The 139,399-nt window shown below is 47.6% G+C and overlaps 9 protein-coding genes across 24 annotated transcripts in view; 2 read left to right on the top strand and 7 right to left on the bottom strand.

The window, feature by feature from the left end:
* LOC111837060 (natural resistance-associated macrophage protein 2-like) overlaps window positions 1-10,055 on the bottom strand; it is a 10,480-nt gene extending 425 nt beyond the window's left edge. Inside the window, exons 1-17 of one of the 8 annotated variants that reach the window (XM_072702259.1) lie at window positions 6,664-7,109; window positions 6,374-6,567; window positions 5,197-5,283; window positions 3,675-3,808; window positions 3,297-3,416; window positions 3,101-3,220; window positions 2,910-3,016; window positions 2,752-2,822; window positions 2,598-2,665; window positions 2,353-2,508; window positions 1,884-2,042; window positions 1,716-1,802; window positions 1,465-1,584; window positions 1,219-1,368; window positions 1,045-1,118; window positions 810-963; window positions 1-575 (exon numbers count right to left, since the gene is read on the bottom strand). The exon at window positions 1-575 is cut by the window's left edge and continues 425 nt beyond it. In XM_072702259.1, coding sequence (XP_072558360.1) covers window positions 468-575; window positions 810-963; window positions 1,045-1,118; window positions 1,219-1,368; window positions 1,465-1,584; window positions 1,716-1,802; window positions 1,884-2,042; window positions 2,353-2,508; window positions 2,598-2,665; window positions 2,752-2,822; window positions 2,910-3,016; window positions 3,101-3,220; window positions 3,297-3,416; window positions 3,675-3,808; window positions 5,197-5,230 — 1,662 coding nt within the window. In that variant the 5' untranslated portion in view covers window positions 5,231-5,283; window positions 6,374-6,567; window positions 6,664-7,109 and the 3' untranslated portion in view covers window positions 1-467. Of the gene's footprint in view, window positions 576-809; window positions 964-1,044; window positions 1,119-1,218; window positions 1,369-1,464; window positions 1,585-1,715; window positions 1,803-1,883; window positions 2,043-2,352; window positions 2,509-2,597; window positions 2,666-2,751; window positions 2,823-2,909; window positions 3,017-3,100; window positions 3,221-3,296; window positions 3,417-3,674; window positions 3,809-5,196; window positions 5,284-6,373; window positions 6,568-6,663; window positions 7,110-7,643; window positions 7,829-7,891; window positions 7,912-8,387; window positions 8,447-8,586; window positions 8,745-9,984 lie in introns of those variants that run through there. The other 7 variants (XM_023798822.2, XM_023798821.2, XM_023798827.2 and 4 more) reach the window with 7 other exon arrangements.
* A 10,354-nt stretch (window positions 10,056-20,409) lies between these two features.
* LOC111837036 (E3 ubiquitin-protein ligase MARCHF9-like) lies at window positions 20,410-38,826 on the bottom strand. The gene is made up of 4 exons (XM_023798784.2): window positions 37,069-38,826; window positions 21,862-22,017; window positions 21,569-21,761; window positions 20,410-21,299 (listed from the first exon to the last, which is right to left on the bottom strand). The coding sequence occupies exons 1-4, from the start codon at window positions 37,366-37,368 to the stop codon at window positions 20,965-20,967; spliced, it is 984 nt and encodes a 327-aa protein (XP_023654552.1). The 5' UTR covers window positions 37,369-38,826; the 3' UTR covers window positions 20,410-20,964.
* An 8,707-nt stretch (window positions 38,827-47,533) lies between these two features.
* tspan31 (tetraspanin 31) lies at window positions 47,534-51,367 on the bottom strand. Of its 3 annotated transcripts, none has more exons than XM_023798808.2 (6): window positions 51,152-51,367; window positions 50,416-50,583; window positions 50,046-50,126; window positions 49,811-49,951; window positions 49,098-49,208; window positions 47,534-48,792 (listed from the first exon to the last, which is right to left on the bottom strand). In XM_023798808.2, the coding sequence occupies exons 1-6, from the start codon at window positions 51,212-51,214 to the stop codon at window positions 48,718-48,720; spliced, it is 639 nt and encodes a 212-aa protein (XP_023654576.2). In that variant the 5' UTR covers window positions 51,215-51,367; the 3' UTR covers window positions 47,534-48,717. The 3 variants fall into 3 exon arrangements, with proteins under 3 accessions (XP_023654576.2, XP_023654579.2, XP_023654578.2); XM_023798811.2 differs by having other exon boundaries at window positions 51,286-51,350; XM_023798810.2 differs by having other exon boundaries at window positions 51,095-51,218.
* Window positions 51,368-53,058: 1,691 nt separating this feature from the next.
* Window positions 53,059-77,256, top strand: agap2 (ArfGAP with GTPase domain, ankyrin repeat and PH domain 2). Of its 5 annotated transcripts, none has more exons than XM_023798900.2 (20): window positions 53,059-53,204; window positions 53,998-54,215; window positions 69,194-69,252; window positions 69,560-69,647; window positions 69,735-69,820; window positions 70,027-70,168; window positions 70,256-70,390; window positions 70,541-70,662; window positions 70,746-70,901; window positions 71,470-71,553; window positions 71,651-71,755; window positions 71,967-72,126; window positions 72,293-72,400; window positions 72,537-72,674; window positions 73,055-73,114; window positions 73,419-73,570; window positions 73,657-73,747; window positions 73,871-74,093; window positions 74,191-74,467; window positions 74,715-77,256. In XM_023798900.2, the coding sequence occupies exons 2-20, from the start codon at window positions 54,053-54,055 to the stop codon at window positions 74,919-74,921; spliced, it is 2,556 nt and encodes an 851-aa protein (XP_023654668.2). In that variant the 5' UTR covers window positions 53,059-53,204; window positions 53,998-54,052; the 3' UTR covers window positions 74,922-77,256. The 5 variants fall into 5 exon arrangements, 4 of the variants coding, with proteins under 4 accessions (XP_023654668.2, XP_023654669.2, XP_023654666.2 ...); XR_002836570.2 differs by lacking the exons at window positions 53,059-53,204; window positions 53,998-54,215 and adding an exon at window positions 60,367-63,986 and having other exon boundaries at window positions 74,715-77,057; window positions 77,148-77,256; XM_023798898.2 differs by lacking the exons at window positions 53,059-53,204; window positions 53,998-54,215 and adding an exon at window positions 60,367-63,986.
* Window positions 77,257-80,414: 3,158 nt separating this feature from the next.
* On the top strand, window positions 80,415-87,394 carry zbtb39 (zinc finger and BTB domain containing 39). The gene is made up of 3 exons (XM_023798814.2): window positions 80,415-80,550; window positions 82,289-83,789; window positions 83,990-87,394. The coding sequence occupies exons 2-3, from the start codon at window positions 82,314-82,316 to the stop codon at window positions 84,914-84,916; spliced, it is 2,403 nt and encodes an 800-aa protein (XP_023654582.2). The 5' UTR covers window positions 80,415-80,550; window positions 82,289-82,313; the 3' UTR covers window positions 84,917-87,394.
* Window positions 87,395-88,326: 932 nt separating this feature from the next.
* gpr182 (G protein-coupled receptor 182) lies at window positions 88,327-92,126 on the bottom strand. Of its 2 annotated transcripts, none has more exons than XM_023798816.2 (2): window positions 91,865-92,126; window positions 88,327-89,870 (listed from the first exon to the last, which is right to left on the bottom strand). In XM_023798816.2, exon 2 carries the CDS (start codon window positions 89,868-89,870, stop codon window positions 88,788-88,790), a length of 1,083 nt encoding a protein of 360 aa, XP_023654584.2. In that variant the 5' UTR covers window positions 91,865-92,126; the 3' UTR covers window positions 88,327-88,787. The 2 variants fall into 2 exon arrangements, with proteins under 2 accessions (XP_023654584.2, XP_023654586.2); XM_023798818.2 differs by having other exon boundaries at window positions 91,984-92,126.
* Window positions 92,127-93,705: 1,579 nt separating this feature from the next.
* Window positions 93,706-99,316, bottom strand: pip4k2ca (phosphatidylinositol-5-phosphate 4-kinase, type II, gamma a). The gene is made up of 10 exons (XM_023798819.2): window positions 98,971-99,316; window positions 98,378-98,475; window positions 97,508-97,604; window positions 96,548-96,697; window positions 96,272-96,418; window positions 96,072-96,110; window positions 95,856-95,969; window positions 95,218-95,482; window positions 94,936-95,039; window positions 93,706-94,841 (listed from the first exon to the last, which is right to left on the bottom strand). Exons 1-10 carry the CDS (start codon window positions 99,130-99,132, stop codon window positions 94,761-94,763), a joined length of 1,257 nt encoding a protein of 418 aa, XP_023654587.1. The 5' UTR covers window positions 99,133-99,316; the 3' UTR covers window positions 93,706-94,760.
* A 754-nt stretch (window positions 99,317-100,070) lies between these two features.
* On the bottom strand, window positions 100,071-103,467 carry igfbp6b (insulin-like growth factor binding protein 6b). Its single transcript, XM_023798820.2, has 4 exons — window positions 102,985-103,467; window positions 102,104-102,138; window positions 101,615-101,734; window positions 100,071-101,309 (listed from the first exon to the last, which is right to left on the bottom strand). Exons 1-4 carry the CDS (start codon window positions 103,271-103,273, stop codon window positions 101,196-101,198), a joined length of 558 nt encoding a protein of 185 aa, XP_023654588.2. The 5' UTR covers window positions 103,274-103,467; the 3' UTR covers window positions 100,071-101,195.
* A 31,291-nt stretch (window positions 103,468-134,758) lies between these two features.
* lima1a (LIM domain and actin binding 1a) overlaps window positions 134,759-139,399 on the bottom strand; it is a 14,037-nt gene continuing 9,396 nt past the window's right edge. For both annotated transcript variants that reach the window (XM_023798948.2, XM_023798949.2), the window contains 7 exons: window positions 138,515-138,578; window positions 138,319-138,434; window positions 137,944-138,021; window positions 137,745-137,799; window positions 137,569-137,651; window positions 137,325-137,458; window positions 134,759-137,236 (listed from right to left, as the gene is read on the bottom strand). In XM_023798948.2, the coding sequence (XP_023654716.2) occupies window positions 136,270-137,236; window positions 137,325-137,458; window positions 137,569-137,651; window positions 137,745-137,799; window positions 137,944-138,021; window positions 138,319-138,434; window positions 138,515-138,578 (1,497 nt within the window). In that variant the 3' untranslated portion in view covers window positions 134,759-136,269. The remainder of the gene's footprint in view (window positions 137,237-137,324; window positions 137,459-137,568; window positions 137,652-137,744; window positions 137,800-137,943; window positions 138,022-138,318; window positions 138,435-138,514; window positions 138,579-139,399) is intronic.

Below are 139,399 nucleotides of genomic sequence, written 5' to 3'. Positions count from 1 at the left end.
ACTTTACGATCATCTGCACAGCTAGACAAAAAAAAAAAACAGAAATAATGGTACTGAATGGACATGCTGCAGGATGGAAGACATGAGGCCTTAAGATCAGTGAGGCTCCGCCCACAGCTGGTGGGCCAAGCTGCACAGCTGCGCTCTGAGGCAATTCAGGAATCACCATGATGCACCTGACACTGCTGCCCGGTCAAACTGAAGGGGATTAGCAGACAGGCTGTCACTGTGTACGGCACCATCGCCGATGAAGCGCTGATCTTGGAGGTGCTTCAGGGCAATGCTAGAGTAGCGGACATTCATAGAAAGATATTGCTGTCGTTATGATCTTCTGCAGATGTGTCCCCAAGTTCTCGGCCAATCGCACCAGAGGGCCATGAGGACCAGGGGCCCAAGACTGGCCCCTGAATGCAGGGGAGCCTTCCTCGCCCCCTGCCCTACAGCAACTGGTAGCTGCCAGGAGCCAATCAGCTGTCAGTGTCCTGCTGGTCCTCTACGAACATGGAGTGGCCTGTCCTTACCCTGCCCCTGACATCCAGACAGGGCACCCCCAGGGCAATCAGGCACTGCCAGACCTGTAGACACAAAGCAGACGTGTCTGGACTTTGCTCAGTAGCTAATCTCTTAATTCCCCTTAGGAACTCATCTGGATAAGACCAACTGACAGTGGACACAGACAAACTACAGCATTTCCTTCCACTACTGGCTAAACCAGACCTGCTTTTATAGGGCTTGAGTAGACATCTGTTGTTAACAGAGTTCTGAAGGTAACGGTGGACGTACATATTCAGCTTGGGGTTCTCACTCACCAAGTAGGCCACGAAGGAGAGGTAGGCCAAAGACAGCAGGCCAGCGAGAAGGTAGAGCCACACGCTGTGCAGACTGGTGACGTAGACTACCACGAAGTACATGTTGATGCAACAGACCACTAAGATGGCGACGCCACCGGCAATCTTACACACCCTGTACAGGAAGGGCGCAGTTAGCAGGTGGGTGATAGGGGCTAGCCACCCCCTCCCATCACAAAAGGGGCGGGGCACTTACAGTCCATTAGCGAAGTCATTCATCAGAGAGGATAAGCTGGTGAAAGTAAGGATGGGGATCAGGGCAAAGGGCAGCTGAAAGGGACAGTAAAGTGGCACAGGTGAGACCGGCCGGACATGCGTGACCTCTGACCTGTGGCTGGGAGACACTGATTGGAGGAAGAAGTGGCCTGACCTGCATGCTCTGCAGCACGTTGAGGAAGTCGTTCATGCCCGTGAGGTGCTGCACATCCTGGAAGACGGCTACCAGCAGCGTGGGGATGATGGCCACTGAGCGCGTCAGCAGCACCCGCGCAAAGCGGGACCAGCGCAGGTTCAGGAAGCCCTGTGAGAAGCCAGGAGGGGCTCAGGAGCTGCAGGGGATGGGGGTTCCTTTGCAGCCAGCTGGGGGGCAGGAGTTTGGGGGTTCACCCACACTCACCTCCATGACAAACTGCCCCGAGTACGTGCCCGTCATGGTGGAGCTCTGCCCCGCTGCCAGGATGCCCACGGCCCAGATGTAGAGCGCCGCAGGTCCGAAGAAGCAGCCCAACATCACCCCCTATGCAGCAGGGAAGGAATGACAAGTGCAGGCCGTCAGCTACCATAGCACCAAGCCTTCCCATCCCCAGCTTCCTCATGGTACTCCTGTCCTAACCCGCCTGATGGAGGAGGGGGCACTGCCAGACCTACCCCTTTGTAGATATCCACCTGCAGCGTGTTGTTGTCTTGGGGGAAGAGGTCTGTGTTTGGACTGCCAGACTGATTACAGACCGCATGCTGAAACAGACAACACCTGACGTCAGGGGTGGCCCGGCTGAGCAACGCGGTGGTGAAGGGTGTCCAGGCAAAAAGACGCACCACTTGGGAGTTTGTGTGTCCATAGAAACCAGCTGCAAAGACAGCCACCACGAAGACGTTGATGAGGAAGGATATGAAGAGAGCAATGGTGGACTCAATGAAGAAGTACTTGTTGGCTTCCTTCACCTTCTTGGCATTGGCGCGGTCAACTTCACGAGACTGGAGGAAGAGAAGATTCCTCTCATGTGGACAGAACCCACACAAGGCTGCCCTCTTATGCACTCTCTTGGTACATCAGCCCTCTGGTGCAGGCTGCTCCTAGTGGTCACATGTCCTGTCATATTGACATCTCATGGATTACTGTCAAACATGAACCTTAAGGGTTTGAGTGACAGGACACATGGAGCTCCAGTGATGACCCCCCTCCCAAAGAACACCCCCACCCAGACGTCTGCCCTACCCCTGTGAAATCATTTAAATCCATTTAGATGCAGGAACAGCGCCACCCAGAGCACATGACAGGCAGTACCTTGACCAGTGCAGAGTGCAAGTAGATGTTGTGGGGCATGATGACGGCGCCCACAATGCCCACAGCCTGCTCCAGCTGCACAGGTCCGCAGCCCTGGCAGTAGGGCACAAACATGCCCTTCAAGAGCTGACCCTGGTCCGGACTCACCATCACGTACTGGGAACACAGAGGGGCGAGGGGTTGAGAGAGACACAAGCCCACAAACACATGAACCAGCGAGACAGGAAACGACAAAGCCATATTACCTCATATCCAAAGGTGATGGCCATGACGGTGATGAGGAACCCAAAGAAAGCTTCAAGCTTCCTCAAACCTGCAGGACAGTGCAGATTAGCTACCCTTTCTGGGTGCAACTCAGCTGCGCTTCACTAGGTAATGGCACCATTAAGCAGCACGCACCGTACTTATCCAGGAAGAGAAAGAGAAAGGTATCGGAAATGGTGATGAGGACGCCTCCCCAAAGCGGGATCCTGCAGGGACAGAGCAGAGGGTTTACAGAGCCCAACCCCAAGCCCAACCCCTGACCCGAGACCTGGCCACGCAGGTGCCTGGCCAACCTGTTGAGGGAGAGCAGGTTGAAGGCGATGGCACAGCCTATAACCTCCTGCATGTCCGAACCGATGATGGCCAACTCCACCATCAGCCACAGGATGATGCGGGGCACCTGGGGGGGGGGGGGGAGCCAGGGGTACAGTGACGGCGTGCAAGACCCTCCCACACGTAAACAGGAAATAACGTAAGGACTTACAGTGGGGTAGTGGCGGTTGCAGACTTCCGCTAGATGCATGCCGGTGACGATGCCCAGACGTGCCGCGAGTCTCTGGAGCAGCAGGCCCACGATTGTGGCACACAGCAGGACCCAGAGCAACTGAGGGGTCTGTCATGTTAGCATCGGGTGGGACAACAGCAGTGTTGATGTTGCTGTATCACCACTAGACACGTACCTTAAAGCCCGCTTTGGAACCAGACTGCAGGTCCGACTCGATGTTCCCGGGGTCCAGGTATGCGATGCTCATGAGGAACCCGGGTCCCGTGAAGGCCCAGAGTTTCCGGAAACTGAAAACCTACCAGGGAACAGAAACTGAAGCTCCTTTGCACAACAGCACCATCTCTCCCAACGATGGTGCAGGTGTGGTTCTTTGGGGAAAATGGGTGTGGGTTTCATAGCTTTGGTAAACATGCCAAAACACAAGCAAAATCATCCATTTTCAGAGAGAGGTGATAAGCGCAAACTCCACAGAAAATCTGCCCTGTAAAGAATAAAGGGAACAGTGGAATTCTTCCAGACTGAAAATAATCCCCCCAAATCTCATGCTTAGTACCTCACTGGAATGTTCCGGAATGGGGACTTTCTCATCAAAGTAGGTGCTGTGAGCCTCACCGTCATCCTGGGGGGTAGAATAGCTATAATGGCAGTTTATAGTCTGGATATCTCCACTGTCCTTAAGTCCTTCCCCTGCAGGTGGGAAATCAGGCAGATGGACAATTTTTACCTTAAATGTGTTCAGCTCGATCACAGGCAACAGCAACACAGGCATTAAAAGATATAAGGGGACTTACTCTAATGCTGGGGCAAGTCAGGGCAACACCCCCCACTTCCCAGTCCTGTGTACTCACAAGACAAACAAACTGCATGTACAGCAAGTGGTGCTTCGGTCAAGTCAGCATAACCAGGTCAAAAGACCCAGAGCGCAGCTGAAGCAATCTCAAGGTACGGTGCCAAAGTCAACAGACGAAGACTTGAGCACCGATAACACTCAGAGCTGCACTGAGGCTCATAAATGGCAGCAACTCCCCGGGAGGACGAGATCTACGCCCCCCCCCAATATGAGATGTAATGTTTCTGTAGGGGAACCAGAGGAACGAGGAACCCCAGCCTTTCAGATGTCATGTGAACAGCCACCATCTCCCACGATGCAATGCGGGTTAGCAGCACTGAGCCACTGGGTGCGTTTGACTTTATGCAGCGGCTTACAGCTGCTGGCTTAAAGCAATGCATTCTGGTCCTGACGCAATGCATCATGGTTAGATTTTTTTTGTCCAACTTCAGCCGGTGCTGCAAAACGTCACCACGCTTCACCATGTCACCTGGTACAAAAACCTCGCGAGAGCAAGACGACTTAAGACAGATCGTGCAGCACCTCTCAGTCGGTTGCACAAACTGGAACCGCCTCCATGACGACACAACTTTGCCCTTATTGGCTGAAGAGTTTAGTTACACGCATGACGTTTGTATCCCAGGAAGTTCCGATGCGTTATCTGCTATTTCTTCCGAAAAGCACGTAAAGCAGTGAGAACTGGTTTTCAGTTAATTTACCTGGTAAAATAAAGTTTAAATAAGTGACATAAATGCTCTAATAGTACACGTGAGTTAGTTGTTTATTTATTGTTATTTACTGTAATGTTGCGCTGCTTAATTTGTTTAATGTTCAGCCTATGAAGAAGGCATTCAAGTAAGAATTGCATTGTACTCTGTGCATGACAATAAAAACTGTGAATCCTTGAAATAAATGTATTTGATCTTTTTCCTGGCAGATATCTTTTTAAACGGGGGCACTACACACAATAGTTTATTTCTTTCACCGCTAACAGTTTGGATCAGGAGTTGGTTATTGTAAAAGACGTAATGTGCATGCAGGTGATATTTGTATAGATTTATCTACACCCTTCTGGCAGTACTGCCATTGCTGTCAGGTCTCGCACACTACGAGGAGTAGAAGTTGTCCGACTTGGCTGCAGTCAGTTTATACTCCACCCCTGCAGCCGCCGGCAGATCGCGCTCCACGTCACGTCAGCTGCAGACAAGTCGAACACACCAACTGTGTCAGGGCGGGCGGCCATTACCTTCGGGAAGGTCCGGCTGCTCGTCTGTTCCCATGATGCTCTGGGGCAGTGGAAGGACGTCTATCGTCACAGGGTAAGACCCCTCGCCTGGAAAACAGAATCAATACGGTGTTAACTTACCTTCTGCTCCAGCAATGAACACAATATGTGGGTCTAACAGCCAAACAGCAGACTGAAAATAGAAATTAGGAGGATGTTTCTCTTTCACGTGAAGCTGCCACACAAACTGTTCATAATCTTGACCATCTTGATCCTGCTAAACCACCTGGGATAATCTGAACCAAACAAAAATCGCAAAAATCCTGCAAAAAATGAAAATTAAAATGAAATAGCACCGTCTGCATTTTAGTTTTCCACTCATATATAAAGTCAGATGTGAAAAATTAAAAAATAAAATTAAAAAATCCTTTTTGTCTTTTCATTTCCTATTTTGCCTTTTCATTTTCAAGTTCACGACACGATATGTTAATCGGAGCTGGACGGTGGGCTACGGATCACTGCTTTGCTTCTCACTGCCTTTGCCGATTCCGTTGTCTTCCTGTTTCTTGCCATGGTCAACCATGTCGCCCAAACTAATGGCAAAGTGACACGCGGCTTAAGTTAGCTACTTATCTCCAGCTTCTTATTCGTAGCGTCTTATTTCGCGCAAGGTTGACCATGAGCAAGAAACACGAACAACAGAATCCGCAAACGCAGTGAGAAAGCCTGCAGTGATCCGTAGCTCCGCCCACCGCTCCGATTAACATGTATTTGCATGTAGTGAACTTGAAAAAGAAAAGGCAAAGTAGTAGATGAAAAGACAAAAATGGTTTTTAATTTTATTTTTTTAATTTTTCACACCTCACTCATACATGAGTGGAAAATTAAAAAGAAAATGGTGCTATTTCATTTTAATTTTCATTGTTGCAGGATTTTTGCGCACAGATTTTGGAAACTAAATGGCAAAGTGGAGATTGCATTTTCTTTCTATCATTTTCATTTTATTTTTTGCAGACAATATCTCCCATAAATTGCAGGCCAGAAACGGCAAAGGGAGAGCCTCATTTATTCAAGATTACAGTGTAGGAAGAATTCTCAACTTCTGAATCTGAATCATGCTGAAATAATTCCAGCCACCCGCAGTATGCAATCAAAGTGTTCAGTCTGTTCGTTTCAGCAATCTCAGCTCAAATCTTACCCCGAGCAAAGATCACAGGTTCACCTGCCTTCCAGTCGCAAGAAACGCATGAAATAGCTTACAGTGGATGCGAAGCACGCAAACATGCGGGAAAATCGTCCCAGGACAGAAACGCGCCTCCTTTCCGACGGCCACACATTGATCTTTAAGTTAGAGCAGTGGCATGTGACAGCCGGAAGAGCAGCATCAGCAGCCTATGATAAGCAGAAGGAAGTGCTTCAGACATAAGAAATAACAGAGTGCCCAGCTCAGGCTGTTTGGGAGGTCGGCTCAGACACAAAATCCCCTACCTTTACCACACCCACGAACCCCAGATGCGGCTAATCCACCAAAACAGAAGAAAAACCCACTTAAACACCAGCAGAAAGTCGGGTCTCACGGTACGCCTGCGTGCGGCTGTGTGGTTGCGCGATGCGTGATTTCTCTCCGAGGACGGACAGCCAAAGTCCACGGTCATTCAAAGGGATAACGATTTTCAGAAAAACCTTTTCATAAACTTCTCAGGAGCGATCGCCATAAAGAAGGGCATGCTGATTTCCAGTAATTAGCCAACACACAGTCCAAAGATCGCGGTGCCGTTACCGGCTGAGAGGGTCGGGAGTGAGATTAACACGCAGTGAATAGCGGCGAGCCGGGGAAAGAATGGGCCACATCGGGATTCGTGCCTCCCAAACTGGTTAATCAGTTTCCTAACTTTGTGCTAAGACATCTCACCCACCCCAGTCTCCACGTCCGATGTTCTTAGATATAAGGGCGGCGAGCGCGGAGGGAAGGGGGGGGGGACACTTTACCAGGGTCCTCATTCATGTAACCAGCCCGCCGGAATGATTACTGGGTTGGTTTATCACAGTTTCGGCTTTGGCACCCGCCAGTGTAACATTCAGGTACTGTAAACATTAAACTTTCCCCCACTGATTACAGCCCCCGTTACGACTACGAAACACTGGAAGCTACTGAAAAACAGAACAAATGACGATTGGTATAAAATACTGTAAATATCGCACTAGATGGGCTATAAAGACCGCGATACCACGATCCAGAGCACAAGAGAATTTATTTATTCATTTTCTCTACCGCTTGTCCGACACAGGGTTAGGATATAATGCTGAATATAAGTAGCCTAAAATACTTTTGAAACGTCTATATATACGATGTTTAAGCACTATATGAAATTTATGCCATGAGACATACACAGAGAATATGAAGTTATATGAAACATGATCCTATTCTTCAATCTGCGCTCACACACAGCCACGACTTTCCCACTTACTCTTCTGCGGGTTATCTGTATGCCGCCGATTAGCCGGGTCAGTCCGCTAGTTGAGTTGAATAACAAGTAACTAGAAACCCGAGCAGGTTGTTCAGGCGGTACCGTATAGCAGGAATGTAAAATCAGGAGGGATCGGACTGAACAAGAAGGCAAGGAGAATGAGCATAAAAAGCCGCCTCGATCAGTGTGTGGTGTGGTGGTAAAGGGTGAAAATGTCATGTGTCACTCCCGGCGGTGTGAGCGCACACCCCTGCAGAGCCAGCCCCGGGGGCTGCTGGCCGGCCGCCGGCGTGAGAAGTCCACGGCTGTCGACTCTGCGGGCAGGTCATCCCCTGTCACTCGTCTAACTGTCGGTCTGCATTACACGAGTTAAATTACCAGCAGTATAAATCTGTATATAAACTTTACATCTCGGTCCCAAGTCGACACCCTTAACGACCAACATCCGCTGAAAAATATAAAAATTAAGCTTAATTACTTCCTCTCTGGGTGATAAAATAACATTACAATGTAGTAAAAACAAAAGTTGTAAAACTTGCGGTAAGCAGATACACAGTGGCAACGCGCACGTTATTTTGAACGATAATGAGATATTTGGCGAAAGTTTAAAAGTTTGGGGTCAGACTGAAAACTGCAGCGCTGTTATAAACCAAAAATAACATGATCAAATGTGCCTTAAACATGTGCCACAACACCACAAGTCCCTGTACTTTAATAGGAGTATATGAATAAATTCAGACCCACTTAGATGTGAATAAAACGAAAACTAAATCCTCAAATCCTCCAGGTGTCATAAAACGCGCTCCAGACTCGGTAATCCGACAAGCTGACAGCGGTAATTAACTTGGCAATAAATAGTCAGTCACTGACTAATAAACACGCAGGGGATATTAATTCATTAACATATTAACGCCAGTCCCGGCCCCCTTCCCAAGCGCCTCACCGGAGCTGTAGACGGAAAAGATCTTCGCCCTGAGTCGCTTCATGGCGCTGGGTCCCTGCGACCGCTTTTTAAAAACCCTGTTTTAAGGTCAAACAGCAGTTACATGATCCACCGAGGAGCCCCAGGAACACGGCTCATGTCGCACTGCAACCATTCATTTGTCCGGTTTCCTTTTTATTACGGAGTTTCGTTCACGTCACACAAGGAAGCAAATAATAAATTGGGAAACCTGAGCCGTGAGGAATGTAGGTAGGACTCGTGGAAGAAACGGATTAAACGGCAGTTAGTGAAATGTCCATACAAACATGCATCGATTTATGATTCTATATTTTCATTTAGGTTTTGTAACATGTCAGTAATTCACGTGTATATATTCTACACAAACACAAAAAACACACGAAAAAAAGAAAAGGGGGAAAAACGTAACAATCATATCACAACGACCATTTTCACGAGAAACCAAAAAAGTCAGGCAAAAAATGCCTGACGAAGTATTCTGCAAAACATCAACACGCTTAGGTTTCTAAAAAGAACTTCGGTGAAGCGAAACATTTTCTCCCTTCCTAAACTAATGGCCTTAACTGCAGTATTTATCACCACGTTATATTATATATATATAGGCGTAGTTCTGGAATATGAGGCGTTTTAAACATTCACAGAGAAGCATGCTTCACCTAGTCTTTCCCAGTATGCGGACCCAGTTCAAAGAATGATTGACATATGTTTAACCACTCTCATTTAAGAATACAGCTTAATATTTCAATATGAATTATCAAGCATGTTAACATAAACAACATAGGCCTACACTGAATCCCGCCGAATTCCCCCCCACCTCCACACGCGATCACGGATATTTACGGCAGCAAAAAGTACCCGTCGGTCATGCCACCCTATTTGAGCACCTGCCTGGATAGTCTGTGCATCTCAACGTTATTCATAATGAATGCAACATTTGAAGGGTTGTCTGTACAATAAGTAATTTAACTGTCATTTTGTATATCATGGTGAAAGAGCACTTCACACAGTCATAAAAGTGATGCTATCACAACCTTGTCCATCTGACAACCCACAGGAAAAGCTACTGCAGATTCCTCACAAATGGTAACACGTATAAGCATTTAAATATGCAAAAACAAGAAATATATGCACATGGAAAAGTAATTAGAGGGCTGACATAAACCAAATGCATATTGTTGGAGCAATGACTCAGTTTTAATCTTACAATCATGCAAATGTAATGATCACCCACTAGTACATATATAACGTCAATATATGAATCTACCATCTTTGTAATTATTTATGTTTTGCTAGATTAAATGACATTCCTGTGTGGTATGATTGCATTGAATTGCTTTGAAATGAAGAATTAAATTCTTCTTACTGTCATTCCAATCTTACCGCGTGTGACCAATTCAATTCAAATTCCAATTCATGAATGTGTTACACCCTGCATGCCCAGCCGATCCTCTTGTCTCTTTCCCTAGTGTGGTCTAACGAGTCACACCTGTTTCAAATTACTCTTACCTCCGGTTCCTGCCGTTTTGTGAATTACTCCAGCTGCCTCTCGTTCTGCTCCCTTGTTAATCCAGTGTATATAAGTGACTCCCAGTCCTGTGCTCCCCAGTGTGGATCTTGATATTTCAGTTGGTCTTGTTATTAGTCTCAGTTTTGAACTCTCCTTGGTTTCCTGCATCTTGATTGGAATAAACCCATCTTGGATTTTTGCCCTAATTCTTGCTCCTGTGTCCTACACCATCGCAACAGAATGGAATGGGACCCAATTCGTAAATTCTGAACAACCCTGGTGGGCTACATAATGAGCTAACCAATCAAACTTCGAGGGCTACATAATGAGCTAACCAATCAAACTTGCTTTGTATTCAGTCACATTGTTTAAATCGGAAAGGTGAATCGCCCCTTATGCCCAAAAGAGAATTGTGTAAGTCAATCAAAGAGTGTTCAGTGCCGTCCAGCAAGCTAAGTTGCTGGTGTAAATGTTTTGTGGGTGGTCATGAACCCCTTGGACCATCTTAGCAATGAACAATTTATAGAGAAATATAGGTTTGTCTGGGGTGAAAAAATGAGCTTCCTTGCTCTGGTGCAGGATAAATTGAACCAGTATTTTGCCCTCAGTGCACCATGCAGCTTCTGAGCAGCATCTCTGCTTCTACACCACTGGTGGGTTCCTGCAGACCTACAGATGCACATGGTCCCAGCAAGGCTGCTGCGTCCTGCATCTGTGCATTGATCATATGTCTGTTGCACCGTGTGCACAAATACCTACAATGTCCAGTAGGAGGGGGTGACTTACATGACACTAAAATAGATTTTCATGCCATTGCAGGTGTACCTGGCATTGTAGGTGCAGAGGATGGAGCCCTCAGCCCTATTCATACCTGCAGCCTCTAGAATCCCACTTGCCTGTCAAACAGGGTTCTTGACACTAGGCCTTAATGTCCAGGTGATATGCAGCCACCAAGGACATTTTACAGACATTGATACCAAGTGGCCTGGGAGTCCACAAGATGCTTATATCTGGTCCAGCTATGGAGTGTCAGATGGCAAAGGATGGTGTGTTTGCTGGTGGCTGGTTATTGGGAGACAGCAGGCATCCTCTTAGCTAATAGCTGCTGATTCCAGTGTTGAATCCCCAAACGGTGGCTGAGGAGAGGTATAACACCGAATACCAAAGAACACACACTGCTGCAGAGGGGGCTTTGGGCATGTGGAAGATGTGATTCTGGTGTTTACACAAGTCTTGTGAGCTCTAAGGTTTCCCCCTGAATGTTGCAGTGCTGTTCTCGTTATGTGTAGTTATGCTGCACAACATTGCAGTAATAATCTTATTAAAATATACTTTTGATCTCCTCCTCAATAAGTTGTTTTAAAGCTTCTTCTGAGGAATATTACTTCCTTTTCCTATGGCTGCTCACCATTGTGCTTTTTTACATGGAAGCAACATCATATTTTGAGCCCATTTTTTTATTTTTTAAAAATAAGTTAATCCATTTTGGTTCCTAGTTTGGTGTGTTTTTATAGATTTTTCTGTGTAGTTAATTTTTTACATTTTGGATATGTCTGGTGTGACAATCATATAATACATTTCATTACTGAAATACATGGAATCGTTCCTGTTATCGACAGGCTGTGCTTTTCTCACACAGAGGCTGGGGAGGAGCCAACAAAGTAGTAATTTGTTTGTTCTTTAATTCTGGAATAACTAAGGGGTTTGGGAAACAAGTAGACCTCACCCGTTCTTTACCCATCGTCTGTTATCTTGTTTGTTATTTGCTAAGATCGGTCACTTTTGGGAAATTCACCCCAGAACATTAGTTCAGTAGTTCAGCCACCAGATCAGATAATCCTCCTTGTCGGCCAGTATTTCTTGTTGGTTTGAGGACAAGGAATTGGTTTATACTCTAAGTGAAAGAGCTAAGAGTTTAAAATTCTTTGATTTGTAAATACTGTTCTTGTTGACAGTTGGTAGTCCCGTGTATATATACTGTAAATAAGAATATCCTTTGTCTTTTTTTTATTGTGCAGAAGGAACATGTCAGTGCAGTCATGCAATTACGTAATTTTAAAAATGTGAGGATTAGTCAGGGCCAGTCAGTCCTATGGGTAACGCAGACAGCCGCTCTCCTAGGGCTCCAACTTAATTCTGAGGGGACGTCGACTTGGGGGCCTGTTTCACTTTGCCTCGGAAGGGGGGGGCCCAGGACCGGTAGGCCTACTGATTAGAGTTTGCACTCCTTCTGTATATTACGCAGTCTGTCAAAATTAACGGTAATCGTTGCAATTCATTAAAAATATTTAACCCATTAAAATAAACGCAATCAACCTAGCTGTGTTTTGTTTACTTCTTGTGTGGGGGCTGGCCTATGGCACAGCAAGCGACATCATCGCACGGCGCATACGGGATGGAACCACCATATTGTGTAGCCATGAACCAAAATAAACCGGCAGACTCGTCCCAGTGCTTTTCATTGTCCTGTGCGCTGCTTGTAAGCCTGTTTAAAATGTCAGAAAGAAAAGGGATTGTACAACCAGAAGCAAAGAAATGCTATACTGAAAAATCAAAATTATGGGAAGCTTGGATCCTTATGAAATCGCAAAAGAGGAATGGATTTGTGACCCCAAAGCCTTACCTCCCCTCACATTCCCCGGCGTTTTTATTCATCTTGTGCGTGGCGTGAATGCCTAAAACACTGCGCAATTTTGTAATTTTAAATCATTGGAGGAAAATATCATTCTGAAAATATACTAAAGTGACTGTAAGCACAAGTTAGTGGTCCTGGCATGTAGTGTGATGATGTGGCGTCTGAGAGAAGCACCTACTCAGAGTAAGCAGCACTATTACACCATATTAAGCTGCTTCTCCAAAAACATGCACACGTTTTGTTTTTTTCATTCTGCACTTTCTTGATTTATACTTCATTATACCTGATTGCAAGAGACACTTGTTTTGTACTGATGTCATTCATGACCTGCTACATTGTTGCATGTTTTCTTTCTGCAGCTGCATAGTTCTGTGTGTAGTTCTGTGGTTAAACAGTGGTGTCTGAAATATACATAATTTGTGATTATTCTACATTCATTAGGTGATTGATTTTATGTTTAAATATGCATTTAGTCTTAAGGAAAAAAAAAGTGTTTAATCTTGACTAATTCCTATTGTACGATTAATTGATATATATGTATATAAAATTATGCTGTATGTGTTTTTAACCAAGACCACCTCATAGGTCTGTCCCCCCCCCCCCCTTAAATTTTATCGCTATGGACCCAGGGAGGTGGGGGCAGCCTCCCTCATTTCCCTCCCTCATGAGGCCTGGTCCTTTGATCAGCATCTCCACTTAGTCAAGCACATGGACATGGTGAGCACAGATGACATCCCCAGAAGAATGTTTGCTGCAATGTTATTCTTGGCTTGACAGGACGTGGCATTTAGGGGATGTGATCAGAGTGAGAACTGACAGCTGCGGTAACTATAGATGTGCTTTCCTGCTCCGGTGATGTTCTGTCTTCTGTTGCTGTATGTGTTGCACATCTCAGATAGTGCAACACAATAATGTAAAGATATGCAGCTCAGATTTCTATAATGCCTATTGTAGGTTACACCTATTGAACACTGTTAAAAATATAATTGTTGTCAGCATCACTTTCTAACCATTAGTCCACCAGGTTCGTAATTACACAATTGAAGGCTTGGTATACAGGCTCAATAGCACTACATTTGATAAATGTTTAGGTCAGCAGTGTAATGAATATTTAGCCCAGCCGCCGCAGAACCATCACATGACCACGGGCCCTTGGGTGAGGCCCTGAACCGGGAACCACAAGATGGCTGCCTTGTCACTGTGATCCCAAGCTTGCTCTCTGCGTGGGGTAAAACCAAAAAGAGAATTTCCCCATGGGGATTAATAAGATATCACCTATTCTATTCTATTCTATTCTATTCTATTATATTATATTATATTCATTAATAGTTACTATAAATATTTAGTATAGTTACTAATATTTATAGTAACTATAGTAATGATTAATAATATTATCACGTCTAAGATTATATCCGGGGTCCAGTGTAGAGTTTGCTGTTCACAAAAAAAATTGGTCTGCAGCCGCCACAAATAAAACATTTATCGGCGGTTCTGACAAAATAATCCGTTTTTCGTTTACTTTGCTTCTGAGTGAACGATAATACTGTCCCCTATTGGTCAGTCTTTTAATAACAGCAAATCATACATAGACCTATGGTGCCGCGAGAAAACAACAAAAACTTATTGTCTATAATTCATGAAATGCATTTATGCGAATTTAATTGTTTCCCAGCTCAGATAGCTCTAATTTAAGTATCGGAAAGCTATTTCCTTTGAGTACTATTTCTCATATGATGAAGAATATAATTCATTCCAGGTCTATTTACGCAATCCAAAATAAATCTCCCCAAAGTATCCCTAACTCAAAAATAAATATTTCATAATGATAAATACCAATGACCTTCTTATAAAATAAATTAATGGATTAATACGGATTTCTTTCTTCATATTTCGAGTACCGTACATTGTTTCGTAGCAGGGGCGTAGGTTTCATATTATCTTTGGGGGAACGGGTAGAGCGGAGTCAGAGGTGTGACGTCAAGTCACCTTATAAGGCGATTCTGTAGTCGCGCTGTATACAGTTCGTTTTTGTTCGATTTTTTTTTTCGTAAACTATTGCTGTTGCACCTTCCATACTATGTGCTATATGCAGTGAAACTTCTTTCCTTTTTACTGTTATTCATCTACACTAATATGGTACTTTAAGTGCGTTAAGTGCCATATTATATGTACGCTGAATTTGCGGGAATTATTAAAATTATGCGCAATTTGCGAGATTCTGCCACGAATGTCAGGCCATTCCTTGTGGAAAAATGACCTCACGTCAAGGTCCACTATGATGCCCCTGTCACGCACCCTCTCTCTCTCACAAACACATCCTAACCTTCTGGAAAGAAACACAACACTCACATAAAATAGCAAGAGACCCATAGACGTAAATATAGGAGATTTACTAAACTTCTTCTTGGTAATAAATGGGACTTTCTGCCAGCACTATTTATGAACTGAGTTTCTGGTAATCGAGTAACTTACTTTATGGCATTTTCCAAAATAAATGCCAGGTCTGGCCCCGTTTCTTGACGGGCTTCTTACTTGTTCTTTTGCCATAACAGCAAACACAGTGGGATGAGAATTGTGACTGACAGAAACTTTATGTACCGCTCTGTTATCAGCGTTGCTATTTGTGCTACTGTATACTGTTAACTAACCAAGCTAGCTGCAGTTTGCACAATCAAATAAGATAATCTTTATGAACCTTAATCAACATGAGATGACTAAATTCCACCTTTTCACATAGCCTTTCATTGATTAACTGTTGGTCATGATACAAGGTCTTTTATAAGTTAAGTTTACAAACAAGCTGAATTGTGCCTCTGTGCGTCTGCTATATTAATCATATGTGTTTTTGTTAAGATGGTTTTATATGTTCGCCATATGTGGCGGAGTGGTTAAGGCCAACAGCATGTTTCGTTGTTGTGGGGTGTCAACACTAATCACCAAATTCTAAATATGTGATATTATTCATAGGGGGATGATCCTCCCATCTCAACATGGGGGGAGGGGGTCTTAATCTATGGCTATGTTTCATTGTAGCAATAATGGACATTTCTATGAAAACAACATAAATTAAGTAAAAAATACTGTAATGTTACTGTAAATAAGAATTCAGACTTGTGCAAACTTCCAGTATCTGACTGCTGTGGCTGCCAGCAGATGTTGTTCGTTGTACCCAAGGGCATGACTTTGTATTGTATTGGCTGGTTTTGATTATTGGGGGGGGGGGGGTTACAATCCCCCATCCCCCCATAATTTAAACCAGTGGTTGTACCTGTCCTCCGTAAGGGTATTAATATTTACAGCTTGTTTAGTTGAAACTCAACTACTGTTGTACAGGTGTAAATAGAAATCTGTTTTCTCAGCACTTCCTCGCTGCCCCCACTCTGACGGTGATGCCCGCTGCCCCCACTCTGACGGTGATGCCCGCTGCCCCCACCCTGAGGGTGATGCCCGCTGCCCCCACCCTCACGCAGCCTTTGCTAAGACTCCAGCAGACGCAGTCCCTGTCCTGACGTCTGTCCTGTTCAGCACAATACAAACAGAAGGTCGATTTCGCTACAGAACCACCTGGATTTGGCCTTGGTCCAAACCTGATCAGGATCTGCACGACACAAGAAAATTACGCTCAGATTGTGTGCATCCTGCATGTAGATGTGGAGCAGTAATCCTGCCGCTAGGTGTGTTGCTGAGTAGCGGGTGTGCCTTGTATGTGCTGTGTAGATGTGTGTAGATATGCTGGACGTCCCAAAGCCCACCAGCATCAGGGACAGCTGCAGCCGGCTGATTCACCATGTCAGGCAGTAGCGTAGGGATGCTCAAGGGGCCCTTGTCAGGGTTTGAGTGCAGCCAGCTGGGGGTCATGTAGTGACAGACTGGCAAGAAGGGAAATGTGGTTTAACATTACACTGCTAGACACAGCACAATGTGTACAGAGACACATTTACCCAGAAGCCGTGACCATCCTCGTCCTCATGTCCCTCCAGGCGAAGGCTTGGTCAGACCTCTCTGTGTCCCAGGCTATGGATTCTTGCGCATTCTGCTGGATCCCTGGGCCTCCCTAAGCCAGCTGGGAGGTATGATCTGTCTGCCTCTCCTAGTCATTTTAGGGTTGATTCCATAGAGATCCTGTTTGCCTGCCCTTGTAACGAGGAGCAGTGTGCCCCATTGGGTTCAGCTGTTTTGCAGAAAAGCTAACCCTAACCCCTAACCCTAACCCTAACCCTAACCTCTAACCCTAACCCTAACCCTAACCTCTAACCCTAACCGTAACCCTTCCATTCACCTACCACTTGCAGCTCAACCAAAACTAACATGTGCACTAAGGATAGTAGATAATTATATATTGAGTTTGCATCATCTCCTGCATCTTTAAAGGGATTATAAAAAGAAAAGGAAAGAAATATGAAATGGAAAAGCTGCTTTCTGATGGCAGCTTGTCAGGCCAGGATGCCCCCCCTCCCCCCACCCCGCTGCATGACTCACTGATGCTGTGACTCAGTACTGCTTTTGGTTTTGGCTGAGAGGATTCTAGCAGAGACTCATTGGAAGGAGAGGCCCCTGCCTGCATTTCCTCTTTCGGCCACACGGGGTCCTTGTTTCTTTGAGCATATCGCCACGCTGGCCAGACAGCAGATATCGCTCTGCCTGCAATCGGAAAGTTGCTGGTACAATTCCATTGGGCCCTTAAACCCCAGGTGCTCCAGGGACTGTCTGACCTGCTTTCTCCAAAAATATGTACGTCGCTTTGGATGAAAGAATCTGCTAAATTAAATGAATGTAAATGTAAAAAATGTAGCTGATATTAAAGGCAGCCTGGTGCACTGAAGAGCCCTAACAGGACTCTGTGGGGATTTGGGGGGGGGAGGGGGGCGGGTATTTGACCCAAGGTGACATTTTGTCTGGGGGTCCCAGAATTTCATGCTGTGCCCTTTTCTCTGGAGGAGGGGAGGAAGTGGTGATGGACAGGGTGATGAGGGACAGGATGGGTCCCAAATCCCAGACCCCTCAGCACAGGCTCAGTAAGCAGAGGCTCCGGTATCAAACCCATGATTGTCACCCATACCTCATACCCCATTCCACTTATCTGTAAGCAGAGGATCAGGCCTCGAACCCAGAACCCACTCCACAGACACACACATGCCTCACACCCCACTCTGGTTACCTCAAACGTTTCCTGCTTTCTTTGCAGCACAAAGGCTATTTCATGTGAAGCAGGTCTGAAATGTCTCTTGTGAAAGGACACTCTCGCCTGCACGGTATAAACAGCATCAATGCTGCCATTGTTGTTTGATCTGATGCTGGTGCGGAGTCAGTAACTGGGTCATTCTGTAAAGGTCATTTCCCAGGTCCGTATCGAGTTCCCTTTGATACAGAGAGAAAGCTTTCATAGTCAGACTAATGCATACTAATGCAGAGTCACCACATCTCCAGTGAGCCCTTGATCGAGGCCCTTAGCGCAGTGAAACACCCCCCAGGGGGGCTGCATGGATGGCTGGCCCTGTGTTCACACCCCAAGCTTCACTCTCACCTATATATGTGCGTGTAGGTCTTAAAAAGCAGAGCACGATATGCAAAAACGAAGTCATTCCGATGTACTTGTACAGATCAGATGGGAAATAAAGCTTCATTTAGTTTCATTTCATTTAATACTGGAGTTGCAAGCTCTCTGCAGGACAGGGAGGCTCCCCTGGGGCACGTGTGGGAGGGGTGGAGGGGTGGAGTCAGACTTCCCCAGCGTCCTTCTGGCCAGGCTGGAGTTTTTCAGACTGGGAGGGGCTCCCTGCTGTGGTGCACCTGTGGTTTGGTGCAGCCCCCTACCCGGATTAACGTCTTTGTCCCCAGTCAAGACTGACCGGCATCCAGGGTCTTCAGAAATGTCTTCTGTCGGTGGCAGAAAGTGCTTCTAAGAGTGTGTGTCAGGTCTGTGCTGGGCAGGGCTGGAGGAGACCCGACTGCGCCAGCGAGGGTGAAAACAAGCGTCAGGCGGCCTGATCTTCCTCTGCGTACAGTACAGCCCACAGAACAAAACCGCCAACTGCCCGATTTTCACGTCCCCTATTTCCTTTGCCTGCGCTGTTATTTTATTTGATTTAATTTATAGATGTTTATGTTTTGCCTCTTGATATAAAATGTCCGTGCTCCAGGAACGAGGGCCACTCCTTAGCGGCAGTTATTTGGATGGAATTTTAACTGTCTGGAAAAAGTCATGAATTATTTACCAAGTTATCATTTTGGCTGTGCCGTGATTTGTTTGTTCGTTTCCCCAGAGCGCTGCCATGATTTCCAGCTGGAAACAAGACAGTCTGTATGCTTACAGTGACACATACTCTGTGTTTACTGTGTTCAGTTACTGTTTACTGAGGGAAATGTGACACTGATTATTTCAAGTATGTGGTATTTTATGTGGTAAATTCTAGAAATATATGGCATATATCAAATTTAAAAAATAGCCAGATAATTACTGTAGGTGTTATATTAGGTTTTATATTGTAATTTTGGTGCTGGGGTGGCGCAGTGGTTAGCACTGTTACCACGCACCTCTAGGACTGGGGTTCGAGTCTCTGTTCTGCTTCCATGTGTGTGGAATTTGCATGTTCTCCCTATAGAAGGGTGCGTTCCCTGCAATGAGTCGGCCCTGCATCCTGGGTTATTCCCTGCTTCGTACCGGTAGCTTCTGGGGTCATCGCCATAACCCTGCTTAGGACAAGTGGGTATGGAAAATGGATTTTTGGATAAATGTCAAACTAGTTCCAGCTCTTAAATCAGAGTATGTGCGTTTCGGTATGTGAATATCAGCTGTACCCCTGAAGAAAGATCAATCACTGCGTTGACGTTTCTATGCAAGGAAACAACATTCTGTAGAAACGAACCGATAGATTTCCAGTCATTGAAAGGCTTTGCTTCCCTCTAATGGCCACAACAGTCACTGCATACTATTGAGGTTCAAACTTAAGGCATGTAATGAAAAACAAGGCGTGCTGTGAATGAATGCGGCTCTTCCGATTAAACCCTGCTACAATACTCTGTTGGTATTTTAAAACATCGGAGGCTTTGGGGACAGTGCGATTCTATTTTGATGATGACGGATGTGAGGGAGCCATTCTCTGAAATAGACACCAGCAGAGTCTGCATCTGCGGTCAGATTGTTAAGCTGCATTCGAAATGTATATGTCCTCCAGGAGCCGGTGTTCTGCGCTTAGGGATACCTCGGATTGGACAGCAGCCTTCACACACACACACACACACACACGAATGTTTACCCATAACAGTGGAGACTTCACGTAGACTTTAATGTATGATTCCCGACTCAGCCCCAACAAACTTGAAAACATCTTAAATATAATAACAAAACAGTCAGGATAAAAAAGGTTCATTTTTAAAATGACATTTGACTGCATTGGGGTGTCCCGCAAGGGGTATTAATTGGGGTGTATTCCCCTAAGGAAAACCCGGCCACGCGCTCACAGTCCAGCAGCAATTCAAAGTCGTTACTTCAGCATTGAACAGAATGAATGGATGAGTTAGGAGGGGGCAGTGCATTGGAATAACTCCGGCTAGCTTTGCGCCAACAGCATTTCACGGCCCTATAACATTCTTTTTAAAACGCACAATAAGTTGCAGCCTTGAACGGTTTTCGTTGTTCCGTAGTGACTGACTCACAAACTCATGGCAAAAACATACCGTTTATTCAGACAAGCAGCCGGTATCTGCAGTGAGACAGGAATGCGGCAGGATTCTGCCTCCGACGCGGGACACAGTGAGAGCCAGAGCGTAACCCGTGAGATGTACCGGAACAGAGGCGCGCTGTCCCCACACTGCAGCGGTCACTGCGGGTCGCAGGTCCGCCCCCTGCTGGAGACCAGCGGACTCACGGCACCTATGCGCCGCGGGCACTGTGCACCTGGAGTGTATGAGACCGTTATTTTCCCGAAAACATTATAAAACCGAAACCCGTACAAATAACGTCATATAAAAGAAAAGCAAAGATTAAAACGCCAGTGATAAATAGTATTCTGGTCCTTTGTCGGTTTTTTTTTATATATATATACAGTTTATACACGTTTCTGCACATGATCTTTGCTTTTCTGAGTCAGGATCGGAAAAGTTTTAATATCCTGAAGAAAAATGGTTCTGTCCTGTTTATCTGTTAACAGGGAAGGCTCTTGCGCCTGCAGCGCTGTCCCAGCCCCCCCCCACGCCATCCTGGCCGTGTGCCCGCTCCTCACACGGTGGTGACCCTCATGACCACCTCCCGGTTGGCAGCAGCACTGACGCGGGGGTCTGTGGGCCGCAGCTGGCTCAGGATGTGCATTATGGTGTAGCCGCAGTGGTCGTGCAGAATAGTCCTGACGCGCTGGCCCCGCCCCATCTCCGAGCTCCCATTGGCCGAACCTTGGGGGTTCCGGTGAGAGCCCCTCCCCCCGAACTTGCCCCCAGAACTGGAGGGGTCTCCCAGGTCTTTAGACTTTTCATAGTTCAGCACTTTCCACTGCTGATTGACAGCCTGCCAGCGGTTGAATATTCGGTACACAGAAGATCCCTCGTGGATGATGAGGCCTGGGCGGAGAAGGGAGAGGACATGGCAGGTTGAATACCGTCGTGAAGATGCATTTACCCTCAGCCCTCCCTAGTGTAGTGACCGTCTGTGGCCACATATGTGGCCGCTGACCACCGTTGCTGTGTACCAAACAACTTTGGCTGCTACTGCGGTAGGCCCAGCTGGGTGTGGAGCCAGTAACTAAGCAGAAAGGTCTGCTGGGTAATACTGACTGCATGGCCCCTGTGGCCCCCCGTGGCCCCCCGTGGCCCCCAAGGCACATGCTCACCAATGCACACGATGTCCATGAAGCCGTACATGCCGTAGCAGATCTGGAACAGCAGGTCCTGCCGCTGCCACTTGGCGGACGGGCTGAGCGACGACCAGACAAGCCAGGAGATGCTGGCGATGAGGAACAGGGAGCCCAGCATGATGGCGGCAATCTGCACCTTCTCAATCACCGTCAGGGAGATGGCCTGCCACTGCCGAGGAGGGGCACGGGTTGGTGTTAGCATTAGCGTTAGCTAAGTGGCAGGCGGCAGGGTGGGTGGGTGGGTAGGGCAGGCGGCAGCTAGGAGGTACCTGCAGCGGGTTCTTTATGCTAATGGCCAACACCTGGTACTTGAAGTAGCAGAGCTCACAGCTCCAGGAGCCGCGCTCGCTGATCCAGCGGATGAGGCAGGGCTGGTGGGTGCAGCGCACCGAGCCGTCACAGCGGCATGGATTCAGGAGCTCCCCCTGCAGGCGTGGGGTGGAAGCACAGGGACACCAAGCACGGCAGGTTTAAGTAATTGCTCATTTATTATTTGCCACGCAGAGGAGAGAATTGCCTACCTGACCTAGATTTTATTTAGATTTGGTGTGGCAGTGAAAGTAAAAGCAGATGTAAGCAGAGATACATTAAAATGTATTTTCATACAAAATACCCCATTTGTAAGTGTATCAAAATGAACTACAAAGTACAGCAACCAAGCTAATTATCAAAATAAACTACTGAATTTTGTGTTTTAAAAATACAAGAATACATTTCACATATTTCTAATCTATACCAGCCTGTTCCTTCACACTGAGCCAAACGGCCAAGCATAAGAACATCGTTGTTTCACTGCTTAATGAGACGCAATGCGAATGTGAATCCAATCAAAAGATCAAATATTCTGAAATGTCTAAAATATATCCCACCTGCTCACATGGACTCAGATGATGGCAAGTCAATCGAATGAAAAAGTAACGATAACAAACTCAGATTTTTCTTGTAACTTAGCTTCTTTTTTGTACCACAGATACAAACAATTCAAACAAAAACAAAATTTAAAATGAAAAATGACAAACGCGATTTAAGAGCTTCACTCAGCAACATCTTAAAAACTTTAAACACAAATAGGCCTGAAGAGAAGTCATAAGTCTTTTGGTTCAAGACAAGAGATGAATTATTGACTCTAATGACCATTCATTAAAATGTCTGGAAAAAACTAACCTACCTCCAAACGTTTTGCGCACATGACATCCTGACAAAAGATTCATACTAAAGGTGTGACCTCCACCCCAGGAAGGAAAAACACCTCACTTTGCTCTCAGGTCTCTTATCTAGTGATTTTATTCAAAGCTGCATACAGATTTTACACTGTTATACACATAGATGTTGTTTTTCTGAGATAGTATAATTTTTTTTTTCCGGTGACACCCCCACAAGAGTACTACAGCAAATCTCCTTCCGGCACTTTCCGGCCCTGTAATGACGCATCTGCTGCTCTCTTCATTTGACTGTTTAACGGAGGAAGGAAATTAAAACCTGGATCTCGAGAAGCGAGTCCCCAGGGGATCGGATAACATGTGTTAGTTACCATTTGGTGACCAGTCAGCTTCTCTATAATTAAAACTCCAGTCCAGGTAGATGTAGGAAGGAGCCGTCATCCATGCAGGACCCCTGTCATTTTGCACCCTCTACACTTCATCTATCTTTGATCAAGTATCTTTATCTCTCTCTGTCTTTATTTATGTCATTTAGCAGGTAGTTTGGTCTAACATGACACACAAGTGAGGAGCAGAGTTCATGGTCAGCCAGAATCTCTGCAGCAGAGGTTAAGGGTCTTGCCTCTGCCAGTTCTAGGATTTGACCTCACAACCTCCCAGGCAGAGATTTCCGGCCATAATACCACCCACAATTATATAGAGATATGCTTCCTTACTGCTGGTAAGTTCACATAAATCTTAGCGGTAGCAGTGGAAGGGAAGGGTATATTTATTAATATTTTGTAAGTTATTTTATTATTTTTAAATAAAATTATCTGTGTGTAAATAATTTGTGCTTTCAATAAATCCATAAATGTTCAAAAGAAGTGGACTACTATTCCAAGAAATATAATCTGCATAGAATATACATAATACACATATTAGGCAGCTGGGGCAGCTGTAATTATGTAATTAATAGACTGAATGTTGTTTTTAGTTACAAATAAATGTCAAAATGGTGACTTCAGTTTGCAGTAATATGCTAAGGGAGAGAATTACAGATGTTACAGAAAGACGTTCATCACTGGATTGTCATGTGATGCGTTTCTTAAACGCTGCTGTTATTCTGTGAGTAAATAGCTTACTTCTGCCTGAATGTGGTCTGTATGGGACTCTTCCTCCCCCAACCCCAACTGCCTCTGAGGGCCCTGAAGGGGGCGCTGTAGGAATAGCCTTAATTTAGAGGGAATTATCCTCACCCGCGGGTGGGTGGCAGCCGTGCTTAGCAGTGGAAAGCTCCGGAAGCACGACGCACACCGGGGAGCAACCGGCAGCAGAAGCGATTAGGAAAGCGAACGGCTGGAATCTCGTATCGATCTGAGGACGGTGAGCGGAGGAGCAGAAGCCTGGCACAAGGTCCACAGGCCGTCACGCGGAAAAGGCCGGAAAAGAGCCGTACCTCAGATGGGTCACCAGCAGGGGGGGGCGGTTACGCAAGACAGCGTCTGTTTCAGTCAATGAAACACACACACACACAGTCACACACAAACAGTATCACGCGCACACACACACACACACACACACATCACACCACAACACACAGTCACACAAAGTCTCACACACACACCTCACATACACAGACATACACTCAGAGCACACGCACACATCACACACACACACACAGTCACAAACACAGTCACACAAAGTCTCACACACACACACCTCACATACACAGACATACACTCAGAGCACACGCACACATCACACACACACACACAGTCACAAACACAGTCACACAAAGTCTCACACACACACCTCACAAACACAGACATACACTCAGAGCACACACACCAAATCAGACAGAGAGGCATACACACACCTCTCTAACAGAAAAAACAATATTCTCAGATTGCATTTCAATTAAAATTCATTTGAAGAGATAGGACAAAAAAATTAAGAGATGCATCCGATTAGGATGCAAATGAAATAGGGATGCCACAGGAGCAAGGGAGCAGCGGAGGAGCGGAGAGCCCATCACCGCTGACCACGCTCCCACCTGCTCCCGTTTGCTCTGGCCTGCTCCCGCTCACTCCCACCTGCTCCGGATCGCTCTATGTTCTATGTTCTATGCTCTATGTTCTCCCGTTCCCTCCTCCTCGCTCCCATCTTCTTTTGCTCACTTCCACCTGATCCTATTTGCTCCTGCTCGCTCCCACTTGCTCCCAATCGCTCCCACATGTTGCCGTTCTCTCCTGCTGCTATGCAGAATGTTTTATGAGCTCTCAAATTAAAACAGGAGAAGCAGGAGAAGAAATGAGGCATGAAACCGAACAGCCTCCTTCTGCCAGTCTGCAGTTCTCATGTGGACAATGTGACAGCTAACGGCCACCAAAAGGCCAGGAGTGACTCACTAGGAGGAAGACCTCGGTCTCTCAGTAGAGGTCTGAAACCTCTGAGCTACGAACCACAGCGTTTCTTCTAAGGAATCCAGATTTCACAAGCACCCAACACATTGAAGTCAAAGGCCGCTTACGCCAGTACCAGGCTAGGTTTGCTCAGTAACTCAGTGACTAGGTGGCAGCTTGCGGCGCAGTGGGCTAAGCCCCTATGCCTGTGAGTGGAAGGTTGCCGGAATGTGACTGGCTTCATGCCCATGGACCCTTAACCCCCAGCTCCATGAGCACTGCTGCAGGTGGCTTTTGCCTGCACTCTCACCTACACATGTGTCATAGTATCATCATTTCATTTCAACTCTGAAAGGACTTCAGAAAATAACAGTCATGTAGATGGTTCATCAGCCAAACACACCAGGGGTCTACAACTCTGGTCCTGGAGAGCTACTATCCAGTAGGTTTTCTATCCTACCCGGCTTCTGATGAGTCACACCTGTTCTCAGGAAAAGAGAAGGAAACTTTAGGCCCATTAGGGGGATGAGAACTTTAGCTAACATCTACTATTAGCCCTGTTGTTAAAGTATACACCCATTCTGGTATTAACTGCCTTTTCCTGGTTATAACATATGTCTTACTTTGTTCCCACTGATTTGTTGAGATTCAAGGCCTGTATAAGTAAGATTAGCTTTTGGTGGAAGCGCTTGTAGGTAGACGTGGTGTAGATGCTTGGAGCCTGGGGTTCTGGCAGCTGTGTGGTGGAGAACATCCCTCCTCCGGAGAAGAAAGACAGACCATCTACAGTCTGACCTCTGTCTGCTCTCTTTCTGTCGGATGGGCTGCCGCAGATCTGCTCTCTAAGTAAAGATGCAATACACTGACTATTCAACCAACACAGCTATTGTGTGTCTATTCACAAGAAAGTCTAGACATGTTCATGTACCCCACTGAAGGTGCAGAAGTGCAAAGGAGAGCAGTTTTATTATACGCTTTTTATTGTGGAAGTTGTTCAGGATTATTGATAAGAACATTTTAGCACATTTGGTGGGAAAGATGGGCAGTGAGATGGGGGAAGACATGGAGGGAGCAGATTGTTCCATCCAGGCCAGAGAAATGTTACGCACTCATTTTCATGAGCACACTGGAATGCCTCTTTTCACATATCCCATCATGCTGTCCTTTGACACACACACACACACACACACACACACACACACACACACAGATAGAGGTGAGAGTGAAGCTTGGGGTCTGAGCACAGGGGCAGCCGTCCATCCAGCCCCCCATGTGCATTTTTCAGGAGGTTAAGAGCCCAGATCAGGGGCCCAACGGACATGTGACGAGTCCACAGAGGACAGAATTTGAACCAACAACCTTCCAATCAGAGGCACAGACAGCTGAGCCGCACACCCTCAAAACGAGGAGCATACTCACAGGAAATGCTCTTTTAGAGCTGAGTCACATCCCAGAGAAGCCCTACAGTATTAAACCACAGTAATACTAGTAATACTAGCAGGTACACATCCCATACCTCGGAGCTTTGGGTCTACAGCAGAGCAGCTGCAGAGCAGGTACACATCCCATAACACAGAGCTTTGGGTCTACAGCAGAGTGAGCTACTCTTGGCTCCTCCAAACGCTGGTCTAAACAACAGCACATACATCATGCAAAATGAGAATAAATAAAGGGGTTGAGCACTTATGTCAAAAAAACGCTTGAAAAGTTAGGCGCTTTCGAGTTATGCGTATTTTCCCCTGAAGAGCGCGGACACGCCCGTCGTAGTTAACCCAAAAATGAAGGTCCGGCCGTGCAAGATGTATGATTCATTCATCAAACAAGAAAATGGGGTTACGGCCTCGGTGATTCTGGCAACAAGCAAATAAAGGACATTTACTTTATGAACCTAAATGAAATCCGTAGAAACTCTTATTTTGAAAAGGAAAGCATGGCAGCGTTTGAATATTGTGCAGAACAACTGATATTACCTTATTAGGAATATTAAAATTGTTATTCATACCTCTGATTTAATGATCCCTCAACCATTTTCCATCAGTTGGTATAATAAGATGTACGTTCGTTTTTTAATTGTTTATATGTAATTGTTTTGCTACGCAATCGCTGAAATGCAACGGAGGCAAAAAATCATAATTTCAGACAAAAATATAATGGGAGAATCGACCCCATAGTATCTACAGCACATCTAGAAATCCGACAAAGAAAGTGTATTTTCCGGCGGTTAACACAGGGTCCGATGCCTTTTTACTCCTTCTTTTTGTATTAAGTTGGGAGGCATTCCTTCTACGCTGGTTTCCCTCCCCTTGAATGAGCGAGATGAGAGAATCAGAAATGCCGACAGAGCTGAGGAGGTATGCTAAGCGCTAACTTTTGGAAGGATTTAAGCGGCAGAGAAGATTAAAGAAATTCAACAGCATCTACCAGCAGATTATTAATAGTAATGTAAGTATTATTTCACTAAGCTGTAGTCGACTATTTTTTAATTTATATTCTGTTGGTTAGGATCCGTGCCCTTGTTTGGAAGGTTGTGGGTTTGAATACCATTGCTGGCAGAATAGTTGTATCACTTTTGGGCCCATGAACAAGACCCTTAACCCCAAGGACACTCGCCGATCGTGCTCTCTGCTCCTTGCATGTGCACTGGTGTTGATAAATATGCCACCATATAGATGATACTCTCCCAGAATGTCCTGTCCCGGCTTTCAGTCTTCCCACTGGGATGGCCATCGTTCTGAAAGCTGGATGCATCCACCTTGATCCTGTCAAACCTTCAACTTTTCCAGTCATGATGCTGTTAAATGCCCCCGAGGTTCTTCGAATATGCCAAAGAAGTTTAACTCGCAGTGGTTAGCACGGTGGTGCAGTGGTTAGCACGGTTGCCTCCCTCTCTGGGATTACGCTTCGGGTCTCTGCTATGGCTCCATGTGTGTGGAGTTTCCATGCTCTCACTGTGTCTTTGTGGTGCCCCCCCCCACCCCCCCACAGTCCAAAAACATGCTGAGGTTAATCGGAGTTACCAAATTGCCCATAGGTGTGCCTGTGTGAGTGACTGGTGTGTGAGTGAATGGTGTGTGAGTGTGCCCTGCGATGGGTTGGCGCCCCATCCTGGGTTGTTCCTTGTCTTGCATCTGTAGCCTGTGGGATAGGTTGTGGGATAGGTTGTGGGATAGGTTGTAGGATAGGTTCCAGACCCCGCGTAACCCTGAATAGGATAAGTGGTTATAGAAAATGGATGGAAGTTTCAATTGGTCATTTGTGAAAGTTCATGCTTGATTTTATCAAGAATCAACGTGCTTTTCCTTGTGGTCCACAGAATTGAGTTTAAAACCTAAAAAAGGTGTTACATTGTAGTAGGTCCTCTCCAGCTCCAAAGATCTAAGGCATCAGCACTTTTTCTGTCCAGCTCCTTCATTGTCCAGCTTTTGCATCCACAAAGAGTCAGAGAATAAACCATATTCCGAACGATTCTGACCTATATAATTTTACAAATAATTTTACGAAAGTTAAAATATACCGGTGTTCAACTCACTAAGCAATAGAAAATAAATAGATAGAGGCGATCATTCTGCATCGTGACTTTCCCCCATCACGTAATTAAACGGGAGTTTTCCGAAAGCTGCAGATGACACGCAAAGACCAGCAGGCGCCACACAAAAAATTTTGTGACTCATAAACATATAAAACATATGTACAGTACTGGTTGGGAGGAATGCCGAATGTGTTTGTGGCAGCCTCTCACACCATATCTCGCAGTCATCTTTGTTTCTTGCATCTCTCGTATCTTTTCGCTTCGCTCCGCTTGAGAGAGCACAAAATCTAACGCGGTTTTTCCAGATCGCGGGAAGCCTGCGCCCCTAACCCCGGTGATGGGGATTAATGAAGATCTACAGGAGTAAAGATGCCTTGATTCAGGGCGGTACCCTGCTCACGGGGAGACGTCCTGTTGGACAGGACAAGCAGCAGATGGTGATCAGCCACGAAGGCCGGACTTCCTGACACGAGAAATCGCTCTGCTTTTTATAGTTTTTAGAGAAACTCGGGACAAGAGCAATGAAAGAAGGACAATCCTCAAATGTCACTTTTGTAGCCTCTCATGTGGGTGAAGGCGGTAAATGGCGACACTGATCCCTGCTTGTCGCTTCCTCTGCAATCTGTAAGGTGTTTATTCTGTGATTTTCCAGTCAGATAGAAGTGTGCTGGTACTTCTGTTTGCTGCAATGTAACGGTTCTGCTTATGCAAATGCTTAACTTTGCTGTAAGATCTTAGTATTAGATTAGTCCTTCCAGCGGCACTTTTGACTTCTCTGTGAGGGTTTTGTCTGCAGATATCTTACAGGTGAGCTTAGACTCCTGGAACAGTGAATCCAGAAGTAACTCTTGGCCTTTTGTAAGAGTTTTATCTGCAGAAATCTCACAGATTATCTTAAACTTCCGATGCAGGGTTCAAAACATTTGTCCATGACTCCTGAACTTTTTACAGCAACAAGAAACATACTGTTTCATACTGTAATCTCAAAGAATTCAGATACTCAGGTAGCAGAATTTGCTACAATGGGACACAGAGAATAGGGGGTACGTATGAAGGTAGAGTGTGTTTTATTTGTGTGTGGGTGGGGGGTTCCTATTGTGGCTGTAAGCAGGTTTACTTTATAGCAATTAAAAAATACATCAATAGAATAAAATATCCAGCTGCATATGTGGGTAAGTCTGCAGTCATTACCATAGCAGGTGTATGTTCATAGGCTTGTAACAGTTTTAAAGCTAAATTCTTGTGTTTCCAATGCAAATCAAATAATAAAATGCATAAACTGTTCCTGAAGAAATATTTAGAGACCTGACCTTTATGTGATTAGGGGGCGCGTAGCAGTGCAGTACTGAAGGACTAGCCTAGCGATGAAGAATCCTGTAAACTCCCCCCCACTCACTCTGTAACCCCCACACACTCAGCAACCCCCGCGCACTCACTCTGTAACCCCCCACTCAGCAACCCCCGCCCACTCACTCTGTAACCCCCCACTCAGCAACCCCCGCCCACTCACTCTGTAACCCCCCACTCAGCAACCCCCGCCCACTCACTCTGTAACCCCCCACTCAGCAACCCCCGCCCACTCACTCTGTAACCCCCCACTCAGCAACCCCTGCCCACTCACTCTGTAACCCCCCACTCAGCAACCCCCGCCCACTCACGCTGTAAGCCCCACCCACTCTGCAGCCCCCACCCAATCTGTAATTCCCATTCACCCTTATATTTCTGCCCATTGCTTCTATGATGCCTACATTCTGCTTATGTTACTTATCACAGATCTTTGGTGTATATTCTGATCTGGTTTCCCATAATAATTTCTTTTTGTTACATTACCATTTCCAGCCCAGTACTAATCACCCTCATCGTATTATCATACGGGTCCCCACACTAATCACTGCTCTTTACATCATCATCTGGGCCCCAGTACTAATCACCACTATCTACCTCATCATCTGCCTTCACCTTATTATGTTCACCTTTCTTTGCATTGCATTATGTCCAAACACGCCTTTGTACCCACCACTGTGAAGTAACAAAATACTAAGATTCTGTACTCTACTAAGAGTAAGTTCTTATCAGTAATCCTTAGATTTTCAGCTGTTATTGAATACAATCACAGATTAATAGCTTTTTAAAATGCTGCCACAGAAAGAACACAAACCTACGTGGTGATGAACAATCACACGGAGCCCTCAGTGGACGTGCTCTGCAGGTGCAGACGTCCACCACACTGGCAGTGGCAAATGGGCGCCCTGGGGTGAGGCTCTGCCCCTCGACATGGCCGCACTGCACGCTGTTATTGCACTGCACGTTTCGTACGTCCTGCGGAGCTGCCTAATTGCGCCTATGGAGGTTATTGCCAAGCAGACAGAGGGCGCCGCTGGGATGGTCCTACACGAATGAACAAACAAGTCCTACACGAATGAACCGGCTCCAGTTTGTTACAAGTAACCTTCACTGCATAAAGCGAGTGCACGACAGCCCGAAGACGAGGGACAGTGCTTCCTGTGATCGTCACTGCAAACCGCTCCTGGTTCACGACGGCCAGCTGGCTCCGTTTGGTTTTTGTGCACCGTGACTGTACCACGAGCCAGCTGGGCTGAGTGAGAATAGGCAAAAAGGAAGAGGATCACGATTCTTCCGCGCAAATACTGAGCTCCTGTCAACAGCACATTATCAGTCTCTGTTCCGTATGCATTTTGTTACATTGTCTTTTTGAATTAATTTTCTCAAAGGGCCTTTTGTTTATGATAACAATTATCAAATAATTGAAATGTTGAAACATTAGCTTTTCTATCTTTTGATACAAGTGTCTGCTATAATTTCCTAGGCTATTGTAAGCTATTATTCCAGTCATGATACCAAAAACATACGACTGATATCTCTACAAAAAGCTCAACACCATTTTTTTCTTGTTGCTTAGCAAACTCTTTTGTGCAGTGAGGTACTTTTTTTGAGAAAGCATCATCAGACAGCCCCGGAAGTGATTGACAGTTATGGGCTGACCCTGGGACTTGAACTGGCAACCTTCTGATGCAGGTACAGTGTCCACACACCACCCCCAACCCCACCTTTGTTACGCATTTACATATCTTCCTTCGCCCTTCCTCGGGTCATTCAGCAGTCGTTCCCGCTGCGACATGTACCCTGTCACACATGATGCTCCATGAGCTTCTTCCATCCCTCTCTCTCTCTCTCTCTCGCGCATCCCTTCCTTTCTTTGTCTTTCTCTTCCTGTTCAGGCACATTCACAGCACACAGCAAAAAAAAAAAAAAAAGCTGAAATCTGTCTCCACTGGAGGCAGTCCAACATTCCCACTAAGCTCCCGTTTCTCGCGTACCTGCAGCCTGCCTGTTTGGTGTCTTTGGTCTAATTACACGAGGCCAAGATCAAGGCGGCATCATTCACAGCCAGTGAAGGGAAACTCATCAACAGAACAGGGCTGCTGTGTCTCATCGCCCCCTGACATCGTTTATGCCTCAATGGTCAAACTGACACTCACCCTGACTCATTCATCTCTCAATGGTCAAACTGACACTCACCCTGACATCGGTCATCTCTCAATGGTCAAACTGCAGTATGTGTGGTTCTTAATGACTTAAAGCAAATGAATGCAAATGAAATGTCTTTCTATAGTTTTGCTAGTTGCACAAACAAACTTTCAAACTGTTCCCATCCTTGTATCCATGTATCACATCCTTTGAAATGTTACACGTAAAAATGGTATATGTATAATAAAGACAGACATATAATAAAGTCAAAAATGTATACTATCTGCCTCATTTGTATGCCACTTTTCACAAACATATTTGTTAAATATATTAATGTAAATGTAGTTTATAAATGCGATTGTGTGTTACAAACTATGAAGTACAGTGGTACCTCGGTTCTCGAACTTGATCCGTTCCGCACTCCGGATCGAATCCTAAAAAGTTCGAGTTCTGAACGAATTTTTCCCATAAGAAACAATGGAAAACCAATTAATTGGTTCCCAGCCCCGCCAAAATTACACCTAAATATGTTGTTGTTTTTCTTTTTTTGCATTTAAACACAAAATGAACAAGGCATTTTTTTCTTAATGGCTTCCAAAATGATAAACATCTTATCCCAACATTACTCCTGTCCTGCCCCGATTGTCCGCTCCTTCCGTGTGCCACGCCCCCTCGTTAACCTCGTGTGGGATCCCCATGTGATCAGCTGTTTCTGGTTGTTGTCATTAGTCCTCTGTATTAAGTCCGCGTTTCAGTTTGTTTCCCCAGTCCGGTCATTGGGTGCGTTCGACTTGCTTACAGTGCTGGCTTAAAACAACGCATTCTGATCCTGACGCAATGCATTACGGTTAGATGCATTGCGACCTCTCACCCGGCTGCACAAACTGGAACCGCCTCCGTGACGACACACCTTTGCCCTTATTGGCTGAAGAAGAGTTTAGTTACACGCGTGACGTTTGTATCCCAGGCAGTTTCAATGCGTAATCTGCTATTTCTCCCGAATATCACGTAAAGCAGTGAGAACTGGTTTTCAGTTAATTTACCTGGTAAAGTAAAATTTTAATACATTACATAAATGCTCTAATAGTACACGTAAGTTAGTGGTTTATTTATTGTTAGTTACTGTAATGTTGCGCTGCTTTATTTGGTTAATCGTCCAGTCTGTGAAGAAGGCATTCAAGTAAGAATTGCATTGTAGTATGACTCATTTCCTGGTGCATACAATTTATATTAGGTCAGCGTTCACTGTTCGACTTCTGATATTCAGATCGAGATCTAGGTCAAACTGGTTTGTTCGACTTTCAAGAAATTAGAGTTCTAGTGAGTTCGAGAACCGAGGTACCACTGTATATGTGCTGTTGGATGTACAATTACAATGGCAGACAGTATCCAGACTGGTGAATTAGTTAGTACACTAACACTATATACTCAACCTGTATGCAGGACATATACAGAGAGAAGCTGGACTAAAGGAGACACCTTCAGGATTAAGACTGGTGGAAATACTTCAAAAGTACTAGACTACGCTCGCTGAAGTACTATCTCACGTTTCGAAGAATAAGTTTTCCAATTGTTATGAATACGGTTATTTTCTGTGAATATTGCAATTTCATTATGTTTGTGAAAGCTGGACAATGTAGAAGCAGGATGGCTTTGAACTCTGAAGTGGGTGAAGGCTTCTAAGAGCATTCCAGACAACAAGGAAGAAAGGTAGATTATTGAATTGCCACTTGAAGCACTAATGAATCTGAATCTGTTTGGGCATTGTGAGAAGATGCTGAGAACGAGCATAATGACCGGAAAAGGTGAAAGTGAAAGATAATAATTATTCTTTTAATGCTGTTATTTTATATATATTAAAAAAGTCGCCCACTACAGCAGAAAGCTCTCTGAATGGTTCAATCCTGAGCCTCAATCCTGAGCCTCCATCCTGAGCCTCTATCCTGAGCCTCCATCAGGGTGGAGGAGAGCCCTTCGCCACCTTCTTTAGGGTGGAGCACAGGCAGGGTCAGTCACGGTGGATTCATTCCAGGCATGAAACACTGACACTGCTGCCTGATGAAGGTACCACACAGTGCATCTCAACCGGACAAATGGGATAGGCAGCTGACTCATCTCTTTCCTGAGTGTTCGCCTCTTAATAGCTGAAACGCTCCTTAGTAAAACTGCTTTATTAAGGGAAACAAACGTAAGAGTTCTCCTGCTCCTTGCAGCCCCGGTTTTGGCTGCGGCAGGCGCTGCCGCGCTCTAATGATGGGGTCCTGGTGACCGCTGACAGGTGTACGTGGACCTTCGTGCCTCCAGACCCGGCAGGAAGCACCGCTTAAAAAAAAAGCGTCTGTCGGCTTTGGACCGGCCCGTTTCCGTTCCTGTTCCGATTCTCTCCGCCTTCCGCTTCGTGGGATCGTCCCGCTGAGCGCCAACTGTGCCCGAAGCACGCGCTGGCCGTCCGGCGTCATCGGCGGCCTGGGCGAGGCGCGCAAGGTCGGAGGCGCGCATTTCTGCAGCGGAAAGGCGTGGCCCGAGTCACGTGACGTCATGTGACCTGGGGGGAGCTGCCGGCACATCCGATCTCGGCCCCGATCGCCGACCTCAGCGATGCAGGTGATGCTTCTACATTGCGATCCTCTGCGGATCCATCTCACCGTGGGTCGTCCAAGCTTAGGACCTCGGAGGCTCTACGTACATTCGACGAGGCCCAGGAAGTTAAAACGACCCCAAGAAATCTTCTGTGAATGAGACACGGTGTGCCGGAATGGCCGGGACCACGGCCTGATTACAGGGAAGCAGCCCATCCACGGAAGAAGATATCCGAGTAACAGAAAGTGTCTGTCAAAATTAGGTGCTTTGTGCAGGTGTGGGCAGAAAAAGACCACAGCCAAATCATAACTCCCAATCAGAATAAAGAAAGAGAACAGGCTGCGGGGGCTATGTCCCCCCCGCAAATCCAGGGGCACACTCTCCTAACCCCCTTCACCCTCCTCACCTGTCCCAGAGCAACTGGAGCCTCATTTTCCACAACAAATCATAACAAGCAAGCCGCACTGACCCCTCTAATTAGCCCCGTCCGAATTCTGCAGGCTCGATTATTTTCCAGAATCGCCTCCCTTCTATGTTATGCAGGGCGAGTGGCCGAAAACACCGTTTGATGTTAGTCCTGTTTAACCTTTCGCTCTTCAGACTGCGAGAGCTTGCCCAGTTTCCATACTCGTTTCACCGCATCCTAGATGAGACAGTTACGAATGCTCATATGTTAAGTGATGAAACCTTGACAATTTGCGCCGTTCGTCTGGTGGATACACTAAAACAATACAACTTTAAAAGGTGCCACTTATCAAACACTGTCGGGAAAAATGGATACAGCTCTGATGCAGTTTATTTACCACGGTACAAAAAACATGAATCACCCCCAATGGTACAAAATTGTCCATTTCTGTATCTTATATTTACTTACAGCCAGGGTACAACTGATAGACCCTTGAGGGTACAGCACCAGTGACAAGTAATTATACCCTCAAATGTACAAATTGATATCTTTGTTTGTGACAATGTAGGGGCAATAAAATAGTAAAATAGTTTGTCCTTAGTAGAGTCATAAGAACAGAGACATAAGTAATTTCCCCGCTGCGGCCCAGCAGAGTGGATCGTGCACATGCCACAAACCATCCTCAACAGCAGGGAAGCAGGAACTGACATTAAATCTATAATATTTACATGAAGTAAAAAGCTCTTGGGCTGAGTGTTATCCGGTAATTAGGCCATAAAGGCGTCAGTGAGGTACCATTCGCCAACAGGTGTGTATTAATGAATCAGCAGGACATGGGTAGGTCTTTACAGATCTTTCATGTTCCGCTGAAGCTGCACACAGTTACTGTGTAGCGGACAGGGTGTAGCGGAGTTTCCAGTGCGTCGGACGCGTGTGAGGACACAGCACAGTGACGCCTGGCCGACTCCTTGACTGCCTCTTGTTTTTAATGTGCTATTTGCCTCACTTGTACGTCGGTTTAGACAAAAGCGTCTGTTAAATAAAATGAATAGAAATGATAATCACAGCAGATAAAAAACACACATTCACCAATAATCACATTAGATAAACACCCTGGATAAACACACACTGTTAGACACATTGGATAATAGACACTGTCAGAAAACAGGGCACGTCTCTGATATAATTGTGCTCCCCAAGATATAAACATCATGAATAGACCCCCAATGGTACAAAAATGTTAATCAGAGTCCATTTCTGTACCTTAAAAGGTATGTTTACCTACAGCTAGGGTGCAATTGGCAGACCCTTGAGGGTACAGCCCCAGTGAGCAGTAATTGTAACCTGAAAGGTACAAATTGGTATTTTTTAGTGAATAAACTTACTGTCAAACACATACTGATAAACACAGAATAAACATGGAATCATAGACAAACACATTGGATAATAAACACACTCACTGTTAAACACACTTGATAAACACACAAACAGGGCAAAAGTGACATACATAGGGAGAAGCAAAAGTGGTCTCTATTGCTCAGTTGTTCATTAACTGAAGGCGATCGCCTTTCCTACTCTGACAGCACACAGGACTCAGGATCTATGAACTCAAAGTGTGCCTGAGCTGAATGCTGGGGCACCGTCAAACGGCAAACATCAGTTAAGTAGGGCGGAAATAGCATGTGAGAGCAGAGGCTGTTACTGTTCATTAGCTGTAAGTGTCAAACCCCGAGCATCCTGAGAAGCGTCCCAACCCGCAGCCTGGCTAATGAAACGACCCCTTTCCTAAGTGGCAGGTACTCCGGATTCACGCCTATGCTGAAGTGTCCGCGTTACCCGTATACACTCATATACCGAGTGAGAAGGGGGGCATTTTACGGACATTATCAGTTTACCCAAATCAGCTCCCCGGGCGGCCGGGACAGTACCTGCTCGGGTCCTTGGAAGCAGATCCGGCACCGCAAGCCGTCCATGCCGCTGCTCATCGATACATCGTCCAGGCCCGGCGGCAACCGGGGCTCCCCTTCCTCAAACGTCAGGCTCCGCGGACGCGGCTCCGTCCCGTAGTACTCCTCCTCATCATCCCGGGGGGAGCAGCCGGGGAACGGCGGCCAGCCACAGCCGCGCATCCCCAGCGCCTGCGAGCCCGCGTCGGTCCGGCGGTCGGACCGCATCAAGACCAGCACCTTCAGCTCGTTGAAAAACATGCGGATCCGGTACTTGAACATGACTGATTATTTATAGATATTCGATCTATGAAATGATATCAATTTTAAAAAGATGCGACTTCTGTCCGATACTCCGGATGCTCCTGAGTTTTGCAAGCAGTATTATTATTATTATTATTATTATTATTATTCGTCTGTAGATGTTATGGATTTATGATATTAATACATAAGCATAACAGCTACAAAAAAAGCGTGAAAAGTATAGGCTAAGTAATAGGAGATTCAGAAAGTGAGCATGTTTGCAGTGGTTTTGCCCTCTGATGGCGTTAGTACATAAAGTACATAAAGGGAGCGGCTTTTAAAAGCAAAAGGAGAGTGACAGCTCGTCTCTTCTATTTTCGCTGAGCTTCAGGGATCGGCGCCCCGGACCCCGGCGGCCGCCCGGCGGACACACTGTCCCGGGTTCGACACGGCAGGTCCGTCTGGTGCTTCGCAAGGCGGCGGAGGAGGAGAGAAACGGGGCGCAGCCGGGCGCAGGAGCCGTGCGAGGACTTTTAAAAAGGGGAAACAGCGCGGTAACAGTACATCCACACGGTCATATCTGGGCGCAGTTCTCTCCAACAGCATAATCCGACAGGACGCGTTAGCGGCGGCGGGTTTCTTTTGTCTGCATGTCGGCGGTAGCCCGGTTGTCATTTCATCATTAATTCCGTGTTGCTTCGGGAGATGCCTTCAGGATCCGTCCCGCACCGATTCGGTTTCACACCACTTCTGTCCGCATTTAAACGTTTCGAAAACAGAAAACATCCCCACACTGCACATCCATGGCTTTCCCTCCGCTTCTCCTCCTCGGGAGGAGCTGGCGTGCCGCGGATCGCTGTATCAGTCGGGATCGCAGCCCGAGGTGTGGATGCAGCCGCGGCGGGAAGCGTAATGACAGCAGCTTAGACAGTGCGCCCGTTTGCGGTGGGCTGCTCGTTGAAGCCGCTCTCCCTCCGCTTCCCCTCCTTCGATATTCTCGCTTTCCTCCTCGGCCGGGGGATCCTGCTGTCCGAGGTGCTGATCCTGATATGACGCATGCAGTCACATGCGGTGCGACCCGGCAGGTCTCAGCGGTGCCTCTGAGCCCCGTTTGCGTGTCTCTGGGTGTGTCGTTGTGTGTCCCCCTCTGTGTCTCTCTGTGTGTCCGTGTGTGTGCATGAATGTGCTTAATTGTTTTTCTGAACACTACAGTCAGTATCTTCCAGAGTTCCAAATAACAATAATTAGGTTTAAAACTTACATTATTCAACCTATCAATAAATAAATAAACCAACCAATTAATGTGCATTTATGCACGTTTTCACAAAAGTTTGCCACAGAAACCTTCCCCATTACAACTGCCCTCATCCCACTGCGGGGCGCTTTTTCTCTGTCAGCATTTTACACTTGTTTAATCCCTTGATCCGTCCCGGTAAGTTCACCCCTCCCCGAAGCGCTCAGGCTTGATTTGAAAATCGATGGTGCTCCTTTGGTCTGGACCAGCCTGTGATTGATGACTCTGGTCCCGCAGAAGAACAGGATAGATGCTGAAATAACCCCGTCACGCTTGGGCTGTTTGCTGCCATCAACGACCCGTCCAGGAGGGGGCAGCACATTCAATCCTGTGCTACCTACACCTAAAAGGGCAAATCTGCAACTGTGAAGGCATCAGCCCATTTCACGTTTGTCTGAATTATTGTGATGGGGTCAAGGAGCTTTGAGGAAAATCTGGTGTTATGCAGTGTGTAATAATAACAATAATAATAATAATAATAATAATAGCTATATAATGACTTACACTAGACCCCCTGGTAAGCAATGACGTCCTTGCCCAGAATTAATTGATCTGTTATAATTACTATTTATGTGGCTGGGTAATCTAAAGTACTATAATAAAATGTGCAGTTCAGTTGAATGATCTGTAGAGCTGACTCAGACAAAGGGACGAGGGGGAGGGGATGGTGACCGTTTAAAGGACTCCAGGGGGGTACAGGGGGGAGATGGATGGGAGCTGTAATGGGAACATGACCCCCATGGAGTAAAGCTCAGAGTACAGCAAGTACAGGTTAACATCTAAGGTCATAAACAAGCATGACTGACCACCAAGTACTCAAGAGTACTCAATAAATACTAGATGTGTAGCATAATTCTGGGGACACAAAATACATTTTGACACTTGTCCTACCTATATTTCAGAAAGACGCTGCACATGTACATGTCCTGTATCAGCAGAAGCCAGGCCTCATGGCAGCAGTCACAGAGGGTGCTGATTTTTATACTATATAAGTTAAATTAATAATTATTCTCATTGTCACGTAAATAATCATTTCAATAAAAAGTCCTCTGGTGTTTCAGCTGTGAGTTAACATGGTCTAAAGTCAGAGGCCCATGAAGTACTGTTGTCTGAGTCAGTACAGGGCATTAAAGGGGGTCAGAGCATTTTATATATTCCTTATCTTTGAGCACCATAATTCCCAAAACCTACATAAGGATACTTGGTACTCATGACTGTATGTTTAATCATTCGGTTTGATTTACCAATACTGTCACAGTGGTGATGGCTTTTACTGGGCTTCTTCCAGGCTGTCGTCTGAAAATAAAATAAAACGTCGACAGACACATTTGTCCCACTCCAGTTCCAGTAAGACACCGTAATGTGCATTTCCTGTTTCATTGGAAGCCAGGCCGCATATTGGCAGTCGCAGAGGGTGCTGATTTTCTCGCAAAATCATTTAAATTCACAATTACATCACAGCCAAAAATTGCAGCAGATGTTATTGATGCCCAGGCGGCTGTTGCGAGAGGATTTCGCTCATTCCGATTCATTCGTCTCACTGACTCTGCATGTCCAGACGTGGACTTACAGCCTCAGCTTTGTGGGGCTGTAAAGGCTCTGGAGCCGTTAGCAGGACTTAACGAGTTCTGGTTCCCAATGGGGACGCACGGCGCCGTCAGTGAGGAGGGCAGCAAGCTCAGCATCAAGGGCAAAATATCAAGAGAGACAAGGAAATTAAATACCGAATGTATCATAACGTGCAGTAGAACAGCACTCACTGCACTTGACAAAAGTGATTCATAGTGATGATGTCACGGCTGGTAGATCTAAGTGAGGCGAAGTGAAAATTATGGTTGGACGGGTCTGTCGCTGATGAGGTCTGCTGAGCAGGGCTGCTGCAGCATTCCGGACGGAGTGCAGATCCCGGGAATGGCCATTAGCGAGCCTGCGGCTTTCACTGCGCCGTACAGCTGTCCTGTGCAGGGAGGCACTGGGGCCCATTAGCGGCAGGCTGTGGCTGCGATGGGGCTGCTTCACTGGATGCTAGTGGACTTCCTCCTCGTCAGCCATGACTGCTATAAACACCCCGGTGTTTCCAAACATTCCTCTGACTCATCTGTTTATATCTTGCATCTGTGGTCACATGATATCAGGCCTAGTTATGAATAATCACTTATTAAAATGAGTTATTCACTATTTTGTGAACAGGCCTACACACATTTTTTTAGTGCAGCATGTTTGTTTTGCTGCTGGGTGTGCATTTATCCCTGCTGGTGTGAATTCTTTTTTTGACATTATATGTGGGCATGTAATTACAAAGGAGTCCCTGATCCTCTCAGCTTTGTGGGTCTCCTGAAAGCCTTGTGTAGCCATCTCCACCTCCTGTCCACAATGTCCTCTTTCCTTAATGACACATGGTCACATGACCAGTCGATCACATGACTGTTTGCTTAAATGCCTTTCCGAGTCTTTCGTCACGCAGAAAAAACATGGGTAATTGTAATAGCCAGTGCTAATTCCTCACTGAAATCGATACGTGCCCCTTGTAGCCAGTACTGTTCTTAGCCAGTGTGACGTGCTAAGTGAGCATCATCACTGATGCCCCCCCCCCCCCCCGCCACCCCCCGTTTGAGGCAAAGTCAAGTTGGCTCTCAAGCTGGCCCCCCCTCAGATTGTCCGGCCCTGTTCAAAACAATATCAGAAAAACAGAAGACTTTGCAAGCCTTTGTTCCCAGCAGGAAGATAAACAAAACAGGGACTGGAGATGGGAAGAGGGACTTTATTTGGGTACGAGAGAGACGGTGTGGTGAACATGGAGGAACTAAAGACTCTGGCACTGATGCAGGGAGAACAAGCAGAAACACAAAATGGTTACGCAATACCAATGGCACAGGTGACATGAAACACCACCTGACTATTATCTACTTCAGCACCTTTCAGAATGTTTGCCATCCGTTGGGACATCCACCACCCACCAAGATGCCCACCACCGTCTTGTCAGTAACAGGTGTAATCCTGGTGTCGCTGTGGCTCCTTGGTGGAGGTCCTGATTGGTCCTACCTAAACCAAGAGATGTTGGTGGAGATCGCATAGGATATAGAATTGGGCAGAATTGATTATTTTCATGCACGACTAAAGCTCGCACTAAATAGGTTGAGATTGTGACATCTTTGACATTACATAATCCTATTCAAGACATATGAGCAAAATTTATGCAGGACATAGTAAACCTGATTTAATGAGAATTTCAGGATTGTGTTCATACAAGCCTATGGGTAACACTTGACGGTGCACAAATATTTGTAATAATTGTAATACTGTAATAACTCAGTTACTGCTGAAGCACAAATCATGGACATAAAAATGCATCCCAATTCATTAATGAACAAACATGAGATCAGTATTTCACTTCACTTCATGACTTGTTCCTTCAGTGGTTCACAAAGGTTTACAGAATTAACAGATATAGCAACAAATGTAGCAACTGCTTGGGATAAAACATGTGAGGCCGCCTTGTGGGGACATTCATTCATGATGAACGAACACGAGATCAGTATGTAACTAAGACAGTTTGTGGTTAATTAATACATAAGTAATAACATAATACTATATTATTTGTGGCCCATCAAGTAAAGTGTTTCCAGTCTAGGATCTGATATTTCTGTTGCCTGAGGTGCCTTTGCTATAGAAGGTATAATTAATCAGCTTAATTTGGTTGGGAAAGGCTTTGCAAGGAGGAAGTTTAGATGCTTTCCTGAGGGTCTGACGGTCGACCCTCTTCGGATGTTTCCACCAATGGTTGTCAAGCCTCTCTGAGTGCTTCCAGTGAGGTCTTCCTTCATGAAACCCACTGCTTAACCAAGGCGTTGTTATGGCACTTCGAGCGATGTCTGCGTGGCCGTGCGTTTGGGAGGGAACGGGCCCCCGTGCGGCTGCTCCGTGCTGCTCCACCTGCCAGCGTGACTCCATGCTGTATCCGCTGGTGGACAGATGGTGCGTGGCACTGCAGCACCTCCAACTTAATATACGGGGCATATGGGCACGCGGTGTGGGGAGGACGCCAGCCAGGCGGGGCGCTCTCTGGGCACACGCTTCCAGAACGCTCTGTTGGCAGCTCGCTGGACGAACCTTCCGAAGTTTGTCACAGGCTGTCAGACCTGCGGCATGCAGCGCTAATGCAGAGACAGGCCTCAAGACGCAGAAAGATTCCACGGCGATTCCCAAGATTTGAAGGGTTTATGTTTATATTTTGCCCATTTCTGCTTCCGCTGAGACTCACCAGGCCGGATCTCTGTGAACGTCCCGCTAACTGGCATGACTGCGCTGCAGTGCCAGCTGGCAACCACCAGAGGGCAGCATGTCCCATGTCTGCCACTGCCGCAGTGAAATCAAACCACTCCAAAGCTATGAAGCATTTTATGCTTTTTTAGAGGCTTTATAATGGCAGATTCTGCTCTGTATGTTTCAGTAAGTTCACATGAACCCTCTAGGCAATACCAGCTACCGTTGTGAAGCTTCTCGGAGTTACTGGTGACACTCCAAGCTGCCAGTGAGATGGGACACCCTTCGAAGCTTCTTACGTGTCATTAGCATCTCGCCGCTATGTTCCACAGCCCTCCTAACAACCTTTAATTACCTCCTAAACAGCTATAATGCCGAATGGCTGCAAACGGCGAGGAGAGGCTCTCTGGCCGGACCCCGCCTTTACCGCCCTCGCTCTGTGCTTCTCGTCGAGCACCTGGCACCGCCTTGGTCCGCGCCATCTGCAGCGAGCGCGGGGGTCGCCGTGAGCGACAGCTCCCAGCACGCTGCTTCCCCCTGATGGCCGCTTCCTGCCATGTGTTCGCTTTGTTCCTTTTAGGTAATCCCACCTCCCCCCCCCCCCTCCTCTCTCCCCACCGCCCTGCCACTAAACACGCCACTTGTTCTTCAGCCTGCGGACGGCCGTCCTGAAGCAGCGTGGTGCAGGTGACCCCAGGATCTATGCAGTCACTGTGCAGCCGGGTCCGGTGAGCTGCGTGACCGCTTGAAAAAGCACCAGGCCAGCAGAGGCGTGGGCCGGTTTACAGTAAAGTGTCCAGTACATACAACTTGCTGGCATCTGTTATTCAAGCATGAATGATCACTGCAGCAATCAGGTGATGAAGGAGGTGGCTGATGGGTAATTAGCTGGCAGTAGACACTTGCGCTGTGAGGCCAGCATCTCCGGCCAGTGAGGAAGCCGCATTGGAGGTGAACAATTTTAGGGTGAAGGGACTGGAGGTCCTGCAACTTTGGATGGATGGATGGAGATATAACTCATGAGCCCCTGGTTCTGGTTTCATCTATAATGGAGCAGGGAGTGAGCAGAAATAACCACCCCCCTCCCCAAACTCTCTGTGGTGTCTCTACATGCGCCAAACCCCCATCCCACCATGCCGAGGTTGCGCTCTGCTCACGCCATCAGCTGCAGTGCATTAACCCGGGCTGCGGGTTTTATTGCGCTGGACGCCGCAGTCAGCCAGCGAGCCACGCCGTCTCCATCTGCATGCATCACGGCATCCGCGCTAAAGCACCGCCTCCCGCGCATCGCCGCGGTGACACTCGGGCCGGCCGCTCTGCCCGTCGAAGGCCCACAGGCACAAATCACGATCGCTATGGTGAAAATCGCAGGCGAAACGCAGGATCCGGTCTTGGGAATTTTCCATGACGTCAGCGCGGTGTTGGACGCGCGCAGATCAGGCCCTGGCCGTGTCTGACGTGTATAGGCTGTCCGCCCACACTTTTCTATACCATCTGCTGCGTGGCTTTGCTTTCGGGTGCGTCAGAGTCGCCAATGCACCGACGCATATCGCTACATATCAGCGTGACCCCGGCCGCACAAGGTGCCTTATAAGGTTACTGGTTTCGATCGTTGTCTCGGTATTTTTGAAGCATTGCGATCGAAGTCCAGAGCGTGGTTTGCTCAGCTCTGGTAACCAAGTGCTGGTGACCTCACGTCTGCTCGCGTGTCCATTGAGCTCACTTCCTGTTTGGCGCTGTGATTGACTTCCTGGTCCCATTTGGAGAACTGCTTCCTTAGGGATAGGCAGACAAAGGAGGTGTTCGGGAGTGAAGACACATTGCCCTGCGGATGTTATGTAACAGTGAAAGTGGGTGGAGCACATCGCTAAGATGTGTCGCCGCCCTGCTGGTCACCCGTCGGTTGTGGTGACTGTCATGGAGACATGCCAAGAGCATCAGACTGAGACCTGAAAGTGAGTGAGCAGGTCTGCCAGGGGACAAAGCCGTCGCTGTTTATGTTCCAGTCACGGAGGGGTGCTTATTCACCCCAATCAATGATGACACTCATCTTAACCCACAGAAGCTTGGATGTCATTCTGGGAGCCTTGCAAACCCATTCAGGACTTGAATCCATATTCTGTATGTTTAATCGTGAATAATGACTTGGCAGTGTTCTGAAGTACAAGCAGAGGTTGGTAATTCAGTGCAGAGAGTAGAAGTCCAGATCTAGATTTTGTTTCGACCAACCAGCTGAATATAAAGTCACAGTCACAGAATATTCAACTGCTTGGCTGAAACAAAAGCTTGGGTTTCATTTTTACTCTCTGGACCTCTAATTAGAAGAATGTTTTGGGACCTTGGTTGGGAATTTGACCATTGTCTCTGCAGGATTTGATCCCACAACCTTCTGAATGTGGGCACAAACCAGCTGTGCTACTCAGCAACCAAGCTAAGGGTATCGCCACACTTGCTATAGACCAGGGGTGGCCAATCTTATCCGCAAAGGGCCAGTGTGTATGTGGGTTTTCGCTGCAACTTCCTAATTAGATTACTAATTAGAGGACTGATTGGCTGAAGAGTCCTCACACCTGGGTTTGAACAGCTGACCTAAAGGTTATCCCAAAAACCTGCACACACACCGGCCCTTTGCGGATAAGATTGGCCGCCCCTGCTATAGACCAACACAAGAATGAATTTTAAAGCACCCCAGAATGGCATCTTTGATCACCTTAGCCCTACCATTTATCAGTTCTAAGAAGTACCGTGTAAAAAAAACAGTGCTCAAGTTTGACTGACTTGGCAAAATAAAAGTCCAAACCCTCAAAAATTTCCAGCTGACAGCAAGGTGTTGATATCTGAGCTGGTGCCTCCAGATTATTTTCAATCATTTTTTTTTTTTGCCTGCTGTTGAAACAGTTTGCTGAAGCACACAAGGCTACCAGCACACGAACACAAAAAATGAACTGTGATCTTCCTAAGCAGGAGGATACTGTTCTCAGTGGTGCCCTACATCTGACCAGCAACACCCGTGAGCGTAGCGGTTATGTGAATGAGATGAGGTGCCGGCGGGGACAGGGCCGCACGGTGAGCAGCGCCATGAACCGCTCGGGGACCTGGGCACCGTCACGCTTCCAGGACGACGTGACGACAGCTACTGCTCTGCTTCCACGAGCTCGACCGTGACTTCTACATGTATAATCCCAAGGCAGTCACTCCAAAAAGAGGATAATCCTGTCTAAACAGCGCGTGTACCAGAATATGCTAGCTGTTCATGAAGATTAAAAGCACTTTTCTGATCTCTATCATCTATTGAAGCAACAATGAGCCTTTCTCAGTTGGATCAGATGCTGTATAAGAGCTAATGCTGTGGAGCAGAAGACAGCAAGCAAGGGCACACAGCTCTCTGCTGCCCCCAGGTGGTGAGGTGACAGCTCTGCAAATGAACTCAATCTTACAGTGTGACACAGTAGGTGGCAGTATCATCTCACTTTCAGGGTTTTGGGAGGTTGGGGTCCTGATTCCACTGTTACTCTGTCTGCAGTTTAGATGTTTCCCCCGAGCTGATACATCATTAGGGTAACTGGTGTCTCCAAACTGCCCATAGGGGTTGACTGTGACCAGGTTAAGTGGTTGAAAGATGGATGGATGGAATATTATAACAGAAGCCGATAAATTCAATAACGACATGAAAGATATTGCAGGGGACTTCATGACTCGATGAGCACATTTCCAAAAACAAAATCCTACCAGTGAATCATCTACATAAGTAACCTTCATGTTACCTTCAATGTTCATGCCGACATTGGCGGGAATAGGGACAGGAATCTGAAAAGTAAAAACGTTCTGGCGGTTTTCATTTTGGGACTTTTCCATGTTGAGAGAGGAGGAGACAGAGAGCCGCTCTCTCCCCAGCCGATGGGGTTTTGGGATGAGGGCTGACACTCTCGGTGAGGTGCTGTGACAGTGGCATTTCTGCGTCGGTCGGCTAAGCGTTACGAGGCCTTTCGGCCCAGTCTGAAAGTCACTTCCTGTTTGAGGAGGATGCATGCGTACGACGGTGTTGCTCCTCTAGTATCCCAAGGGAAATACCTCCGGCGACAGACCGTAAGTAACGAGTCGGCATGCATGCAGACCTATAGCCGTGAGAGGGGGACTGGAACTGCATCCTTAACATAGTGGAAACACCCCATGGTGAATGATTTGTGACACATTAAATAGCAGTTTGAAGACCTCTGCCTGACACTGAATGTCCACAAAAACATAGGCAGTCTTTATTTGGAAAAACCATTTTCAAAATGCAACTTGCGGGGGGGGGGGGGGGTTACAGTAAAGTGTTAGTGAGAGAGAAAAATATCCTAAACAGGAATGAGGAGCCAAAACACTGAGGAAGGCAGAAAGGGCCCCAGGCTGGAGCACAAGTCACTCAAGGCCCTTGACATCAGAGCCGATTCCCCCAGGTATCACCTCAAGGAGGTCGAGGTCGTCCTCAGGCTCCCCCAACAAAAACAAAAACGCTTTTCACAGACACAGTAAATAGCACAGCTTTTCAGGGAACAAGACATTATCGAAATCGCCAGCCAGATCATCTGAAAAGGAAACTAGCACAAAAAATAAGACAAACACCAACACTGCAAGGAGAGTTGGAGAAACGAAAAGTTACGTACACACACACACACACACACACACACACACACACACACACACACACACACACACACACACACACACACACACACACACACACACACCAAAGTCTCTTGCACCTGGTTCAGTTCATAGTTGCACTTAATTCTGCTCCCTGCTTTCAGCCTTAGTGTGACCACATGAAGAATGATATCCAGCCCCGTGATTCAGCACCTCACACAACATCAAAGGGGCTCGGCTGACAGCACAGGGTGAGGTCTTCTCCTCGGGGGGGGGGGCGGGGGCGGGGGGTTGGGGAAGAGAGAGGACAAATTCAAAAAAGCCAGGACTGGACCCAAGTCCAGCTGCTGGCTCCCACTGAAGACAGAGGAGGCCTGGAGGAGGACCAGAGGAGGCCTGGAGGAGGACCTTTAGTGCTTGCTCCTGCAGGCGGTGTGGAGGAGCAGGGGCGATCGCCAAGGCGCAGGCTACTGTGCATAACTAGGGCATCGGTTAAACAGCTTAAACACAAATACACCAAACTCAACTGTAACTAAGCCAAACATTGAAGATATTTGTGAACTGGGAGGAATCAAGAGGTCACAGAAAAAGAGAGTAAAAGAGTTCTTGTTCCTGCTGGAAAATTCAGTGCATGATCAGCAGCGATGGGATAACGCCACAGCGCCCTCCAGTGGCAGACATGTGCAAAGGTCAAATTAATTAAAAAAAAATAAACAAACAATAAATAAAAAAAGGCAGAGCTGCTGGTTTACCAGGCTGACTATCTAGAGTCAATTGATATGCTGTTAATCTGCTGCTCTAGAATCAGGGTCACCTGACCAATGCAGCCAAATCAGACTGGCAGGTTTTGGTAGCCACCATACTGACGTGCATGAAGGCCACATTAATCAGGGCCCCCACATCTCCCGCAAGCTCTACCAGAAAATGACAGACAAAGAGCATGGGGCTTTACAAGACAGAGCGAGTCACAGAGAGCGAGTCACAGAGAGTCACGCACATGGAGGATGCCCTAGTAGGTGGTCATAATAGCCTGGCTAGGGCGAGCTTCTCTGGTCCTGCTCATCGAGCATGAGAGCAGGATGGGCAGATGCCCCATTAGTGCAGTCAGTGGTTTTCAAAGGACGGGAGGTGAGAAAGGTAACGGCATTGCTGGGTTTGGGGCTGCGCGTGTTCTCTGATCTGAAAGCACACGAATGGCTGGGGGCCTACAGAAAAGCACTTGGGTTTGCTGTGGGGTCCTTCTGATTCCTGTAGCGAGCTGCCAACCACACCCCCAAGATCTGGAAGGGAAAAGAAGTCATGTATCACCACCAGGAGGGGGAGACAGAGAGAGGCCAACGCGTCACCAATAAGAGGTTCGGGGAACCACAGATTCAGGAATGAATGAGAATGAGATCAGGGCTTTCAGATGCACTGTCTGATCTCAGGAAGCAGAGGACACTCAGGAACCGATACTTAAGCATTATGTAGCGTCTGCCACAGTACGACGGTAAAGCTATTTGGTGATCTCCCCCAGTGACGTTTCACGAGGAGGGCTCACGCTCAGCTGGCGGGCCCAGGGCGGCACGAACAGGGCAGAGCTCACCTCCGTGAAGCTGAAGAAGAGGCCGATGCCACCCAGGATCTTCAGGGCCTCCGTGGCATGCTGGAGCATCAGGTCCCCACACGGATGGCAGCGGCTCCTGAGTTTGCAGGGCTGGCAAACATGGGGGGGGGGGGATGTCTGATTTCAGAACAGCCTATAATAGGGCTGCACCAGATCACATTATGACGTTCGCCCATGTGCGTTAGTCAGCAGGGCTTTAGATGACAGCCGTAAAAATTTGTCCGGATGCCAGCTTTTTGGTACTATATGGACGTTCACTTACACCCACGATTTAAGCAGATCAGTAGTATGCCTAAAACATTAATGAGCCATTTTATGACGCCTACAATTTAGTAATCAGTACGAATTCGGGATATCCTTATCGCACGCAGCACACTGTACGGCACCGTTTCGGTAAATCATGGAAGCGATGAGTACTGAAGTCGCGGTGAAGAAAGGGACAGATCAGCTGACATCGTGGATAAACAAGGTAAAAAAAGACGGAGGAGTGGCGGCAGTTTTTGCACTTTGAAGTCCAACACGTTTATTTAACGTTAGGATACCAAATTTATACAAATAACCAACTAGCTAGCTATGACTTCGTTAAAGCTAACTGCTAGCTGTATGCCCCCCAAAGTGACTTATTGAGTGCGGCTCTAGTGACAAACGGAAAGGGCACTGGAGCAGAGCGTCGAAATGACGGCGACTCTCACTGCAGTGCAGTGCTGGTAGTCACTGTCAAACTCAGGCTGGCTGAGCGAGGTGTTCAGAAGGCCACAGCAGTCCAGCTGGTGTTCCAGGTCCTCCCGGGTCATGCTGCTCATCATTTCCCAGGAGGAGTTGAGCAGCTTCTCCTGTTGAGGAGGAAGCGCGAGGCAGACAGGAAGGGGTCAGCTGGAAATGGCGGGTGGAAGGGGGGGGGGGGGGGAGTGGGGGAGGGTCACTCACCTGCTGCTCACGGTTCATAGCCAAACAGGAGCAGGACACACCCAGCTGGAAGAGGAACACGAAAAAGAGGATGACCATGTACTGGAGGAAGGAGGAAGTCAAGGAGACCAAGAGGAAGGGAGGGAAAGGTGTGACAGGAGACGCCGTGGACAACCAGCAAAGAGGAGCAAACCGGCGCTGCCGTCAGACTGAGCGCGAGTGACTTAACCAGAACTGGAACAGCTAAACATTAGGGGGAGGTGCTAGTCATCTGACCTTTGACCTCAAGGGCTGTTTTAACTCTACTCCTCCACCACGGCCTGCCTCTCCTCGGTCATATGGTTTGTTGTGCATTTACACACTATAAACTGCCCCAAATCCAAAAGGATACAAAGAACAGCAGAACTTGGTGGTGTTTGAGCGCTCCAACGAGGCCGACGATGGCGATGAGGAGCAGGAAGACGCCCACGGCGATCACGCCGCCGATGATGTGGATGCTGGACACGATGCCAAAGCCCTTTCCCCAGGCGGCCACGCTGATAAGCACAAGGCCCACCTTCTGCAGGAGGCGGACAGACAGAGTTAACAGCACACACTGAGGAGCCAGACAGATGCCCCCAGGGCAGCCCGTGTGCTCAAGGTTTATAATCAGAATCACGCAGCTGGGCGCAAATGGGCCAGAACACGACCTTACTGTGTAAACGCGGCCCGTGAACTGGGATGCACTGTCTAGGAGGCGACATGACGCACAACCCAACTCTCTCTATTAAGCGAGAACCATGCAGCCTGTGTTTGTTCGCTAAATGCGGACTCGGGGCAGCTGACTAAACAATGCGCTGCACTAACCCTATTACGTACCACTTGTTTTTTTGCCAACGTTTATACAAAGATTTCTAAGAATTAAAAGTCCGAGTACATCGCTATAGCTGCCTGTTATGGCACCAGCCGTGTTAATGTAATATTTGCAAACTGTAAATCAATACAACAAATCAAGCGACATTAATAATAATAATAATAATATAAACCGCGCGTTTAAGGCAGCAAAGAACTTCGGCACCGGGCATTGGTACCGTTTACCGGGCGGTCTTGCACAGGCGTCGGCACGTGTCGCGGCAGCATGGACTCACTATATAAACCACGTTGAGAGAGCAGAGCGCGTTTCTGGAGCAGGTGAAGCCGCCGCAGACCATGGTGCCAAAGCCGGGCTACTCGGACCACTTCAGCGCTTTTTAGAATGATGATCACCCGTAGAGGGGCGTACCGAGGGAGCGCCGACTCCTTAAATGTGAAAATGTATTTCCTCCCAGCGGCGGCGGTCTCCCCGCTTCCGTCACCCCGCACCGTGACGACGGCCGATCCGTGTGGCTGAGATACGGTCCGTCATGCCCGGGTCCCGCCTTCCGACCTGCGCTAAAGGGCATATCGCGATTTCGCGTCTTTAAGGCTTATTTAAAGCCGTCTGGAGCAAAGCAAAGCGCCTGCTGCTCCGGAAGAAATCCTATAACATCATCATAGCATCCAGTACATTAAGATGCCGTCCACACACTTTGCCATCCGTCTTGCAAACGCCCCTAAATTATAATGATATGATATGATATAGGATGACCGTCATGTGTGGAAAACAAGCCCTTCGTTTGTATCACATACACACAGTGTCAGTATCAGTGTCTGTATCACATACACACAGTATCAGTGTCAGTATCAGTGTCTGTATCACATACACACAGTATCACTGTCAGTATCAGTATCACATACACACAGTATCAGTGTCTGTATCACATACACACAGTATCAGTGTCAATATCAGTGTCTGTATCACATACACACAGTATCACCGTCAGTATCAGTATCACATACACACTGTATCACTGTCAGTATCAGTGTCTGTATCTGTATCACATACGCACAGTATCAGTGTCAGTATCAGTGTCTGTATCACATACACACAGTATCAGTATCAGTGTCTGTATCACATACACACAGTATCACTGTCAGTATCAGTATCACATACACACAGTATCAGTGTCTGTATCACATACACACAGTATCAGTGTCAATATCAGTGTCTGTATCACATACACACAGTATCACCGTCAGTATCAGTATCACATACACACTGTATCACTGTCAGTATCAGTGTCTGTATCTGTATCACATACGCACAGTATCAGTGTCAGTATCAGTGTCTGTATCACATACACACAGTATCAGTATCAGTGTCTGTATCACATACACACCGTATCACTGTCAGTATCAGTGTCTGTATCTGTATCACATACGCACAGTGTCAGTATCAGTGTCTGTATCACATACGCACAGTATCACTGTCAGTATCAGTATCAGTGTCAGTATCAGTGTCTGTACCACTATCGCATACACACAGTATCACTGTCAGTATCAGTGTATCACATATGCACAGAGTTTAGATTAAAGTCAGAATTCTGACATTGAAGTCCGAATTCTGAGAAAAAAAAGCCAGAATTCTGACATTAAAGTCAGAATTCAAATAATATTTTCATGGTGGCCCTCATCCTCTTCCGTATTACGGAGCGTCCAGAAGGGGGAGACAGAGCACGGACTGTGGTTGGCCAATACGTCTGAGACGTCCCGTGTCCTACATTGCAGCTTTCCCTGTGGTGTTATGTAAGAACAGTATTTATGATTATTCCACTGCTTTCAAATCATTCGACCTGAATGGAGTAAAGTGTAAGGGGGGAGTTGGGACGGTTGCAAGCGCCGCTGAGTGAGCGAGGCTCTTACAAACTTAATTGTATTGGTCTGAATTGGGGACCCAATTATATGATGTGCTCTATGGGATCCAAAATCTCTAGCAGCGCCCTTTAACTCTCGTTAGATATCCGTTAAATGTTTATATACACGGTGTTTTTATAGCCTACTGTTGTTACAGTTCCAGAGCGCGACACGATGACCTCATGCCTCCAAGGTTGCGGGATCGAGTCTCACGTTTCCTCCGTGCCTGTACAGTGCGCATGCGCGCAGTGCCGCGCGAGTTTCCTCCCGGGCTCCAAAGACGCTCAACGTCGTTTACTGGCAACTCAGACTGATCAAAGTGTAAGACTATGTGTGCATATACCCGGTGATAGACTGGCATCCTGTCTCGGGTGTAACCCAGCCTTGTGTTGCCTGGGAGAGGCTCCAGGCCCCCCGCGACACTGACCGGTAGGAAAATGGAGGGATAATAGGGCCTTCGATCTCTTCGCCGTTATTCAGTAATGTGAAATAATAATAATGAAATAAATAAAGCAGGGCTGCACAGGAGTTACCACACATACTGGTTATGTAGGCCTACTCATTTGTTGCTTATTATTGTCTTTGAAATAATTAAATATAAGTATTAAAGTAGGCATATGACAAATGTCTGCATTTAAGAAAATATTTTATATGCATTCTTTGCATTTTGAATTAGCCTAAATGATACTCGAAAAAAAATGTTTAAAAGACCGTTTCTTTTTTATCCATACATTTTAGTAAAATATCCTGTACCGATAATTAAAAATCTGTTTGCGTACCAGTCTCACAAAACTACGATAAATATATGGGCTGATATTTGTGCCACTAGATTAATGCAATAGCACAGCGACGGAAAACGTAACATCCTCAGCTCAAACTGAAATTAAAAGATCTCGTTACATTAGTTTCACATAAAATGTCATCCCGTGTATTTTGTTATGCATAAAATAACAGCCGGGGTAGAATATGCGGCTAAAATGATTGGTGACATTTTAGCAGGATTGTGGGACTGAGCATCAGGTGTCAGATCTGAGCAGAAACAGCCCAGCAGACATTTGTCAGCGCTCACATCAGGAAGTGGCTTCAAGAGACAAACTTATGAAAGTTACGATGTCTTTCGTCTTCAGTCCTGCTGCACGGGTTTGAATTCGCGCGGTGCGTTCGCCGATTTTCGTTTTTTTTTTTGCAGATATAGTGTGTTTTATTTTGTTTTTTTTGCCAGGGATGGATGGTAGGTGTAATTCGTGTTTTGAGAGGGCTCCACAACAGACATCAAGATGAACAGCAACCTTAAACTGGCGCAGTCGAGCGCCATCCGTGCGGAGATAAAGAGGCACGACACGGTGAGAAACACCATCAACAAACTGTTCAAACAGCTGGAACGGGTGGGTGACCAGCAGCTCCGCAATGGCCTCAAAGTGTTCCTGCACAGCCTCCAAGGTGAGCTCCCCCCACTAAGGGCACCTATCATTAAATTGTTTTTAACACCGTCACGCTTACATTACGGCCAGGTCGTTTTAATTACTAATTAGACCCAATGATAGCATGCGCTCCCTTCTGGCAGCTGTTAACCTCGATGTTTTAACTTGCTGTAATTACTCAATATTGTGGACCATGTAAAATTGTATCTAGGACCCTATTACTTCAAACAAAGCCGAATCCCGCGATTTCGTTTAAACTGCCTCCGTCTAATACTTATGATACGTGTGTGAGATCCTGTCTCCCAGGCCGTCACCATGTGTTACTTTTTTTTTCTTCGAACTGAGACTTTTTCAAAAGATGGAGGAAATTGTTCGTTGCACGTCAGCTCGTTTAAGAGAAGGAGAGCGTGATAGAGACCGCACGTAGCAGCTTCCTGAGCTGTTTCCGCTTGACAGAAGTCGAGTAGAAGCAGGGCCCAGTGTTGCTGGTCTCCCCGCAACCCCTGGCACGTGGGACGGGCATAGATGGGAGGAGGGGGCAATGCAGGCTTGGTCTGTGGCGGCAGTGGGGGGGCTGGAATCAGGTCATGCAGGCGTGGCCATGGGCAGTCATATGGTGAAGGGCTGCCAGCTGGGCGACCTGAGGCCAGAATGTCTCTCTGCGGGAATCATTAGTTTGTACACTTTTTTTACATAAAGCTTAAAAAGTCTCTTAATTTATATATATAAGACACATTGACTGGGCAGAGGTTACTGCCACACTAGCAGGGGCACGATTAGCCCTCTGTAATCTGTTCATTTCACGCTCAATGTGGTTTTCCGGTAGACAGGATCACAGACTCGAGTAATCCCTCTTCCAAAACGATGTTACTGGCGTAGCAGGTGTCCGAGGCGCCGGAGCGTGTGTGAGGATGCGTGTGGCTCTGAGAGAGCGTACCGAGCCGACGGCTGAGGAGCCGGAGCGTGTGGCTCTGAGAGAGCGTACCGAGCCGACGGCTGAGGAGCCGGAGCGTGTGGCTCTGAGAGAGCGTACCGAGCCGACGGCTGAGGCGCCGGAGCGTGTGTGAGGATGCGTGTGGCTGTGAGAGAGCGTACCGAGCCGACGGCTGAGGAGCCGGAGCGTGTGTGAGGATGCGTGTGGCTCTGACATCACTTCCTGACTAACCTGCACTGCACTCTTCTGGGTACTTGACCTCCCTTAACAATCACAGTTGTTGTATGGTCTAAATTTGGTCCAAATGACAGGATTTCCTATATTTTGGGTTATTCAGGTTCACCTATGTCTGCATATATAATTAAGCTTTTAATTAAAGATTTCAAGGCCCTTAAGTCTTTTTTACAGTAATGTAAATGGCTTTTTCAGGTTTTGTCTTTATTAGCTGTGAGAGGAGTAGTTGTACAACTTGTAGCTCGTCATTGTGACTCTTTTAGGAATATTTAATAGGGAGACCAGCTGCTGTAATGTGTAGCTGTTTTATCTTACATGGGTACAAAAATATAACAGGCATTTTAATATGTTGAGAAGTTACTTAAGACAAAGGGCTGCTATTTCTGTTCTCTACACTTTGCCTTTCCCTTTTTTAAAAATGCATTAATTATCCATCCATCCATCCATCCATAGGCAGTTTCCTAGTGCAGGATTGCGATCACGGTGCACTTTAGGAACAGGTGACCCAGATGCATGCAAACAGGAAGCCAATACACTAAATGTGGATCAAAGTCAGGGACGTAAGCAAAGGTCGATAAGCCTGAACAAATGCGGGGTTGGCAGGACACACTCACTGAGAGAGGGGATCGGGACCCGCACTCACACCGAGAAAGGGGATCGGGACCCGCACTCACGCCGAGAGAGGGGATCGGGACCCGCACTCACGCCGAGAAAGGGGATCGGGACCCGCACTCACGCCGAGAGAGGGGATCGGGACACGCACTCACGCCGAGAGAGGTGATCGGGACACGCACTCACATTGAGAGAGGTGATCGGGACACGCACTCACATTGAGAGAGGTGATCGGGACACGCACTCACATTGAGAGAGGTGATCGGGACCCGCACTCACATTGAGAGAGGTGATCGGGACCCGCACTCACACCGAGAAAGCAGATCGGGACCCGCACTCACACCGAGAGAGGGGATCGGGACCCGCACTCACACCGAGAGAGGGGATCGGGACCCGCACTCACTCCGAGAGAGGTGATCGGGACACGCACTCACGCCGAGAGAGGTGATCGGGACACGCACTCACGCCGAGAGAGGTGATCGGGACACGCACTCACGCCGAGAGAGGTGATCGGGACACGCACTCACGCCGAGAGAGGTGATCGGGACACGCACTCACATTGAGAGAGGTGATCGGGACACGCACTCACATTGAGAGAGGTGATCGGGACCCGCACTCACACCGAGAAAGGGGATCGGGACCCGCACTCACACCGAGAGAGGGGATCGGGAGAAGCACACGCCCCAAACTACATAGGATGGAACTGAAACACTCGGGGCAAAGCAGGGCGACAAAACACTGAGTAACTGGAAATCAGCCTACAGTTCCTCGCAAGGGGGAAACCAGCTCCACTGGTTAGATAGCCAGAGCAATCAGAGAGCGGAATACAGTGCGGCTGTCAGGACTCGGGCAAGGGCAGGAGGCTGCAGAGAGCAGACAGCACCCATCCTCACAGTGACACTGCAGCTGATATCAGGGGGCACCTGGCACTTACATATCTATAGATGTCATTCTGGGAAGCTCCACACCTCCAGCTGCATGTCCCCTGATCTGTCCCCCATCCATCTCCCAATCTTTCTTCTAAACCCTTTCCTGAACTTTCTTAGATTTTCCTCTGCTTGCTTTTCCGGATTTCTGGCCCATCCCTCAGAGCCGTGACCGCCTGGGCTCGCTAACAGAGCGCAGTTGGGGGGGGGGGGGGCAAGCTGATGCCTGCTTAGATAGCATCGAGCTGCTGATAGAGAGCTGCACAGTGCCGAATTTGCTACGTGCAGCGTTATTAATATAGTGTGGCTCCTTGAGTATGTAATGTGCCATATTTGTATTTTTTAAATCGAGTGTTTATGACCTGAACTAAAAAAAGCTGGACACACTAGACAGTAAAAAAAACGTACGGTTAGAAGCACTGACTCATGATAAGCCACAAAACCCAGTTCCACGCTGCCATGAATAGGAGCACAGCTGAGCGGCGATGCTGTTTTATTATTTATTGTTTATTATTTTATTATTCATGCTGAGGAGAAACACAAGTGTGGGGTATGGCGTAAATAACACAGCCAAGGCCTCGACGTTCCACAACGTTCCATGGGAAGGCTGCAGGTTCCGCCTCACGGACATCAGGAAGATTCTGTAAAAAATCTGATAAAATTATTCAGTTCCTTCGGATAAGGAATAAGCAAATGTACCAAGTACACAGTACAGCTGGTTTTGAGAACCCTATTGTCATAATTGGGGAGGGTCATAGCTGTCCCTGGTCACAGTGTGTGTTTCTTTCGTAAGACACCAGCGCAGTGACGGGGTTCTCTAAGTCCTAGATAAGGTCAGCGGCTCACTTCCTGCACCTCTCTGAGGAACGGTAGGAGCCAGACATTCCCCAGCACCTCCCTCTGGTTCTGAGAGATCCGTTAACCTGCGGATCCAGCACCGGTCCAGTTGCTGAGAGTTAATGTGCCACGCTGTAAAGAGGCGAAACATATGGGCCGTCAGTAGATAGTCATACGGTTGCCGGGGGCCTGACTGTGCGTGACAAGCCACTTCCTGTCTGCCACTTGTCAGTCAGCAGGAAACCACATCCTCCTGTGTTCAGGCAAGAAGCACAGAGCGGAGGGGCCATCTAGCCAGAGGCATGCAGAGCGACGTAAACTCACCCCAGTCTCTCGCATGTACCTCAGTGTTCATGCTACAAAGCTGGGTTGATGAGCTAGCATGTCATTGCCGAAAGGCGGGTACAACTAGGGTTGAACATAGAACATGTCCGGCGGAGTCCAGCTTTGCCTCCTTTTGTCCAAATCACACCGATTTTGATGCATTTTTAAGTTTCATTTATATGTTATTTTTCAAAAAAATGCAAATACGAATTAGTCATGCAATATGTACAATATCCTTATCAAATTATAAAATGAACTTTTGGTCAGATTTTTTAGCGTGTTTTGTATTCCTTTCTATTACTCTGTACCTGATTGGGCTTCCCCTCCTCTCTGGTTCTGATATAACCCCTGGGTACAACTACAGCTACAGTTCTTTGCTGAAGATGAAAGACATTTCCATAGTGCTGAATGCAGTGTCCCTCTTCACAGTGACTTTTGCGGAGCGCCAGCCATGCTCTGTATTCTGTAGGATGTGAGCTTTTCATAGACGCGCCATTTGACTTGCAGATGAGTCAAGTAACTCAATGCCAAATGTGTCCCCACAGCCTCGGACCTCAGCAGCCCCTGATTTCTCAGCTGTAAGTCAGATCTACATGCTGGGGGGGGGGGGGGGGGGGGGGGGGGGGGGTCAGGGTATCAGAGGGCTCTATTTATGGCAATCATTAATGCATCATGGCATGTCCCTTGTCATACCTTTGGTTTGCATTGCTGCTTCTGTTGGGGACCGGCACTGAGAAAGACACCATCCACCTTAATGAGGGGAGCAGGGTTAATCGGGGCAGTTTAGTCACATGGTATTGAGAGCATCTTGGGGGGGGGGGGAAGCAGGACAGAGGGATGTCAGAGAGGATAGTAGTCTTCAGAAAAAGCCAGTAGTGTGTGTGAATCCTTGGTTCGTGCATTGGCGGGGGTGTTCCCAGCCAGCCACAGCCAGACTGGTGCTCTCTATATGGGGGTGTACATCACAGGATGTCTATAACGCAGGATGTCTATAACACAGGATGTCTATAACGCAGGATGTCTATAACGTAAGCCACAGAAACAGCCAGGGATTACACCCGTGTTATTCTGGCTCAAATCAATAAATGTTCCACGCTTGATAATCTCAAAATTGAATCATTTTGTGACATTTTGTTTGCCCCTGGGCCCATATGAAAAATCCAAAATTTCTCTGGCCTACATAGTTTAGGAGTTAAACTGGCTTGAAATTCTGTGAGATTTTTCCGTCGTTGGCAAAAACGCTTGCTTGGCTATTTTCAGATATCTTTGCAATTGTAACACATAGACACCTGGATAAAATGTGGATATATAAGTCTTAGGCCTGATGCCAAATATGTTTTTATTTAACATGTACCTTTTTGGCATTACTGAATACACTAAAACTGCACTTGGTATCTTTCTCTAATTTCTCAAGAGGTATGAACAACAGACCACCAGACATCATGAATTTCCGTACCGGTGGTCCTGCTACAGGCCCAGAATCTCAGGGGTAGCAAAATTATTGTCACATTCATTGTGTCATTTGAAAGTTCTTGGTTCCTTTTGCATCAAAAAAAGCAGAATGGTGTGTTTTGTTTTAAGGGTTTTATTGAGCTTCAAATTGTCAAGTTTTTAGTGCTGGAAATTTCATTGATCCTGCAGTGTATCCCGCGACAATCCGGAACTTGCTTCGTTTTAGATAATGTGCGATTTTGCTTAATAAATTTGTGCCTGAGAAAAACACATGTACCTCTGACTCAAAAGAAATACAAGCTTAGCTCAAATTAGAAAAAATATCAATTTTGGTATTGCTATAATAGTAACAACATACTTCAGATATCTTACTTATTTAATTTAATTTAGCAAGTTCTTTATTGCTTCCCCTTTCTTTGTTGGCTGATTTGTTTCTATTTCCTGTTTCTTTGTGTTCTAACTGTAACTGTTATAACTGAAAAATAATTGTTGAATTGAGCAATTCCGCCTCCAGTATACAACAGAAGTGTGTGAATTATACAAAGGTAACATACAGTGCCCCGTATGATTATTAAGCTTCCTTTGTTTAAATTAAATATTTCCGTAAATGACATGAATCATTCATTCAATTCACATTTTATATTTTAAACAACATTTATTTCATATTTTTGATGATACATACTAATAGTTTTCATCAATACATTGCCACAAAATAATATAAACATATTTACTTTATATATTTATTTGTTACATACTCAGAATTAAATAAGTATGATGGTTGAATGTGGACCATTTGTTGAGATACCAAATATTTGCTGAGTTGAGCCAGAATGGCCCACCTGCTCACATATAAACTCACCCAAATACCGGCAGCTCACGGTTCAGCCACGGTGTGAGGAGGCTGCATTCCTTCATGCACAGAAGATTATGGGTGTGCTGTGCTGTGATGGTTTGATAGAGGGTCATGTTGGGAAAGAATTGGCCACTTACTGCACGTGGTACCAAACCCCCTATCCTTGTGCTGTTTGTGGGTGGCTTACATAGTGACAGTCATGATCACCGTCATTATGCCCCCTGTTGTGGTTTTTGGTGTTTGCTGCGGGTCGTGGAGGGGGTGAGGGGCATTACCTAAGGGCACACCAGAGACGGGATGGGAAAGACCACACCACAATACAGTAAAGGTCTAGGATTTACCAGTTAAACATAAGGTGTAACTGGAAAGGCAGCATGATCAGGCATGGTAGGATTACATGGGTCCTGGATTACAAAGGATGCTTCACCCCTTTAAACGTTGCTTCACGCATCAGATTTTCTGCGGCTGATGTCTTCCATTTGTTGGCAAATTTTCCTGTGCACCTTGCGCCACAGCTGGTCCTTCACACTGTGTGCAAATGTCTGACTGTTTCAGCTAATAAACACAGGCTAACAGATCAATAGACACATGGAGGGAGCACGAGAGGGAGAGGGAGCGGGAGAGAGAGAGGGACCAGCAGCAGGAAGGGGGAGAGAATGGGGGAGAGGCAGAACTGGCAGAAGGGGAGGGGTGTTGTCATAGAGAGAGGGCCCGGAAGATTCCGGCACCTTGGTAACAAGCGCGCTGAGCCGCGCTGCGAGAGTGAGGAGACGCAGCGGCTGCATCTGCTGCCACACTGACGGGCTGTGACGGATGCAGACACTGCTGCTGCTGCTGCAGAGAAGAGGAGGGCCAAGCCAGCCTCCCCCTTTTCTCTCCCTCTCTTTCTCTCCCCTTCTCTTGGTTTCCCCGTCTTCTCGATTTGCTCTGCTCACCTCCCCCTTTCATTTTCTGGATGCCCCCCCCACCTCCAGCTCTCCGCTGTGCTTCATCACCGGGTCACACAGCTTTTTTTTTCCCGCTGCCTTCCCCTGCAACGCATCGCCGCTCTCTGTCTTCACGGCGGGGGAGAGGGAGGGGGCAGCGAGTGGGAGAGCGTCTCGGCGGAGGGGCAGGGAGCCAGAACAGAAGCGCGAAAGAGGGGAGCGCTGAAAGGGTTTTCCTCACCGTTATTTCTTGCTGAGGATGGGGAGTCAGATGTAGAAAAGGCGCCGGGAAGACTGCGAGGTCGGTGCCGCTGCTGGCCAGCCGTCGCTGAGGTAGGAGCTGTACCTGCAACGTACCTGTGAGCTTGGAGGACTGTGACCAGGGGGATGTGCAAATAAGGGGAACAGTCACGCTGATTTTATTGCCGTGCTTTACTGGCTCGCTCACCTCAAAGGTGCTGGTGCCACAGACGCTCAATCCCCCGTGAAGCGGCATTGTCTGCACCTTCTCCGTTTTTGGCAGGATTAGGGGCCATTTTTTGCTCCCCGCTCCCCACCTTTAACCTGTTTGATTTCGGCCGTCGGATTGAGAGGTGTGGAGCGGCGTAGCGCAGCTCCGCTTTTGCGCGGTGTGTGAGCGGGACTCCCTGATCTGGCTGCCGCCGCCCCTTCTGGCATTTTCTCCCTGGCCATACGGATGACCGTTTTCCGGTGAGTCGGCCGGGAAACCTGCTTGTGCGCAGCTACACCTGCCGGCTTCTTCGCCGGCGTCTGGCAGCCCTCGCGGGTGGTGCCGCCATCCATGTGCGACTCCGTGTGCTGCCGCTGCCTTTGTGTTTCTCACTGGCTCTTCATTTTATTCCTTATTGTCTTGCACTGTGGACTACAGCTAAACGTCACACCATGTTTTGCTCGAGAACAAAAAAGGCAGTCTAATGAGGTAAACAAGGGGGACCAAAATAACATCAATTGGAAAGAAAATAAATGAATGTCACATCAGCAACAGAGGTTCTAGAAGAACAGTGCCTGTACCTTGTTAACGGACGGCCCTGGGGACATGTGGCTGATGGACTGAGCCGCGATATTTTCATTTAAAAACAAAGAAGCGAGAAGGCGGGCTGTTGTCATGAGCGGAGAACGTGGCTCGCCGCTGACTTCTTCCGAGATGGAGGAGAGAGAGAGAGAAGCGCAGAATAGTCTGTAGATTTATTGCCGGTTCTAGGCAGATTGCCAGAGTAGAATGAGAAGGGATAGTAGAAGGACATCGCCGTCCAGAAGCAAGTTCCAGAAGGAAGTCAAGCAGCAGTCTGCCCTCCTGCTCATCAGAATACCTTTCACCTCTGTATGAGGCTTAGTCCCATCAACTGATTCTGCAGTGGACAGTGAAACTCTGCCTTCGTAACCTGAAGAGGTACCGCTGCCTATCTTTTACACTCTGTCCATTTCATCACCGACTGACCATCGCTTGAACTTATTGATCATTTTCAAGTAACTATAGATACTGCTATCCTATCTGGCTGCAGCCTATAGTCTATGGTCTGTCCACTGCAAACGGACCACATGAGCCAATCCGGCAGTCTGCAGCGGCGCACCACCTACCTCATCTCCCTGACCCTGGTTAAAGTCGAGTCGGTGGGAGATGATGGGGTGCAGCACACGAAGGACTCTGTCCTGGGAGCAGCAGCAGGGAGCCGGGAAGGCGAGGGGTGGGAGGACTGGGAGCTGCTGGCACAGCAGAAGAAACAGGACGATGAAGAGGAAACAGAGTTGGAGGAAGAGGAAGTTACGACTGAGCCAGGGACAGATAGGGCTACACCCCAGAGCCGAGACAGACCGTGCCCCAGGGTAGTTGAAGACAGGTGGTCCATTGTGGATGATGGCCACCCCAAAGCAAAGGAGAGGTCAGTGGTCCGTCCTAAAGTGCTTCCTTCCACCCCTGTGAAGGACACTGAAGAGGTAAGGACCAGACGGACTGCAGAGGATGGAGAGACGGACAGAGAGGAATCCTCAGACAGTAAGACGTCCAGAGTGGCTCCACAAATGAGGAAATCTGTCGATATGATTGCTCCAAAGCCCTCCCCCAGAAGCAGCGTTCCCATCCGCTCTGGTCAGCGGTCAGGGTCCCTACAAAAACCCCCTGGTGGTACTGTGAGTCAGCAGGAGCTAAGGGATGTGAAGGAAGGCATCTCTAAGTCCGCAAAGAGTCTGGACCGCAAGGAGAAGGCGGACGCCAGGTCCCCCCTCAGCCCGGTCCTAGTGCCCAGCCGAGGGTCCTGGACCGGGGAAGAGGGGAAGGCCCGAGCTCCACACAGAAGAGCTGATGGGGCTGAGGATGCTGATGCAGCTGCCACAAGGGGGAGCCCCAGGACGGAGAGGCTGAAGACTGGGTCTGCCTCACTCCCAACCCCAGTCACACCAGTCCCTAAGCCTCCTCGTAAAGGTAAAAGTCGCACTTTGGATAACAGCGACCTGCGCATCCTGTCCGAAGACCTCCGGCGAGGCAAGGAGGGCCAGGCTCTGATGGGCATGGGATCCACCATAGGAACCACCCCAGGATACGGCCAGGCACAGAGAGCTTCGGCGCGTGACCGCAAGATGCTAAAGTTCATCAGTGGGATTTTCACCAAGAGCACGCCCGCCTCAGCTGGCCCCATGTACGGCTCTGTGCAGAGAGAATCGAGCGAAGAGGAAGGTAAGAATCTGCCTACCCTCATTGTCTCCATCAGAATCTGCCTCAAAGCTCCAGGACCTGCAGGATCCAGACAGCTGTTGCATTTTCTTCACAAGTGACACCTGCAGTGAGGTCGTGACTCACCTGTGCACCCCTGGAGCCTGTGTGTGTTACACTGAGCAGGGTTACTCAGGCTGATTATCAGGCTGATGCACCACACTCAGAGAAGTCTTAACACCTGCAGAGGATGGAGATTTGGCAGCACCGATTTAACAGCAAACATTGCAGACACTACACCACATGACAGCCAGATCCTGCTGTTCTCACGTAGCTTTCTTGGCTGATATGATTCACGTGAATCAGGACTATAGATGCAGGGCTGAAGTACTGGGTGGTAATTGGGTATTGGGTCCTCACTGAAACTTTCGAGAGCTGTACATGCAGTGCTGGTGTACTGGGTTCTCACTGAGACTGCAGGGAGCTGTACATGCAGTGTTGATGTATTGGGTCCTCACTGAGACTGCAGGGAGCTGTACATGCAGTGTTGATGTATTGGGTCCTCACTGAGACTGCAGGGAGCTGTACATGCAGTGCTGGAGTACTGGGTCCTCACTGAGACTGCAGGGAGCTGTACATGCAGTGTTGAGGTATTGGATTCTCACTGAGACTGCAGGGAGCTGTACATGCAGTGCTGGAGTACTGGGTCCTTACTGAGACTGCAGGGAGCTGTACATGCAGTGCTGAGGTATTGGGTCCTCACTGAGACTGCAGTGAGCTGTACATGCAGTGTTGAGGTATTGGGTTCTCACTGAGACTGCAGGGAGCTGTACATGCAGTGCTGGAGTACTGGGTCCTCACTGAGACTGTACATGTAGGTTGTGTATTCTTTTCTAGCTGCCTTCTCTGTGGCCCTCAAAGTCCACCCCTTCCATGCTTCTTCTATTTCCGTCTCTTCTGTTCTTCCTTTCAGCTTAGAAAATTTGCAGAAGACCAATGAAAATGGTAGAGAATGCAGCCGGTGCCTTAAACCTGTCTTTGATGCCCTACCCACTGTGTTTTCTCCCACATTTGCCCAAGTCATTCTTGCTCAGATTTTGTTCCCTCTGTGCTTTTTGTGTCATATTATAACCCGCTGGGGAATTTCTCAGCCTGATTCATTCCACTGCCTGTATTTTTTGTTTTTAACTCATTACATGCCAAAAAGTGAGGTCAGTTGTTGCATCCTTCATCTACTTTCCATCCAGGTAGCCTGGAGCCTATCCCAAGGTGTACATGGGACAGAGGGGATTCCTGTTCATCATGGGGTACAAAAACCCAATCGCCCACTAAGGGCAATTCTGAGATGCCAGTGTACCTAAACTACGCCTTTGGTCTATGAGAGTAACCTAGAGCATCCAGGGGAAACTCACACATGCAGAACATTCAAGATCCACGGCAGTGGTCAAACACACAGTCCTAGAGGTGTGAGCCTGGTGATTCTCCCAGTTTCTTCACCAACATAAAGCTGTTGTGATATACTGCAGAAGGGCCCAGAATTTCAAGTAGACACTAATGCGAAAAATGCACCTTCTCACAACTTCCACTCTTCACAGTCTAACATAAGCCTCAGACATTCTTTAGCGTTTGCCAGCTATAAAAAAAAATTACAGTGAGAGGTAAGAAGGGTAATACAAGAGATTAAAGAGAGGTAGACAGGGTAAAGTCAGAGATTAATGAGAAAGATAAAGGGTAATCAGAGGATAACAGTAGCGTTACTAGGATGTCATCCTGGGGTGTGCATTTGGGTATGATGGGTGGGCACCACTGTTCAAATTGGGCACTGCCCACCCGTAATCATAGCCTAATGAGAGTGATAGACAGGGTGAAATCATAGCCTCATGAGGGATGTCGACGAGGTGAAATCAGAGGGATGTGGAAATAGCAGATGGAGACCAAACCCTGAAGCGCACCCTGCAGTCCTCCTCCCAGCAGGGGGAGCTAAACCCCAGGGGGTCAGAGTCCATATGGAGCTCTTGCCACTTTAGTAATGTTTCCACAGATAGTGACAAATAAGCATGTCTGGTAGCTGTAAGAGCTGAATAATTTGTCAAGTATAAGCGTAATATAAATAATTGACTGAAGCCGTGCACAGATCTGACTGCCTTCTGGTGCTTAGAAATAGCAGGGGGGGGGGGGTTCCACTGATCTCCAGTGAGAACTTTATGACATTTACGACAGGGACATGATGCTGGTGTCTAGCACACTCATTCTCCCCAAAAAAACCTTTTGCTCATTTTTTTAATGTGCCATGGGGCTGACTTGGATTTGGGAGGATTTATACACTTTGTTCATTTTGCCTAAAGATGGGGCCGTGCCACAGACATTTCCTCACTCGTGTTACGCTGCTTTCCATATTTAAATGTGCATAATATGTTTATGTATCAATGTGCATCTGATTGCACAAGATTTATTTACATGGCTGTATGTGGAACTGGAGCAGAGTGGTGACTGGAGGAAGGGTTGCCTTGGCAACAGCGAGGGCCATGAACGATGCCTGTCTCACAGTGGCTGATGTTACAGAGAGGAAGGGAGAGACGGGGATGGATAGAGAAATGGCAGTGGAGGATGGAGTCTCCCTTTCTCTCTTCTAAGGGGAGTAGAAAGCAGCCTCTATTGATGCCACTTAGATATGACGGCTACACAGTATATCTTTGTAGAGAGTCGGTCCGGATGCAAGCGTGATTCCTATATAGCGCTCCCAGAATATAAAGATCACACTGTCTGATTGTTCTGGCACCCGTCCGGATGTAGTAGTGTTGATAAAGCACCCTTTGACACCATCTGAACTGAGATAGAGAGAAGCTGTCTGCACGTGGAGGACTGTGTGCGAGTAGGTGCCCCCCATCCGAAGAGACTGCACTGTGGTTCGGACCCTGTAACTGATTTCCGGACTATGGGCGGTGGCTCAGACCATTGGGAAGGGGGGACTGCTATTTTTCGAGTTGTTCAGAAGTGATACGTGTCTGATGCCCCACTCAGATGCACTCCTGATTTTTTGCAAAATTTTAAAAACTGCTGTTCAGCTCCCTGGGCACAATGTCCCTACGGAAAGGAGCTGTAAAAGCGAATGGCTCAGTATGAGCGAATCTGAATCTTTATCTGTGTACTTTTATATCTGTTGATTTTGTGTTGATTTATAACCCTGTTCACCATGTTTTCAGAGTCATACAAAAACACGGCCCCCTTTTCATCCCTCTCTGATTTTTAAATCTCTCGTTCTAGGATGTAGAGGACACTAATATGTAACCCTTAGGGCCTGAAGGCGATGTTATGTACCAGTTAGCATTGTGGTTAACACTAGCCATTTGGTTGATCATTAGGGCGTACTCACACTTGGCCCGGTTGCCCTGTACTATGCCCGAGCATGGTTGCCCGCCCTCCCCAGTCCCCCGCTGGTCTGCGCTCACATCGCACTTAACCTTCTGGGCCCATGCACACTGTCATCATCTTCACGCATAGGAAGAAAAGCGCTACCGCACAGCACAATGGAGTTCATGATTAATGTCCTTATTTTGTGGCTAATTTGGTGTCATTTTGAGCACGATGACACACAGCCCTCTTATGTATTTATCATGTACGTGCTGCATGTATAAGAAGCAGTCGTGTACCATGCCCGAGTCCAACTGAACCATTCTGAGCCATGGTACAGAGCAATCATACTGGTCAAACGGACTGGACTTTGCTGGTGAAACATCGTCGAGCACGTCATGGATTGCCTAGCGTAAGCAGACCTGTAGTGTGCCTGCTGAAGCACACATTAGTGTGGCAATTATCACAGATTTTAGTTTGTTCATTAGTGTACCTGTTAGCATGGCCATTAGTTTGGGTGTTTGTTAGCTGGAGCACATGTTAGCGTGACAGTAACTGCAGGCTTTAGTGCATTTCTTAGCGTGCTCGTTAGCATGTTTGCTGGAGCACAAGTTAGCATTATTTAGTGCAGGCTTTAGTGCAACAGTAGTTAGGGTGTCTGTTAGCATGAGCCTATTTCATGTAGAGCTCTTCTCTATGGCTGTGATACACCAGGACCTGCTGGGGTGAGTTGGGAGCTGCACGTCACACACAGTGCTATAAGTAGGGCTGCATGACATCACATTGCGATATTTATTAAACAATTACCCAAAATAAACTATAGCCGAAAAAAACTTATCATCTACCAACAGTCTGTCAAATGAGTTGGTGGTGTTGCTGCGTGATATGTCAACGGACACAAAGCAGTGCTGAAAATGCGAGGAGATTACGAATAATCATCGTTGCAATGACGATGCTAAAACGATATATTGTGCAGCACATGTATCTTGATGAAATGTCTTAGGTTAATCAGCGTGCGATTTTATGCAGGGGCCCCATGGTGGATGCATATAACACACAGGTCTATTTCTGAATTTATAGGGTCTTTCCTTTGATTTGACTGCATTTAGCAGTAGCAACCCCCCATTCACAAAAAACGCTGAGATAGCGAAGTTTATAAAAATATCAAATGTTCTGGCAGTTTTCTTTAGCTGTGCTGCCTGGCAGAGGCGTCAGGTCCCTATGAGCTTGTAATTTGTTATAAGTGGTTGGAACGTGGATGAAATTGTGCATAAAAATGGCTCCGACCGCCTTTAAAAAGACGCACGTTTATTTTTCGCTTTCGCCTGCTTTATATCACACACCGATCAGCCACAGTGGACGTGTTTAGGTGTGTGGCTGGGACCAGCCGCCTGCTTGCGCCCGGCGGGCCTCATTGATCACGTGCGGAGCTGTCAGTCTTAAAATGCAAGGGTCCTGGGGGCTGTGAAATGATCTTAGCAGCGTCTCCATCGCTTGCGTGTGCCAGGGTGACCTTGGGCAACCCTGCCTCTACACTGTCCTTCCCAACACGCTAGAGAGGTGGACGGCACTCCCTGCTGGAGTGTTTAACAGGATGACTCACACTTCCCGCAGCACCCTGCTCATCCGTCAAGCTTCAGCCAACGATCTGATGTGATCGCTTGAGTAAAAAAAGTGAATCTGGGCAACTTCCTCCCAGAAAGCAGAGACTTCCAGCCTTTAAATGAGGTGATACGTCACTGCTATTGATAGGATGAATAATGCTCTCTTCCAGAGACAAGAACACCACGCCGTTAGTAGATGTTTTTACTAACAGTTACATTTTCTTTGGATTCTTGTTTTCTACCCTCCCCATGTTTCTCCCTGAACCCATCTTCCAGCGGCCTGTGCCAACAGCCAGGAATGGACCTTGAGTCGCTCAGTCCCAGAGCTCCGACTGGTAAAAGACTCTCTCGAGTGTGCATGTCCTCTCCATATTTCTGTGGTCTGTTGGCGTCCACTGTGTGATTGTTACTTGTCTGTCGATGTCTGCCATGTGTTCATTATATCCTTCTGTTTTAAGCCTCCGTTGGTCTGACGTTCTGTCAACGTCCTTTTTGTGCTGTATCCACAGGAGATATTTACAGTTCATGTGAGAGCATAGTGTTTGTCGTAGCGAGAATATATCATGCACAGGGATATTTCTGTGTTGTCTGTATATTTTTATACATATGAAGTGAGAAACTCTTATCTCTGTGTCTTCCCAGGGGGTTCTGGGTAGCCTGCGCAGTGGCCATTCTGCACTGGTGAACAGATATATAACTGGCAGCTACCTTCCGCAGGAGTCCCCTGAAGGTTTACCTTGACACACTGACACACGTGCTACTGGCCTCGGTCATGTGATGTGTCCTGTGACCCGCTCCTCTCTGACCTGTACCTTAGGGGGAAGGCACAAGAAGGAAGTGCTGGTTGAGGGGCAGAGCCAGTTGCTACTGATCCGGGAGCAGTGCGGTCCCCCAGATGCCCAAGTACGTGCAGTTCAGAGTACAGTTTTAGGGAATTTATCTCTCGCAGTGTTCAGTTTTAGTGGCAGTAAGTCCTTGCCAATGCATCTTGAGTTCTTTCTTGGATTTCAGCTTGTAATATTTGGTCCATTAATAACGTACTCCTAGTGAACTTGGTTATTTCACCCTAAGCACCTCCTTCCTCCCAACTTATCTGCTAACGTCTGCAGTTCAGCGACTGGCTGGATGCTGTCATTCTGGTCTTCAGCCTGGAGAATGAGGCCAGCTTCCAGGAAGTATATAACAACTACAGCCAGCTGAACAGCCACCGCAACATGGCAGATGTCCCTCTGATTGTGGTGGGGACACAGGGTAAGCTGGCCGTTACTGAGGGGATGCGATGGTGCAGTTTGGATGGTGCGGCCGTGAATGAGTGACAGATGCGTTTTCACACCTAAGACAAGATCAGCAGCACCAACCCGCGGACAATCGAGGACGCACGAGCAAGAAGACTTTGTGTGGATGTGCGTCGCTGTGCTTACTACGAGACCTGCGCCACCTATGGGCTCAACGTGGAACGGGTCTTCACAGAGGGTGACTTGCCGCCTTTACAGACACATCAATAACCTAGTTCACTCTTATTTGATTTGAATTTGTGTGGCACCACTCAGTTGCCATTGTGTCCTGATCGTTTTTTTCAGTAAATTATGAATTGTTCCTTACTAATGTCTACTTGCGTCACAGCTGCCCAGAAGATAGTGGCCTACAAAAAGCAGCTAGCCACCCAGCTAGCCTGCAAATCCTTGCCCAACTCCCCCAGTCACTCTGGGGGCTCCACGCCAGTGTCGGGAGCCTTCCCTGGGCAGGTGAGGCAGTGGAGCAGCTTTTACTGTGCAGGAAGTGGCCGGAGAACATTTCTTCACTGAGTGTCCCCCCGCCCATCCAACAGGCCAGCAATGGAGGCCAGAGCAGTGATTACTCATCATCTCTGCCCTCGACCCCTGTCGTTAGCCACAAGGAGATTCGGGGGGGCGCCGATGGAGCTGGAAGTGCTACTCCAGGGCCCCTGCGCAATGCCCCCCGGCGCCGGACATCTCTCTTCACGGTTAGCCCTGGGTGAAGCCTGCTGCGTGTCGTCAGGTCACGTGTCTGGGGGGTCAGAATCACAAGGTCCATTTAGCCTGATGTTATTTATGAATCGGTGTTTTCAGCTCTGATTCGGAATCAACTTGAGAATAGCTGGCCTCATTCTCCAGATTGGCCCACTGCACTAACACCAAATGGCCTCAGGATGGCACCATTCCACACAAACCATCCCAGTAAAGCGAACTCAGGGCAGGCAAAGCAGCTCCTTTCTGCCAGTGTTAACACTTATAAGAACAACTTGCAGAAGCAACCTGCGGAGATCTACAGCTGCAGGAGGAAGGCTACGCTGTCAGCCTATTTTCTGGAAACCAAAACAAAACCCCCAGATGCAGCCCCAGCAGAGCTGTATATGTGCATCTGTTAGAATCTCTTTTTCCTTCGAGTGAAACCGTTTAATTGCAGAACAGGCCCAGGGATGTAGGTGGCTGAGCCCCCTTTCCAGTTCCCCCTTTCCTTACTCCTTCTTCGTGGTCTGTCTAGTTCCAGAAGCTTCTGTATGTAACCGTGTAATGATGCCTCCTCCCCAGAACCGACGAGGTAGCGACACAGAGAAGAGGAGCGTGGACAGCAAAGGGGACGCAGCCGGTGGGAGGGCCATGCCCATTAAGCAGGTCAGTGTGGGGTCCCTGGCGACCCCGCTGCCCACCCTTCCTGCAACGAGCCAGAGAATTTGCTAATAAACACCTAATGTTTGTCCTCACCTTCCAGAGCATTCTGTGGAAGCGCGGTGGAAGTTCCCTCAACAAAGAGTGGAAGAAGAAATTTGTGACCCTGAGCAACAACGGCATGCTGTCTTACCACTCGAGCTACAATGTGAGTCAGGGCCTCAGGGAAGGCATCAATCTACAAGCACACTCTGAGTATCCCAGTCTCCTGGCAGGAGAAACCAGCCATCTGGATCCCTGACAGTATCTGCAGTAGTGTCTACATACTAAGCATCCTAATGAAGCACCCTTCTAGGTGGCATCCAGACAGAGCAGTAAGACATGGAAGTTGTGAGTCACCATGCCGTGTAACCCTGCAGGATTACATGCAGAACGTCCATGGGAAGGAGGTGGACCTGCTCCGAGTCACCGTGAAGGTGCCGGGCAAGCGGCCGCCCCGTGCTGTCACTTCCTGTGGACCCTCGCCCGGCCTCAACGGGATGGTGAAAGATGCCCCAGGGTCCGAGGGTAGCGCCTCTGGTGAGTCACGGTCTGAGATGCACAGGAGAACAAGAGGAGGGTTCTAAGAAATCAGTGTCATCATTTTGGCAAGAAATGCTTCACAGAATTCACAAACATCTGAGATAAAGTGGGAACGAGTTTTACTCATTTTTCTCATTTACACCTTCCTGTGACTCTCTGCCAGCCGGCCTGTTGCCAGTGGATGAGGCGGGTGGGGGTGGTGTTTCTCCACGTGGAGAGAGGGGGGTGCAACGCTGTCCATCCTCCTTGTCCAATAAGGCCCAGAGCGTGGGTACGTCCCTCAGAGCTTCAGCAGTGTCCGTCTGCTGCATGTTTTGGTTATACGTCTGTTTTTGACACTACATAACTACATATCAACGGAAGACCCAAGCGCATCGTAAGCATGTGTGTTCATCGTCCTCCATCAGATTCTGCTGTCGAAGGCGTAAGTAGCCCCCCCACTCCAAAAGACCATGCCCCGCCTTCTCCAATGTCTGACAGAAAGAAACACAGGAGGAAGAAGAGCATGAACCAGAAAGGTGACCCTACAATCGGGCAAGCTGAGGGTGAGTATCTAATTGTATCATGAGAATGAGCACACTGAAAACGATCATTTGGATGTAGGTTCTTGCAAGTTCAAGCAGCGGTTCTGTCTGTTAGGGACACTCTTGCAGATTCCTGACAAAGATCATTGGATCATGGTTCGGGGGCCCTGCCCTCATTGGATCTTTGTTCCGAGGAGTGGTTTCGGGGGCCCTGCCCTCAGTGTTTTCTCGTGTTTTGCACTGTGATTCAGGAGCTTCTACCCCACTGCTCACTGACTATACAGCTGATGTCTGTCCTACTTGACTCTCCCTTTTCAATGACCTCTTTCTTTCTCTCTCTCTCTTCTTCCTCTCTCTGCCCTCTACCTTCCTGGGATAATGGCTAACCTATTGCTCTGCAGCCAAGCGCAAAATGTGGAAATTAAAAAGCTTTGGTAGCTTGAGAAACATTTACAAGACAGGTAACAGAGCCCAGGGTGACATGGGAAGCCACAGACTGTGTCTGTGTGTCAGTCTGCATTTGCTGTGCTTGCAAAGTGTCCGTCACTCTGACATACATGGAGTCGGTTGTTGAAGCAGTCCCTTCATCTGTAACATTCATCCCGTTAGCCCCTGCCCCTCATTTCCATCGTACCTGCCCCTGCATGCAGACACAAACATGCAGAAGGATCGTAAAAGCATGTGTTTCATTGGCTGAATGGGCAAAGGTTCCTGGCATATTTTACTCTAGCAGGTCACCTCAATCTGTGTGTCATCTCATCACAGAGGAGGAGAACTCCGACTTCATGATCGTGGCCAGCACAGGGCAGACGTGGCACTTCGAGGCCCAGAGCCAGGAGGAGAGAGACTCCTGGGTGCAAGCCATTGAGAGCCAGATTCTGGCTAGCCTGCAGTCCTGTGAGAGCAGCAAGAACAAGGCAAGTGGCTGCCTATGACAACCTGCTGCTGGGCAGCCAGGGAGAAAGGCTTTGCACAAACTGATGTGCATGTGTGTGATCTGCAGGCACGCAGGAGCAGCCAGAGCGAGGCAGTAGCCCTTCAGGCCATCAGGAACGCCCGGGGGAACGGTCTGTGTGTGGACTGCAACGCCTCCAGTGAGTGTGTGACCTGATTTCTGTCTTTCCATCTCTGCCTCTCCATCCTTCCTCCCTAATTCCCTGCTCCCTTTCCGCTCATGTGGCTCCTGTTCTCCTGACCCTTCTGTGGTCCTCCCATAGACCCTACCTGGGCCAGCCTCAACCTGGGCGCGCTGATCTGCATCGAGTGCTCCGGGATCCACCGCAACCTGGGGACACATCTGTCACGCGTGCGCTCGCTGGACCTGGACGACTGGCCGCGTGAGCTCACACTGGTGCTCGCATCCATTGGGAACCACATGGCCAACAGTGTGTGGGAAAGCTGCACCAAGGGCCGCCGGAAGCCCACGCCGGAGGCCAGCCGGTGAGTGCAGGGAGGCTGCGCCACGTGGGGGGGGGGGCATCCAGTGAGCTTGCCAACCTTTAATCCGTGTCTTGACTGAGTTCCTGCCATGTCCCAGGGAGGAGAGGGAATCATGGATCCGAGCCAAGTACGAGCAGAGGCTCTTCGTGGCCCCCCTGCCTGCACCGGCCCAGGACACCCCAACGGCCATGTCCGCCAGGCTGTTGTCCACTGTGAAGGAGAAAGACCTTCCCAAGCTGCTGCTGCTCCTCGCCCACAGTACCAAGGAGGAGATCAACGCAGCCCCGCCCAGCGAGTCCCCATCTGACCAGGGCTCCGCCCTCCATACAGCTTGTCAGCTGGGCAATGTTGTGATGACACAGCTGCTGGTCTGGGTGAGAAAGCCTCTCTTTGGTGTCAGTCCAGGTCTTCAGATTGGAATTTGGCCATAATCCATCCTGATTCATTCTGATGGTGCTTCGTCACCGGCTCTGATGTTACTAAGAGCATGTATGGGCTGAACTAACTCACAATTTTAAAGTGACTCACCTTCTGGAATGTGCTTCTTAATCACAACTGGAAATCTATGTTTCGTTTTTTAAGCAGCGGTGTCACTCCATCCCTCTCCCCCTTTCTCCGCAGTACGGCAGTGACGTGATGGCGAAGGATTCCCAGGGCCAGACTGCCCTGACGATGGCGCGCCTCTCTGGCAGCCAGGAGTGTGCTGACATCTTGCTGCAGCACGGCTGTCCTCCCGAGTCCCCCCTTGCTGTTCCCGTGCCTGGTCCACTCCGCAAGAGCAGCACCACCAGCCTGGGTCGGGCCAGTTCTAGGAGAGGGGTTTCCTAGCCCTTGCTGACTCGGGTTATTGCAGACTAGGGTTAAATTCACTCCCATAAGCACAGACACAGATATAGGCCTCTGAAGTGGAACTGAAGCCTTCACTTGTAGTGGGGACATTATGTGTCAGTGTGTTTAAAATGCATCTCCCCCTCATAACTCTGTGTGTGTGTGTGTGTCAGTGTGTAGGAGCTACAGATGAGACACGAGTGAGATAAGATGGTAAAATCAAGTGAAAAACAAAAACACTTCACTCTAGTACATTCAAACCATGAAGAAATATGTTTTTCTTAGCCATTATTTCCTTACCATAGAATAATTTTGTGCATGCCTGGGTGTGCCCGGTGATGCCACCCCTGGATACACTCCATGACACCTTTCTGTGTACTCCTCACTGTGCTGCCATCATCTGGGCAAGAGGACTTTGTAATAATGTGCACTGGACCATGTCCCAGTGGACCTGGCAGCTCTGCATTCTCACAACCTTTCTCAAAAAGAGTGGGTTTTACCCCTAGGGCCCTGCAGCCATGCTCCTAAGAGCAGGATCAGGCTGAACCAGGCCTCTCACTTGCTCCTCCTGGACAGTGAACAGCCTCCTGGTGAACGGTCACTTGATTCCTCAGAATATCAACTGGAAGCTCAAAGCCAGCCTTCAGCTAATTTGCCATGGGGATGGATGTGGTTGGCTGTGTGATAAGCACAGGATTATAGACTATGCACCTAGCCAGCAGTAAATGTCTGGAGATTCCTTGACCTCATATCACACACTCGGTTCCATCTTATACGGAATATAAAAGCAGAGCCTCATTGAATGGACAAGATGGTCAGAACTTAATACAGCGTCTCTCTCCTGGTGGGTTGTGGGCGATGTGTGGCTATCGCTGATTTGGTTCTGCTTCCGAGTCTCCACTTCAGCAAGAGACCGGGAGTTCTACAGAACCTGGACTTTGCCTGTGTCCTGCCAGGATACAGTGCTGATGGCATGATGGTTCGTGGAACATCGGGGCAACCTCTGGAGGACCTGCTGAGGAAATGTCTCACTGCCCGGTAGACTCTGGTGCTATAGATTAAATACCAATCCAGATGTTCATATGAAGTGACAGAAAGATGGTCTGCAAATGGCATATGACAACTGTAAGAAAGAATGTCTTTAAAAAAAGTAAGATAATCGCACATTTTCCAAGCTTTAGAAGCCCAATAATGAACTTAAGGAGTCACCCAGAGTCAGTGTAGAATAGTTGTGTTCTGCAGAGCTTCTCCACTATCCTACCCATTCATCAATCAAGATGCTCAAAAAAACTGTAAGAAGAAAAGTGAATCTGTGTGATCTTCACACCATGCAGTGCTGAGATGACCAGCAGTGCACGGTTCCCATAGGCTTCATCTGTCAGCTGGTCAGTGGCCACGATTTTCAGTATTACAATAATTATTATCCAACAGCTAAATTGTAAGTACACAGAACTGTAGACGAATTATATTAAAGTCTATTGAAGATAATTAGGCTACAAATGATAACAAACAAGAGTTGTACAGTATAGCTATATAATGATATTGTTGTTTAAATGTTGTTATGATTATCGGTAATGTATTTACAACAATGTACTTGTATGTAATGAAATTTGTACGGATATCTAGAGCTTGTTTGTATCTGTGTAAACTGGTCTATGATTCATTATTCAGAAATTTGCATCTGATGTAATAGTTTTTTTTAGTGATTTTTCAATTTGATATTTTTTATGATGATCACTGTTCCTTTAAAATGTTAACATTTCTTTTATGACGATTTTAGGTCTTATCGCTGAATATACTGTCTGTCACCCATAACCTTAGTCCTTACATTTGTTCTGATAAATTCCGGAGGCCCATGCCAGACTCCATGGGACAGGTCACTGCCTGCACAGTGTGCCAGGGCATCACAGGAAACTCAAACAACAGTCTCAAGTTGACCTAAATAGCATCTTTTTTGCTTTCTGGGAGGAATTCCACCCAGACAAAACATGTGAACCTGAAACCACTGCAGAATGGGAACAGCACTACTGCGCCACCTGGGGGTGAGGCAAAGGATCAAAGTGACCACCACAGTCGTCCTTACATTCCGCCTTGGATGAAAGGCGGTCCAGGGGCCACACCAGACCGAATTGACAGGTCGGCAGTCTGCATTCCTGACAGTATGGGGTCGCTCATTCTGCCTTGGATGAAAGGCGGTCCAGGGGCCACACCAGACCGAATCGACAGGTCGGCAGTCTGCATTCCTGACAGTATGGGGTCGCTCAGCAGAAAAGTTCAGCTTCACAGTCAAACACTTTTATCAGATATAAGATGGAGAATGTGCCACCGGCATGAAAACTCGTCTAACTTTTGGGTCAGATGTTAAACAGCAAATTCTCCCGTATAAATTTAACTGAAAGTGTTTGTAAGGGCAACGGATTTCTCATATAATCCCTCTCGTGGTAAATGGAATTGGAAGTGTAAACTCTGGGAACTGGCCTCTTAATATTTTAGTCTTTCTGTGTTTCTGACTAACCAGTACATAAAGAAAGTTTTTTTTCTTTGACATTTTTATGTGGAACTGTATTAACAACAAAGGGAACAGAATAAAGTTTATACAAACAGATACTGGGCCTGAGAATTCATTTGAATGAGGGATGACTCACTTTTTAAGCTGCTGTTCAGTGTTTGGTAGCACCTGAAATACTGATAAGATTCAACAGGACTGAGAGGAAGCATTGGGAAGCTAAAAAAACATAATGAAGAAAGAACAGGAAACCATCCTGTTGTGGTCTTACTTTCAATTTAGCTTTTGTTGTTGTTTTCAGGAAAACGACTTCTGTCATTCGCTTCCGATTCATGCATATTAAGTATAATGATTGTGTTTTTCTAAAGCTGGTGCACTTTCTAATGTGGGTGCCCCAAACACTGCCAACGTAAGCAACAGTATTGCAGATGGATTTCAAGGAAACAAATTAAAAACTGTCGCAACAGGTGGCAATATTGCACAGTTGTAAAGGGCAGCATTGGGGAAAATCAGATGACTACGAAGAAAAAATTTAGACATGACAGTACAACAGAGTACTGAAAAATGAACTCTGGGTAGAGTAACAATATCTCTCCTAGAAACTACTGAAGTCAGTGTAGCTTGTTAAAAAATATTCAGAGTAGTGAGTATTTTTTAATTGTGTTTTCCCTCCGTTATTGTAATTAACAAATATTGCTGGCAACTTGCAATTAACCTTTAGCTTAGACAGGTTGAAATGATGTGATAAAAGCATAATATTAAACTAAAGCGTGCCTCTATGTGTCTCTTTAAATTAGAGATCGAATTCAAAAAGACAAACAACATGTGTAGGAAGGGAAAGCGAACATGACATGCGGACACTTACCCATTTTTTGGCATCCATTCAGAAAATCTCCCGCATGTGGATGTACCTCTTCTGGAGTCAAGGCAACTCCCGCCATAAGCTCCCTAATTATTACTAACCGTTAATATTTAGTTACCGAACCTGCAGTGAGAATGCGCTGATTTTAGGCGCGCTTTGATATAATTGGCTATAGGAATTAAACAGTCCAATCGCTGTTGATGAACTTCAAAGATAGGGAGAAGGTGAACCAATAAAATCAAGGAAACAGCGATCACACCGGAGGGGGGGGGCACTGAAGTTAATGTATCCTACAATTGTAGTGATGGGAAGTTCAATTCAGTTCAAACTGGATGCTTATTAAAATCTTATTTTTATTAAAATATTGGTCATGTCCGAGTCTTGTTAATGTATATCAATCGCCTCAGGTTTAATTAAAATGAAAAACAATCACGTAAACAGGCTTTAGCGTTTGAAATGAAAACGAACAGTCAGCCTCCAAAAGCCTGGTAAAATCTTTAATACCTTTAATCTCCTGTTTTAATTCAGTACTGCTTAAAAAACCAATAAGTAAAGTTGGGGGGAAAAAATCTTCAATACCTTAAGAAATTTGCAAACGTATTGCCTAAAATATGCTTAAACGATAAAAAACCAACCCCAAAGCCACAACATACAGAACACAGCAAGTTCAGTTCGCAATGAAAATTGGGGTCGACAAATTTACTAACCGGTTGTTTTAGATTTGAAAACCGGTTCGACCAATTCACTGAAAAGAACCAATTCTAAAGAACGCTTCGTCCACGAATCGGACACCTCTGCTTACTTGGTATGTAGGCTACTCAAGCAAAACAGTCAGCCCTGTTACAACATGTGATTTCACACCACAAAAGTGCTCTAACGCGATTGATATGTTAGTACTCAAGGCCAACACAACGCGGAATTTTATTTCCGATTCAACAAATCGTTCTTTTGAACCGGTTCTTTTAAGTGAATTGGTCAAACCGGTTTTCAAATCTAAAATAATCGAAATTTTTGTACAGCCATGCATTCTTAGATGCTAAAAGTCTAAAAATATTTGACAAAAACGCACAGCAACCTTTTCAAATTCACTAACTTCACTCACATATTTGCTTTTCGTATACTGTAGTCACGTTGCCTTCAGTGCATACCGCATTGCGTTGTATTTGTGCTGCATGTATGGCCGCCTTAATTCACGGCGCACTATTCCCGACTCTCGCCAAGCAACAATTAGTTAGAGTTCAGCACGTTCTGTTGAAGGACCGGGTTACTAGGCAATTGTTGTGAGATTCATATAAGCCACATAGGAGATTTTTATGATATACCCTATAGCGGGGTAAATAATTTCTGATTCGGTATACACAATGAAACGAACGAATATTTATTGATACAGGCAGAATCTAAATTTACAAGTAGATGTTCAAAACAGAAAACATTGTGATAATTGTGTCTGTGAGTTGGTAATGGCTAATGCACATAATGACACATATAGTCATTATTGCTGAACATTGTGGTTTCCCAGAAAATTACACCCGCATTGGAGATGGAGTAGTTATAAGATCAAGACTCAGATATGCTGCTGGAAACAAACTGGACAAATATGCGACTGTACTTGGTGTTAGGGTACACGGAATTTAGACGGGATATGATTATTTATGATTGTTATGAGGTTATATTTCACATAAAAATATACTTTGCATATTTATTTTTACAATCTACAAATATAAGCCTCGGGTTTTGTTATTCAGACACATAGCATTCCATGGTCAATTAAACATATAATCAACACAGAATGTACAAAATAACAGAGTAAAAGTTAATTAGAAAATGGAAATAAAAATGTGTAAAAAAAACATGTACACAAATAACTCGTAAAGGCGTGACATGAAAACATGCAAAGTGCACACAGCCTCTGATTTCAGACAACGGTGCCACCCACTGAGACATCACATATTTCTTTCAATATACTATGTTATAATCCAGTTTTATGCAAAGATGTTAGTTGCATATTGTACAAAAATAACGACCTCTCACAGCGCGGTCGGTACATGTAAATATACATTAAATGTCGTAATTTCGCCCACCGCTAGGCGGCAGCCGCCGGCAAATGAGTTTGTTTTCACTGGTCGCCTCTCTTGGTGGCTTTGTGCGCTCCGTTGCGTGCGTCGTTTGCCTGCGTGTTAGACCCAACAGGACTTTCATTGATGTAGACTGAGGGGAAAGGACGGAGCATAAAAGCAGCTGAAAAGCTCGTCTTCTGCTGGGTGAATAACCGTTCAGCCGCTTTACCGCAGCCAGTGTCTGACAGACATGCTGATACCTTCCTGGAAATGGCCCGTGATGCCGTAGAAATGCACTAACTTGCTTGTGCTTGTGGTTTCTTTTGTTGGTCGTTAGCCGGGCAATTAGCCGGCGCCTCCGCTGTACCGTTACCCCGCCGCCCGGTTGGCGACGCAGCCTATGCTCCCCACTTCGGTTCGGTGTCACTGTGCCGCTTGGCTGCCTGTGGTGCCCTAAGACGGAAACGCAGGGGTAGGGAGGTGCATCTCAATCGCTCGGCCGGGTCCCGCGGAGACGGAGGGCCGCGGATCGTGAACCTTTTCTGGCTGGTTTATTAAAGCTCGTCAGGTGTAACTGCTCGGAGTTGAAACTTCGTGAGCCTTATTTGGCATAGGTTTACACCCCCCACCCCGTACTCGCCGCCCCTTTGTCTGTCTATAACCCATCCTCTCTGTCTGTCTCTCCCTCCCTCCATGAATCTCTCCACACACTGCCTCTGTACAGCAGTTTGTTTATCGGATGCTTTTTGTCCATGCTTACAGATTGAGCTCCCGATGAATGACAATAGCAAGATCATACGGGAAAAGGAGCTGTATAACAGAAGCAAAATCTGACGACCTATTCAAATACCTCCAAGACAGTCTAGTCCGAAGGAAATCCAAGTGTAAAATACAGCAGCAAAAAAACACAATACTCACTACTTTTTAACAAGCTACTCTGACTTCAGTAGTTTCTATGAGAGGTATATTTACTCTGCTCTAGGATAGGACTGTGCTTCTTTTAACAAATCATTGTGCTAGTTTTTGCCAAATAGAAGCTGTCAGAGATGCCCACTATCTTTAACAAGTAAGTAAATAAAATTTTAAGAAATCCAAAAAGGGCGATTGTACTATATGTAGTCAAATTAAAAGCTCAATAGTATGTATAGTGGCAAGTGAAAATATTTCAATGGAACGTTCAACTGAGACAGAGTACTGGGAGGGTCCTTGATAAGCTGAGGTTAGTTCAGTTGTTCTTGGAGGAAATGGCTCTTTAGATGTCTTTGGAAGTTTGTGAGGGACTTGGCAGTTGGATAGCTAGTTCCACCGTTGAGGAACCATGCGTGAAGCGTGTCTGTTTCAAAGACTTGTTTTCACACAGTGGAAGGATCCACCAGGTAGCCTTTGGTTACTGACCATACAGGGTGAAACTGCGAGTAGCTCCTAAGTGCAGGTAGGTACTGCCCCATTAACGACTCTGAAAGGCGACACAAAGAACCTGACGTGGGCACTTATAGGGAGAGAAGGATGGCCGTAACATGAGAGCATTTTGGCTGATTGAAACGGCGCTCATGTTGCGAGATGCTAAGGAGTTCAGCAGTGCATTTACAGTCTGATCTTCCCTGTGTTAAAATAAGTGACTCTAGATCAGGAAATATCTGGTCATCGATCATTACTCCTGGGTTCCTAGCAGATGTTGAAGGGAGAAGGTGGACGATCTAAACTGTACAGTGACTGAGTAGTAGGTTTACCTGGGATGACAAGAAGCTTGGCTTTTGAAAGGTTCTGTTGGAAGCTGCTATGTGAGCCGCACACGTGGAGCCTGTGGAGGAGGGCAGAGCTGTCTGTGGTTTCTGTCACGAGCACATTACCGTTCACAGTGCTGTACGTGCGTGTAACCGTGGTCATCCTGCTGCGACACGCAGTTCCTGATGAGAGGCTCTCCTGTGCTTCTCTTTGGCAGGCTGTGGTGAGTCGGGCTACCGGGGATGAGGATCCGGCTGCAGGGGACAGGCCACGCCGCGGGTCTCCTCGCAGAGCTCAACCGCTGCCGGCTCTCCCGCTGCCTGTGTGACGTGGTGCTGCAGGTTGGGGGGCGCTCATTCCCAGCTCACCGCGCCGTCCTGGCCTGCGCCGGCACCTATTTCCGTGGCCTGTTCTCTGGCGGGGGCGGTGCCTCCCCCACCTTCACCCTGGACTTTGTGTCTCCGGCAAACTTTGAGAAGGTGCTGACCTTCATTTACACGGCGGAGATCCTGACGGACCTGATCGACGTGGGAGTGCTGTATGAGCTCGCTGAGAGGCTGGGCGTGCAGCAGCTGGTCTTGGCCTGTCACGCCACCTTCCCTGACCTGCAGAGCTCTAACCCCAGCAAGGGTCCCGCCAAGCCGGACCTCGACCAGCGCACCGCCCCCACCTCCGTGTGCTCTTCCTCGGCAGCCTCCTCCTCCTCATCGTCACTGTCCTCATCTGCTGGTCCTTCTGCCGCACCGTCCTCCCTGTCCCGGGATGGTGCCTCCAGAGCGGGCCGGGGCCACGGGGCCCCCTTTCCTCCTCCTCAGGCCCCCAAAGCAGAAAACGAGGAGTTCTTTGTGGAGTACGGCCAGATGTCCGAGGAGAAGCTGCCGGAGCAGCGGCCAGCGGCTGAGGTGGCGGACACTGTGAACGGGCCAGCCAGGGATGTGAAGGTGGAGCAGGCTGAGGAGGGCGGTGGCACGGGGGGGCGGCGTGGAGGGGAGTCCCGGGTGCCATCTGCGCCGCTTAGTGTCTCTTACCCCGACTCCTCGGCTCAGCTGCCGGTGGAGGCCTGCGCCCCCTCATCGTCGTGCGGCGACCCGCTGGACGGCCTGCAGGTCAGCGCCGTGGAATGCGGTGGCGCCGACGCCTCCGAGGAGCCTGACGTGCTGTTTGAGGATGACGAGGACGCAGGGCGGGTGCGTCGCCAGGGAGATGGGTCCGAGGCCGGCGACCGCTGGGGGAGGCTGTCAGAGGAGATCATTGAGCTGAGTGACGACGAGAACTACGCCGAGGAAGATGAGGTCGAGGAGGAGGACTTGGTGTGCCTGGAAAATGGTGCTGGCTTGGGGGTGGGCACTCGTGGCCCTGTGGAGGGCCCGGTGGCATGCGGAGCCTGCGGGAAGGCGCTGCCCGCGGACGTGGGCGCCGTCACGGCACATGCAGAGACCCACGTGTCGGATTCAGGCGCATGCCAGCTCTGTGGTGCCACTCCAGTATCCCGTGCTGCCCGCATCTCGCACGCCCTCTCTCACGTGGGCGTCCCGCTCTTCTCCTGCGACATGTGTCACCTGCAGTTCTGCAGTCCAGCCAAGCTGAACCGGCACCGGCGGCAGGCCCTTGCTGGGATCCCCCTGCCTCAGCCTAACCAGTTCAACAGTGCCTCCCAGGGACCGGGTGGGGAACTGCAGTGTGCGGTCTGCTCCAAGCAGCTGACTAAGGACTTCCAGGTGAGTGGCGTGCTTGCATGTGGAAGGTACTCTGGGTGCCTCTTGTTCAGATTGGTCGGTCGTCTCAGATTGTCTTGGTAGATTGTTTTGACACTGAAAAGGTTAGATTACCTGACAGTGATATGCTAGTGCTCATTCCACCAAATTGTGTCCAACGCACGTCTCGCAGTCTGCAGCGTGGTCTGTCTTGTCGCCCGCAGGCCGTGAGGGAGCACCTCCTCGTCCACTTGTGTGTGTCTTCACTTCGCTGTGCCGTGTGCCACCTGGCACAGCCGTCCCTGTGCACGCTGCTGTGGCACACCCTCACGCACCTCTCCCTGCCCATCTATACCTGCCCCTGCTGTGCCTGCTGCTTCCTGGAGCGCCCCCAGCTGGAGAGGCACATGGTAGAACACGGCGAGGATGGTGCAGCTGCAGACAGGGAGCTCGGGGACTGCCCTGTGCCTGGGGCCGACGCCCTGGAGGATCTGCGCTGCTTCTTGTGCTCTCAGACTTTCACCTCCACCTCTGCCTTCCAGTACCATTTGAGCTTACATACGGGCGAGCAGCCGAGCAGCCAGGCCTGGCAGGGCAAGCGCAAGGCAGAGCAGGCCCTGGACTATCCCTCATCCTGCTCGTCGTCCTCGTCGCTGGATGCCGGAAGCCTGGGCAGACTAGTGGCCGTGGGCTTCGGGCAGCCCGTGGGCCCGGGGCCCCCCGAGAAGCCGCCTTCGGGCTCCCTCCCCGGCTTCCCGGTAGGACTCCTCCCAGACGGCAGCCCTGGCGGGCCATCGGCGGGCGCGGCGCCACGGGTCAAGTGGTACCGCTGCCGGTTCTGCGGCAAACGCTTCGCCCACTCGGGCGAGTTTACGTACCACCTGCGCATCCACACTGGCGAGAAGCCGTACCAGTGCAAGGTCTGCCTGCGTTTCTTCCGGGGACGCTCTACCATGATCTGCCACCTGAAGACGCACGCCGGCGCCCTCATGTACCGCTGCACGGTCTGCGGACTCTACTTCTCCACCCTCAAGCTCGTCTCGTCCCACATGGAGCAGCACAAGGACAATCTGCCACCGGATTTCAACATTGAACAGACCTTCATGTACAACGACCACTCCAAAGAGCCCCTCTCTGGCCTGGACAGCTGATTGGCTTTTCCTCGTGGCCTGGACCACTGACTTGCTGTTTCTCTGGCCTCGGCGTCTGATTGGCTGTGTCTCTTCTTGACCTGCTGAGGACTGGATTTCTAAAAGATGCTAAAGCTGTCTGTGTTTATGGGATTTAAAAAAAAAAAGGTTTTGCTTCACCGCTTGGTGGCAGCACATCTCTGAGATTGGTGTGAGGTCATATCGAAAGTGGTGACTGGAGAGCGACGCTCCCCAGTTTAGTGATGCCCAACTGGAAATCAAGCCGTGCCGCTCTGCTCTCCAGGCTGAGGAGGCTGAGCTTGGTCGTTGCGTGCCTTATTGTGGAGGAGAAGACTGCATCGTGGTTACTGCTTAGGTGCTGCTGTGGACGTTTCCCATGGTGCCTTGCAAAAACATTTCCTACAGTCTCCTCTTTCTCCTTGGTCAAGAAAGCTTTTCCACATGTAGACATTTTTATCCACCAAATTAATTTTAACTAAACATTTTTAACTTTTTAAAGGTTTATTGATTTATCTGTTGTTTTTCTAAAAAGAAAAATACTATTTCCTTACTGTAGCTGTAGAGATGTGACACTTCTAAATTAGAATTGATAGATTAATATTTATGGTGTTGTGTATCTGACAGCTTGATTTGGTATTACCACCGCTATGCTTTGTTAAAACGAGCATAATCCTGTCCTAATTTAGGGTAGCTAAGTTCTGCTTAAGAAATCCAATATTGAAATATGGTTCTACAAGCTTTGAATGTCTTAAGGTTTGATATTAAAGTGTGTATGTATACATTTAATGTTGATTTGAATAAAGTAGCAGCTTGTCAGAAATCTTACAGGCCAGTCAATGAGGAGAAAGGTGCTATTAGATGTTAGTGCGTGGGCTCTCTCCGCAGGACGTGTGTAATGCGATAGATACACATGTAACACGACGACACTCTACACTGTCCGCACCCCCTCACACTACAGTGGTATTAAATGTGGGAGCAAAATTTTATTTGTTATTTTTTATATATATATATATATTGTGAAACACACCTTTTTCAATGTAAGCAGCGCAATGTGTTTGCTAAAGTCCCACGGCCAAGCGACTTGATTTAGATGGCTAAGACGGCTGATGGTGTTGGCCCATCTTGGAGTGGCTTGGCCTCTCCGAAATGGCAGCTCGCCACCTCATTGATCAGGCTTGACACTGACCTCCTGTAGCCCCGTGCAGCAGCTCTGTGAGGATGAGCTGTAGCTGAGGTGATGCCCTGTGCAGCAGCTCTGTGAGGATGAGCTGTAGCTGAGGTGATGCCCTGTGCAGCAGCTCTGTGAGGATGAGCTGTAGCTGAGGTGATGCCCTGTGCAGCAGCTCTGTGAGGATGAGCTGTAGCTGAGGTGATGCCCTGTGCAGCAGCTCTGTGAGGATGAGCTGTAGCTGAGGTGATGCCCTGTGCAGCAGCTCTGTGAGGATGAGCTGTAGCTGAGGTGATGCCCTGTGCAGCAGCCCTGTGAGGATGAGCTGTAGCTGAGGTGATGCCCTGTGCAGCAGCCCTGTGAGGATGAGCTGTAGCTGAGGTAATGCCCCGTGCAGCAGCTCTGTGAGGATGAGCTGTAGCTAAGGTACCGCCCCATACAGTAGTTCTGTGAGCATGCGCTGTAGCTCAGGTATGGCGCCATACAGCAGCTCTGTGAGGATAAGCTGTAGCTGAGGTACCGCCCCATACAGTAGTTCTGTGAGCGTGTGCTGTAGCTCAGGTACGGCCCCATACAGCAGCTCTGTGAGGATAAGCTGTAGCTGAGGTATGGCTCCGTGCAGCAGCTCTGTGGGGATGAGCTGTAGCTGAGGTATGGCTCCGTGCAGCAGCTCTGTGAGGATGAGCTCTAGCTGAGGTATGGCTCCGTGCAGGAGCTCTGTGGGGATGAGCTGTAGCTGAGGTATGGCTCCATGCAGTCTGTAAGGCCGCGTGCGTCCACCGTGAGTCTCAATTTGTGTGGTTATTTTCAAATGTTTAGAAACTGTTTCTGATGAAGGAACTGTGCTGCTTTGCAGAATGCAGTGCCCTGCTCCCTACCATCTCTGTGCCCTGAATCAGGCTCCCTGTACGTCAGCACTCACCTCAGAAGCAGTGATGCAGTGACATGGAGCCAAGTAGCAGTCAGCTTGGTGCCATCACATCTAGTGGGTTTTTTTTCTTTTACACTTAAAGCCTTAAAATGTCTGTGGAGATGCATGTACGTCGATGAAATGTCACAATGGTGTTCTTGTGAATCTGTCGGAATCGACTCTGGGTCTCTAAGGTATTAAAGGACCGGCCCCCCATCGGAGAACGGTTCCCTCTTTTGTCAGAATCTGTCTTATTTCATAAAGTAGGTCAAGGTTTTACCATCTATTTATTGTATTTATACTGTTTTTTTATTGACACTGTTATAACAAATGTCATGTTGGTCATTGAATTCATGCTTCAATTTTGTTTGTTCCATTAATAAAACAGAGTAACAGCAGCCATTGTTGAATTACTTGATTAATGCTGACAGTAGCTTTATGTGAAGCGTGAAGAGGCAGCTTGTTATTGGCTCTGTGTTATCTGTGAGAAATGCCTGCAGATCCAGTGCTGCAGAGCAGGACAGGCGGCCCAGGTTTCCCCTGAACGATCTAACCTGTGACCTTCCGGCGTCGTCCTCGAAGCAGTAGCTTTATCCTCGTGGTTTCCTCCAATTGTACCTCTGGATCATATGACCTCCCACCCACAGGATAAGCAACAGGAAGCATGCATTCCCGGCCAGAGGTCTCTGGTGGCCGAACTAAGGAGCTTAACTGGCTGCTGGCTGAAAATGCTTCTTCACCAAGGTACTTTCACACAGCAGCAGTGTTCGGCACCACTCAGACCACGCATGTGTATGTTGGACACAAACGGTCACTACACTAAATATTAAATAAGACCATTGCAAGACATGTTCTGCTAACCAGCTAACTAGCTACGCACTCCTGACTCGACTAGCTAACTGAAACAAACCCCTCCGCTGGTTTGCAGAGACCTGATTGGCTGCCTAGATGGCATATGTCTAGTCTGAGGCCCAGAAATGACAGCAGTACTTAATGCAGGACTTATTAAAAACCAGATTTTCTTCATTTAATGTACTGGTCAGGGTTGCCAGGTCTCATGCTCACACATGACATCTTGTGGCAAATGTATATTATTCCAAAATAAACCTAAAGTTAGCTGCATGAAAAGCGTTGGGGTAGTTTGCAAACCCTACAGACTATTTACAAGGTGATTAAACTGTTACATACATCTAAATGTGTGTGTGTGTGTGTGTGTGTGTGTGTGTGTGTGTGTCAGTACAGACTTGTCTCAAATTGAAAATCTCACTCCAGTCAGCTGCCCAAAGTTGGAAACCCTGGTATTGGTGCATTTGAAATAATAACCTCACTCACTGGAAGACTGGAGGTTTTTTAATTCGACTTACATGGATTGCAGGATTCACTTGGCTACACGTAAATAAAACGGTAGGAATGTGTAACACCAGTAGTTCCAAGGATAGAAATTAAGCAGCCATTCGTATCAGCAGAGATACCCAGCATATCTACAAAAGCCTGGTTCATACACGCCTGCCTTTATACTGGGGTGTGTGGTGTGGCTGTCACTGTCCTTTCTTTTGCAGTCCTGTGTGACGGTTTCGTGTGCTCTGGGAGAAGCTCCTCCTTCTTTTCTTGCGGTGGGTCCGTTTTTCCAAGACTAGGTGAGAGAGTGAGACATAACTGCCGTCCAGCGTCCCCCCGTTCTCTCCAGGGGCCGCTGATACTTTATGTTCCTTTCGACATTTCGGGGAGGTGTGTTTGAAGTCGCATCTCCTCCGGTCCATGCCTCAGTGGGCCATCTCCCCCATCTTCGCTCTTCAAGGGCCCACGTCTGAGTGGCTGGTGCCGCTGGTGCTGGCCCGGCGGCCCTGTTTGTCCGCGGCCGGCCGCTTGGGGCGGTCGGCGTCGGGGCAGCCCTCAGCGTTGGGTGCCCTGCTGGACAGGTGCTGCAGCAACGTGTTGACGAGCATTTCCTGGAAGCCCTTACTGAGGAAGCTGTAGAGGATGGGGTTGGCGATGCAGTGGAAGAACGACAGGCATTCCACGATGGAGAAGGAGAAGTAAATGGCGTCCGCCATGTTGCAGCTGAAGAGGTGCGGGGCCACGTCATCCACCATTATGAGCATCATGACGAGGTGGTACGGCAGCCAGCACACCACAAACACCAGCGAGTACACATGCACCAGCCACACATCGCGCCGGCCCTCCACGTTGGCCATGGTGCCTACAGTGCGTGCGATCAGCACATTGCATGTGATAATGATGACTGCAGGTCCCACGAATTGGAAGAGGAGGGAAATGCAGATCAGGGCGTCGAACCACATGCTATAGCTGTAATCAGGGATCAGGTAGCAGCCAGGTTCCTCAAACTCCAGCAGGTCCACGTGCACGTTCTCGATGAGGGCCAGCAGAACGGCGAGGGTCCACAGGCCCCCACAGATCAGTGCCCTGCGGTGGCGCTCGGACAGGCCCCAGCTGGTTGACTCCGGCTGGGACACTGACCGGTAACGCTCGAGTGTCATGCACGCCACGAAGAAGGCGCTGCTGTAGAAGTTCACCGTGTAGACGAGATGTGTGAACTTGCAGAGGAATTGGCCCCACAGCCACACTTTGTCTATGGTGACCTCAAGCATGAAGAAGGGCATGAGCAGCACCGCCATGAGGTCGGATATGCTCACGTTGAGCACGTAGAACAGCACGCGGCTGCAGGACCTCCTGCGCTTCCAGTTGACCCACACAACCAGGCAGTTCTCCATCAGAGCCACCATGAAGAAGAGCAGGTGCATCAGGAAGAGGAACACGCGTCTGGAGCTATGGTCCAAGTTCAGGGTACAATCGTACATGAACCAGTGTGTGTAGTTGTCATGGTCGGATGTGGTGTTGTGGGTGTCGTCCACCATCTGCAGGGCAAGAAGGAAGCTCTTAATGGGGGGGGGACCCTGAATACTGGGGCCATATGAGTGACCCAGAGCATCACACACTATTACTGTACCACAGTGCTGTGCCAGACTCAAACTCCACTACTGTATTGTGCTACACTGCTGTACTGCGCTCTTGTACCCCACTGCACCTTGCTCTCACACAGCTATTGTACCCCACTGCTTTTACCAAATATGTATCAAAAGGAATAGTCATTATGAATGCTTTATAAAGCTCTCATCTATAACACACTAGAAATACCGTTAAAATGCATTATAATGGTCAGTATAAGCATTAAGGATGCCTTGTACTGCATTATAAAGGATTCTATAGTGCATTATAGATAAGAGCTTCATAAGGCAGTCATAATGCATATGACTTTTATAATTGTTATTTATAATGCTTCATGAATGCATTATCATGCACTATGAATGTGTGTAAATTACCAATAACATGGCCTTAAGTAAAGTGTTACCTACCACTTTGTTGTACCACAGTCACACACAGTTGCTGTACTATGCTCTTTGCCTGTCATGCTATGGCAGAAAAGTCGTGCGTTGAGTTGTTGTTACTGGCTAACTGGGAATATCCCACTATGTGAATGAAAGTCGCTCCCCCCCAAGTACGAGGGCCTGAGCCCACCAGCAGACTAAGGCTGGGCTCGGGGAAAATTTTTCATGCATCGGTTGGGTTTGGGTCGGGCTTAAATGACTTTATTTTGTGTTTATTGTGCTAAGGTGGACTCTGTAACAGAAACAGGAAATAGGAAAGATTGGAGTTCACGTCTCACGGGTGTCCGAGTACGTTTTGAATGCTAGCTAATGTGCGTCATGGCCATAAGGATTAAATTTGCAAAGCGAGAGCTTTTGACCATTACAAACAGTTTGATGTTTAAATTATTTTTATTTAAAGTTGTAGCCAACGGGCTAATGATTCAATTTCTATTTTCTCTCAACAAGTGGTAAGTGGATCCTAATTCGAAGCTTATTTTCACTAATTCCCTGGTTATGATTTGAAACATTTCAGTTGTGTGTAAGACATCATGACCATGGCTCATGCGTGTTTTGAGAAATTCCATTACTATCTGGGCTTGGGTCAGACTGGGCTTGAATGCCAACGGGTCTGGGCTGGACTCCTACAGAAGGAGATTTGCGTCTAAAGCATTCATACGCAAAAAAAGGAATTGCAAATTTAAAATAATATTTTAAAATCTGTAGCTTGACCTGTAAGCACAGATTCTGCAAGTACACTTCTATTGCGACAATTTTCGTCAAAACCTATTGGGCACTGGCAACATAACTTTCTCCACATAGCTAGTAATTTAGAAATGTACCGCTGAAGTTGTAAATGCATGAACTGTGATTCGTAATCACAACCTGAACATTATAAACTTGTAAGTGAAATATGGCGCAGGTACACATTTGCCACTCTGAATATGGATTTGCATTTCATAAAACTACGAAACCTTCATGACATTTAATTACGATTACTTCAGACGTATCTCCTTAGGCTTGCACTGATGTTTAGGGACCATGCAAGATTTTACAACACCGTCAGTGAGTCACTTTCTGGTTTGAGAGCAGCTTCCAAGCTTCTGTGCCATCATTTAATGTAACAAATCACAAAGAAAGGCATTATCTCCTCATTTGCTCCAGATACACTTGTGACTCAATGCTATTCACAAACATCCATCCCTCTGTTACTGGGTTACATTGAACCTGACGCTTGTCCCATGCAGCGTAGGGGACAAGGCAGGGGACATCCCAAACAGGATGACAGTCCATCACCGGCACACGCACACACACACACACACATATTGGCACACACTAGACAATCGCCCGTTCCTCTCCAAAGCCATGAAACGGGACCCTGAATGTCACCATATTTGCTTTCTCCTTCCTTCTGTTTCTCCACAGCTTCCCACTGTGTCCATTTAGCCTGTGATTCTAGAAAGTTCATCAGCTCGGTGACCTACCTGATCTGTCAGAATAACATCTAAATGCACATCATTTGTGAGAGAACTCAGAGAACCCCTCCATCGTGGGAGCGGTCCCTCGCCCACAGCTTGACAGGCTTGGCCCGACTGCACGGTACCTTGGAGACTCTGCAGATCCTGGCCGATCAGCGGGAGGCGGGATGCTGGGAACGCTGGGAACGCTGGCTTGAGCGCGCGGAGACCTGTCTGAGCGTGGGATCCCGGACAATCTGGACTCAGCTGGCTGACCCACACTGGCAAATTCACCCAGCCCTGATACCCCCAGACCCCCCCCCCCCCCCCCCCATGACTGACAGGACATCCTGGAGGAGGTGCAGCGACCTTGGACTGACCCCCACTGGCCATGTGATAAGGCCTGACTCTCAGGCTCTTCATTTTCTGTGTGATTCATCCCAAGGACACCATCGCAGCCTCGCCGAGGCCGAAATTCCAACTGCGTGATTTAACCGTTTACACTCAGCGTCATCACTCGCGAACATTCAAACCACACCTTTGTGTGGGGCCCCCTGTTGGCCACAAGCAGTCATCACACTAAATATATTAAACACCACCCTTACTTAGGAGATGCTGAAGTAGCATGTTCTGCTAACCAGCTAGCTAGCTACCATCTTCTGACAGGGGTGCCTCAGAAACGGCAAACTGGCTCCCGTTTACACCTTTGCGAGCGTGGATGACATATTCAGCATAATCCACGCAGATTGGCCTCTCCGGGGTATATCATTCACTTATGACATAAAACCAGCTGCCAGGCAGAAAGACACGAGGACGCGCTATTTAGCTGTAGGGTGTGAATATTTTCACATGTAGCCAATCGAGCAGCCGGGAGCAAACGGATACAGCGGCTGGCTGGCAAATAACTGACATCAGCACTTCAGCGCTGTGGAAAAAACACTCTGTCCCGGCTGTGATATAGTGCAGATACAAACGCTGGGGCCTCGGGCTCTGCTGTCAGGAAGTTCTGTGATTAAGGAGTGTCAGAGGAAGGAATGAAGGCGGGAGGGCACCCTTAAAATAAAGTAGTTGACCTCCCCCCCCCAGAGTGGACCTAGGCGGCCATATTGCCACTGGGCGCAACTCTGCTCGCATGACCCAGGAGGACACGGCTGGACTTTCTGCCCAGTTTGGGTGTGACACCCCCACCCCCTGAGGTCCTGAGGACATGGGCCCACCTTGCCCGTCAGCACATTCCTGTGGTCGCTCCTCCGGGATTGAGTCGTGTTTTTCCATCCTTTGTTAGAAGCAGCAGTGTGGCATTCAGGAGCAACAGGAAGGGATCAATCATCACAATTAAGGCTCCTGGCAAGGGAACCCACATCCCTGACCTCTGACCCCTCTCCTCATCCATCAGGCACAGCACCCGGCCTGCCCTACCCCATCTGTACAGGAGCAGGGGCGCCAGTTTCAGCTCTTCAAATCACTAATCCAGGGGTAGGCAACCCGATCCTGAAGTGCAGGTATCCAGCAGGTTTTCCCATCCTACCTGTTCTCTGAGGTACCACACCTGACCTGAGCAGATAGTAACTCCTCAGGTTAGACAGAAAACCTGCAGGACACCAGGCACTCCAGTATCAGGACTGCCTTCCCCTGTACTATGCTGATGTTGTGCTTCCTACTTTTCCTGCTGTTCCATTGCTCGTCAGTGTGTCTCCAACACAGCCCCTCTCTGAACTGCACACCAGCTGTCCCAAAAGCCCCGCATGGTTATGTCTGGACCTCCGGTATGTAGCAGTGATGAGTTTAAAAACCTCCCAGATACTCAGTTGACGTCCGTCACCTATGTTCCCAATGACGACGGCACTGTGCGGACAGTGATCACAAGCTTATCATTAATGCACAACTTTATTGTGTTTTTGTTTTTTTTAGAAACGGAGGACATGGAGAACAGGACAAAAATTTGGCACTGCACGCAGAGGGGCACCACTATGGCCGCCGCCATTGTCCCGGACAGGATGTGAGGGCAGCCACTTCCTGTGAGGGTCGCTCACACTCCTCGGCGAGGAAACGCACACTTCCCACTTTTCTGCTTACCTTTCAATCCCAAAACCTCGAGGAACCTTAATGCGGTGCCTTCAGATTGTCCTCTCGTCATGGGCCAACGATGGGCCAGGTATCAACCACTATAACCCTCATGTTATTTTCCTGAAATCTAGCATAGGAAGTAAGTCTCTCTAAAAAGGAAAAATATCCCCAAAGGGAGATATAAGGGCAAATACCAGAGCAGAGAAAACTGACTACAATCTGTACGTGAAATCAGACCCTATAGGAATGGACAGCTGGACAGAAAGCGTGCCACGAATTCGAAAACTGTGCAAAATAGACTCAGTCCAGAAAACTTTAAAAATATATATTAGCCATAACCAGCTAAGAAGCGTAAATGTAGTGTATTGGCTTTTTAAAAAATATTAAATACTCTGAGTGCCTTAAAAACTAATTTCACAAAGCACACTTTGGGCTGTTGTAGGACTGCATTATTGTTGGGGGGGGGGGTTCTCACCAGTGCTATCTGCATTCTTCAGGGGGGTGTTTATGAAGTGGTAAACCTAGCCATTGGTCCCTACTGCTATGGTGAGTCCCGCCTCTGTCTGTCATCCAGCTGTGACACTGTTTCACATTATCAGGGTGACAGACCTGCTTGAGTCAGGCAGGCAGTCCTGTCTGTATGCCAATCCCTCACGCCCTCGGAGAAGATTACGGCAACAGAAACGGGACTGCTGAGGTGGGGGCACCTATTCTTTGGATGTTTGTCCTTTGAAGAAATACATCAGACAAGGAATAAAAACTACGTATGGAGAATGGAACGGATAAAATGAACAGCAGAGTCTTTTCGTGTGAAGCAGGCCCACAGCCGTAGGGTTCGGGGCACGGGCTCGGCCCGTCACGCAAAGATGTTGGCGATGAATTCCCGGAAGCGCTTGGCGTACTGCTCGGGGTGCACGGTGGAGATCTCTGCACCAGCCTGGAACGAAGCAGACGGTCTGTATCAGACCACCGAGCTAGAGGGTGTACATCAGCCCATTGAGCAGTCCTCCGGCAGGAGAGGGGGCACTCACGCCGTGTTTGACGGTCTTGGCCGCGTGAGCTGCCCTTTTCTTGGCGTTGTACTGCGTCAGCACGTCGATGAGGCCCATGAAGTAGACCTCCCTCTGAGGGGCTTCTGGAGAGAGATGGGAAGTACTGTGTTACCATGGCGCTGTCCACTTCCTGTCTGGCATCACAAACTGTCCTTGAGCCCCGAAACATGCTTCTCACTAAAACAGACCATTTACAGTAGCAGGGGAGAGATAATGCAGGTGTAATTTCACGGTGCTTTCTGGCATGTTCCGCACACTCACCAGGGACACTCTTCAAGGCATAGACGTCGATGTAGGGATCAAACTCTCCTGGACCGAGGGGCTTACAGGAATTCAGGTAACCGGCGATGCCCTCGGGGGACGTGCCGTAAGAGCCTGCCGCGGGGGCGGTCGTCAGCCCGTTCTCAGGCTCCGCCTCCTCCTCCATGCACGGCTCCTCCAGCTCCTCCTCCTCCCGCTCCGCCCTCGCCACGTCGTGGATGCCCAGAAGCAGGCTGTAGTCCATGATCTTCAGCTTAACCAAGAACTGCAAGAGCCGTCAGGCATGAAGGGTTTGTGAGCCGACGCGTTTGGTACCAGATCAACGGCAAATACAACTGCCAAAACCCAGCCATGGAGTTAATCACCACCCAATCCACACATCTGCACAGGGTACAAAATATTTAGGAGACCCCCACTGGCCACTAACAGTTACTACATAAATATTACCTAAACCCATATTTAGGAGATGCTGAAGCAGCATGTTCCACTAACCAGCTAGCTATGGTCCTCTCACCCTATTTGCTACCGATTTAGTTTCTGAAACATCTCAGGAGGGACAGGAGGTCTCAAAGAGACCTTTTGACTATAAAATAAAGCCACCTCTCTACTGATCCCCATAATGGAGATCATCCACGCACCTCCACATCTCTATTCAGCTTCTCCATGAACTTCTCCTTCTGCTCCTCGCTCACATGCACCTTCTGCATGTCATTCCTGAAGTCCACATCCTTGTAGGTGGGCAATTCCTTCACCTGGAGTGGAAGCAACATCAAGCAGGGTTAGGGTTACCATCTCCAGCAGGTATCACTCACCATCATGCTGATTCAGGGCATCTTAAGGAGACCTTCTCTTACCTTCTCTTTCTCGCTCGCTTCACGGGAGACGAGGGACCCCTGTGGAAGTACAACATTTCCCGTAAAACACATCGGCGTGATCCATGTAAGGAAGAAGGTCTCTCAGCGGCGGCCACAGCTCCGTGCTCAGGCTGCAGCAGAGACTGCCCTCTACTGGCCACAGAAGCAGGTGCGCCCCGACCCACCAGCCCACACCTCACCTTGAGGTCGTACTTCCTGTGGACGACCAGCCTGTGGCTAAACATGTTCCTCATGACCATGAAGTAGGTGTCCTCACTCTCCACAGTCACGCGGTACATTCCCAGGAACTGAGGCAGCAGCGTGCTGCCGTGACATTTCACTATGTGCTGGGGGGGGGGTAGAGACAAAGGTGGCCTCAGGGACCCCTACATGCACACGGACTATTTCCCTGTGAGGACGCACATCTATTGGTTCCTGCTGGTTTAGAACCCCCCCCAGAGGATGCCACATCCTACCTGGTGGTACTCAGACAGGATGTTGTGCATGTCCTCCACATCCTCGCTGGAGATCTGCTTGATGACCAGAGTGCCGTCGTAGGAGGTAAGCAGCAGTCCCTCTCCGGGGCCGTCACCCCCTCTGACGGGAGGACTGCGGGTCACAGACACCTGATGAAGTGGAAAAAAGACGAGAGAGATGGGTGATGCCGAAACTGCATCCCGACCCGTCGAGCCCTCCCTATGCTAAAAACGTGTCCCGACCCGGCAGGCCCTCCTGACGCCAAAACCACATCCTGACCCGGCAGGCCCTCCTGACGCCGTATCCACATCCCGACCCGGCAGGCCCTCCTGACGCCAAAACCGCATCCCGACCCGGCAGGCCCTCCTGACGCCAAAACCGCATCCCGACCCGGCAGGCCCTCCTGACGCCAAAACCGCATCCCGACCCGGCAGGCCCTCCTGACGCCAAATCCCCATTGTGTCCCGACCTGGCAGGCCCGGCGCTGAAACAGCAGCCGCTGTATAAATAGGGTCAATTAAGCGGCAAGTTTTAAAAACAGCCGGAAATAATGAGCTGGTAAAAATAGGCTCCCTGGAGGTCCTCAGGGAAACGGCGCCTTTCTGTGGCCCATTTGGATCCGAGCGCCATGGTGAGGACACAGCCGGCATGAAGAACAGCATGCAGAGAGCAGATCTGGCCAAGAGGGGCGTGGCCATCCTGCTGGGACCCTCCCCAGGAACGGTGTCCCCTGAAGGGGGTGTCTGCTGCTGCTCTGTGAAGTGACCAGGGAGGCAACTGAAGCTAATGGGAGGTGTTAAAGAGCAGAGCAGAAAGGCGGAGCACTGTCACCAGCAGAGTGACACTGTCCGTGATGCAGGGAGTCCCCTGGCACATACACGCCGTCCGGCAGATTCACAGCCGTGTAACCTTTAAACACCAGCCAACCCAACGGACCGCGAGACATGCGTCATATTCACCTGGTAATCGAGATCCTCGATGCCGAAACGCTCCCGGAGGTTCCGGAACACCTGGGGGCAGTATTCCTTAAATTTAAAATGGCCTGGAAGGTTCTCTCTGCAAAGAAGGAGAGCAGCTCTTAGGAAAACCAAATGCAGTGATGTTGGGACGCCACACGCGCGCGCACACACACACACACACACCAGGGGAATGCCGCCGAATCAGCTCCTGTAGTTACACATACCCGTCTTGCTCAAAGCGCACAGGTAAGACACCCGTGAGATGCCACCACACTGGGGAGCCGCCATCTGACTGTCCTGTTGTTACACTTCCCCACCCCTTTACATTGCCCCCCCCCCACCCACCCTGCCTGTCCTTTAAACCGGCAAACTTTAAAACAAGACTCATATTCCTGAAAAGATTATGAGATTGTGGATATCCACACCACATGCACAGGAAAAACAGGAAATAAACATAAACCTAACCCCCCCCCCCCGTTGCACACACACGCGCCCTGGCAGGAACACTGCACCCCCAGGCTGTGCCATTTCCATCTGCTCCCGCTGAACTACGCAGCTTCAGTGAGCCAGCGAGTCTCTGAATCGAAGCTTTATTTTGAAGGAGAAACACCGATGATAACCTCACAGGAACATGTGCTCCTCTCACAGCCACAAATTCCCACAGCACGAGGCTTGCGAGCGGGCGGGGAAACCTCTGCGTGTAACAGGGGCTGGCTGTTATTTACAAACAAGCCCATGTAACACCTGCAACACCCCAGAAAACAACAGACGATATAAAGATGCCACGCACAGATCTGGCTTGGAAGAAGTGAAACAAAACTAAAACAAAAACACTGTAAACAAAGCCATGCAGGCAAGAGCTGACTTTACTTGTTGAAGAGGTGGTTGTTGACTTTGATCTTGGTGTTGGCTTTGAAGTCATCCGGAAGCAGCATGACAGGTACAGGGACCTGGTTCAGCTCGCTGATCTGCGGACAGGAGGCGGGTCACAGGCGGGTACGGCCAGCAGCAGGCGGGTCACAAGAGGGTCACAGGCAGGTAAGGTCAGCAGCAGGTGGGTCACAGGCGGGTACGGCCAACAGCCGGTGGGTCACAGGCGGGTACAGCCAGCACAATCACACACACAAAGGGAGTCACCAAACATGCCTGCATTTCTCACAATCATACCCATTTACATGTACATAACACAAGACCGCCACCCCCCCATGACTCCATTTGGTGCTACGTTCAGACCTGTACTCGAATAACTCTGCTGTGCCCCCCCGCCCCCAAGAATCCGCGATCCGCCCCCCTGCAGTGCCGCATTTTAGCGGCATAACCTGATTACTCCGTGACTATCCGCACCCAACCAGCGCATGATATTCACGATCTGCGGGTTACTCCAGGAGTAAAACGGCATGAGACTTAGACCTTAAGGAGATAAAGCGGCCTTATGGCCGCTCCGGAGAGATCTCACCGCGTACCGAGTGGTTCACTCCCCACATGAAGACGCCGAGCACCGGGTCGCTGCTGGCCCGCAGAACCTTCACCTTCTGCTGCACGAAATGCTTCTTCTTCGTCTTGGTCTTCGGAGCCAGTATAACCATGGGGCTCGAAACGGCGCCCAGGCTTCCTTGGGACGCCATGGCGGAGCCGGACAGAAACCGGGACCGGGAGGCGAACTGTTCCTGCGAAACGCGCCCCCTTTCACCGTCCGCTTCCGGGACAATCAAAGAATCGGCTGGAGCACCGTCCGTCCGCGGAGGAGCTTCCGGAGGGCGCCGCGCCGCCCCCTTCCACAGGCTCCAGTCCCGCCCCGCCTCCTGACACTCCCCCAATGAAATCCAACTGAACCTTCTAGATTTCCGTGCAAAGTCACATGATCGGTCACGTGTTCTCCGCACGACCAGGTGGGGAGCAGGTGCGACTTGCGGATAGTATCGTTTGCGCGGCCCGGGCTGTCCGCGTGCTGTAACTGTAGCAGCATGCACGTCCTGGAAACGTCAGCGATTGTTTTGTTTATCTCTATAATATTTATATCAAGATTGTGTACATATATAAATGATTATAATGTATGTATATGACATATTATATCTTTATAATATCATTCTCAGTACATGACACAGTCATTTTCCGAGGCACTGTTTCATTAAAATATCTCTAATTTATTAAATGGAAGTACTTTTAGGGCGCCAAATGTATTACTACTTCTACTGCTACTATTATTATTATTATTATTATTATTATTATTATTGGTAGTAGCCTAATAGTAGTAGTAGAGCGAAAAACAGTATTTTTGGAATATAACCTTGATTTCTCAGTAGAAATTCCGTTTGCCAAAGGTGGACATTTCAGGTCCAGAAAGTAAAAATCCAAACCAGGATTTTGTTTCAACCAACCAGTTGAGAATAAAGAGTCACTGTCACAGAGAACTCAACTGGTTGGTTGAAACAAAATCCTGGTTTGGATTTTTACTTTCTGGACCTGAAATGTCCACCTCTGCCGTTTGCAATGCCTGAGGCATAAACTGATAACACGGCTGACAAAGAACAGCCGTCTAACAAATACAACAGCATTACAGTGATACTGGAATTTTTGTTTTTAAACGTGCGTTAAAAACAGCATTTAATAGGAAATTCGAATACATTTGAATAACAAATGATCAACATATAAATAAAACATTCATAAATCTAAATCATTTACAGAACTTAAATAGCTTTAGCTTTGAAGGGACGTGATTTAAACAGTAAATCCCCAGTAAGGTGCCACAAATGGATGTATTTTGTGACAAACAATAAAAACAAGCTTTTATTTTTTAAATAAAGAATAATAGGAAAATGTAAAATACTTAGTAGTTAATTAAATAATATTGCAAACTTATGCGCTATATATAAGCGAAATATAAAAGTGTACAAAAATATGCTTAGAATATATTTTTTCATACAACACAGCTTCAAAAACTGGACAACCGCAGGAACAGTCAATGGCTGCTATGACAGAAGTCATGACAAGGTACAAAAAGACCGCAAATGCGTCCGTAATCGTAGGCATAACGGGTTAGGTATATCTAAAAAGATGCAGCAGATGTATAGATATTCCAAGCAAGTGTCAACAATATCATTTTATTCCAAAATAAATAATATGAAAAATACACAAGACGCAATTTACGAGTCAGTAAAATAACGTTATCCGCGAAATAGTTCTGTAGATATATATACCCACTGGCATTGTATATAGGCCTATAGAAGTTTTTAATCTGAAATTACGGTTTTAAAATAGTCCACTTGGGGGCAGTGCAGCGCCAAAAATATGCTTGACACCTTACCTTTTTCACATCATATCAATATTTCTGGAATGTTCAGTCTAAATGCTTTCCGAAATGGAAGTTAAGATAATGCAGTAATTAAGCGGCACTCTCTGTCATGTGAAATCCTAAGGAACAGCGGACCTCGACGCCAAGCAGTGCTTTTAGTCACTAGACGTTACATGTTCCCGTTTTCAGCGGTGCACTGGCCATATCATTGACGGCAGCGGAGTGTCACACGTGGGTGCTCAATGGGAGGGTGACAATGACCAAGCATGACGAGTTTGTAATGCTCATCCTGGGGATTCGCACCCTGATATATCCCAGCCAGACGGCATCCAAATCGAGCCGCCCCGTCCTCCTCGTCTGACTGCGGGTTCAGGGCTGCTGGCTGAAGGGCGTCCCTCACTCCCCATCGCAAGGCAGCGCGCCGTCCTCTCCCGCACGCGCCGGCAGCTTCGTGCCATGCTCGTCCACACACCAGCAGTGGCCGCGCTGCGTGCCTTTGGAGGAGCGGCACTGTGGAGGGAGGGGGGATTAAAGTCACCATCGCTTTAAGTGACACGTCAGCTGTCATTTCAGTGTCAAGCCACCATCAGAGTGACACTAAAGTGTTAAGTCACGACTGATTAAAATGTCATGTCAGCACTCATAAAAGCGTTAAGTCACCGCTCGTAAAAGTATGGTCACTACTAATTAAAGTGCCATTTAGGAGGTCACAGCTGTTGTGCCCTGTGTCAGCTGACTGGCCTCCCATTCCGTGAACTCATCTGTGCTAACTGACATCTCCAGCTCTCTGCATGGTCTTCTCCCGTAACCTGTACCTGCTTCTTCCTGTAGAATCCGCGAGTGTCGCAGTTGGGGATGTAGATATCCCGGCTGGACGGGAAGATCGTGAGTTCAACACTCCTTAGGACAGAATTTAACAGCTTACGGCAGGGAGCCTGCAGGGGGCGTAAAACATTACTTCAGTGACCGTTTACTTCGTCCATCTCTTAAAGTTCCCTCTTTGGGAATAATATCATACAAATATTTCAGCTTGAGTTCAATGAAATTAAAAGTTGGAGCAATTTGGTTAATATGTAATTATAATAAAATGTATTACAATAATTCTCACACTGAATAAAATGTATACACATACATTATACCTAGGCACAAGAGTGTATATTCTCATAAATACAGGAAACATTATGCTTAAGGAATTATATTGGACTTCAAGTGATTTTTGTGGGCTTTAAGTGAAACGTTTCCGTTGGGCTCCACTAGATCGGTATATAGCACATGATCCAGGTAAATAATGAGCAAAGACCTACCTTCTCCAGATCACTGCTGCTTGAAGAATGCGTATCTGAGCACCAGAAGAACAGAGAAGGGAAACCAACAATTAAAACTCACTGACTCTGGTCTGATATATGTTTACAGCATCTGTGTGCAAATCTCAGTAAATCCAGTCAGAGATGGGCACACAAGCACACGCACAGTGCACAACGCGGCAACACACACAAGCACACGAGTAACATCATGCAGACACTACTCACATTTAAAAGAGCACACAGCCACCACACACACATTCAACAGCATATACACACTTAACATCACACACACACAGACACCACACACACATACACACACACACACACGCACACACACTAAAAAAGTCTGCCTTGATATGCAATGAATTTATGATCAGCATAATTATGACAGGATTATGATATTATGATACTCATGATGCTATAGAGTAAGTCATGTACATTTATATACAGTTTTATGTACAAGCAATCAGCATGTAGCACCTGACTTGCAGTGATAATGCAGGTAATTATAAATCATGCCATCATAGGTTTATAAATATTTTGTGGTGCAGGGCATCGCTGGGCTCTGCCTCCCCCATCCTGCATGAATCGCATGCCTGCCCCCGTAGCCCTGCCTGCTGGCGGCCTCGTACAGCCGCTCTATAAAAGGGAGCGGACTCTCCCTGGTCTGCTGATGCAGACCCCGGCTGCAAATAGCCTGGGAAGGTGCTGCCCGCACATGCCCCTTGGGGGCAGCCTGCGGCTCAGTGGCTTCCTGTCATCAGTTCAAATCCTGTCCTTGGCAAAAGGGTCACATGTCCGCTGGGCCATTGAGCAAGGCCTTTACCCCCCCAGAATGCTCCAGGCCGACCTTGCGCTCGTACCCCGAGCTTCACCCTCACCTGTGAACGTGGGCCTGTCTCCGGGGCCGCCGCGGCTCTGCTTGGCACAGACCCCCCTGCCCTGCAGCAGCGCCTGCAGGGGGCTCTGCTCCCGCGCTGGGGGTACGCAGCGTAGTCCCTTGGCACAGCTCAGGGTGTAGACGCCGCAGGGCTCACCCAGGGCCAGGGAGGAGGTGCTGCCCTCCCCAGCCCGGTCCGGAAGCCCCCCCCGGGCTATGGCTTTCGTGCTGAGGGTCCAGGCGGCGCACTGGGCCAGCAGCAGCAGGAGCAGCTGGGGTGGGGCGGGCATGGCGTCGGGGTGTCTGGCTCTGGCTTGGCGGTACAGGAGGGGCGGTGGCAGCAAGGAGGCACTCTATCGCTACACTCTCACTTTCTCTGCTTTCCTCTTCAGCTCAGCTGAGCTGTCAGTCCATCTGGGGGCCGATGGAGCTGGGAGACAAACAGGCAGTGAGGGAGACGCAGCCTGCAACGGCTTTTAAAGCCCTAAACAGCAGGGAGAGAGGGGGGGGGGAGAGGGAGAGAGAGAGAGAGGGACCGAGAGGGAGAGAGGGGGACCGAGAGGGAGAGAGAGAGAGAGAGAGAGAGAGAGAGAGGGACAGAGAGAGAGAGAGAGAGAGAGAAAGGGAGAGAGAGCTGCTATGACACCTAAACAGGGCAGGGACACAGGGGGTGGGGGGGGCATAAAGGAGCAGCGGGTGGGGCCTCTCATTTTCATGTTTGCCAAGCATCATCCACACTAATGTAGGCATCACTGTGTTACTGTGTATGAGGGAGTGTGTGTGTGTGTCTGTGTGATTAGGTCTACATTGCATTGTGAGGACCAAATGTCCCCCATAATATGATAAAAACCTGTTATTTTGAGGTAGTGGGGACCATTTTTCAGTTCCCCACAAAGATGTGAGAATGCAATTGAAAAACTAAAAATGCCAAAAGTCTCATAATTTGCTTGGTTACTTATGGTTAAGGTTATGGCTGGGTAGGGGTTATGATCGTCATGTTGGGATTAGGGTTATGCCCATACAAATGAATGGAGAGTCCCCACAAAGGTATAATTACAAAACGATGTGGTGTGTGTGTGTGTGTCTGTGTGTGTGTGAACGGTCCCCATAAAGATATGTTTACCCGATGTGTGTGTGTGTGTGTGTGTGTATGAGTGCACCCCCTGTCATCACTATAAGCATTACTAAATCACACAGTCCAGTTGTGTTTACCAATGAGATCTATTTACATTTATATTTAATTAGTTTAACAGATGCTTTATTCGAAAGCAGCATACAGTTGAGAAAACGGGGTCAGTCGGTTCCTGAAGCAGTCAGGGTCCAGCTCAAGGGCTCAGTGGTGGCATCAGTCGCTGACCCTGGGACTTGACCCTGAGATAGCACGGGGATGTTCATATCACCCTCTCTAACATCAGTGCCATCAGTCACCTACCATCTTAATGCCTGTCTCTCAAACAGCAGCATTTCAACAGGGCAAACCACTGATGTCGAAAAGCTGGTCACTTCATTAAAATGTGTTTTAAGAATGAAGCGAGGGGACCAGCCTTCATTGTTTATCTTTTACTTCCGAAAGCTATGCCAAGCATTTGCCAGCCGCCGGCCACTTGAACATCATGTGCACTAGAGGGCGCCCCACGCAGATATGGGTGTGTTATTTTTGTTCCTTTCCAAGGTGAGGAGTTCAGTAGTTCAAAAGCACATGAGGCTGTATGTAAATAAGAGAAGGAAATTTGTTGCTGGTGCATTTCTGCTAGTGCAGGCGTCACTGGAGGCTGGAATGACTAGGGGTGTAACAGTACAATCTACTCACAATTCGTTCAATATTTAGGGTTCAAGGTTCAATACACTCACCATATATAAATAAGACTGAAAACAAAGGACTCACTGTTGTTATTTAATCCTTTTAGGTATGTGCATTTACAAAGAAACTGTTTTGGCTCATAGGAGTTTTACTTACACAAAAAATGTTCTGAGGGCAGAAAGAATGAAATATGATTGGTACAGAGAGATAACCAATCAGATTGTTGAGGGGGTGGATCCAAACAACTAGAGGAGCCGAGGCCAACCGATCAAATGACTCGGTCCAGCCTCTTTTAGTTGCTTGAACCAACTTCTCTGAACCAATCATTTTTCGTAAAGTAAATCTCCCATGAGCACTGTTTTCATTGCAAATACTGCAGAGCAAAATGCAAGAAAAAAAATCTCAAATGCCTATTGTGCTGTCTTGTGTTAACATTGATAAAGATTTTGTGCCACGGTGCGGTGGTACAGCGCTAGGAATGCTGTGTGCCATGTACAGCAGGACAGGCTGCAAGGCGAACTGAAGCTGACCTGGCACTGGTCATGTCTATCAGAAACACCCTGAATTTTCACCCTTACGCCTCCTTAGGGCATTAACATAAATGTTACAAATCAAATGATTATTAATCACACTGGGTGCAGGGATTACAGGCAAGACATTTAGGTCTTGACCATAATTAGGGTGCATGGTTTGGCGGTATTGTGGTACAGCGGCGTGAGGCGTATTACACCAGGAGGCCTGTCTGGCATCGGAAGAAAACACTGAGTGACGGGGACATGTCAGGAAGGGGTCAGGCGGTGAGTGTTTGGGCCACATCCTGTTGTAGGACGTCGAGCGGTCAGGTGATCCTGGTGTCCTGGTGGTTTGGAGTATTTTTCTTCAGCTGTTATGATGCTGTATGAGAATCAATTTGCTGAACCTCTGGTGACATAACGACTGGCAGATAGCGTGTTAGTGTTTGCCTGATGATGAGGACATGTGTAGCAGGAATCAGGTGTCAGCGAGACACAGTGACGAGTGTTCAGACACACCAGGACCTAGCAGGACTCTTTTGGAACCTTCTGTTTGTAGGGGATTTCATGGCAGGAGGTGAGATATCACCTGTAGGCTGCTGTTCCCATCAGTCCCAGCTGCTCCCCCATACTTCCTGTCTGGAGGACGCTCACGTTCCAATCGCTCCCCTACATGTTCTGTTAGGAAACCCATGTGAATTGGCAATTCATTCACTTTCACATTCTGGGACATTTTCCTTACCAAGCTGATAGAGATAGACTGCCACGTGATTATGGCTATACAATATAATCCATTAATTATAATGCCTTCAGTGTAACATTACAATTATAAGTGAATTAATTGCTGCTGTAATTAATAATGGATGAGCTATCAAATATAGATGCATTCCGGTTACTTTCCCAGCTGATTTCGTGACTTTGTGCGACCACGCAGCACGCAACTGATAGTCTCACAGCTAATTATGTTAATCTCCTCTGCTCACATGTTCATATCTGTCAGGATCAGATGAGCTGGTGTAAGACAAGCTTCCTCTTAGCGTGTGGTTACTGTAACTGTGGACCCCAGGGCGGGGTGAAGCTCCAGATGACTATGAGCCAATGTGCCTTTGGTCCATCTCCAAAGAGCGCTTGAGCATGCATGACTCACCACGACATGAGCTGACCTCCCCTTTCGATGCTGCATCATTCGGTGACTCACCCAGGTGACATTTAAGTCAATTCAAAGTCAGTTTAAATTTATATAGCGCCCTTCACAATACTGTTGCCCCATGGCACTTAACAACAGTGTGTGGCAATACATTACACATCAAGGCCCCAGGACTGCACGCTCTGGGACTCTGACTCAGACCCCATGGTGAGAGACAGAGGCCGCTGATGTGAGTGTTTGATTTGGGGATTCGTGTCCTAGTCAGCTTGGGATGTATAGCACCGTGTCCCATTCCCAATGTCTGAAACTCTAGGCCTGGTGCCTTACTGTCCAGGCTTTTAGATTCTTTAAATGCTGTGATGGGTGATAGCGTACAATGGAAAAAAAGTTGGTCCAAACTTAGCAACCTGTTTGCTCATTGGTCTAAATGCCCTTCATTCATTCTCATGGTATGTGCTGGTTGGTTCTTCGTGCATCACTGGCGTTTGACACCACCAGTGAGCATATCTGCCTTGATGTAATTTGTGTTACTTGACCAAAGAATGTAGTGAAAGTAGAGGCATGTCGCTCTAAGGCCAGGAAAGAGCTGAAGATGGAGGTGTGCTTCCTGAGATACAGGAGCTGAAGGTGGAGGTGTGCTTCCTGAGATACAGGAGCTGAAGGTGGAGGTGTGCTTCCTGAGATACAGGACCTGAAGGTGGAGATGTGCTTCCTGAGATACAGGACCTGAAGATGGAGGTGTGCTTCCTGAGATACAGGAGCTGAAGGTGGAGGTGTGCTTCCTGAGATACAGGAGCTGAAGATGGAGGTGTGCTTCCTGAGATGCAGGAGCTGAAGATGGAGGTGTGCTTCCTGAGATACAGGAGCTGAAGATGGAGGTGTGCTTCCTGAGATACAGCAGCTGAAAGTGGAGGTGTGCTTCCTGAGATACAGGAGCTGAAGGTGGAGGTGTGCTTCCTGAGATACAGGAGCTGAAGGTAGAGGTGTGCTTCCAGGGATACAGGAGCTGAAGGTGGAGATGTGCTTCCTGGGATACAGGAGCTGAAGATGGAGGTGTGCTTCCTGAGATACAGGAGCTGAAGATGGAGGTGTGCTTTCTGAGATACAGGAGCTGAAGATGGAGGTGTGCTTCCTGAGATACAGGAGATGAAGGTGGAGGTATGCTTCCTGAGATACAGCAGCTGAAGGTGGAGGTATGCTTCCTGGGATACAGGAGCTGAAGGTGGAGGTGTGCTTCCTGAGATACAGGAGCTGAAGGTAGAGGTGTGCTTCCTGAGATACAGGAGCTGAAGGTGGAGATGTGCTTCCTCAGATACAGGAGCTGAAGATGGAGGTGTGCTTCCTGAGATACAGGAGCTGAAGATGGAGGTGTGCTTCCTGAGATACAGGAGATGAAGGTGGAGGTGTGCTTCCTGAGATACAGGAGATGAAGGTGGAGGTATGCTTCCTGAGATACAGCAGCTGAAGGTGGAGGTGTGCTTCCTGAGATACAGGAGATGAAGGTGGAGGTATGCTTCCTGAGATACAGCAGCTGAAGGTGGAGGTGTGCTTCCTGAGATACAGGAGCTGAAGGTGGAGGTGTGCTTCCTGAGATACAGGAGCTGAAGGTGGAGGTGTGCTTCCTGAGATACAGGAGCTGAAGGTGGAGGTGTGCTTCCTGAGAAGCCTTTGGGAAACAGCTGGAGAGATGCTCATGACTTTGAACCTGAAACTGATGTTCCACCATGTGAAAGATCCTCATTTGTCCCTCTTTATTCCCAGGATAAGCTCAGTGTTTATGGATGCGAGACTTTAATAGCCATGATGATTTCAGCATAGCTCTGCTCCCACAAGGATCATCACTTGTTGTACATCTTGTCTATATTTTATATGTTTTATATTCTTATATTATTTTATAATTATGTTTTTATACTTTACATTCTCATTTGTTCGTTTATTTAACTTAATCTGGTATCTTTTTCCCCTTAATATTCACACATACTTCAAAGCATCACTGGGGAATCACATGCATTGAGTCTCATATTTTTTCAAAGTCTTGTGTTTTGTTTGGTTACTTATGGGGTTAAAGGTTGTTATTGTTGGGATTAGGGTTTTTCCCATAGAAATGAATGGAGAGTTCCCATAAAGGTACAAATTCATGGACTGTGCATGTGTGTTTGTGTTTGTGGAAATCTGACTCCAGCTTTGAGCACAAACAGTCCAAGTCACTGACTGAAACAATTAAAATGTCAGGCATTGCCAGTTGGCGGTCTTGGTCCTTTACCAGCTGGACTGCTGAAAAAGGAGAGGGTGGGTGTTCTCAGGTTGATACAGTAACAACACCGTCATGGGCACCCTTGCGTGAGCCATCGCGTGAGCCCTGGCGTGTCTCTCCAGTATGGAAGTGGAAATAGTGAGTAACAGTCTCTGTTTACCTGGAAGTAACGAGACGGCGACTGAGTGAAGAGAGTAACAAACCCCAAGAATGATGCTGCATGCTTACCCAGAAATCTCCTGGGCATTTGTTGTTGGTATAGATGCAGTGCATTGTGGGATTGATAGCCTCCATTGCGGGGTGTCTGGCTGGCGCCGTACCCCTCCTCCCCAGGTATCTGAAGAGGCTTCACTCACACACAGTTGCAGTGCGATTGCTGAATCACTGCCCAGACACTGCTAATACACTGAGCATCAGCCAGGAAGCCGTTCACCACCACGGCAGGCCGAGTGATGGTTACACACACACACCTCTCTTTTGAGTCTAAGAGACTAATGTAGCCAACTGAGCAATTAATTACCCTCCCAGTTAATGCAGTAAGGAATAAGCTTGATAAGAATTTTTTTATTCAACTGCAGTAAAGATTCACAGTTCCTAACAACTTTGGACCTGATGAATAGTGCTGTATAATTGTGGAACAGCTGTGCCAACATATCTTATGAGGACAATCTCTGTCCTTTTTACCACCTGATGTGCTCACTCTGCCATTCCTGACTCTTGTAGTTATACTCGAAAGCAGGGAGTGAGGAAGCTACTAGAAACCAGCCAAAACAAAAGGGTTAGTTTGTTAGCGTGTTTGTTCCTAGACGTCGTGTTCAGACCCAGAACCCCAGGTCGTATCCTCACTAGTGAGACCTTTATTGCTCTGTGTTCCCGTAAATAACATACGCAAGTTGTGGTTTTACAGGGAATGTAATAAAATCTTGTGCATTTGCCTTGCTGCTTTGGATGAGGAAAGGCTGCAGTACCTCCTTTGTCCACTGGGAGGGGTGTGTACAGAGAGCACCTGCACATGCTGAGGATGTTGATTGTACTGTCGGCTGTTATTCTGATGCTTTTGGGCTGACAGGTGGCTGCTGATGCACTGACAGCTGTGAGGTTTGACACAGATATATCAGCCATATAGGTGCAATCAGAAAAAGAATCGACAAGAGCATCCACATAAAGCTGTTGTAAGCAAGACATGTTTAAAACATTTTAATCGTGGCATGCCAGTAGACCAATGTTCCCCAAGTGTTTTTCCCTGAGGGCCAAATTGACTGGATGGGGGGATTCTGACATTAAAATTTGCTCAGCAGTCAAGAGGGAGGGTCGATTGCACGGTCTGGATTGAATGATACTTTGCTTCAAATGTAGACTGAAGTCCACCAATAGGTGACCACTGCAGTACAGTATGATTGTGTGTGTTTGCACCCTGTGATGGTCTGGCATCCCATCCAGGATGTACCCCGGCTGTGTGTCCTGTGCTGCCTGAGCCCTAGGCTATCGGATGTATGTATGCATGTATGCATGGATGGATGGATATGGAACCAGACAGCAGAGATTTCATCCAGTTCTCTTTGCCTACTCAGTGTGTGTTCACAAGCACGTACGCACCATTTTGGCGTTGGAGTTTCTCTGTTCTCCTTGATGTGGTCTCAGGTGTCAGACACTTAGGTTTCACACTCTGACCACAAACACAGCTTCAAACTAGGAAGTTCAGGCTGATGGACACATGCAGCTGGTCTTGGACACCTTAACTGTAACCCTAACCCTAACCAGCCCTGTGACTCTCCCCGGAGTCACCCACAGATAAGTGACCCCAGAGCATGTTGCTGTGATGCTGTTTCAGTCACGGGCCCACCAGCTGTCCAACATCTCGGAATGGCGGGTGTTCTAGGTCTCTCCATGCGTTCCTCCTCAGGATCCTGAACTCCCTTGGCAGGCGCTGGCCAGCTTCAACTCGCCGTGTTCCTGATTTGTGTGTCTCTGCATTCAGCAGCTGCCCCGTTAACACGGTTCAAATGCGAGATTAATTAGTCTGCAGGATATAGAGTTGGGTGCTGCTTCCCGCTTGTTTCCGTGTTTCCGGTCCCAACAACCGATGTATGCAGTCAGCCTTTGCCCTCTCATACCTCCAAGTATGAGAACAATCCAGAAAATATAACCAGTGCCTCTTAGAGCTGACATTTTCCAGTGTGCCTGCTGTCCTTCATCTCCACCAGTGACTGTCTTACAAACACCATGCATATTTTTATTAAGAGTTTGGAGGGTCTTTTATACAAACGTCACTGGTGGCGGTTCCAAAGCCCAGCACTGCAGTACGTGACAGACGCCTGGTCTCTGTACTAATGCCGCTTTGGCACAGACGGGTCCTCGGTCTCAACTCCAGCATGTCGGCAGCTTCTGAAATTAAACGCCTTGAAACGAATTCAAGGTGAAGCCTTCAACCAGCCGCTGAACTTGTAAAACCTCAAACGGCTTCTGGTTACGGTCTTCATCCTGTTTGGCAATTAAGCATTTGCTATGTGTGAGTCATGTGATAATGTTTCCTAATAAAAGGACAACTCAGAACGTTTTCAACCAGTTTCTTTTTTCTCTTTAGTGGGCTTGACGAATTATTTAGGTTTGGACGATCTGGAACTGGTTTGGATGAACTGGTGATTTCACGGCGTCATTAAAATCACATTCCGTTTTGATCTGATGCACTTTTCCCGAGTGACGCACGTCCGGTGTAAATCTGCCCCGGTCCAGCAGGTTTACAGTTTCCGTCCAGCAAAGGTCAGATTCCAGCCTGGAAATGCGTCACCAGCATCCTCGTGTTTCTCAGATTAACGTTACCGTTCTCAAGACTTCCTTGGCCTTTATCGCAACCTCACCGGGCGCGACCTCATGATCTCGCATCTGCCCCGTGTACTCCTGCAGTAAAACGTACTGGCAGTTGCCGTCGAGTTTCCATAATGGGAGAGAGTGTCCATGTGTGTCCTTGTGTGAGGTGGGTGTGTGGGGAACCCCCCCCCCCCCGCCGCCCCCCGTGTTGGGCTTCAGCATAGGAAGCCTGTTATTCACAAGATGATGCTCCTGAGTGTATCTGCCTAAACAACAGCCCCGCACCTCTGACGTTCCTCTATGACCTTCTGACCTTCCAGCTTCACGTTGACTATCATGACAACAGCCCGGCGTTGTTTTCCTGATAGAGGAATACCCAACTCGAGTCGTGATATTACTTTTGGTAAAATAAGGTGGTATTTTTGGATGTCCTGGAGGTGGAGAGGGGGTCAGATTGCTTCCCCGATGAATCATTGGCAGCCTTTGTGAGGACCTTAAATGACATGGACAGGAGTAAGTGGACACCCATCATGACTCGTTATGCTTGACCTATTTGCAGACTGCACTGATAAAGGTATGATGAATGAAGATGAAACAGGGACGGCGATGTTCAGGAAATTGGGAATCATCACGGGTATCTGTGGGAGACCATCCATCTGTGGTCCACTGGGAAACCACTGGGACAGAGGATTTCCATGTAGAGGACATAACAAGCTCAGGACATTGCGATGATGATGATTATTATCATAACCTTCATCTTCAGGAACTTCATCATACTTGTCCAAGTCATCATCATCATGGTCACCATGGTTGTGATTTGCAGGGATGTGATCACATGACCGGAAGATGGTGATGGACTCAGGACACACCAGGAGAGTGCCCATGGTAACCCTGATATCACGGTGGTGGGGTGTGGGAACAGCCCAGGGCAGCTGGGGGCGGGGGGGCTGTATACATCATTCAGACAAGCCCCTCACGGTTCCTGATTTGAGGTGTTTACTGTGCAGCTCCTGAAAGTTCCTGATGTGCCCAAGATTCTGTGAGTGAGATCTTTAAATGGAGAGGTTTGCCAGAAGCCAGATGCGTCATTCTGTTATTCCTCTGTATATACGAAGCCCAAGCCCAGCAAGGATTGCTGCAGTTTACTTTGGAAAAAATAAAATACGAGCAGATACGGACTGGAAGCTGTTTTGAAACATGGTTGGTGATAATATCATTAGCTGAAAAGATCCTCTTTGGTTGTGAATGTAATGACTCTCTGTTGTGTTAACTCTCTGTAGTAGTGAGTCTCTGTAGCTGTGGCTCTGTAGCAGCAATTCCCTGTAACTGTAACTCTGTAGCTGTGACTGTCTGCAACTGTGACTCACTGTAGCTGTGACTCTACACAGCGGTTAGTCTCTGTAGCTGTGACTATAGCAATGTGACTCTCTGTACCTGTGAGTCTTTGTAGTGTGACTCTCTGTAGCCATGACTCTTTGTAGTGTGGATCTCTGTAGCTTGAGTCTCTGTAGTGTGAGTCTCTGTAGCATGACTCTGTAGCATGTCTTAGTAGCCGTAACTATGTAGCATGAGTCTCTGTAGTGTGCCTTTGTAGCCATGACTCTCTGTAGCGTGAGCCTCTGTAGTGTGAGTCTCTGTAGTGTGCCTTTATAGCCATGACTCTCTGTAGCGTGAGTCTCTGTAGTGTGCCTTTGTAGCCATGACTCTCTGTAGCGTGAGCCTCTGTAGTGTGCCTTTGTTGCTATGACTCTCTGTACTGTGAGTCTTTGTAGCCATGACTCTCTGTAGTGTGACTCTCTGTAGCCATGACTCTCTGTAGTGTGACTCTCTGTAGCCATGACTCTCTGTAGTGTGACTCTCTGTACCGAGTCTCTGTAGGTGTCTATTACGAGTGCCACTTCTGGGCAGGCTGGCCCTCTGCGTTACGACAGTGTGCTGTCCAAATCCCTCGCTGTACCTCCATTTTGCTGTGAAACAATGTCCGCTGTCACATGGTAATCCAGCACAGAGCCGCTCCTGTGGGGGGGGATGGGGGATGCACTGCTTCTGTTTGCTTTGCAGCAAGCGGCTCGGACGCCCCTGTTTAGATAAGCACCTATCAGATCCCAGCCGTCACTGTGCACATCTAGCGAGACGGCAAACACATCCCCGTGCCCCACCCGTGATAAACACGCGTAGGCACACTCACCGCCACACGTACGCCGGTCCGTGTGACATAGCCGTGTACCGCGAGCGCTGCACACCATCCTGCTCGTCCGGGTCTTGTGTGTGGGGGGGTGCCGTCTGCAGTGAGACCTTGTCTTCTTCATGATCTCACTGGCCACGACTCGCTAAGGGTCCATCTCCCGCCGGGTCCATTCCCTCGGCCCCCCCGCCCCCAGAATCCCCAACCCTGATGAAGATGACCACCCCCCCCCCCCCCAGGCCCTCACCCGTGATGATGAGCGACTGATCCGATCGCTTTGCTGATTGTTGAAAACCATTTGACACTTAATGGATTGTTTTTCAAGTATTAAAATACTTAGCGCATGACTCTACTAGACAACAGCAGTAACAGGACGCAGCCGCCTGCCCTGACAAACTCCACAAGCGCGGCAGTTATTAGTCAGTGGGCTTTGCGTAATGTAACCCTGCTTTATGCGTCTGCTGGCCGGACCTTCTGCCATTCCGAGAACTTAGAGTGGGTTAGTGAGGTGAAGCAGCATTGAGCAGATCCACATGGAAACCCTGGCCCTGCTCTCTCTCTCTCTCACAAACACACACACACACAAACATACACACATACACACACACACATACACACACACACGCACACACACAGATACACACACACACACACACACACACACACAGGTTTGTCATTATCTTTGTGGGGACTCTCCATTCATTTTTATGGGGAAAACCATTTACTTTTTTTGAGTGCATTCACAGATTTTTTCTAAAGCTGAGGTTATCCAAATGGGGACCTCAAAAGATGTCCCCAAAAGTAGGGAAATTTCAGGTTTTACTACACTTTGGGGACAATTTGGCCCTCAAATGTGATCTATGCAAACTCCCCCCCCCCACACACACAGAAACACTCACACACAAACATACAGTATAAAAATTCTGTATATTTGTATATTTATAACACAAATGAGGCAATAAAATAGACAATTCAATTGATAATTTCAAAATACAGTACAGCTGTTTCAAACGCTTTTCAAACCACAGTACTGTACAAAGTAAATCACTGAACTGTGTATAATTCAAATACAATATAATACAGTACAGTACACAAATATTCAATTAATTAAAATTTTATTTATACAGCGCGTTTTCACAACATTGTATTGTCTCAAAACGCTTATTGTAGTTTCGCTGCTGCATCTCGGTGGCTCGTTGTTGCCAGTTTATCATACGCTTTGATGAGTCTTTATTTGTCATTGAGAGAAAATTACTTTCTCTTTTCTGTCATGTTTTCCGTACACGCAGCATTAGTCTCAGGTAGCTAGCCAGAAGCAGACGGGTTATCGCAAGGCAAAGTAGGGCGATCAAGGTAAAGTAAAATAAAAAAATGAACTGCCTCAATTTTAGTCATTTCCATATGTTGTCACGTTTAAAAAGACCCAAAATGAACACTGTAAGCGGACTACTTGACTATTATTGTCATGCCCGCTCGTTCTACCCTCTCGTTGGCCACGCCCCCTCATCTACCCCGTGTGGATTCCCCGTGTTCACCAGCTGTTTCCTGTTGCTGTCATTAGTTCAATGTATTTAGTCCGCGTTTCAGGTTGTTTCCTCAGTCCGATCATTGACGTTGCGTGTGCTTTGATGTCCTGCGTTTCCTAATAAACCCGGCGTTGGCTTATTTTGGACTTGAGTTCATGTTTCCGCGCTCCGTGTCTCCCCGAGTCGTAACAATTATAAACAAATTATTTAAACAGTATCGCTACAGGAATGATTCTGTCCCAAGCTTCTTGATCACTATAAGCAGTTTCCACTCTATTATTATAATCTTATAATCTTGGGGCATAATGGACCCCATGGTGTTCATTGGCAGTACAGCTGGCTCTGCGAACTCCCTGGAAACTACTGGTTTCCTGAAGCTGTGTGAGAAGCGGGGAGCTGCTGTTATGATCTTCTCAAAGTTGCCAGAGAACGTTAATGGAATGTTATTTCCACACTTTATACACACAAACACACACACACACACACACACACAGTGAATGCAGCATCTTGGCTTGAACCCGAGACCCTTGAAGTACAAAGTGGCAGTGCTACCCACTGCCTTACCAAGCCCTTCCTTTGTGCCAATATTATTAGTTTTAGTTGTACTAGTGGGATAATGTTCTAGGAACATCCAGAGAATTGGAAAGTTTGAACATTTCCATTCCTTAATTGTAACATTCAGTAAACGTTCCTAGAATGACAATTTGTTAGAAGGGTCTCCTCTAAATGCACAAATATGTCTGCAGGCATGTCACATAGAATATTCTGTCAAAATTTCATCCTCATTCTGAAAAGATGCTATTTGATTAAAATGATGATAAAAGCATATGGACCTTTGCGTAATGTTTTCAGTTGATGGTTTCAGTAGCTGGGTCTGGCTGCTCGACGTGTCTGCATTCAGCAGTGACGCTCACATACATCAGCGCCGATCTGTTGTTTTAGGGGCTCATTATGTGTATGTTGATTTTTCATTCCTCAAGTGGGAAAGTCAATAGTGGTTTTCAAAAATATGCCGTGAAGAGCGGCATGAAGACGTGCAGGGCTTTCAGACACGCTCGGTGAGACTCTGCATGCTGCTGCCGTTACCCTTACAGATTACAGATGTTGAAATACTTGCTGGTGTTTTCATACAGGTGCTAAGGTATGGATGCTTTTTACGCAGCCGACCTGCATCTTGAAGAATGTAAAACAGCTATTCTGTTAAGATGCCGGTAAGTTCTGACTGGGCGGGCCTGCGGCACCATGCAGCCAGGCCTGGTTTCGGCGTGTCGTGTACATGAGTGTTGGGAAGAGGTTGTGGCAGGAGCATCCCGAGTTCCCTTCCCCGTTCTGTGCATGCTACAGATGCCCAGAAGGAGAGCCGTGATGGGAGTGGGTGGACTGAGCACATGGTGGGATCACAGACCCCGAGTGACAGCATGCAGACAGCAGGATGAAGCTTAACCTTAATTCTAAGCCTAACCCTAGCTAACCAAAGTACTGCGGCTTAAGGACCTTGCTCGAAGGCCCAATGGTGTCCATCCATGGGATATGAACCCACAACTTTCTGATCACAGGCACATCAGCCTAACGTAACACATTTACTAGAGGGGATGGTGTTCCACATGCATGCTGGTTTGTGTGTCCCCATAGATGTGTGGCACAAATAGTTTTGCAGGCAGTGTGTGGGTCAACAGATTAGGTCTCTGTGTCTGTGACCAGATGATTACCAGTTTGAATCCCATGCTCAGCAGACATCTCCACTGGGCCCTCAACCCGAAAATAATCTAGGGGCAGCAGATAAATGGGTCACTCTGTGCACTGACCCCCAAACTTCACTGTCACGTGTGCGTGTGTCTTTGAATGGAGAGCATGATGGCATACGTGGAAGCGAACCCATACCTGCACAAACCACAACATCTGAGGTTTTTTGCTTTTTGATAAACATGAAACAGTGAGTCCCCATCGCAGACGCACGCAAACGGGGGCGTGATGCTTCCTGTTACCTGCTTGTACTTTATTGGGTAGGGCCGACAACCTTGTTTTGGTGCGTGTTTGAAAGTATAAACAAACTTGACCGTGTATCTGCTCTTTCGAAACAGCCAGGGATTAATCAACCACAAACATGCAGCATTTCCTTAGCGGGGGTGGGGAGGGGGGGCTGGGAGGGGAGCCAACGGACTTAGGAAGGTCTCTGCTTGTTTGCAGATTCTCCCGGCTCGGCTCGGTCCATCATCGGCCCTCAGGGGGGATTATTTGGGCTCCCCCGGGCTTAGTGTCACAGACACCTGGAGAGCATTAGGCATTCCAGCGGGAGCTGCTTCCTGTCTGATCTCCCAGAATGCCCGGCTGCCTGGGCGTCTCCAGCTCCATTACACCTGTTGCCCAGGCAGCAGGTCAACAAAACAAACTCTCTGCCCTCATCTTTAACCGCCCCTCTCTGCCTCAAAGGCCAGGATCAAAGAGAGAGTGAGAGCGCGAGATAGAGAGAATGAGCGAAGGAGGAAGGGAGAGAGAAAGGAGCATCTGTCTGCACTGGGGATGGAGTGTGCCACTGGCTCCTGGCAGTGCCGGCGAACCCCCCGCTCTGCCCGTTACTCAGCCTGATGGGAATGGGGGGGCTTCCACTCAGCTTAGGCTGTTTGGGGGTGGACTCCCATTTGGCAGGGGGGCTCCAGTTTGGCTGTGGGGGGGAGGGGCAAACATGGTCTACAAAATCCAAAAAAAAACATCTAGCTGCATCTGTCCAGAAAGCACAAAGTATAATGTGCATTTATAAGGTTGGTGTATTATTACTCTGTACAGTAAAATGTAATGTGCATTTATAAGGTTGGAGTATTATCACTCTGTACAGTAAAGTGTAATGTGCATTTATAAGGTTGGCGTATTATTACTCTGTACAGTAAAGTGTACTGTGCATTTATAAGTTTACCGTATTATTACTCTGTACAGTAAAATGTACTGTGCATTTATGAGGTTGGAGTATTATCACTCTGGCTAGTATAGTCTACTGTGCATTTACAAGATAGGAGTACTATCACTCTATATTAAGTTTGTAACTCCAGAGGCAATGCATACTGTGTGCTTCTGTGGTATGAGCAGCATTTTCTAGTAATAAATTCATTATTAAGAGGTAATGTGTAGTAATACATCCCCTTAAAACAGGTAACTAACCCCAACAACATATTAAAGCAAAGCTTCAGAAATAAAAACAGACATTTATGTACTTACAGGATGTTAAAAAAAACACCTGCATGTAACAGCAAGTTTGCATGGTTTATGGTGAAAAAGAGGCAAATCAGTCATTCAGCCTGGCAGTACAAACTACCTCCAACACACTTTAAAATGACAAGGTAGACCTTTCATTTAGTGGCACTGCCAGCATTATCAGGGGAAGACATCAGCAATTATTTTAATTAGCAACTTACTTGTGCATTAATATGGTATTATAACATATAATTAGTGAAATTTCTAAACTCACCTACACCTGTATATATAAAATGTGTGGACTCTGTAAACTCACTTACACCTGTATATATAAAATGTTTGGACTCTGTAACCTCACTTACACCTGTATATATAAAATGTTTGGACTCTGTAACCTCACTTACACCTGTATATATAAAATGTGTGGACTCTGTAACCTCACTTACACCTGTATATATAAAATGTGTGGACTCTGTAACCTCACTTACACCTGTATATATAAAATGTGTGGACTCTGTAACCTCACTTACACCTGTATATATAAAATGTGTGGACTATGTAACATCACTTACACCTGTATATATAAAATGTGTGGACTCTGTAACCTCACTTACACCTGTATATATAAAATGTGTGGACTCTGTAACCTCACTTACACCTGTATATATAAAATGTTTGGACTCTGTAACCTCACTTACACCTGTATATATAAAATGTGTGGACTATGTAACATCACTTACACCTGTATATATAAAATGTGTGGACTCTGTAACCTCACTTACACCTGTATATATAAAATGTTTGGACTCTGTAACCTCACTTACACCTGTATATATAAAATGTGTGGACTATGTAACATCACTTACACCTGTATATATAAAATGTGTGGACTCTGTAACCTCACTTACACCTGTATATATAAAATGTGTGGACTCTGTAACCTCACTTACACCTGTATATATAAAATGTTTGGACTCTGTAACCTCACTTACACCTGTATATATAAAATGTGTGGACTCTGTAACCTCACTTACACCTGTATATATAAAATGTGTGGACTCTGTAACCTCACTTACACCTGTATATATAAAATGTGTGGACTCTGTAACCTCACTTACACCTGTACATATAAAATGTGTGGACTCTGTAACCTCACTTACACCTGTATATATAAAATGTGTGGACTCTGTAAACTCACTTACACCTGTATATATAAAATGTGTGGACTCTGTAACCTCACTTACACCTGTACATATAAAATGTGTGGACTCTGTAACCTCACTTACACCTGTATATATAAAATGTGTGGACTCTGTAAACTCACTTACACCTGTATATATAAAATGTTTGGACTCTGTAACCTCACTTACACCTGTATATATAAAATGTGTGGACTCTGTAACCTCACTTACACCTGTATATATAAAATGTTTGGACTCTGTAACCTCACTTACACCTGTATATATAAAATGTGTGGACTCTGTAACCTCACTTACACCTGTATATATAAAATGTTTGGACTCTGTAAACTCACTTACACCTGTATATATAAAATGTTTGGACTCTGTAACCTCACTTACACCTGTATATATAAAATGTGTGGACTCTGTAACCTCACTTACACCTGTATATATAAAATGTGTGGACTCTGTAACCTCACTTACACCTGTATATATAAAATGTGTGGACTCTGTAAACTCACTTACACCTGTATATATAAAATGTGTGGACTCTGTAACCTCACTTACACCTGTATATATAAAATGTGTGGACTCTGTAACCTCACTTACACCTGTATATATAAAATGTGTGGACTCTGTAAACTCACTTACACCTGTATATATAAAATGTGTGGACTCTGTAACCTCACTTACACCTGTATATATAAAATGTGTGGACTCTGTAAACTCACTTACACCTGTATATATAAAATGTTTGGACTCTGTAACCTCACTTACACCTGTATATATAAAATGTGTGGACTCTGTAAACTCACTTACACCTGTATATATAAAATGTTTGGACTCTGTAACCTCACTTACACTTGTATATATAAAATGTGTGGACTCTGTAACCTCACTTACACCTGTATATATAAAATGTGTGGACTCTGTAACCTCACTTACACCTGTATATATAAAATGTTTGGACTCTGTAAACTCACTTACACCTGTATATATAAAATGTTTGGACTCTGTAACCTCACTTACACCTGTATATATAAAATGTTTGGACTCTGTAAACTCACTTACACCTGTAGATATAAAATGTGTGGACTCTGTAACATCACTTACACCTGTACATATAAAATGTGTGGACTCTGTAACCTCACTTACACCTGTATATATAAAATGTGTGGACTCTGTAACCTCACTTACACCTGTACATATAAAATGTGTGGACTCTGTAAACTCACTTACACCTGTATATATAAAATGTGTGGACTCTGTAACATCACTTACACCTGTACATATAAAATGTGTGGACTCTGTAACCTCACTTACACCTGTACATATAAAATGTGTGGACTCTGTAACCTCACTTACACCTGTACATATAAAATGTGTGGACTCTGTAACCTCACTTACACCTGTACATATAAAATGTGTGGACTCTGTAACCTCACTTACACCTGTACATATAAAATGTTTGGACTCTGTAACCTCACTTACACCTGTATATATAAAATGTGTGGACTCTGTAACCTCACTTACACCTGTACATATAAAATGTGTGGACTCTGTAAACTCACTTACACCTGTATATATAAAATGTTTGGACTCTGTAAACTCACTTACACCTGTATATATAAAATGTTTGGACTCTGTAACCTCACTTACACCTGTATATATAAAATGTTTGGACTCTGTAAACTCACTTACACCTGTATATATAAAATGTTTGGACTCTGTAAACTCACTTACACCTGTATATATAAAATGTTTGGACTCTGTAACCTCACTTACACCTGTATATATAAAATGTTTGGACTCTGTAAACTCACTTACACCTGTATATATAAAATGTTTGGACTCTGTAACCTCACTTACACCTGTACATATAAAATGTGTGGACTCTGTAACCTCACTTACACCTGTATATATAAAATGTGTGGACTCTGTAAACTCACTTACACCTGTACATATAAAATGTTTGGACTCTGTAAACTCACTTACACCTGTACATATAAAATGTGTGGACTCTGTAACCTCACTTACACCTGTACATATAAAATGTGTGGACTCTGTAACCTCACTTACACCTGTATATATAAAATGTGTGGACTCTGTAAACTCACTTACACCTGTATATATAAAATGTTTGGACTCTGTAAACTCACTTACACCTGTATATATAAAATGTTTGGACTCTGTAACCTCACTTACACCTGTATATATAAAATGTTTGGACTCTGTAAACTCACTTACACCTGTATATATAAAATGTTTGGACTCTGTAAACTCACTTACACCTGTATATATAAAATGTTTGGACTCTGTAACCTCACTTACACCTGTATATATAAAATGTTTGGACTCTGTAAACTCACTTACACCTGTATATATAAAATGTGTGGACTCTGTAAACTCACTTACACCTGTATATATAAAATGTTTGGACTCTGTAACCTCACTTACACCTGTATATATAAAATGTTTGGACTCTGTAAACTCACTTACACCTGTATATATAAAATGTTTGGACTCTGTAACCTCACTTACACCTGTATATATAAAATGTTTGGACTCTGTAAACTCACTTACACCTGTACATATAAAATGTGTGGACTCTGTAACCTCACTTACACCTGTATATATAAAATGTTTGGACTCTGTAAACTCACTTACACCTGTATATATAAAATGTTTGGACTCTGTAACCTCACTTACACCTGTATATATAAAATGTTTGGACTCTGTAATCTCACTTACACCTGTATATATAAAATGTTTGGACTCTGTAAACTCACTTACACCTGTACATATAAAATGTGTGGACTCTGTAAACTCACTTACACCTGTATATATAAAATGTTTGGACTCTGTAACCTCACTTACACCTGTATATATAAAATGTTTGGACTCTGTAACCTCACTTACACCTGTATATATAAAATGTGTGGACTCTGTAACCTCACTTACACCTGTACATATAAAATGTGTGGACTCTGTAAACTCACTTACACCTGTATATATAAAATGTTTGGACTCTGTAACCTCACTTACACCTGTATATATAAAATGTTTGGACTCTGTAAACTCACTTACACCTGTACATATAAAATGTGTGGACTCTGTAAACTCACTTACACCTGTATATATAAAATGTTTGGACTCTGTAACCTCACTTACACCTGTATATATAAAATGTTTGGACTCTGTAAACTCACTTACACCTGTATATATAAAATGTGTGGACTCTGTAACCTCACTTACACCTGTACATATAAAATGTGTGGACTCTGTAACCTCACTTACACCTGTACATATAAAATGTGTTACATGTTCTGTATGCTTTACAGTCATTAGGCATGAACGGCACTTTCATGTAAAAATGCTTGTTTGTTCCGTCACATCTGGCCACGGCGCCTCTCAGGAGTATGTGCTGTGTGATCTCTGGCTACCGCGAGAAATAAACACGACCAGCAAATGCCACAAACCGCATCTCTGAAATGTTTCCATCACCCTGGCAGCTGGCTTGGTGTTTCTGAACACAAACAGAGATTTTGTGTAATTAAAGCGGTGTGTTTCAGCCGGTGAAGGGCTGGACACATTCCTCCTTGGAGGTTCTCGGTACAAATCAGGCCAGAATTATTCCCAGCAGTTTTTAACCAATTTGGTAGCTGACTGGAGCTTGATAGCTGAGGCTCCTGACAGAGAGCATGATGACATGATGGCATTGAGGTGAATGTGTCAAGACTCATGCCATTACTCTGCCTCCGTGGCGTTATTTACCACAACTCAAACCAAGCTTCTGCATGGGACCCCTGTTGGCCACAAACAGACACTACACTAAACATTAAACAAACATGTTTCTTATTTAGTAGATTAAGCAGTAGTTGAAGCAGCATGTTCTGCTAACCAGCCAGCTAGCTACCATCTTCTGACTCTACACACTAGCTATTTATTTATAGCTTTTGAGACATCTGGGGGGTACAAAGTCACTTTTTGAGCGGGAAACAAGAAGCAGGACCCAGGTTGACCTGTTTCTTGAGGGTCCTGCTCAGCTGTGGCCCCTGGTACACGTTCTTCAGGATCCCAGGCAGGATTGGTGGTACCTTCCGGAGGCTGTTGGGCCACCTGTCAGCTTTTTTAGATGTTCCACCCGTTTAGTCTTCTGGTTCAATGTTAGTATAATCTCACGTGGACACACAGGTGTCTGGTCCAACACACATCCTCTGCTGTCCCGCTGTCTTACGTCAAAAGAAAAATTTGAGGTCAAATAAATTAAATTGCCAAAGACACACTTATCATAAACTTGTGGACCATCTCATTTTTCAGGTTTAAATCAGAATTTCATTTTGTTACACCATTATGTTTATTCCAGTCTTCATGGACCGATGTCAGGGACAGTCCACACAACTTTGCCTCACTGTCAGTGTTGGGAGCGTGTAACGGCATGGACGGCATCCCTCTGCCAGCTATTTACGGCCCCGTGCAGCCGTCTGACCTCATGTTTGGCGCTGATGGCGGGGCTGGGCCCCGTCTGATGCCTGTTTTTGTTGCTACTTCTCTGTACCAGCAGTGCTGACTTGATCCAGCTAGCCTGAAAACACCCTAAGCTACAAACCATCACATTCTTTCAATCAATGTGCTCTCAAAATGAACCACCGCCCCCCACCCCCCACTGCAAACAGTGGTGTAGCTTCAGGACTGTCATGGCAACGTGAATCGATCATCACATCTGCAGTAGACGCCCCGGAAAAGCCAAGGCATTAGCTGATGCCCGCACCCGTGTCTTGTGAAGAGCAGGACCAAGGACACGGGGCCAGGAGTCAGGGTGAAACAAAAGGAGTTTATTAAACGAAACAGATAGAAAAACGAAAGGATCACAGGGGGTTTCAAAAACTGGGACTAATAACAGGGCTATGGGAACAACAACATCAGTGTCAAGACTGGGCAGCTCAGGACTGGGAAGCACTCATAACATGGACTAACGAGAGAGCAAGTGCGAGGCAGCTGGAGCGAATCACAGAAGTGCTGAATGTCAATACGGCTGCCCCCGTGTCTTTCACAACCACCAGGAGCTGCAAGCAGCCCTTCATCAGGGTGGCCGTGAGGATGAGGATAAGGAGGGAGCTGGGGAAATGTTCAGTTTGTCAGATTAGGACGGGGAACACTGTGCTGTTGGCTGAGATACTCATTATGGATGTGATAATTCATCACTTCGTACAGATCCAGAAGATCACTGCGTCTACAGAAAGGGTGAAGAACCATTACTATGGAATTCTGTGCAAAATTTACGTGGTATTCTCCCCAGTTCCCCATAGATACAGCGTGGTCACATGACTGATGGAACCCTGCACACTGGAAGCTGGGTGTTCGGTAAACAATGCTCAGAACCTGAGCCATGTAGGGCACCGTTTCTCAACAGGTACCGTCAGCACCCCCTGGTCATCACATTATACGGGTATCATTTTTATATGCTCTATTAACCATTATTATTATTACTATCGTTGTCACACTATTAATTTATACGACTCCAAATCAGAAAAAGCTGGGATGGTATGAAAAATGCAATTTTAAAAAATGCAGTGATTCTGAAATTTACTTTGACTTTTACTTCATTGCAGACTATGACCCCAAGATATTTCCTGTTTTGTCGGGTCAACTTCTTTCATTTGTTGCATCCATACATCTATTCCATTCCTGCATTTCAGGCCTGCAACACATTCCAAAAAAAACCTGGGAGTGGGGCAATGTAGAGTTAGTAATGAGGTAAAAAAAGATAATGGTGATGTGCTTTCAAACAGGCGATGTCAACAGGTGATTGTAATCTTGATTTGGTACAAAAGCAGTATCCATGAAAGGCTGAGTCTTTGAGGAGCGAAGATGGGCAGAGGATCTCCAGTTTGTCAACAAATGCATGAGAAAGTGATTGAAATATTAAAAAACTCGGGGCTCCATTTTTTTTATTTGCATTCTCCATACCGTTCCAAATTTTTCTGACGTTTTCCCCCTGACTTTTTCTGATTCCCCCCCCCCGACATGTCCATGGTGTTAGTGCCCAGCGTGCTGAGGGCTCTCATCTTTAGAGTGACTGTTATACACATCAGTGCATCTCTGCGAGGGATAACTGTCAGGCATTAGGCAGATGCTGGCCTGCATACCATGACGACATTAAGGTGAGCTAGAAGGGGCTTTTAAATGGTGTTTATGCCAGTGTTTATGCGTGTTAAGCTGTGAAAAGGATGTGCCTGGCTAGGAAGGACGTTCCTGACTTAGCCTGAACATCAGCTCTAGCTGCTAGTTTGTTGCTCTTTGTAGGAAATGCAGCGGTCTGCTCGTGCGTACTGTAAATGGTAGACAGCAACCATGCATGCTGTGAGTGTAGTAAAGATGCACATTCTGAGTATGTAAATTTAAGATTTAATGATCACTCAGGTGGACCAATCAGGTCTTCTATTTTGCTCAGATGGACCAATCAGGTCTTCTATTTTGCTCAGGTGGACCAATCAGGTCTTCTATTTTGCTCAGGTGGACCAATCTGCTCATGTGTCATTTGTCAGCTGCTGAACCCCCAACTGTTCAGACCAGGTAATCCATATGAAGTTCAGTAGTTTTGGTGCACTACTTGGATGGGAGACCTACTGGGAAAGTTGGGTTGCTGCTGACGGAGGTGTTGATGTGGTCAACAGGTTAGCCCATCCTGTGGTCTGTGTGGATCCCAGTGCAGTGACAGGGACACTGTGCTGTAAAAATGGCACTGCCCTTTGCATAAGATGTAAAACCGAGGTCCTGACTCTCTAAGGTCATAAAAGATCTCTGGGTTTCTTCTGAATGAGTAGGGGTGGCACCCCAATGCCCTGGCTAAAATTGCCCACTGTGGCCCTGTCAGATCTGGCCTCCTAATCATCCCCGATATCTAATTGGTGAATTCTCTCCTGCCCCTTCACCACCTTAGCTACTGTGTGGTGAGCGTACTGGTGCAGAATGGCAGCCATCGCATCACCGAGGTGGGGGCTACACAGCGGTGGTGGTTGAAGTGGATCCCCATTGGTTCTGTAAAGCACTTTGGGTGTCGTGAAAAGTGCTATACAAATGTAACATTCATTCATCCAATCATTCACGTGTGGGGGGACCGATGTGGTCAGCATGCATTTTCAAAGCAGAGGCATGCAAAATGAGTATATGCTTGCTAAGCAAAGGGATGAAGAAGTCATAAGCTGCGGACTGTCCTGAATTGCTTTTTGGAAGTTTTTTTTAGCAAGGCCAGACACGGCCGGAGAATGAACCGTCAGACTCGGAGAGGCCCCGGGCCCTTTGCTAAGAGGCTGTCACCCCGCAGCATCCCGTCACGCACTGCAGCTGTGTGCCACGGTGCCGTGTGACGCCTCTGTGCCGAGGCTGATGGTGCGCGTACCTTTGCTAATGCCCTCGTCGTATTTTTAGCAGGAAGATGCCTATCTGCCCCCATGCTAATGCCCTGTGTCTTAGCAGCTTGTTGACTCTGTCATACAGTGGAAATGTGGGCAGCACCAGCAGGTGACATCATGGCCTGCGGGCATCAGATAGGGCTGCTCGTGCACAGGAACCCCACTGTTTGCCGGAGCCATTCCTCTCACACTGTCTTTGCTAATAATGTTTGAAGTCTTTACAAGTATTATGATCCCAACCGTATTTTTCCAGCAGTGAGGATGACTCGCACTGTTATTACCTGACCTCCTTTCATTATTCTGAACAAACCTGCAGCAGGGGTTGCCAGGTCTCACGCATTTGCTGCGACACTCGCGCTTTCAGACTATCACGCTCATGCAAGAAATCTTACGGCAAATCTGTGTTATTTCATTACAAACCTAAAATTAGCTACATCTGAAGTTCTGAATCCAGAATGTCTTGGAGAATCGTGATCATGTTAGTGTTTCTCCTCCTTCACCTGTCGTTTCCTAATGCAACTAACCCTGTGATTAATCAGACGAGTGAGCAAAGATTTTAACAAGCTGGTGTACTGTTCTGAGCCACGTTGCTGCTGGTGAGAATGGGGCAGATGGGAGATGGTAAAGTGCTAAAGGCCAGGCTGGTCCTGTGGACTTCTGTACTAAGGTCAGATGGGGTTAATGGACAGTGCTGGTACTGTGGACTCCCGTACTGAGGTCAGATGGGGTTTATGATCCTGTGTAAATCCCGCGTGAAAACATTTCACTTCTCCACTCATTGTGGGGATTTTAAAACGCATCATCGGTAATGAAGTGAGCCATCCTCTGATCGTATCGTAACACTGGCCGGCTGGCTGTTTTTCTTGGCTGTGTAATGTATCCACAGCCGAAGGGGAAAATGTCATTCTGGAGAACCCTGGGACAGCACCCCGACATTCTGCCGTAATGCTGCACTGATCTCAAGAAATAAATGTCAGAATGAGAAAGTAGCGTGACCAGAAAGCAAAGGCACGACCATTCCTGATGCTGGTCAGGCTGTCAGCTTATCCCTGGGGACCTAAAGCACACATATAAAATAGAATTAATGCTGCTTTTTGTATCATAAATGCTGGTTTTACAAATTTATGATGTATCTGAACGTTTATTCACACTTTTAGAGTTTGACATATATTGCAATTTTACAAGTACAGTTGTGTATTGGCAAACATCTTGGGGTTTCTTTGAATTTGACCAGCGTTTCAGTGTCGCTGAGTTCACCTTTTATGACCATAACCATTGTGCAGAACAAACTGGATGGATGCATGGATGGAGTTTATCATGACAGCTCTGGGTAAGTTTCCCTCTCCTGTGTCATGTGATGTTTATGTTCACCATAATTATCAGCAGTGGTGTCCAACACATGATTGGTGACCTAATAGGAAGCATCAGTATGATGAAATTAAGGATTATTTACCATTATGTACAGGAACATTGAAATGTATTAGTTTGTGCATATCCCATCATGCTCTGCATTTGCTAGGCACACACACAGGTGAGAGTGAAGCTTGGCGTCTGAGCATAGGGTCAGCCGTCTATCCAACATGCCTGGGGGATTCCTCAGAGGGTTGAGGACCTTGTTCAAGGACCCAAGGAAGATGTGTCTACTTAGCTAAGCAAGGGATTCGAACCAGTGACTTTCTGGGTACAGTGGGCTAACATACAAAGCCATACATCTCCCCAAATTAAATTCATAATTTTGCTACTTACTACATCAATCTGGCCTCAACACCATCCACTGCAGCAAAAAAATATCAGTAGCAGAATTTTGCTCCAGGTTTTGCTCCAGTGACCCGTTCCAGTGCTGAAGAATAAGCCAAGTAAATACGCACGTAACAAAGATAAAGACCCTACAGATCAAAGCCGATTAACGATGGAAGATGACAGAAGGAAAACACTTTGTTTAGCGAGTAGTCATAAAGTCACAGAATACACACAGGAACAAAGAGCGGAGAGGGACGTTATCTGGCTCCGCTGGGCATGAGCCTGTGGGAATCTGTGAGGGCGACTGTTATCTGCCCTGCATCACTCTCCCGCTTTCACACAGCTACAGGCCGCTGCCCATGGCTTTCAAGAAAATCTCTCCATCGCATGGTGGTAGTGACTTTATGGGGGGGCGGTGAGGAACTGACTGGTAATTGTTTTGATTAATCTTAGCAGGAGAAACACGCTATTTGGTGCCAGATCCCGGGAAACATTGCAAATCAGTATCAGCAGGGCATTCAGTCGGAATCAGGTGGGGGCTCAGTCAGAATCAGGAAGGAGTCCAGTCAGAATCAGGAAGGAGCCCAGTCAGAATCAGGTGGGGGCTCAGTCAGAATCAGGAAGGAGCCCAGTCAGAATCAGGAAGGAGTCCAGTCAGAATCAGGTGGGGGCTCAGTCAGAATCAGGAAGGAGCCCAGTCAGAATCAGGTGGGGGCTCAGTCAGAATCAGGAAGGAGCCCAGTCAGAATCAGGAAGGAGCCCAGTCAGAATCAGGAAGGAGCTCAGTCAGAATCAGGTGGGGGCTCAGTCAGAATCAGGTGGGGGCTCAGTCAGAATCAGGAAGGAGCCCAGTCAGAATCAGGTGGGGGCTCAGTCAGAATCAGGAAGGAGCCCAGTCAGAATCAGGAAGGAGCCCAGTCAGAATCAGGTGGGGGCTCAGTCAGAATCAGGTGGGGGCTCAGTCAGACTCAGGAAGGAGCCCAGTCAGAATCAGGAAGGAGCCCAGTCAGAATCAGGTGGGGGCTCAGTCAGAATCAGGTGGGGGCTCAGTCAGAATCAGGAAGGAGCCCAGTCAGAATCAGGAAGGAGCCCAGTCAGTTGGTTCAAATTTGGGAGGGGATGCAATCAGAATCAAGTGAGAGGGCCTCAATTAGAATTGTATGAGGACTGGGGTGGGGGCTCAGACAGAACTGGAAGGGGACTCAGTCAGAATCAGGTGGGGGCTCAGTGAAAATCCAGAGGGGCGACAGTCAAAATAGGAGGCAGCTCAATCAGATCCTGTGCCCAAGCCACCAAAATAAGGTCCATTTAATAAACATCAGGAGGGCAGCTGTCCCTCCTGCATCTGACTGCTGCAGGTTAGCACCCCTAACCCCCAGCCAGCGTGTCAGAGCAGCCTGGCTGTTTATTTTCTTAGCGCCCCCGTTAGGACCGGCATGCCCTTGCGGCAGCACTCTTATCAGGCTCGGATCAGCCCTCTCTCAGATATCACGCTATCGCTGGGAATCGGCAGTGAATCACCTAAACCCCGAAAATCCCTTGCAGCCACTCAACACTATATTTAAATGAGTCACCACACCTGGGGCTGTGTGGGGCACAGCTGGGGGGTCTTTGGGGGGTAAAGCCTTCCCATCCAACCCCGGCCTCCGGATTTCTCCCGGTGTCAGGGTGTATCTTGGATGGATGGACCGGACATGTGGCTCAGGCAGTATGACAAGGGTGTTTGTCACTTCCTCTCTTTATGGCAAAGGATCAGATGTGAGCGCTGTGCCCCCCTCCCCAGAAGGCCGCACCCCCCGCCCCACGCTGTGACCATCCTGCCTGCTGGACCGCTCACGTCGGGCGCTATTTTTAGTGCTTGCGGAGCTGCCGATGTTGTCACCGCGGCCCGCATTGGGATCCCCGTGCCCCCCCCCCCCCTGTTACAGATTGTTTAAACAGTATCCTGAGCGGGGGACGGGTCCCATGACAACCTGACAAATATTTACCCATTCCGCCGTGCTCAGATCTCTCCGAGGCTACCTATTCCGGACGGTTCCCTTCTTTATTGTTGTTTTGCTGGCTTTTGTGTTTCAGCATTTTTTCTTTAGGAGAGCAGAGAGGTTGAAGCGCAGCACAGGGGAGCGGGTGCGGGGGCCCGGTTCGCGTGCTCGGCCGCGTGTGAGAGCGTGTCGCACGGAGGCATGCGGAGCTTGGAAAAGCAGCCAGGAATGTCGAGCTTGGAAAGGCCCCCGTGCAAGTTTAAACGGGAACATGCTTAATAAGCCCCGCTGGCAGCACAGATGTTTGTGCTTCCCGGTCCCACCTTAACCGTCCCACGCATACGGCTGGGAGTCGTCTCTCGGGGTTTGGGCCGGGCTCAGGAGGCTCTGTCCCACCCAGAAACCAGCGTGATTATTAATCCCCCATCAGCCACTGTCCTCTGGCCAGGCTGTACTCGCCAGCTTCACAGTGCTCAGAGACATACGCTTCTCCTGCTGCTGCGCTAATGCTCATTAGTGACCCACCCCCTGCCTCCATTCAGCAGCATTTGGGCTCCCCCCTCTCTCCTTCGTCTCCCCCATCTTTAATCACATGGCCCTCATGACTCTTTGTGGCCCCGCTCCAGGTGACGGTCACCATAGCGACTGGTGTGTGGCCCGAGCAGCAGCTTAACAAACAGGGAGGAAGAGGAGGAGGTGGGTGAAGAGGATGCTGATCGAAACGGGGACTGGAGGGTCGCTACAAGCCGTGGCGCCCAGGGAGGTCTGGGCAAAACCCCAATTCAGCTAAAAAGAGGCACAATTTCAGCTTTTTGTGAAGCTTTGACTGCATCAGGTCCACAATCAACAGTCAGAAGTCCTGCTAGATGCCATCACTTTACCTTCATATTGTCACATGATAGCAGGAGGTGCGTTTGGTGCAGGTGTTTCTACTTACAGACAGTTCTGCAGAATAGAAACTCTCTGGCACCCCCTTGTGACCACAGGTGTACGTTTGCTTTCTGAAAAGACTGAAGAACTTCAATTGGTTCTCATTAAGTATATTGTATGTAGTCTTAGGTGAACCAGTTTCCCACCTTGCTATTGGATTCCATTCAGCAACTGAAACCAGCCTTACACCCTGCAGGTTCTTATTCAGTGGTGTGCAAGGTTACACTAATCCGCTAACTGCTAATTAGCAAAGCTAACTTGTTGTTAGCGGATTAGTGTCTCCACTAATTTTACAAACCTTTAGCGAACCATTTATCTTATGTTAAATTTAGTTCTTTTAACTTCAATCCACTAACTTTATTTCACAGGTAAAGTGAATAAAGTTTACCAGTCAAAAACATTTGAAACTCATAAAAATCATACAAATTTGTTCCTGTATGTTAAGTGTCTGCAACTTGTAATGTAGTATATTAGCTGTTAGTATAGTTATCGTTTGTCGGTTCAGCAGTACCGAATTAAACTAAACGGTTTAAAAGTTAGTGGTTATCGAAGCTAACTTTTCTGTGCTCACCACTGCTTTAACTGAATCAAACATTTCTTCACAGGCCATAGTGAATGTGGATGCAGCCATCATTGGTATTCTGTGTATGGATGAGGTCATCAGTGGTTCTCTGCATGTGGATGAGGTCATCAGTGGTTCTGTGTATGGATGAGGTCATCAGTGGTTCTCTGCATGTGGATGAGGTCATCAGTGGTTCTGTGTATGGATGAGGTCATCAGTGGTTCTGTGTATGTGGATGAGGTCATCAGTGGTTCTGTGTATGGATGAGGTCATCAGTGGTTCTCTGCATGTGGATGAGGTCATCAGTGGTTCTCTGCATGTGGATGGGGCCATCAGTGGTATTCTGTGTATGGATGAGGTCATCAGTGGTTCTGTGTATGGATGAGGTCATCAGTGGTTCTCTGCATGTGGATGGGGCCATCAGTGGTATTCTGTGTATGGATGAGGTCATCAGTGGTTCTGTGTATGTGGATGAGGTCATCAGTGGTTCTCTGCATGTGGATGGGGCCATCAGTGGTATTCTGTGTATGGATGAGGTCATCAGTGGTTCTCTGCATGTGGATGGGGCCATCAGTGGTATTCTGTGTATGGATGAGGTCATCAGTGGTTCTGTGTATGGATGAGGTCATCAGTGGTTCTCTGCATGTGGATGGGGCCATCAGTGGTATTCTGTGTATGGATGAGGTCATCAGTGGTTCTGTGTATGTGGATGAGGTCATCAGTGGTTCTCTGCATGTGGATGGGGCCATCAGTGGTATTCTGTGTATGGATGAGGTCATCAGTGGTTCTCTGCATGTGGATGGGGCCATCAGTGGTCCCCAGGTGGTGGAAAGAATATTTCAAGGACCTCCTGAATCCCACTGATATTCCTTCTTTGGAGGAAGTAGAGGAGGATTTACCCATCCCTGGGATGAGGTCACTGAAGTAGTAAAACATGGATGAGATTCTCCCTGGGTTCTTGAAAGCTCTTGATGTTGTTTTGCTGTCTTGGCTGACACGCCTCTTCAGCATCGGGTGGAGTTTGGGGATAGTGCCTTTGAGTTGGAAGACTGGGGTGGGGGTCCCAATCCTTCAGAAAGGGGGCAGGAGGATGTGTTCCAACTTTAGGGGGGATCAGACTCCTCAGCCTCCCAGGGAAGGTCTATGCTGGGGTACTGGAGAGGAGGGTCCGCCTGTTGGTCGAACCTTGGATCCAGGAGGAACAATGCGGATTCTGTCCTGGTCATGGAATGCTCGAGAAGCATATCACCCTCACAAGGATACTGGAAGGTTCATGGGAGTTTGTTCAAGTTGTCTACATGCAGCTGGGATGATGATCAGCACTTGCAAGTCTGAGGCCATGATTCTCGACCAGAAAAGGGTGAACTGCCCTGGTGGAGGATGAGTTGCTGCTTCAAGCAAAGGAGTTTAAATATTTTGGTGTCCTGTTCATGAGTAATGGGAAGAAGTAATGAGCTGTATCATTCTGTTGTGGTAAAGAGGGAGATGAGCTGGAAGGCAAAGCTTTCGATTTATTGGTGGATCTACATTCCTACCCCCACCTATGGTCATATGCTATGGGTAGTGACCGAAAGAATGAGATCGCGGATACAAGCGGCCAAAATGAGTTTCCTCCGCAGGGTGTCTGGGCTCAGCCTTAGAGATAGGGTGAGGAGCTCGGACATTCAGGGGGGGCTCAAAGTAGAACCGCTGCTCCTCCGCATTGAAAGGAGCCAGTTGAGGTGTTTTTGGCTTCTATCTAGGATGACTCCTGGAGGTCTCCTTGGGGAGGTGTTTCGGACATGTCCAACCGGGAGGAGATCCCCGGGGGAGACCCAGGACACGCTGGAGAGATTATATCTCTCGGCTGGTCTGGGAACTCCATGGTATTTTCCCGGTGGAGCTGGAGGAGGTGGCTGGTGAGAGGGAGGTCTGGGCGTCCCTGCTTAGACTGCTGCCCCTGCGGCCCGACCCCGGATAAGCGGCAGAAAATGGATGGATGGAATATATTGTAAAATATAATGCAAAATGTATTGTAAAGATATATCGAAAAATACGTCAGCTTAGCTTAGGTTTGAAAATTTTCATCTGAACAAACCACAAGACGTCTGGAACAATGCCCTTTGTACAGACGAGATCAAGATGTTTGGCCACAATACACAGCACCACATTTCGCAAACACCAAACACAGCATATCAGCACAAACACGTCATATCAGCTGTCAGGCACAGTGGTGGAGGGGTGATGATTTGGGATGTTTTTCAGCCACAGGACCTGGGCACCTTGCAGTCATTGAGTCGACCATTAACTCCTCTGTATACCAAAGTATTGTAGAGTCAAATGTGAGGCCATCTGACAGCTAAACATTGGCTGAAACTGGGTCATGCAACAGGACAATGATCCCAAGCACACCAGCAAATCTACAACACAATGGCTTGAGAAGAAAAGAATCAAGGTGTTGCAATGAGCCAGTCAAAGTCCAGACCTCAACGCAATTGAAATGCTGTGTTGGGACCTTAAGAGAGCTGTGCATGTGATGATGCACATCATAAATAACAGTAAATAAGAACAGGTAAGCAATTTATTGAGTTAATATACAGACAAATATGTTTACTTTGCATATGGGTAAAATGCATAAACATAGGCATAAAAATAAATGTTCAATAAAACTATTACATGTGAAAATGTAGTGGTTTGTCTTCATTGCAATATAATTTTCGTATGTATTAGTAAATAGCCATGTATATATTGCAGTTTATTGGAAAATATAAACTCTAGTCTCTCATGTATGGAATAATTTAATATATTGCGTTATATTCTCCAATATATTGTCACATATTTTTGTTTTAAGGTGTGTTAAATGGCATGACACACTGTGTTTTAATTATATTTACACATTTTGCAAGCGCTTTCATCCAAAGCACAATTGTGAAAGCAGGGTCATAGCAGCTGGTCTCCAAACGTCTTGCTCAAGAGCCCAGCAGTGACGCCCTCCGACTGAGCCTGGGATGTAAACCAGCTATCTTCCAATCACAGGCACAGCATCCTGTAGCACACTGATTAACACTAACAGACTAACAGACTCCTCGTGTAAGAGAACTGTGTGTGACTGATTCCTGTCGCTCCCTCAGCAATGCAGAGCTGGAAATGACATTCACTCAGAATAATGTAGCTACTAGCTACCTTTAAAGCTACGTTTAAACGGGATGTTTTAAAATGACAGCACACATACAGCAGGTTTGTATGAAGTATTTATTCAAATCTTTAACGAAGAAATATGAGACATCCCTGTGTCAGGTACATGTGTTTGTGTTGCTCTGTGCTGGCCTGTAGTTTGTGTCTACTACTCTGACAGTGACAAGGAAACAGCCCAAGTAAGCAAAGAATGCACTCAGGATGTAAAGAAGACAGAGAAAAAGGGTGCTGGACTCAGCAGGGGAGAGGATGAAAGCCAGGGGAGGCGGGGCTAAAACAGGAAGTGGCCAGGCAGCGTGGGTCTATTTCCTGTGCAGCCAGACCTGACTGGAGTCTGGAGTAACAAGGGACGTCTGTGCTATGAACATTGCTCTTATGTTTCCAGCATGTTTCTCACATCAGTGAGTTTAAATAATGTGCCATTTAATGCAGAATTAAACATTTCCAGTTTCTTACCCTAAGTTAACTTGTGATTAAAAAACCCTAAAATGTATAGTTCTTAAAAATCTAAAATACAAAACATGTTAGTACATAAATCTAACAATGTACAAAAGAGAAAAGTTATAAATTTGATAAAAGACTATGTGTTGTGAAAAGACCTGCCTTTACCAGTTAATGTGCAATGCCCGAGTACATTCCGTGTGTTTAACACCAGGTGGCGACCTTCTTACGGACACAGCGACGTGTTCGAGAAACACGAGAGGGATGCAGTGCGGGCACCTTGTTCTCCGCTTGGCATCAGCACCACTAGGTCTCTGTAAAAGGCACGATGAGAAGATAATGAGGCATCAGAGAAATGATCAAGCCCAGAAAGGCAAAGGGGTCAAGGCAGCGAGCACCAAGTTAGAGTCGAGAGGCCGGACTTCCTCCTCCCAACTCTGATTCAGGCAAACTGCTCCTCTTCCTCATCCTCCTCATAGTAACGGTTCCTTTTAATCAGCTCCTCCACAGACAGATGCTCCCCAGCCTCGTCCACCTCTTCTCCATCCCCAGACTCGACTTCCTGAGATCCCCGCTTGTGCCAGCTATCGCTCGGGACCCCGGGACAGACGCCTTGGCACATTTCGAATGGCGGCTGCTCTCGTCTTCCTTCTTCGGGGAGGTCCACCGTTGGCGTGAAAACTTCGCCATCCTTCTGCACCGCCTCTTCCGGCTCAGCTTCCAAATCCGCATCGTCTGAGGCACCTTCTTCCTTGCTGTGGGGCGTGGCTGTGGGTGATCCCGTTTCAGGCGAGCCCTGCCTCTCCGGCAGACCTCCCCGTGGGCGCTGGGGCTCTCTGGGGGCAGAGGTGGGGGAGGGACTGGGCCTAGCCAGGGAAAAGGGCTGGCTACGCTCCTTCAGGGAGGAGCACCGGCGCAGGTTAGCAAGCTCAGCACGTTCGGGGCTTTGTGTCGACAGGGACTCCTTGGCGCTGGTCTCGGGGGGCCACTTGGCTCGATTGGGCCTCACGGCGCCCCCCTCCACAGCCGCTCCAACCCCACCCGGAACCTTCTCGCCCTCGGCAGATGGTGGCCAGGAAACCTTGAGCCGCCGTGTCTCCAGAGCTCTGTCTGGGCCCGGCTGATCTGGCTCGGGGACCGTCTGGGCACGCGTCTCCAGGGATGCGGCCAAGACGTTGACCTTGGCCAGAGATGACTCCTCTACCGTCGTGCTTGTCAGAGTGTCCTCAGACTCCACAAGCTCCTCCTTCTCAGCCATCTCCTCATCACCGCCCTCGCTGAGGGGGGCCCACAGCTCCTTGTGAGGTCGGTGACCAAAACCCTCGTCATAGTTGCCCTTGGCCTTAAACAGCTGGTTGAAATGAGGCTTGCAGTAAACGCTGCTGTGCAGGGAGGCGTAGTTCCCAAGGCTGGCCACCGGAGGGCGACAAAGAAAAACAAATGTTAGACCCGTTCCTCTCCCAGAAAAATGGCTGCAGCGATCTGTACCTCCCATACCTGAGTTTGGTGTTGCAGTGGGAGCAGCGGAAACACGCGCTGTGGTAGATCTGTTGAGCAGCCACCAGCCTCTCCAGCGGATACACCGTCTTCAGGCAGCACACACAGGTCTCCCACGCGGCCGATTGAAACTTCTACACACAGACACTCTGTTAATGACATGCAGCCTGATGCCAGCTCCACTCGAGTGTTTAACTTAGGCTGTAAAAGGCACACAGGACCGTGGGAGTGTGAGAGGACTTACCCTGGGTGTCCGGGGTTGGCTGTGCTCATGTGACGGACCCAGCAGGGAACCAGCACTGTAGTCGCACACGGGTGCCGGAGCTCCTGCAAAACAGGAAACGACTGCTGTAGGCGATGCCCACACACAGATAGGAGGAGGTGCGACACTCCTCTTCCCCAGGCACCCCCGACACTCACCGGTGCTGCTATCGATGGTGGAGCAGGCCCTGCCGACGGGGCCAGAGGTCGCGTCCTGAGGGAGGTGGGGGGGGGGTGTGTTAGCATATTTATTAGCCCGCATACACACACTTAAATCCTGAGCACACTGGGCCCCCGCTTGCCCAAGTAAATCTGCTAATGCTGCAACATTCAGTGGTCATGTGACCTGGATTCTCACCGTGTTGGAGGAGTCGGGGGGGACATTCTCCTTCTGTTTTGTGGTATGGATGCGGACCTCAGGCTCCACTGGGTCGCCCTGCAGACACGGGGGACAAATCAAAGACGGGTCAGGGACAGTTGTGGACATGCCAAGGAGGAATCTAGAACAATGGGACATTTAATGAATCACATCAGGACACATGGAGGACGGTCCAGTTGTAAATTGGACCAGCGCCAAGCTGTGGATGCTCCAGAGGACCCGTCCAGCATTTGCAGCATTCAGCTTAAGCAGCTTCAGCTATATAAGGCTTGTGCGGAGTGATATTCAGAGCTACTCCGACAAGCAGTCCTTGGTCATGTGACACACGGATATAAAAGCAGTTCAGCCACTCACGCTTTGCCCAGAGGATGATGGGGCCAGATTGGACAAAGCTGCCTGGTACTTGGCCATCCTGTCCCGCAGAGGCGTGCTCTCCAGGCGGTTGGGGGACGCCGGCCGCTCCAGGAGGCCTGGGGTGGGGGGGCATGCATACTTAGAGTGCTTTCGGTGTAACTCCCCTCTGTACCCCCTCGTACCCTAACCTTCATACCTTTGTCCTCCAGGTGATCCATGTCCTCTGAGAAGATGCTGCTCTTCACAGGTTCTTTGGACACCTGGCCAGAGAAGAAAGACATCATCAGTAAGGACTGATGGCAGTAGATTAATACCAGTCTCACGCCGCTTGTACTCCATGTGCCACGTCCATCCCACCTCCGCACCAGAACATTCCAGCGTGGAGACCCACCAGCTACGTGAAGCTCGCCATCCACCCTTTTCCTATTTTACCCTTCCTGCCAAGATCCTGCTGTTTCTCACACCTAAGGGAGTCTTTATGAGCTCAGCGATGCTAATTGGAGCCTGGAGTTTACAGCAGTTTCCTATTGGTCCTGCTGGATTTCCTGGCATCGCTTAAACACACTAGTGTGGCATGAGGTTTTTAAGTAAAGAAATACAAGCCACTTCCTGGGGTACATCTCGGGGGAGGGGTAGGGGGTGCGGGGGGTGGGTCACCAGGCCGGGGGTGAAGCCAGCTGTCTGGCCTCCGGGAGCAGAGCGAGGGAGCTGATGCCAATCGGGGTAAAGCCTCTTAGCAGGCCAGCAGCTGCTGCGTTTGTGTGGCATGGCATTAATCACTGCTGGCTGTGCACAGGAGGGATAATAGCGACCCCTGCAGGTGAAGTACAGCTCACAGGGGCTTGGGCACCAGAGTGACACCCTCTGCTCTCCATAGCAGGAGCTCCTGGCCTGCAGGAAGGTGAGGCTCCTAGTCCAAACTGGAGCACGGGCACAGCACCCCTTCCCTGTACCTGCTGAGAGACATTATACCCACAGAATAAAGGAATGCATTCCCGATTCTTCAAGCAGATAGGGGACCTTTGGGGGGGGGGGGGGCTCGCTGATAAACGTCCAGCTAGGGCTGGATTAACAGTAAGGG

This window comes from Paramormyrops kingsleyae, chromosome 18 (genome assembly GCF_048594095.1).
Source record: "Paramormyrops kingsleyae isolate MSU_618 chromosome 18, PKINGS_0.4, whole genome shotgun sequence".
Taxonomy (NCBI): domain Eukaryota; kingdom Metazoa; phylum Chordata; class Actinopteri; order Osteoglossiformes; family Mormyridae; genus Paramormyrops; species Paramormyrops kingsleyae.
Note: the sequence above shows the minus strand (reverse complement) of the source record. Positions and strands in the feature narration are given on the sequence as shown.

What these genes read in the sequence shown, in the direction of transcription:
- zbtb39 (XM_023798814.2), top strand. Translation starts at nt 82,314, where the DNA reads ATGAGGATCCGGCTGCAGGGGACAGGCCACGCCGCGGGTCTCCTCGCA. An exon ending in AGCTGACTAAGGACTTCCAG is followed by an intron (nt 83,790 to 83,989) that starts GTGAGTGGCGTG and finishes TGTCGCCCGCAG; the next exon opens with GCCGTGAGGGAGCACCTCCT.
- gpr182 (XM_023798816.2), bottom strand. Translation starts at nt 89,870, where the DNA reads ATGGTGGACGACACCCACAACACCACATCCGACCATGACAACTACACA.
- agap2 (XM_023798898.2), top strand. Translation starts at nt 62,828, where the DNA reads ATGGTCTGTCCACTGCAAACGGACCACATGAGCCAATCCGGCAGTCTG. An exon ending in AGAATCGAGCGAAGAGGAAG is followed by an intron (nt 63,987 to 69,193) that starts GTAAGAATCTGC and finishes CCCATCTTCCAG; the next exon opens with CGGCCTGTGCCAACAGCCAG. An exon ending in GCGGTCCCCCAGATGCCCAA is followed by an intron (nt 69,821 to 70,026) that starts GTACGTGCAGTT and finishes TAACGTCTGCAG; the next exon opens with TTCAGCGACTGGCTGGATGC.
- tspan31 (XM_023798808.2), bottom strand. Translation starts at nt 51,214, where the DNA reads ATGGTCTGCGGCGGCTTCACCTGCTCCAGAAACGCGCTCTGCTCTCTC. An exon ending in CTCTCAACGTGGTTTATATA is followed by an intron (nt 50,584 to 51,151) that starts GTGAGTCCATGC and finishes CGCCTCCTGCAG; the next exon opens with AAGGTGGGCCTTGTGCTTAT. An exon ending in ACCAAGTTCTGCTGTTCTTT is followed by an intron (nt 50,127 to 50,415) that starts GTATCCTTTTGG and finishes TCCTTCCTCCAG; the next exon opens with TACATGGTCATCCTCTTTTT.
- LOC111837036 (XM_023798784.2), bottom strand. Translation starts at nt 37,368, where the DNA reads ATGTTCAAGTACCGGATCCGCATGTTTTTCAACGAGCTGAAGGTGCTG. An exon ending in GCATAAAGAACCCGCTGCAG is followed by an intron (nt 21,762 to 21,861) that starts GTACCTCCTAGC and finishes CCTCCTCGGCAG; the next exon opens with TGGCAGGCCATCTCCCTGAC. An exon ending in CATGGACATCGTGTGCATTG is followed by an intron (nt 21,300 to 21,568) that starts GTGAGCATGTGC and finishes TTCTCCGCCCAG; the next exon opens with GCCTCATCATCCACGAGGGA.
- igfbp6b (XM_023798820.2), bottom strand. Translation starts at nt 103,273, where the DNA reads ATGCCCGCCCCACCCCAGCTGCTCCTGCTGCTGCTGGCCCAGTGCGCC. An exon ending in GCAGCAGTGATCTGGAGAAG is followed by an intron (nt 101,735 to 102,103) that starts GTAGGTCTTTGC and finishes CGCCCCCTGCAG; the next exon opens with GCTCCCTGCCGTAAGCTGTT. An exon ending in GATTCTACAGGAAGAAGCAG is followed by an intron (nt 101,310 to 101,614) that starts GTACAGGTTACG and finishes CTCCCTCCACAG; the next exon opens with TGCCGCTCCTCCAAAGGCAC.
- pip4k2ca (XM_023798819.2), bottom strand. Translation starts at nt 99,132, where the DNA reads ATGGCGTCCCAAGGAAGCCTGGGCGCCGTTTCGAGCCCCATGGTTATA. An exon ending in TGTGGGGAGTGAACCACTCG is followed by an intron (nt 98,476 to 98,970) that starts GTACGCGGTGAG and finishes TCCTGTCCGCAG; the next exon opens with ATCAGCGAGCTGAACCAGGT. An exon ending in AAGCGAGCGAGAAAGAGAAG is followed by an intron (nt 95,970 to 96,071) that starts GTAAGAGAAGGT and finishes CTTCCACTCCAG; the next exon opens with GTGAAGGAATTGCCCACCTA.